Source organism: Halichoeres trimaculatus, unplaced genomic scaffold, assembly GCF_033239565.1.
Source record: "Halichoeres trimaculatus isolate MK-OKI-2021-1 unplaced genomic scaffold, fHalTri1.1 fHalTri1_scaffold_23, whole genome shotgun sequence".
In the NCBI taxonomy this organism is placed as follows: Eukaryota; Metazoa; Chordata; class Actinopteri; order Labriformes; family Labridae; genus Halichoeres; species Halichoeres trimaculatus.
The window spans coordinates 11,500,168-11,643,345 of record NW_027437201.1 but is presented as its reverse complement, the minus strand read 5'-3'; the positions used below and the strand labels follow the sequence as shown (position 1 = coordinate 11,643,345).

The window sequence follows — 143,178 nt, the reverse complement described above, 5'->3', positions numbered from 1 at the left end:
GCTAATAGACATTATTTCGCTTCATACAGAAAATAGTGTTGCAATAAGTGGAATTCCATCTTCATTTTCCACTGTTGTCTGAAGTCTATTACTCAAAGCTGTGTGTAATGTCCTCAGCTTAGAGCTTTTAATATTAGGTCTGAGACACAGTGATAAAACTAGACTGTCAAACTGGCTGACTCTCAACTGATCCCTTCTAATTACGCTCTAATTACTGTGAAAGAGTGTCAATTAACCCTGAGGAAGATACATAAACACTCTCAATTAATACACAACTCTAATACCTCATTGGATGAGGGAATCAATTTTCATTCTGAAGGACCAGACAGTCAGATGTGAGTCACTGAGACTCGAGTGCTTCTTTTCACGCTGAGTCTGAGTCCATGCAGAAGAGATTTGGACTTGACACTCAAAGCAAAAAAAAATATAGATAAATAAATCTAAAACTTTACTTTCACAGGTTGGAAAAAGATTGAAAGGGATATCCAAAAGATGCCAAGAATAAAATTTGACCAAATTTTGAGTTATGTGCAGCTGCGTTTCTGAAGCACAGCTGTTTTTTCTTTTTCCATCTGAAAAACAAATGATTGTCTCTACCAAATATTACAGTAGTCTATCCACCGGCTGCCAGGACACTTCTGCAAATTCAAACTTCACAACGGTGCCAGGGAAAGAATAAAGGAGCCATTATTTAAGTTTTCTCTGTTGTGTTTACAGGTTAATCACTCTGGAAAAAATTTGGCCTTGCATCAATGAAACTTCCGAATATTTTTTCGTGGTTTTCAGATTTTTCCTACCCGGACTTTACTTTTTAGCCCTGTTTCCACCAAGTGGTCCGGATTGGATTGGTAAAGCCTGATCCTATTTGTGATTCCACAGCCAACTGTGCCCCCTCTTGGTAGGCGTGATAGCGTGACTCCATAGCAGCGCCACACAGTGTACCTCGTTAATAATCCCAACAGAGAAGAAAAATGCGGCACAGCAAGCAAAGAGAAATGATGGAAGCCATGTTCAAAGTCAGATGATGAGCAGAAATGCATTTTGTTAACTATGTGTTTCTCTGTTAAGACTGTTTGACTTTTACTGATAATTACAACATGCAATCAGTCATGGAAAATGTGCAAACAGGCAGCTTTCATCACTTAACCTCAGCTGGAGGACAGTGCATTAATCTCTGGAAATGAAATCGTCTGCCATAAATGTGAGTGTGAAAGCTTTGAAACTTGAACACTGGCAGAAATATCCTTGTGATCAGCATCCATTGTTTATGTTAATCTAAATACAGCTACGTGCGAAGACACAGACACACTAATGTGTGGCGGGTCTTCGGTAGGTGAGATCTGAGCTAACTTGAAAATGTAAGCGTGTTCCTGTGATTACAGACTCTGCAGGGGATCATGCCAACTTATACACATCAGATGAATGTATATTTTGCCAAACTGTGGAGACAAAATATTTCTGGTTCCAAACTTTGATCAAAGTTAGTCTACAGCCCTCAATGTGCAGCAATCATAATTTTATTTTGGTAGGAATTTTTTTTTTAACAAAAGCATGCCAGGTTCACAATTGTCCTCTTTTTTGAGCACACACATGATGAAACACACACAAACCCACAGTTTTGTGTTGCTAGGTGGGCGCAGGTGCTCCTTGTTGTCCTGATGAAGCACCCCTGTCTCTCTCCGCCTCTCAGCCACTACATCCACATCCTGTGTGCGGGAAGAAAAAAAAAAAAAAAAACAGCATTTGGCCATTTTTAGTCAGCAGGTGGCTCGTTGTTGGGGAGGTTGTGTTCTACGTCCAAACAAACTGTTGAAACACAATCCCAATCTTCACTGCGTGTGTGTGTGTGAGAGAGAGTGGGTGTCCAGTTGGTGGTGGTGGTGTGAAGAACAGTATTGTGGGTAAATGTCACAGAGAGCCTTCTGTTCCATATCTGACTAAGTGAGCGGGAGAGATAACAAAAAAAAAAAAAAACCTCCTCAGGCACATCTACCACCGTGTCTGCTCTGACAATAGACAGAAACAACAGCGAGCATGAACAGAGGCGGATTTCTGCAGAGTCATAACTGAGAAGTGTCAATATCACCTTATAGGCTAACAGCTTAGCATCTATCTTGATGCTTATTTATATTTTTGGCCCAAATATGAACAGATTTCCCATGATTTCACACTTCATCTCTGGTTGTTTTGCTAGCAGACTGGCACGTCAATGGTTTGTTTGTCCGGCTGGTGCAGAATTATGGCTCATTACCAGATAATACACACTCTTTGTAGTACTAAATTGAATGAATGCCACAGAAAGAAACCTTTCCAATGGCTATAAGTTGTGAGAATTGAATATACGTAAGTCTAAACATCAGACTTAACTTTTTTGACTTTATCACTAGCATCTTTAAAAAGCTAGAAAAGGATAATTAGCCCGCAGCATCAGTGCTTGAAGGCTAAAATAAGCAACAGAAAAGTGAAGCTAAGATTCTTACTATGCTAGCTTCACTGCTATGTTGCATTTAAAACTATTAGCAGGGAAAAAGTATTTAAATATTTCTACTCAAGTAAAAGTAGATACTTTGATGAAACATTACTTAAAGAGAGGTATTACGCTCCCCCATATTCCAAACATGAATATACAGTAACAATGCTGTTGAGTTGTAGAGAGCCTCAAACATCAGGTCTGCCTATATCTCTTCCCCTGACAGGCCTTTAGAGAGCTGACCATTCAGAGGAAAGTGGGTTCATGGAGTGGGGAGCCTTAAAGAGACAGCACCTGAAACAAAGTAATTTAGAAAGAGGCTGGAGTTATTTATATTTTATAATTTTTTGAGCTGTAAATCACGTGAGGCAACTATAGGGACAGGAAAAAAAAACACAATACCCCCTCTTTAAGTACAAGTGGTCTGTGAATCCACTGAAGTACCCCTCTTTAAATTGTCATTTAGTGCAAAGTATTGAACATTTGCCTTTAAATTAACAAACATAGAGTGAGGGGAGTTAAAAGTAAGATATGACCCCCAAATTATGTTGAAGTATTTCCTTCACTGGTTGTTGAAGTATGTCAAAAGGCCAAACAAAACATACAAATACTTTGGCTCAGATTTGAACTTTTGCAGTTTAAAGTCCTGATAAAGACAATTTTGACCACATTTTTGTCCATCAGTAGCAAAGTGGATGGACAACCAACCAACACTGCCATCTACTAAACCATATAACCAACTACCACAAAGTTGGATAAGTGAAGTAGTTTAAAGGTCGGTGAAATGACATCTGAATTGTAGCATAAATTTGCTTAATATGAAGTCAGCATGCCGTTCTCCTTGAAACCAGCGGTCGGCCACAGATCAGCACCTTTGTATGTGGAACATGTCTGCATCCTACTCAAAGACACAGCAGGGAGCACGCCTGATGTCATGAATGCTAAAACACAGCTCCTCTGAAGGCGGCTTCAAGTGTGACATTTTAGCAACAAAGACAAATAAAACTTCCACTGAAATTCAGGAATGGAAGCAGGAAGACAATTACCATTTAATTCTCTCATCACACCCACTTTCCAACATCCAATTATTTTCCAGCAAACTCAGTAAAGTTGCGTACTTTTCCGTCAATCCATGATTATCCCAGCTTAAAGGGATTCTCTCACACGTTGTGTGACTTTACTTTCTTTGATGTTTCCCCCTGATCTAACAGTGTCTCCTGAGGTATTGAGGCTGTGACTTCTGGGTAATTCTCAGTCAACCTTTTCTGAAGCAGAAACTGGCTTAAAAAACCCCCACCCATGTTCACCTATCGTTTGATTTAATGGGGTGAAAAAGAAAAAAAAAAAATCCCATTTATGTGGAGTAAGAAGTATTATTATCAACATTGTGCAATTAGTAAACAGACTCCATGCCTGAAACTATCTGATAAATGAAACCATGCACATTTGTGACCCCACTGACTGCTAGAATCATCAAAACATGCTCCAGCTTGGCAAGAGGTTGAGTATTGCTGATCCCTGCCAGCTCTCCCAGTCTGTGTGTCTGGCTGCAGGCCCAGAGGGCAGGGCATGGGGATGGATGGATGGATGGAAGGATGGATGGATGGATGGATGAGCTTGTTTCTGGCTTTCTGCTGCCCAGATGGCTCACTCTGTCAGCGGGCTCGCCACCAGAAAGGGTGGCACCTTGACGTCAGGCCATGATTGGATACGCCAAGTTTCATTTGCGTCCCCCCCAACACCTGTGGACTGTGTGGAGAAATGAAGGGGTGGTGGTGCTGGAGCTGAGGCGAGTGTCAGTGCGTGTTCTTGGCTTTGGGTGAAAGAGCCAATTGGAGCTGAACACTTTAAACATGGGGTTATTTATGGGTGTGCTAATCTGACCTCTTTATGGGTGAAGTGAGAGTTCTGGGACAAAATTCCACCAACAGTTTAATCACAAGTTGATCCAAAAAAAATCGCCAAGTTCCCATCAAACCCAGTTTGTTTCACTTTCTAATTCTCTGTCTGCTTTAAAGCTGTCACGCTCGATAATTGGTTGTTCTATCAAGATGTGAAATTTTCTGTACATATTTGAGGATGAAATCATTTGAATTTTAAGTTCTTACTTCAATAACTATACTGTATATATCATCACCATAAGTTTGACTTCTGAGGTTAAAACTTCAGTGTTATCATAACAGAGAGACCAAGCTTTTGTGTGTGAACCAGAGAGTTGAGATAGTAAAGAAGTTTTGTTGAAGAAATTTTAATTTGCAGGTTTTTTTTCTCACTGTGTTTTCGTGTGAAATGTTGTCATGTAAACAGGGTTTTAATGCTTCAGCATACTAAGAAAATTTGGACAATTTCATGCTCCAAACTTTGTGGGGACTTGGGGATGGCCTCTTTCTGTTTAAACATGACTGCACAAAGTCTAGAAAAACATGGATGAGCAAGATTGGTGTGGAGAAACTTGACTGACCTGAGTCCTGACCCAACCTGACAGAACGTCTATGGGATGGATTAGAGCATAGACTTCGAGTCAGGACTTTCCCGTCCTACAGCACAAATAAAACCCCAACAACAACAAACAAACTCCATATTAGACCCTATGAATTCAGACTGGGATGTCATTAAGGTAAAATAAAGGCAGATGTCCTGTTACATTTAGCAATATAGTGTATTTCATACCTACTGGGGCTGGGATGAAATGCTTTTCTCACAATTCGATACTGTTGTGATTTTTGGGGTGCCGTTTCAACTTGAATTGCGATTCTCTGAAATTTATGATTTTTAGATTGCTTTTTTAAAACAAGACCATAGGAAAAAGTTAAATGATGATGATAATGTCTAAAGACTTTATCAGGAGCCATATGTCCCATAAAATGCACATCACATCAAGTCAGAGAGAAACTTTTCACCCTCTGCTGGAGAAAAGTGGTAACTTTTCTCCAATCCAGTTTATAAACAAAGACTGAAATGAAGAATTTGAATTTGAAAAAAAAAAAAGATTTTTTGACAAAGAATTTTTGTTTTGTTTTCTTTTTCTCGGATCCCTGATACCTAAACAGTTGAAGTTAACCATTTGTTCGACTTTATCCCATTAAATTGTTACCTTTAAAAAAAGATTAAGAGAAAGACGAACATTTTTTCGAAAGAAACTTTCAAAAGTCTCTCCATGCTGCTCCAGCCGTCTTAACTCCTCTATTTGGAACTCTACAGGCCTGTCTGCTGCAGCTGATTCAGAACACTGCTGCTAAAGCACTCACTAAATGCTTTCCTCTGGGACGTGTCTGTTTACCGTCCCTGGAGTCAAAATATAACTTGGAGAAACAGCATCCACTTTTCATGCTCCACATATTTTCAAATCTCGTCCTAGAAATCAAAACTATCTGTTTGCTGCTGTGTTTTGTTAACTTAAGTTTCAGCTTATCTTTTCATTCCAGTATCCATGTTTAATTTTTTCATGTGTACCTTTGTGATTCTGCTCTGAATAGTTGTATTGTTATATTTTTGAATTGCCTTGTTGAGAAATGATACACAAAAAGAAAAAGAAAAAAACTTGCCTCGCCCAGACTACAGCATGGTGTAATTTCAGTCTACCAAACAAAAAGTGGATTTAAATCCTCGGGCATTCTCCTCCAGCAGATTTGTGTTTTTGAAATGACTTTCTCTATTCCACTGGTAGAAATGGGAGTCTTTACTTGTGAAGCATGTAATTTAACTGCCTCAGCTGTCATTACTTTGAGTTTAGGAACTCTGAAGAGTCTTGGATAAAAACTGGACTATGTTTACCTACAGTTGGTCCTTCAAGTGTCTTCAGAAAATCTGTTTACAAAGCCAACAGCAAGGAGCCACGAATATCTGAGGGCCAAATTGATCTCGCCTCCGTGTAATGATCACTTCTTGGATTCCATTTGGAAGCAAAACACTCAGACGCACTTCAAAAAAGCTCTCTGCTGCGTCTTTGGTGATTTTCCAGACTCACATGTAGAATGTTGTCGTCTATTTTAGCCTCTCGTGTACATCCAAAAGGAAGCAACCTTTGACCTGAGTCCTCTCCGTGCACTTAAAGTGTGTACCGGTTTGATAAAAACATCTTTTGAGGATTTGACACCCTGGCAGCTGATGAAAGCAGGATTCATGTGCTTTCATGTGAGTAGCGTACATGTGTCTGCGCGTATGTTTTAAGCATGAAAGCCATGGAGCACTGGGACAGCACTTTGGATCAATGAACAGAAACTAGCTTTCATGTGCCACTGAAGACGACATCATGGGACATGAGTGAATCAGAGGCAAAAGGCCACCTCGTGGTCCTCAAGTTTGCATGGGAAATGTTGTATCAGGAATATTTACATGGACATTTGCTTATGACAAATATTTATGCCTTTATTTACGACAGTTAGACTAGGTTTTAAAAAGTATTAAATTGGACATGTTTGTATGTCTTTAATATTCATTTATGTTTATAACCAGGTAAATACAGTTTATGTAAATTCCCCAAAATTTCTACGTAAAGATAACCTTCCAGAGCAGATGGACCTGCCTGATTCAGTTTCTGAACTCCTGCAGGTCCATCTTGCCAGGCTCCAATGACCAAAGAATTCACTCGGCTAACAGGCCCAATCAGGGAAGAGAGGCGGGAGCTGTGGGAGCAGACGTGACGTCAGCAGACTTTCGTACTTGTCAGCGTTCCTTTGATTCTTATGTTAAATTTATAAAAACGGAAGCTGACGTGCAACGCCTTTTTCACGGCTGTTTCTCGTGATCCTGTAGTTGTTCATCTATTGTTTCTTAGAAGCATCGGCTCACATAAGCTACGTCATACCGTGGCTTGATGTGGATTGGTCCGTGGTGAGTGTGTTGATCAGAACGGTCGTCCAATCACCAGGTGCGGATTTTTTTAAAAGTCCCGCCTCTGAAAACAAATCGGAAGAGCTGCTACCCAGATGGACTAGTGAAATATTTCCGTGGCAGATATATGAAACTGTTCGTCTTGCGTGTCAGGTTAATGTCAAGTGTCCAACTTAAAAAAAAACTCCTGTGGATTTGCAACCCTCATGGCTAGTGGATCACTTAAAAAAATAAAATAATATATAAATAAATAAATACATTTTGCTGCAAAATTCGGCTCAAATTATGTCTCTCTGGCTCTTTGAAGGCAGCCTCAAGTGGACACTAGAAGAACTGCAGCTTTTTGCACTCCCACATTTTCTTGTAACACCGAGGAGCACAGTAACAGTAACTTTACAAAACTGCTTCTGACACTTTGCAAAACCTGATATCTGATATAATCAAAAAAAATAATACTGAAAGGACAAATCTGATAAGAATAACTGCTGATTTATATTTGTTGGAATAAACTTTGCTGATTCAATGTCCGGGGTGTCATATAAGCAATTTGTCTCCAGTAGAGTCCTCGAGCAAGCAGTCCCCACCTGCTCACTGCCCCAGGCTCTGCTGAAGCCAGCTAATCTACAGCTTATCACACAGGCAGATAAAAAGTATGAGCTGGGTTTGGTCCAAGAAGATGGTGTTGATATTTGCATCTCAAAATGTCACATCTTATCAGCAGTTTCACAGGTTTGTTTAGTATCTAACCGTTTTAGCTGTTTGTTTGGAAAGCTGATGATACATCTCCTCCAGACTGGTGTCTGTTTTGATAGACAAACATTTTAGAAAGACCAAATTTGAAGTGATGTATAAATGTCAGAGTCATCATCATCCATTTAGCAAACAGAATCAAGGGGGCGTTTTTTGGAGTAAAACATGTTTCTGCTCTCTAACGAGGCCACACAAACTGTGTCTCATGAATACTTAAACAAACCAAGGCAGAAAGGAAACAGACACGCTCTTGTTAAAATTTGATGATTGTGCATCTCAAATACTTGCACTGATGGATTCATATTCAAGGGTGTTTTCTTAAAAACGATGTGATCTTTCCACAGACCAACCTGAAGCATGAGTCTCTGTATCATGGCATTTTATTAAATAATAATAAGTCAAATTAGATTAAAAATCCATGGGATAATCTGATGTCTGTTTCTGAGTTTAAACCTAATACTCTCCAGTGGCTCAACATCAAGTTCATTGATCATTAGGTAACACTCGGTGTGCCACAGAGGTCTATCCCTGGTCCTCTTTTATTCAGGACAACTCAAGCTTTGCCTTATATCACATTAAATGACAGTTGTGATCACCTGACAGCTCATTAATTTCATTAGTCAGTCAGTCAGTTATTATTATTATTATAATTATTATTATTATTATTAGTATTTATTTATTTATTTATTTATTTAACCTGTTTTTACCTAACATACTGACTAACTTATTATCTGCTAACTAACTTACTATATGACTTTCCATCTCCTTTCTTTTTTCATTTTCTCCTTCCTTAATCCCATTCTTCCTTTCTCCATTTCCTCCATCCAGTGTTTATTTTCCTCTGTGGTGTAAATCCCCTTTCCTTCTTTCTTTTCCTTTTTTTCTTCCCTTGTTTCTTACTTTTTGATTTTTTTCTTCTTTATTTCTTTTTCTTGTTACTTTCGTTTTCTTCCACCCTTTGATTCATCATTCACTTGTTTCTTTCTGAGCTCCTCTGTATCCTCTTCCCTTGCTTATAACTTACTTTGATCCCTTTCTTTCTTGTTTCTCAACTTCCTTGTTTCCTTTTTCCAATTTTTTAATCACATTTCCTCCTCCCCTAGTTTCTTCCTCCTTTGTTTTAAGTTTTGTTTGTTTACCCTCTCCAAGAACTTGGCTCTTTTGTTTCCTCCTTTCTATGTTTCTTTCATCCTTTGTTTCATTTTCCCCATGTTTCTTTATTGTTCCCCCTTAGTGTCCACACTTTCTTCCTTTGTTTTTACTTATATTTATTGCATTGTTTGTTTCTTTCTTTATTTCATCTTTCCTGTGCGACACTTTTTCTCATCTCTTCGTGTCTCAATTCTTTATTTATTTATTGACTTATTTTTTGACTTTTCTTGCTTACTGGCTAACTAACTCGCTTCCTGTCTTACCTGTTGGTCCTCAATCCTTTTTAACTAACATATTAACCAACCGCCTGACTGACTTTGTTACTCTGTACCATTCTTTCTGAAAAGCCAATGGAGCTTCATCAGAGGGGATCTAATGCTGCAAGCTTTGCTGCATTTTAGTTCAGTAAAAATGATTTCACTCCAAAGAAGTGCTCCTGACTGAACAAACCAGGAACATGAACACATTATTTTCATGTCACTGGCTCTAATAATCCAGTTTTGTGTTTGCCATGAGCAGACTGTGTAATACATTTTATCTCTCTTGAAACAAAAATAATCATGTTCTGACAACTGGCAAATTTGTATGTGAACGACTCTTCCAGTCACTACAGCCAACCGCCCATATCAGAGCTGTCTTTTTTCGGGATGTGTTCTTTTAAATGTGATCGAGCCATGAAAAACAGATCACATGGGATGAAATATAGAAAGAAGCCAAGAAATACATACAATTCATATCTATTGAAGTATTATTATTGTGGAATTGTTTACATCCTTCAACCTTGAGGCCTCTTTGTGTCACGGTGCATTGCTCTTCAACAGGCAAAGCATTTCTCTCCCATGTTACGTCTTAGATGGAGATGGGGGATGGTTGTTTGTGGATCAGATGGAGTGGCTTTATATGTTTTTCATTTTTCGGGCTATAACACAAAAAGCACTTCATCTTTTTTTTTTTTTTGGTGCACTATATGTTCCACACTTTACACCTGTACAGCAAAATCACCCATAATGAGTGTGTGAGGTCCGGCCTTCAGCTTCAGACCCAGTCCTCTCAGAGTCACTTTCTCATCCAGCTCTATGTGGATGAGCGCTTATCCAGGTCATTTGATTCCACTGTGATTGTTTTGAACTGTACATCTGATTGCTGCAGAGGTTAGCTGCTCGTCAGACAGAGGTGTCCACACCCACAGTGGCCGCCTGAGCACTGAGGTTGATGAGGCGTTCTGTATGCAGCCAAATCAGGGTGCTGGATTCTTCCCTGTCCTCCCACAGCCTGAGGGGTAAATGATTTATTCTCAGGCTTCATAACGGGTCTTCTAGAGAGGGCTATACTAGCAGAATTACTGTCTGAAAAACAACACTCAACCCCTTATTACCCTAGCATCACACAGGCCACCTGGGCCTTTTTTTGTCATTCTGGTCCTTAAAGATTTAGAGATCCTGCCCTGAAGCTGTTTGGACTTTTTTGTCTCAGCCCAACTGCTAGAAAAGTTATGGTAATGAGAACATCAGTTATTATCTGTCATTGGAACATAGATGCACATGGTATCTTATAGCGTACGGTAATGCACCAGATACCACTGTAAGGCTTACTTTTCTTCTTCAAGGAGCCCTTTGAATTTTCTGAGGAGGTTGAGGAGTGGCTGGCCTGGGAACGTCTCAGGATCCCCCGAAGAGCTGGACGAAGAACCTAAGGAGAGGGAAGTCTGGGCTTCCCTGCTTGGGCTGCTGCCCCCATGACCCGACCCCGGATAAGCGGCAGAAGATAGATGCTCCAGTTTTTAGCTTAGTATTCCCCAATACACCAGATGATTGGCTCAACTCTACTTCGGTGGAGATCTCCCAAAAGCTGCTTCTGGACAAGACAGTTATAGCGCCAACTACAGGCCTGGTATGCTTACTACAACGTTTTCAATCCCTCTGCATTTCCAAGTAAACACAGACTTTTTCAACTGAGTTTCAGCGTTTTCAGATGAAACGTTGTCGTGTAGACAGGGCCTCAACCTCCATCAGTCCATCCTTCAGACAGACGACTTTAATACCATCCATTCAAACATTCATCACAGGAAGCTGGAGAACCCAGAGAGAACCGACTCATGCACTGGGAAAACATACAAACCCACACAGAGAAGCACCTGAAAGTACCGTTACACAAAGTGCATAATAAAGATAATCTTCCTCTCATAGCTCTAATGCTCTTGCTAATGGTCTTTGACATTATTGTAAGTAATACAAACACATTAGGTTCAAAAGCATTCAGATCTTTCAGGTAGCAAAACAACATTAAGCTCAGTCGTTAGGTTAAAAGTGTGTTGGTAGAACATGCAGTCAGTAAACGATGTATAAGAGAGACAAGACCTCTCAGTTCTGCTCTCAAAACAGCCTGTTCAAACCACCCTTTACTCATTGGACAAAGTGACAAAGTTACCTCATGCCCGGGACAAAACAATGTCCCATAAAAAAGACTTTACAAGAGATGGAAAAATAAAAAAAAAGTACAACCCTAATCTCAAATAAGTCTTTGGGCTCTAATTTCGTAGACCAGGCGCAGGCGCACCTGCCCTGCGTCGGCCTTCGCCGTGCGCACAGGGTGTGACCGGCGCACTTTGCAAGTTTCCTGCAGTGCCAAGAGAGGCTCAGTCCAGGCGCAGTCCAGGCGCAGAGCTGCGCGTCCACAACCCTCTCTGCCGCAAACGGCAGACATTTATTTCGTCTCTTTTTTCTTCGTCTTTTCTCTCCCTCTTTTCTTTGAATTAAATGAAATGAGAGAACCAGATAAATACTCAGTATCAGATGTTAAGGCTGTTTATTGTTTAATTGTAAGATGTGAATCAAACTTCCAGCTGCCGTCAGGTTAACTTTCCATTATGACAAACGGCTTTAATCTGACATCAGATGTGACGGGACAGTTAATATAGATACAAATTTTGGCTCTTTCACCCAAATTTTAGATGCTCAACAGATCACAGTCTGTTTGTCGTGTTTCATTTAATGAGTTTTTTGACAGGTTGGGACTGCAGTGGTTCGTAAAATTCTTGCTAAAATATACGTCAAAATAAGGCACTGTCAGGTCAAAACCTGTTGATTTTGTTCAGCACTAATGGCCCTTTACAACTTACTTATGTGGACGTTACCCAGCTATCCATGAATCCCAAAATGAGTGCCAAAATTTGATTGGTCGGACTGCATGACTGTTTACTACTTTATCTCTGTTGATCTCTGTAGATCCGTATTTGGTGGGTTTCAGCCAATGGAAGCCAAGGAGGATCATGTTCACGAAAGGTTACTTAATTCATATTTTAATTTTTTTTTAATCTGTTCACTTTAAGACACAAAAAAGTATGAAAAGTGCAAATAAAGCAGGCAGTCATCACAGCACACTCAGTGTTAAGACTGACATAAAAGTTACTTGTTTGTAAAGGGCTCAGGATGGAGTACAGAACTTTTGCATTGATCAAAATGTTTTTTTCAGAGCCCATGCGGTGACTTCCACAACAGAGTCAAGTCTGTTTTTGAATATAGTTTTGCCTCAGGGCCCGAAGATTACAACCATCCAGTATTTTCAATCCCTTTTAAAGGGACTATCAAAGGTTGTCTGAAACTTTTAATTCTATAACATACACGTCAATATTGACATGAAGGACATCATTCAATTGATCACTTATGTACTCTCTTGCAGGGATTTAACCTTTTCCCATAATTACTTCCAGAAGGCTCAGCCTCTCTAGAGAGCCTATTGACATTACTGACTTATTGCAAATCAACAAAGTTAGTTGGAGAGGTTTTTCTGGTGTTTCAGTACTTTTCCTAACATTTTGTTGCCTGCTTCTAGTTTGAAATTTGCAAATATTTTTCATAAACTGATGAAATTTCAAAATCCCACTACTGAACATTTTCTGCACTAGTTTCACATACATAAAATATTAAAATGATTTGCTAACTAACAAAATGTGTTCGAATCAACATGTTAAACAGAACTCTAAAGTTATGAGACATTTACAATAAAAGCTGTGTGCTCCAGAAACAACAGAATAAACACATAAAACACTGAATTCATTAGATAAAATCAACATTTAATATAAAAATACACCCATTCATGTCACAGTCATGGTGCTCAGTATAGTCATTCATTAGAAATCAACACAGCAACAAGTCAGAGTGTGAGATGTTCCCGATTCATAGAGCAAACGTGCTCTCAAACACACACGTACACACTCACAAAAAGAAGATAAGGAACAATGTGAATGAGCTCGGCTACCATGAGGATATAAAAATAGATAAGGACATAAGGTTCCTTCTCAAACCGGAAATGAAGGAGATGGACTGAGTCGTCTTTCACACATCACACTCATTACCCGTCCCTCTTAGACACCCCCCCTTCCTCTCCTCACCCCTTCTCACCCCCATCACATGGCGTTTTGTAAAAGAGACAGAATCCGTCAGTGTGAAATGAGGTCAGCGATGGATATGCTGATGGAAAAATCACCTACAGCACCCATCGGACCACCAACACAAACACTTTCACAGACAGGGAGTGGGTACACTGTCTCCCCAACTCTCCCAGTTCCTCTCAGACACACAGATGTGTTGCTAAAGAGTTGCCATGGCAACTCTCTTAAACTCCCAATTGGTCAGGGTGAGCGTTGGCTTTTGTGTGTGTCCAAAGTGTAAAGCAGCAGAGTCATTCAGGGCTCACTGCGAGAGTCATTTTCTTGCATAATGTCCATTTTAAAGACAACTTCAGGAGTTTCCAAATCAGCCCGCAGCTAGTCGACGCTAACACTATGAGGATGTTCCAGCGATGACTAAACGCTCAGGAAATACTGTTCACCTCCCACCATTAATCACACACAGATCACTGGGTTTTATCAGTCTGACAACAGTCCTTTAGCTCCTCATTTAACAACACCTCACACTTAGTTTGTCTTATTTACCGCAGGCGTCTGTGTGCTGAGTTCATACTGAGGATACCGAGCAGATTAAACCCATTAAATGTGATTGATATGCTAAGTGTTGCATCATAAATTTTGATTTCCTCTCCGATGTAATGATGAAATATTTGTATCAGGGAAACATCACAGTCAGGGAGCACCAGTCAGTTTGAGCTACACTTCTATAAACAAGTAGCAAAAAGGGCCCAAAACGACGCAGACTCTCGCTATTAGAATCTATCCGTATTAAACTAATACAGTGGTGAGGGATTTGGGCATTTAGATGATGGAAGACTGAGGAAAAACTTCCCGAAGTTATAAAACCTCCCAAAATTAGATTCTTGGCTCAAAATTGACATCAGTTTTCAATCGACAGATACCACTAACAATGCCATGAAACTTTTTCTTCATACACACAAGCCACATCAAATGTGTGAATTTAAAATTTATTACACTTTTTTTTAGTACTTAGTGCTGTCAACCCTACCAACAATTTTCTTTTGGATCGATTGTTTTATTTTGAAATATTAGCAGAGACATGTTCACACAAGTACAGAACATCCTGAAATTTTCTTGGTGGGCTACATGTGTGAACGCAAACAGGTGACATATTCATTCAAACTGTACCCTTTTTTTTTTTCTTGCCTGCCTTGGAGTAAAATTCAAAATTCAGCAGGACTCAGTAAACCTTAAAATAATTTTTATCAGGAAAAGGAAGTCAATGACCATGATAAATATGGTCTCTGCCCTGCAATGCAACAAACAACCATGGCAACAGAGAGCAGCAAGTCTCATTTTTTTAGAGCCAGGAGGAAAGAGCCTTGCTTTGAGTGCAGCTCAAGGAACTGAGCATTCTTCAACTTATGGATATGAGAAAAACATGAAATGGTGATCCGCTCAAAAACCTTCAGGCAGCCAGTTTTATGTCAGGACTCAGTGAAACAGACAGAGTGAGATGTTCTCGGTCAGAAGTCTGTTTCTCTTTTCTACTGATCAAGCTATGACCTTTGTTGGACCACTGCATGCACGTAAACCCACTGACTGTCTTCGAAAGTATACTGTGAAGGTATCAAACATGTACAGTATGTAAGGATTAAGCTAACGCTACGCTCAATTTTCAAGATAACAACAGAGATGTCTGTGTCATCCCATCATAGCTGCATCATAGTCTTTGCTGCTTTGCATCTTTTCTTACTGCTTCCTATCTGTGCCTTTGACGTCATATGAGACTGAAACACTTGCCGCTCATCTATCACTGAAGATTTCATGTTCTGAGGGACATGTGTGAACAGGCTTCTTTTATTTATGTATTGTTTTTTTGGCGGGGGGGGGGGGGGGGGGGGGTTGGGTTGCATGTGTGAAGGAAGTTTGGGGTCGAAATTTCAAGGAATGTTAATGGCGACACCACTGGTGAAAAGTGGGAACTGCAGGTGTTTTTTTCTTAAAACTTTGAATTGGGCGAGATCCAAAATTTTCCCTCTCCAGCTTTGTTTTTGTATTTTTTGTTATCAGTCTGGAACTAATTTCAACCATCAACTCAACCATTGTTTTTCATACATAGGAGAAAAGGAGAGCTCAAACAGAGCTTTCATTAGTTACCCAAAGGCTTAATCACCACTAATCAGCTAATTAGCTCAAAGATTGTGACTTAACTTCATTTCCTACTTCTGCATTGTAACGTTAAGTGTTATTACACAAATATATGATCAGAAAAAATGGATTAATAAGTTTTATGAATAATCTCGAGTCAACATACATTCAAAGTCGACGTTAAACAGAACGCTGTGTGTAAAGGACAAAGGTTTACTCCCTTTTTTGTAGAGGCAGTGTAGTGAAAGGGAGTTGAAAGAGACAGTTTAGAGTCAGAGTCGGTTCAAAGTCAGAGGTCAGAGGTCAGAGGTCAATTCCACATACTCCAGGACAGGAAAGCAACATGCCATGTATAACACTGAACACATTTACAACACAGTGATGTGTACAGCCTGCATAGGGGAGTTGCTACAACAGCTAGAGAGCTTTGGGAACAGTAAAGGAAAATTCCACCTTTTTTATGCACTTAAATGTTTGAAAACATTGAAAAGTACATGAATCCGCTGAATCTGAAGCAGTTTAGTTACTACTTTTCTCATTTGATTGATTTTTCATCAAAATGTCCTCCATTAGTTACACTTTTAAACAGCATTAGAAAAAAATTATTGTATAAATTCTGCACAATAATACTGTCAACTGAGGAAACAGAGAGAACAGCACTTCCTGTTACTGTCTAAAATGAGGTTTAAATGTTGAAGGTGGAATAATCCTGTAAAATGTTTGCATACATTCGGCTTCATACAAGTGTATTGCTCTGAAGTAATACATTAACACTGCTTTGAAAGAAAGCTTGTGTGTCTCTGTCACATGAGACAAATAAACTACACCGTGCTAACGCTAGAGGTTTTTATGTGGACAAACTTTTGCAAACATTTACCTTGCTCCATGTACTGCTTCCAAAAAACGAGTTATACACTGTATGATTCTGTACATCTGAGACAGTGCGTGATGTATCTTTAGATCTAAAAAACATTTACTGCGTTTCTTCTGCTTCTAGTCAAACATACAGTACGACAGAACTCCCCTGTTATTTCCCATGAGAATAAAGCAGCTTGGTCAGTGGTTCAATCTGCAACAAAAATGACTGGAGGTCCATCTGTGGCATCGTTTGTAGCACATGTCCTCCTGCTTTTTGTTTGATCTGGTGTTAAAGTCAGCTTATGGTGTATGAAGAGATTCAAAGTCTGCTTGGAGTGACGTTCAGGGTAATTAGATGGGTCAAACATTCAGGAGAGCGGATGTTCAGTGTATGACAAAGGATTAGGGCCACACTCAGAAAGTTAAAAAAGGAGATTTTAAAAATGAAGTCTTAAAACGAGGAGGGCTTTAGTCGAGGCTTTACCAAATTAAGGGTCTGTCTCCATTTATTCCAAATATCTACAAAGACATCATCATCCTCTCTGATCATGTAATGTTTTGCAGGATGTGAACAGGAAACAGTGTATTTTTATTTCTTATTTACTCACTAACTGCTTATTTTTCTCTAATTTACCTTCACAAAATTATGCGTCTTGTACTCTGGCAAAACATTTTTTCTTTGGGATTAATAAAATTATCTAAGCAGTCCAGCTCAGAGACTGTTTAAGCCCCCACTGTGAGAATAGACCACTTGGCCAATCCTTAAAAAAAAACAAAACCCTGAGATACATAATTTTGATGATTGGTAAAAACTGGACCAGCTGTTTACACATATTGTTGTTTTTCTTGAATAAATGAATCACCACTGTTACAGTAGTTATCCTGGCCTAGTACCTCAGGGGTCTGGAGGCAGCAAAGAAATGTGGAAAAACAAATTTAACTCCTGGTTTTGTTTGTGTTTTTAAAATAATGGATGATTTATGCAATAGTAAATAGTTTTTGTTTTGGATGACATTTTGTGACCCCCTTTTAGTGTTTAGTGACCGTCTAGAGGGGCCAGACCCCCACTTTGGGAACCACTGGTCTAGTTCACATCAGTTTATCATTAGTACATCAGTTACATTCAGTGGAAAAATAATGTGTTCTAGTTTTCAACTTTCATTTTACATGCTTTTTTTTTTCCCCGTTTCGGCATGCTGTAGTCAAGCAACTGCAGCCTCCACCCGCACCCCAAAGACCTCTTGATGGGACATAAGGGGGCTACACTTGATGGTTACTCAAAAATGCATCCAGGTGGCTCAGCTGACAAGTCAAAAGTAAAAATGTGTTTTTTCCAACACAATCAAAACATAAAAGCACTTTGAGTTTCTATTCTACCTGTGAACGAAGCATACAGGCGCTTTGACTGCTGCCACAAACTGAGAGTACAGATCCTAGCAGATCCCCTGTTTCAATGTTGAGTCAAATCACAAATTATCTAAAAAAATCAACAGAATGTTTTTTTGCTTTTTTCGGGGTTTTTTTTCGGTTGAATGGTATTTTAACAGTCATTTCTTGAAGTTAAGAGCCAATGACCAAGATGCTTTAAGTGAAGAGTTTAGGTTGAGAGCATACGGGAAATTTTAATGATTGAACTATTGGTCAGTTTTAAGAGTATAGACCCTGTCCATAGTAAAGTTCTTGGTATTTATATTTTTATCTTCATCCACAAGATGATCAATCTCTCATAACAAATTTGCAGGGTCAAGACAAATCAGAAGGGCACACACAAACATCCAAAAATGAAAGTGTTCCTGATGTTCCTTTGCTTCGCCTTCAGGCCTGCAGGAGCTTCCTGAGGTCCTCGTCTAACCCGTGATCCCTGAGCTGGTCCAGGCTGTAGTATCGATGAACAACGTCGTCTGCAGTCACCACCACCACCCTGACGCCATGCACGTCCTCACCGAGCTGGCAGCCGATGGCCGAGCTCACCACCATGTCCAGGCCGTTGTGACAACCTCCAGCGTTTCGGTGATAATGGCCACAAAAGACAGCTCTGACCCCTTTGGGAGAGAGGGAGGGGGGAGAGCGCTGAGTTTGGTACATTAATGAAGAAATCAGAATGTAGAGAAGTGTCATATTAACTGACTCCGTGTCTGAGCAGTCTGCCCATCATTCTTTCCAAATAACAGGAGCAATATCTACAAATAAAAAACAACAAACCACCTCCTGTGCATTTCTAAACAAGGACGTGCTGCAACTGCAGTGCACTTCTGTTGTCTTCAATTCATGTTCTTGATCTTTTTCCCTGTTTCAGATTGAACTAAACAAGATTGTTTGTAGGTGGAAAGAGGCGTTGGTGGAAAAAAGGAAAGAGGAGAGATGAAGGAGACACAAAGTTACAAAAAAACAAATCAAAACATGAAGTTGGGAACAAAAAGGAGAGAAAAAGAAAAACAATGTGGAAAAGGAAAACAGAAAGAGGTGGAGAGTGTGGAAAAATATGTGGGATATTTAATGAGGTATTGATAAGAGAAAAGGAAAGAAGAAAAAAATGTGAAAGGAAAATGAGATGAGGGAAATAGGAGGGGGAAACAACTAAAAAATATAAAAAAATGTAAAAAGAAAAGAAAAGTTAAGAAAAAGAAGTAAGGAAGCAAAAGATAATAGCAGAAAAAAAATATTTTTTCTGACTTTTAAAGGCCCAACTAGGGACAAGAGTTGGAAATTAGCATTTGCTATAAACTCTCTGTGCAGCACATCAGATTCATACTTGGTGATGGAACTATGTTAAACTGCATTGTCCCTATTAAATAAATAAATTCAATTCAATTCATTTAAGGGTAAAGAAACAAACGAACAAAAACTAGAAAAAAAACAAGATTAATAAAACTGGAGAGGAAGAAATATGAGAAAAGATAGAGGTGAAAAGGGGAAAGAAAGAAAAAAGGATTATCAAAAGATGGGAATAGAGAGAGTAAAGAAAAAAGAGAGATTCGAAGATGAGAAAAGAAAGAGTAAAGAAAGAAAAGTAGGATTAAAAAAAGACATCAGAATGAGTAAATTAATAGTGGTAAAAAAAAGCAAAAGTAAAGGAAGAAATAATACAAAGGAAACTGTAAAAAAGTGAAAAGAAAGTGTTAAAAAAGAAAAAGAAAATATAAGTAAAGAAAGAAAGAAAGAAAGAAAGAAAGAAAGAAAGAAAGAAAGAAAGAAAGAAAGAAGGAAAAAGACAGAAAGAAAGAAAGAAAAGAAGTTCAGCAGTTAGGGAGCCTTCCACTTGCAGCTCATTTTGAAAACTCTGGGAGCTTTGATCAGAGGAGACAAGATTTTCAATTTATTTTCAATTACACACACAGCATCATTAATAGACTGAGAGGGTTTGACTCGGCCCTGAGGCTGTGATGCTGTGTCACTACCGCTGATATGACTGAGCTCTTCAAATGGAAACACAAGACTCTCCATCAACCAGTGGGGCATTTCACTGTGTCTGAAAGTTTGACGCCGTTTGGGAATAAAGAAACAGAAAACCCTGAAGTCATGCTGGGGTAAGTTGGTGGTAGCCAGAGTTTGTGTTCAGTATTTCTGTGGAGTTGGTGATGTTGTAACCGGTATTCAAAGGTGATGGATGAAAGAACTGAAGAAAAACTTTATGAGTAAAGAAACAAACCCCAAGAGGAAGTACCAAAATATCTTCCTGTGTCTTTTGCATATTCCAATCTGTTTGCCCGTGTAGAGGAGGGGATTTAGTTTCCACCGTGGGCTTTTGGCAAAGAAAATTAGCCATCCTCTTTTTAAGTGATTTATTTTCAAACAGAAAGGGAATTTTTGCTACTGGAGAGACACCAAGCCCAAAGACGAGGAAAAGAGACAGAAAACTGGCAACAAAGGAGAAAAACTATAATCAGCTCAGAAGAAAGAAAAAGGCCCAGCCTTAAAAAATCTGCACAACAAAGACAAGGAGACTCTTTCCTGGCAGATCACATACATCCACAGCTGATACTACCATGTCAGTTATGTGAAATTTACCCTGAATCATCAAATAAAAGTGAAACGGCAACAGAATACAAATGACCTAGATGTGTGTGTATATTCAGACTCAGATGAGGACAGCAGTTGCGCATGCATTTAATAATTAATCTACCACAGATAGAAATCGAGGCCTATACAGAATGTGTGCGTGTGTGTGTGTGTCCAGGCTTAATTAATTTAGAATGCAAACCTGGGGCTGCAGCTCTGTGTGAGGCCTGCGGGTCAGCCTGCAGCTATGTTACAGTGAACAAAACATTTAATGAATCTGCTTTTGTGTACGTGTGTGAGTGTGTGCATGGCTCTTGTTGGCCATATAGGGGAATAGTATCCAGCTGCAGCTCTAGAGCCACAGGCACCTGATGTACCAAAAGCACCTGACCTGCCAGAAATGCTCAGGAGGGATGTAAACACCCACTGTTTTTCTTTCCTCACAGAAAATAGTGTACAATGCCAGCTCTTGAAATTTATCTTGAAATGTAAGAAGAATTTCTTTTAATCCTTTTAGATTATATATGTGATGTAAATCAGAATTCACCATCATTATTGCTTGGAAAAAAAGAAGTTGACCCTGATTGGTCAAAACCTATCAACAATGATCTAGCTCGAAAAGGCAAAAGCAGCAGTTTTAATCTACGGCTGGTTCTTTGGAGTCGGGAAATAATGACAACAGGCACAGATGTGAGAGCAGCCTGAAGACCTACTGGACCCCATCCATTGCCTCATTAAAATCTAACCTAAAGGACTACTTTGTATTTATACATAACTTAACATCCCAGTGGACAAGAATTACATGTGGAGTCCCCCAAGGCTTCATCCCGGGGCCTCTACTGTTTAACATCTAACCTGGGTAGGTCTTTCTGGCACAATGCTCAGCTGGTTCAAATCTTAGCTTAAGGATAGACTACTGTGACCACAGGTAACTTAAAATCTGACTAGACAAGAACTACAAGTGGAGTCCCCCAAGGCTCCATCCTGGGGCCTCTTCTGTTTAATACCTGTATGCTCCCACTGGCTCAGATGGTAGATAGTAAACCATAAAAGAAGTTACTATAAGTGTACAGATGACAGTTATTCATTACAAGCTAAAAGGGTAGGTACTTATGGCACTAGGGTTAAAAAGTTGTGCCCTTTCTTTATTTGTGTTTAAATGTGCCAACTGTAAAACTCTAAAAATGACAGCTGAATGAAGACAGAAATGTCAACATAAATACTGCAACAGAAGAACATTTCATTACTTTTAAAGGGACCATCAGTTTAATGCCAACTATAACAAAATTTGTAGACTTTCAAACTTTATAGAGATTAGAGATGTCTGTTTGATGTAATAACTCTTACATCAAAGAGGCTAATAAGAATCTGGTGGCATGGAACCAGATACAGAACTGAAGGGACATCTTTAAACTATGAAAAAAAACCCCACTGAAAACCCCACTATATCAATCAATCAACATGCATACATCTTTGGTTGGTAGCCAGGTAATATGAAGGGTAATACAGTTATCAAGTGGTTATGCAAATTAGAATTCAGACAGGGTGAGCAGTGTCTTGTGGAGATTTTTTTTCTTTAGGTGTTTTTATTTTGTTTGCCTTGTTTGTATTTTTTTTCGAGCAATTTTGCTTTAATAGGAGGCGACAGGAAGTGTATTTACTGTCCTCTCAAAGGCAGGAAACAGGGCCTTTGTGTGAGTGGGTTCTGTTTTGCACAGCCACCTACTCACTACCATATACTATATATAGAGTGGACAGTGTGGCTCTGCCATTTATCATTGTACGAATTTGAAGCCAAAACACCCCTGTCACAGGCGCAGCCATTGTAGCGGTTTTGCAGCCAGAGTCTGTGCAGTAGGGACTGTAAGGGATTCTGGGAGAATCTGATTGGGTGACAAAAAAAAAAATATATATATTTTTCTTTTGGGAGTCTAATCACTTCTTAACTCTACCTCCCAACATATTTTACAATCCCCGAAAAAAATACACAAGAATGGCAGCTGTCAATCATTGTTAGACGTTATGTAAAGCCTCGTATAACTAATGAAAATGAAACTTTTAAGAAAAAAGAAGACCTGAATACAAGACAGCCAAATAATATCTTCAAATCACCACAACAATCAGACGTGAGAAACATTTCTACGAGGAGTATTAATATTTTAAAGTTTGAACACAGCCCATTTGGAATGACTGGAAAGCCGGATTTTTTAACTTATACTACAGCCAGCCACCAGAGGGAGCAGGTTTGTGGAGACCTCACTTCGAGCTGAGCAAGCGGACGTCCTTTTTTTTTTTTTACAGTCTATGCTCACTACACATTACAGCTTACATTGATTACAATGCCAGTGCCAAACATTTGTTTTGTCATAAATATAATAAGTTAAATGTAATTGAGAAGTTATGTTACTGCTTTTCAAGAACAGGCATTGAACAGTCCTTTAAAAAAAATGTTATCCCAGGGGCTTCTGGCTCCAGCGCTCACCTTGGTCTGGTTTAAGATGCATGTGCATTTGCACTGTATATGATAGTGTCATCTTGTCTCTCATTGACTCTGGATCACAGCCCCCAGGCCAAATATGCCTTCATAACTCAAGGTAAAAGCAAGCAATCATTAATTTACACACCAAGTGTGTATACTATGGTGTCTTTCCTCCTTGCTGACAGTTTATTCATCTGTCCGAGGAGGAATTACACAGCTCATCTACAATTACTCAGACTCTGTGAATGAAAACAAAGCCAAGCAGCAAGCAGAAGTGTGAAGCATTGAAAATCTTTGATGGGATCACCTGATGACTCATTTAGCCACGCTGATTGTAGAGACATTGGATTCAGTACAGTAACCACATGAGGGCTGTGACTCCTCCGTCACCTCAGAGAAATGAGGCGGTGGGAGGGAGACACCAAGGTAGCAAGAGTAAAGAAGTGACAGACAGGAATTAGTCCTGTTATAGTAATGACGAATGAATAAGCAGGGGAGGAAATGTATTTTGAGCTGAATGTTATTTTTTTTTTCTAAACCACCTGTAAAACTAAGTGATTAATCCCGCCGTCAAACACAGTGTGCAGGAGCGTTGGAGTGTAAACATATCTCACTGCGGCGTCGCCATGTGGTTCTTATTCTGTATCCCACATGCATAACACATGACAGAGAGCAACAGCAGTGAGCTTCCCCCATATGTACGTCACACTCGAAACGTGATGTAAAAAGCCTGTGCAGCCTCTTTGTGGATTATGGTTTGAAATTAAAAAGAAAAAACATTGAAAAAATCATGCTGAGTTCTTTAACAATAGCTACAGTTACATCATGGCTGCTTTGATTTCTGCTGAATGGGAGCATCATGAAAAGGGCCACATCAAGCATTGTTATATTTTTGGAACTTGTGTTTTTTTTGCAACCTGAAAAGCTGCATTAAGTGTTCTTGTTTGGTGCATACGTAGTTCCAGATGAGTCAGATAACCCCGATAGAATTGTTTTACATTTGATGGATAGATTGTCAGTATTTTTCTCAAGAGTTTAATGAGAGGATTAATTTCACTGCTTTGTTTGTTTACGATAGTTGTATGGCTAAAGCAAGCACCTAGTTAGCGTAGCAACTCAGGGACAAAAAAAAAAATGCCAAAAATGTGTTTTTACATGGCCCTTGTAGAAAAGTGAAGCTAGTAACCCTAAAAGTGTGCAAGGCAAGCTAAATGCCCCTGGTTCTAGTCTTAATGCTAAGCTAGACAAGCAAGCTAGCTTAGCATAAGCTTGTTAACCAAATGAACTTTGTTCTCTAACTTATTGTACTTTTAGTCAGGACCTCTCTTGTCATATGGATCAACCATCTGCATGCGGTACCTTCAATTTGGTGGTATAGCTCATCAGGGACCTCCCTGCCTGGTGATAAATAATAATTCTATTATCCCAGTTCAGCATTTTCCTGGTGTAAATATACTTCTCAAATTCTCTCAGCCAACCAGAACTGTCTCTGTGTACATTTAAAACACTGGAATCACTGATTTTATTCTGTGCTCTCATCCACTAATTTCCTCTCTGGCCCTGAGGAGCTAACCTGTTTAATGTCGACCAAGCAAAATTGGATCTTCTTCTCAAAGCATTAAGGCTTTATTTCAAGGTCTAAAGCAGCACTGGGAGTGGGAACATATTTGTCAAAGAACTAAAGCAGCCTCCTTTACTGGCCTGTCACAAGGGTTCTTATAGAGCAAAACCACTTTCATAGAAGCAATTTGGCTCCTCAATATACAGGCTTTAGAAGTCACACCAGTGCACCTATCCCCAGTTTGAAAAAAAAAATCTTTTCAGGGAATTGACGACCTATCCAAAGAAGAAAATCATTTTCCATTCCCAAAGATAGCCTGCATGAATAAAAGATAAACAATCAAAAAAAGTATAAACAGAAAAAAAGAAAGCTGTCTTCCTTGCATTGCTTTCAAAAGATGAAGCTGACCCCTGAAATTGTCTGCCAGAAAATGAATGTGAGAAAGTATTCTTTCAGAGCGAGGTGTGGAGGCAGAGATTGCCTGCATGGGAATAAACAATACACAAAATAAAAATAAAAAAGAATTGAGAACCCTGGAAACCTGAGTGTTGTTTCAGAGCTCGATGATAGAATATTCTGAAAGTATTGATTTACCATGGAACACAGGTCACTATTCTGGTTTTATAAAAAGTACTGCTCGTAAAGCCCTTTAGCTGGTGTGCACTGAAAACCAATGGAGATCACTTAGGTTCTAATCCCAAACACTTCAGGAGTTATTCATACTTGTGTTTAGCAAGCAATGTTTTTTTGCCATCAAAACTTAGTGCGCTAACATGTCAAAATCTGAGTACAACACTTTTTCCACCTGGGACCATTGACATGTGGAACAATATTCATGCTAAGAGACCCAAGACTTGAATGGTTTCAGTCTTGACCTGAGCGGTGGATGAACTGGTTAGCCTACAATGTTGTTTCTAGAGTTAAACCACTAATGTTGCAAAAGAATCATCTATAATGGCTGAATAAAAGTTATAACCCTATTTTTTTGTGTTATGAACCTCTATTGGTAACTTAAGCAACTTGTATGTTTTACAAGGTTTTACAGAGAATGGTAACTACATTTGTAATAAATACATCTGTATGAGTGTATTTTTTTCTGTATAACTGCTTTGTTAAATATCCATTGTACATGTTTAAAAAAATGTTTTCAAACACAGTGTTATGATTTGATGTAACACATTTCAAAAGGGTAGGATTGGATAAGTTGATACTTCTTCCTACTCCTTTTTGCTCATGTAAACTGAGAAACTAAATCAGTAATTGTCTTGTTCTGTTTTCCTTTTTTTCTGACTACCATTCATTTGTATTACTCACTAACCACGTATACATGGACCCAAATATTCCGCTTGCATTCGGTTTATTTGCTCAAACGGAGAGAATATAACCTTTGTATCCACCTCATTCTGAAAGAAAAGTGCCAATCTGAATGGAAATTTAATCGGTTTCACAGGGGTGGAATACTCCTTTCCCCAAACCGTTTGAGGTCTCGTATCCACTCATTCCGAAAGTTGCCAGGGTGCCTTCTTTCAGCGCATGCTCAGATATGACGTAAGAAGCAACCAGAGACATTCCTCAATTCTAAAAATCGCGGCGAGCAGTCAGTACTGGAGGAAGGTTTGCTTTTGATCCAAACTTTGAAGAACTTAACATAATTTCAAGACTGGACGGACGAAAAACTCGCAATATTGAGTATAATAGTGTGATAAAAAAAAACTGTCGTCCTCCGTCTTTGTTAAGAAACGGGATGTTTACGTTTGTCTGCGCATGCCCCATAGACTATTCTGTTTGATTATAGCAGTGCATGTAGACCAGAGATTGGAATATTCCTTTCCATGTTTACTATTGTTTTCGGAAAAGTCATTCAGGAAGATTCCATTCGGAAAGACGAAAAACCCCTCACATAACCGTGGCTACTGTTTAACTTGTCATCTACATGAACAAAATAAAGTCATTTATTGTGATAAATTCCACAAAATATACTACTTCCTTCCTTCCTTAGGCTTTAAATTTTAGTGACTGCAGGTTACGGTTGTTTCCACAACAGAGTCATGTCTGTTTCTTTTTCTGTGAATAAATCCCATGGACTTAATGACTTGCAGTTGGTCTCACCACTGCTTCCAGAGAAAAGGATGGCTGGCACCCCTCTGAGAAAATGGCCTTGATTTGATGATAAAGAAATGCAATTCACAGCTCATTTCTGATGCTTTGCTAGAATCAGAGCATTTCACTCGTATGCATTGTTCTCCAGAGTGTTTCTCTGAACAATCAACCCGGTTTGCCTGGTGCAGCTTGAAACATAACTGTTGCACGGTATCTGTTCTCTGCTCTTTGAAAAGAATATGTCCTTTATCTTCTAATAACAATACCATGCTGAACAAATACTTTCTCATAGACTATGCTCAGTAAGGATGCTGAATATGTATTAAGCTACTGAGAAATGCCTCATCTAGGGTGAATAGCAGTATCACTCAGTCCATTATTTGTCCACTTTCATCCTTTTTTGTCCCTGCCGTGCTTTGCTGCATTCTCCCATTTCCTCTTTCCTGCTGAGTGGGTGCCCTCGCGATAACACGTGCACTCTCTGGGGTGATAATTCCACGTCTTGTCTCCACGGAAATCCCATTTACCTGTCAGCCTTGAAACAGTGCTGGCCCTTTTGTGCCTTTCTTTGTGATAAAGACTCCCATCTGGGAAACTGGCCTTTTGCTTTTTACAGACAAAGTTTGGGGAAGGAGGGACGGAAGGGAAGGTGGGTGTTGGAGTGAACCTAATGGAAAAAAACTCGGAGTAAGCAGTCAGGGTGATGAAAACATATTGAATGCTAACGGAGGAAAATTACCCTCAGTCAAATTGAATTCAAAATGGAAATATGGAAAAAAAATGCACAGAAAGGAGAAGAGACTTCTCCTCGATCCGCAGCAGGATTTTATATCATTTTTATACTCTGCAATCACCAATTTGTCTTAATTAGAGGATGCAGTTGAACATTCTGAAACACCTCTACTGTTAAATTGCTAATTGTTGAAGTACAAAATAAAAGATTAAAGGATGTAAAGAAACCTCCATGCTCAGCGAATCACGTTTGAAGCCCCTTCCTCCTCATCCTCCATCATCTCGCTTTCATCTTGTGGTCACTGATTGGATTTGCTAATTGCAAGCTAGGTTCCTATCATGCTAAGAAACCACACCACTGAGAAAAACCATTTCCCTTCTGATCATTTCTCTTTCCTTTTCTGTCTCATTCTTCAACCAAAAACTCTCAATGTGGCTCTGAACAAAGCCTTCATCTACACATCCATGAGGCCGCGCTGCGTAGGAGAGAACATGTAATGTCTGCCTGTAGTGAATGGCGGTTGTCATTAAAGTGCAGGTTCGGGTAATAATTTATCATGAAAGGACGCCTGTTGATAATTTGCATGACAGAGGGACACAAAATGATGTAGTGTGGTGAGGCATTCTGCAGCCCCATAAATCACTCTCAGGCATCAGTCACCATGCTGCATCTCCCACCCTGTGTCCTCCAGACACACACATCATACACATACATGCACACAATCATAAAGAAAGCTGGGAAATGAAAGTAGCCAGCATGTCATTTATCCCTCAGAGTGGATAAATGCCTTTTGGTCATTCGCAACACATTATGGGACCTAATCATCCTGCACTCATAATGTGGTGATCCTTATGTTTCTTTACCATGGGCTCTTACACTGTCAGGAGGGAATATTGGCCAAAACATGGCATGTTTGAGAGAAATCTGACAGGTTATTCACTTTTTTAATTAGTAACACTTTATTTTGATAGTTCGTCTGTTGACACTAAAGAAGCTATCAGCAGATAGTAGTTGCATTTCGACTAATTGTCAGTTTATATATCACAAGACTAGTCATCAGACAAGAAAAATACATACATAATGTGCATTATCAGTAGATATGTAGTTTCATATCAACAGTTCATCAATTTATATTTAACAAGACTCATCAACCTGTCAGTTGAAATGCTTATCACAGACAAGACAAGTGTCAGGAAACTTAAAAAAAAAACAACAACCTTGGAATGCACTTTATTCTCTACTGATAATTAGTTGAATGTATGTTACCTGTCTGCTGAAAAATTGTGCTGAATATCTTCTGATAGTTGTTGAGTGTCAACAGATGGACAATCAAAATGAAGTGTTACCTTTTAATTTCTTACTTTGACCTACAATATCCCCACCGGCCTCATCTTGATGTTAGTATGACTTTTACTGCATCCAGTCAGCAGGGGGAGCTCTTAATATTTAGGTTTCAAAGTCAACAATACTTCTTGCATCTTTCTTTTCTCTCTCTTTTTTTTTTAAGAGGAAAAATTTGCAAGGACATGATAATTTATATTAGGAGACACAGACTGAATTTGACTAAATAATACAAAAAACCCTGCTGTAATGCCATCTGTAGGGTCATGCTGTCTCCTTTGAGGCAGGCTAATTCATGTTGCTCGGTATCTCACTTACTTTTTTGAAAATACTTAAACTGTCAGTTTCAATTGCACTCTCGTGAATAAACAGTAAAGAAATCCAAACACTCAAGGCTCTTCCAGCAAATACTGCCAAAAACTCATCAGAATTATGTATGGTGAGTTGACATTTAAGTTACTTTTTTTTAACCTAACGATTGTGAGAGAAAAAAAAAAAAAACATACCTCTTGCGGTGATGAACTTACAGAGTTATACATACTCCCTCTTTAATAGAATTATAAATCACCACTCCCTATCATGCATCTGATAAGCCTTTAGACCCATGAATCTATTACTCAAAGTGTCCCCTTGATATCAAACCATCTCACCTCAACCAAACCAGCCTTGTTGAATCCAAAATGCCTGGTAAATATCCCCCATCTGCACCCACCTTTGGTTTTAGTGTAAGATACAGAAAAAAAAAGAAGGCCTCATCATTAAATCACAGGGGTTAAAAGGCTTAACCATGGCCTCTTATCAAAACACCCAGCTGGTGATAAATGTGTCTTCACTTTTGAGCAGAGAAGGACCCATGCTGATCAAGACAACCGGCGGCAGAAAGAGAGAAAGAGTGGGAGACAAAGGAGGAAAAGCATGGGAGCACATAGCTTATCTTTGCCTCTAATTAGCTAGTGTATCTACAACTCTTTAGCTGCCAGCCATGATGGGGATTCCAATAAATTTCTCAGCTTCACACTGGGTTTTGTTTTTTCAATGCGTTAACAGTGTTCGGAGGCAGTGCTGAAGTGTGCATGTGTATATCCTGAGTGCTTTCATTTGTCCTTGTTTGTGCACGCTGAAGGTATCCTGAATGCAAAATATAAACCTTGAAGGAGGAGAAGGAGGAGGAAGAGGAGATGGAAGGAGGCAAAGAAATCTAATTACAGTAGTACCATCTATGAGTAGCGGAGAGGCTGAGAGCACTGCAGGGATTTCTACTTCACTGTTTGCCTCTTGGAAAGGAGACACTGGTTCCCAGTGAAGGGAATTCAGTCTTATCTGGAGAGATCCTGGATGCATGTTAAACCTGTTCCCTCTAAATTCAACATCCTCATTGAGTGTGCAAAAGGCAGTTTTTTCATATTTTTCTTCTTCTGCTTGCAGAAAGACAATGCATACTGACTTGAATACATATAGTGATAACTGGTATAGGTAGGCCACAGAGAGCATTATTTACAATGATTACTAGTATGACAGTGATAAGGCAGCACAGAGGTACTTATAATAAGAGTAAAGAAGTTCCTCTGGGGTAGCAGAGCTTTGCCTGATTGTTTGAAACAAATCGACTGTACAGAGTGAAAGACCTTTTCAAAGCAAACTTGCAGGAATAGATAGTTGGCAACAATACTCAGGGAGGCTGTAGACTTAAAATGATACTCAGTTGGTACTAAGGGGCCCAAAGTGAGCCAAGAAAACCTCCTCCACACCATTACAACACCAGGAGCAACCTTAACCATTGATGCAAGGCAGGATTGATCCATGCTTTCATGTTACTCAAAACTCTGAGTCTAGCACCTGAACGTTGCAGCAGAAATCCAGACTCATCAGACCAGGTAACATTTCTCAATCTTCTATGGTCCAGTTTAGGTGAGCCTGTGTGAATGCTCTAAGGTTGGACGTGTTGTGTGTTCAGAGATGCTCTTCTGCAGACCTCGGTTGTAACCAGTGGTTATTTGAGTTATTGTTGCCTTTCTATCAGCTCCAACCAGTCTGTCCATTCTCCTCTGACCTCTGGCATCAACAAGGCATTTTGGCCCACAGAACTGCCGCTCGTTGGATATTTTCTCTATTGGGACCATTCTCTCTTGAGATGGTTGTGGGTGAAAACCCTAGCAGATCAGCAGTTTCTGAAGTACTTGGACCAATAACCATACCACAATCAGACTCTTAAATCTCCTTTCTTTTTCATTCTAATCCTTAGTTTGAAATTCGGCAGGTCTGTACCACATGTCAACAGTTTTCTGCCATGTGATTGGCTGATTAGATATGTATGTTATCAAGTAACTGAGCAGGTGTACCTAATAAAGTTGCCATCATAACCAAAGACTGATAATAGAAACATATCTTGGTTTTTCTTGGGTTTCATGTAGTGTGATGAAAACAAGTTAAACTATTGAAACAACGTTCTAAAAATATTGTTGTAATAATAATAATAATAATAATAATAATACATTTTTTATATAATAAAAATACATTTTTTATATAATTTGATAACCAAACGTTTATGGTCTGAAAATAACATCACTTTCCGCCTATTCAATTTTCCTCTTCATAACAATATCTTTTTGAAACCTCAGTTACAGACTTTGGTGTCTTGTTAAGTATTGCCATCAGTCTTATTTCCCTCTTTTGAGTTTAGATCTTCTGATGTCATTGGCCTTTTCAACTTGTCTTTCTATTTTATCCATCCTAGATGATCATTTTAACAGTAAACATATGCTACATACTCCTCTGACATTCTTACTTCATTTATCCACGGGGGAAATTTGGTTATTTCATCTGCTCTTTTACACAGTAAAGTATTTGTAATTCTAATTTCATTAGAAGAGTTTTGTCAGGTTTAGACTCTGATGATACGGCCCACTGACAGCAAGTGTACAATTAAAGTTATGAGGTAACACCGAGCCATTCCACTGTCGAATTAAAAATGCTAGTAATTGCTTAAACACTTAAGAACGCACTGCCAGATAGTACACCTAACCACGAGGGGGTCATCACATGGCAACACGGCATCATTAATATGAGCTGAAAGCAGTCAATAGACCCCAGAAGGTGGAGCCACTCGCTCTGATGAGCCACAGGAAGACTAATTGGTGTCACACTTTCCCCAATATGCAGCTGTGGGCCTGAGATAACATATATATAGTCTACAGTGACATACACGAACTGTGGAATTTATCAGGCGTAAAGGAAAGCACAAACTGCAAAGTGATTTATATGCAAAGGAAACACACACACTGAGCAAAGCTGGTGTAAAATAAACAGAATAAGCAGTCACACACATAATTACTCAAACATCTCCATATGCGCTAAAAAAGAAGAAGTAGAGGGAGAAATGAAAAATACCTCAGAGGGGAAAAATCAATTACATGTATTTCTTTGTCTGCAGGGGACTATATTTTCTATTTCCATCATATATCCTGGGAGAGGGAGGGGAGGGGGGGCTGTTGCACAACCCAGAAGCTGTGGTTGTAACACTCTTACACTGCTGAGCCGAATCCCCAGCTGCTTTTAGTCAACTGACACCGCAAAGAGACACCTTCACAGTGGACGGAGAGTGTGTCGGGGAGGGTTTGATTTGAAGCCAAAGACACGTTTGTGTGACATCCAGTATTTCCATTTCAAGGCAGTTAAAGCGTCCAAGTTTTACTTCTTTTTCTTCAGACAGACTGCTGTTTCATTCAGCTAAGAGGCAAACTCACAGGAATAGGCAGCTATCCTTGAAGAGTGTTTTGAACAACATCAGTGTGCTATTGATAAAAGGAAACACAGTTACAAAGTGCTTCCATAAGGGATCCTGGAGCAAAATTCCTTTTTTTCTCTCTAAAAACATGTAATCCTTCAGCTGTTTGTTGGTAAATCTGCATTTTTCCTTGGGTGAAATTAAAGCAAAGCTAGCTGCACAGAGAGATAGAGACTTGTCCCTGTCAAGTGCTTACTGTAATCAAAATCTCTCCAGAAAAATGGCGTGAATGCTCCATCCGTTCCAATGCGTTGATGCTCCAGTGCTGCTGGAGTGTGTGTGTGTGTGTGTGTGTGTGTGTGTGTGTGTGTGTGTGTGTGTGTGTGGCTAATGATGCTGCCCTTTACTGTAATGACAGTCATGATCACCGGAGTACAAGAGCACATCTGGAGGGCTTCGGATCACAGGGTGCAGCTCAACATGGAAGGCACATGATGCGTGAATAACTCAACGTAAAGAGGAAGAAAAAAATCACCACAGCCAATCAAGCTGATGTCCAGAGGAGACGTAACTTAACACGAATCAGAGAACACAAAAAAACATGGTCCCTCAATGTGCAGCCACAGAGATGAACATCACTTTTTGTTATTTTTTTCTTCAATATGCAGATAGTAACTATTTTATTTGCAATTCTTCATCCAATCTCATTTTCTTGTCTTAATACCCTGCTGTGTCTCCATTTCAATATTTCACCACATGCTTGTTTGCGCCGCAGGAAACTCCAGCATCCAGAGCAACATGTGTTTCATGAAGTTTGCTTCATGTGAAAGCTTAAAGTGTGTGTTTAGAGTAAGGGAGTGCTGAAACAACTAGTTTTCCTGTTGTTCTAATAGACTTTAAAATTCTAACTTACAGGCTACAAAACATCTGGAAAACTGTCAAATTGATGAACTAGCTAGAAAAGCATTCAGAGAGCGCAGACCTCCATCAAGCATATTGTGATTGTCATGTCACACTTTAGTCCTACTTTAATGTTATACTCCCTTTCAGCAGACTGTCTGCTACAATTTGGTGTTAGTTGCAGGTTTGTACGATAATTTGTTACCTGACAGTGTTCAAAATTATGATGACCCAGTACATATTTCATATTCAGGATCTTAGTATCCAGAATATTGCCAGGATCTGGATCGTACTTTTGCATCCGTCAAAAATTATGGTGACCTTGTCTTGTATTGTTTTGCAAAGCAATCCGACCATTTATCGTGGAGTTATATACACATTTGGTGAAAACGGCCCTGTCTCACAATCATAGAGAATCCTTTAAAAAAATCCTGGATCCAGACGGTGATCTGGATCGCCACCAAAATGTCATCACTTCTTCCTTGTTTTATTTTGAATATTTCCTGAAAATTTCATGAAGATGTGTTAGTTACTTTTTGAGCTATGTTGTTCACAGACAAACAGACAAACTCCCAAAAACACAACCTCCTTTGAGGGAAGTAACAAAATGAATGATTAATTTAATTTTGATCAACAGCAGCAGAAATAATCACAATCATAATCATCACAAGAAAAAATAAAACAGTCTGATCTAGCAGAGCTTATAGATGCTAATGATTTCATGTCCTTAAGTCAGACAAAAAAAACAGATTTTGGAAATTCTTAGGATGTGGAAATTGTAGGAGCATAGGGCCTAGTTTTGAAAACAAATCTTATAAATGTAGGGAAATTGAGATGAAGGTGCAGTTTAGATATAATTAGTTCTCAAAGCAGTTTTTTTCTAGTTTAGTTCAGTTTTTAATTTAGAAAAAGGTAAGTTTTGGTTTAGTTTTTATTAGTTCCAGTATTATTCATCTAATCTTCCACCACTTATCTGGGTACGGGTTGCGGGGGCAGCAACGCCATCAGCGAAGACCAGTGGCCCCTGTCCCCGGCCACTTCCACCAGCTCCTCTGGGGGGATACCGAGGCGTTCCCCGGCCAGCCGAGAGATATCATCACTCCATCATATACTGGATCAACCCGGGGTCTCCTCTCAGCTGCAAACCCAGGCTAACTGCTCGAGGGCTAGCCTGATGGAGCACATGACTTAAACCGCTAGGCTGTACCACCCCACATTCATCATGGTTATTATAGATGTCAAATTTTTTCATCATGATAACATTATTTTCAATATTGCTCAACACTATATTGAGGTATTTTACTGGCATGGTAATCATTATGACGAATAGCCCAATATGAATGTACAGAAATGCTTCCAAAAATAGTGGAGTGATAACTGCAGCTAGTGCATCCTACAGCCAGGCCTCAAGGACGTACTGTAGTGGATTCAGGCAACAGACAATGCAACATCAGTCACCAAGACACTGAAAGTAGGAGATGAAGAGAGACTGGAGGATCAACCTGAAGAACAAAAGCTGGATTGTTCAACAATAGAGGGAAGATTCCTTTTGTGCAGATTCTGTTGAGTGATTGTGTATGAGTTGAGGGATTCATTCATTGAACTGACTTTTCATGAGCTATTTTTCATCAGAATGATTGTTCTGAATTTGATTGCGTATTTGTTACTTTTCATATGAGAATCACATTTGAAAAAAAAAAAAAAGTTGACTGACTGAATCTTTATGAGGGACGCCACATTGACAAATCATTTCGCAGTGACAAAGAAAAATCTCCATCTGATAAATTCAAGGGACAGAGCTTGACATTTCGCTGGGGCCCATTGTTATGTGTGGGACAGAGCTGAACAGAAAGACTGCATGGGTAAAATATGACAGCATGTGGATAAATCACCCACTGCACAAAATCACGGCTCTTATCTCTCACAGCGTGCCATGTCCACGTGTATGTATGTGCAAACCAACATAAGAAAGCCATGTCGTGAACACAGCATTAAAGAGAGTAGGAGTATGTCCCCCATTCGTTATTAATAACTATGAACAGTGCATGCATGCATACAGCTCATGCAGTACACGCTCTGTATGTAGTCTGAATGTATAATTGCAGACATGAGAGGTGTGAACAAGAGCGTGGATGTGAAAGGACACTCTTGCCAAGTATGTTCTGCACATACACGCTGTCCCAGCATACGAAAAGTACGAGAAGAATGCCCTTTAAATCTTTAACCAGTGTTCCCTATCAATTATGAGAGAGACGGGCCATCACGCTAAAACAGGTCAACATGGTTAAATACACGCTGGAATAATTGCTTGATAATGAAATTAATACCGTCTCTCGACAGTCACCTTGGTGCATGATTGAAAAGGTGCGTGTCCGTATGAGCCGTTTTGTCAATCAGCTGTGCAGAATTGTCCAGATAGAGCCATGTGGAAATGTTCTGTCATTCACACTTACTGTCCTTGTGAGGGTTTCCATGTCCAATACCCTTGTATCAGACTCTGGTAAGCTCACAACAATGGCTTCTGATCATGGCATTATTCCTCTTATAGGAAGCAAGTGCAGTAATTAATTCAATTACCGCTTGTGTTTAGTTTGAGTGCCAGGAGTTCCTCTGGTGGTTGGTGCTAATGGCATATTAATCCTCTGGGCCTGGGATCTTTACTGAGCTTCAGATATGCTGGAAGTGAACAGGTTCTAAAGGGATAATGGCTAAGCAGTATTAAGATAAGAAATTTAAGACTTCAGAGCGGACTAAATCCATTCATTGAAAAAGGCCTGCTGAAGTTATGAAGGCTACATGAGAAGCAGCTGGTTAAAGAAAAGTCTTTTGATGACCCAAGATGGGCACACATTTGTTAATCTATAATCTTATCTGACATTAACTTGGAAAATCATTAATACAACCTTTAATTACGGTAAAACTTGCTTTATTTAATGTTGTCATTTGCAAACTGCATGACTTCACACAAACTGCCATTGACTGTTGGCTAGATGAAGTTGGACTAGGCAAAACGTCTGGGTAAGCTTCCTTACATCAGGGTCAGTTTTACTAACATAAATCATGTTGATAAATGTTCGTCAAAGACCCATTTTTTCATGATGAAGATGGGACAATTATGAATAAAAATAACCACTGGTGATAAAGACTCAAGGAAACATGGGCTTTTTTTTCGTTATGATGAGACGAAAATACTACAGGTGGACCGTCAGACATTCATTACTTTTCAATGTTTGATACAACCTTAATACCAATCTCTACAACTGCTAACTGAATGAACTGAAAGAGAAAACCTTTGGACTAAAAGTATAGATAAATTGTAGATTGACTAAAACTCAACCTATTCTTGACTAACTATGACAGTCAAAAAAGACTGAAACTAACCAGTATTTTTGTCAAAAGACTAAGACTAAGTATAGAATAGCAGCCAAAATTAAATTTGCATTTTGCAAAACACAAACATTGTTCAGCTGTATTTTTAAACTGAATTCTTAAATTACCATGGTGGAAATTATTTTGTGTGCGACCAACTACAGAGACAATGACCCCACAGCATCTTGGCTCACCATGACAAAGTGGTCAAGCAATAATATCAATGACATGAGTGTCTCATTTCTCTGGGAAGCTATCATTAAAACAGAATAACGCACAGTTGTTGGTTTCCGAGCAACATCTACTTTTTTCAGTGGAGACTCTGTATTATTTAGCAAGGCAAACCCACTTTTTACAACAGTGTGTCTCTGTAGTAGGACAGTCCAGGTGCTAAACTATCCTGACCCCTGACTATCCTTACCCACTGATAATATTTGATGCATCATGATACAAAATATGACAACCAAGACCCAGATCAGGCAAGAAGAGTTCAATATTTCTTCACTGACTCCAAAAAAGATACATGTTGTGTTAAAAGACACAAGGGTGCAGAAAGACAACACACACTTTAAATGTCTTGTAGCAGTGTCTTTGAGAATAAAACACCAAACCAAAACGTGTTTGCACAAGTAAAGTAAGGGAAAGGTGATCAGCTGTGAACTTGGATCCTACCTGCCTTCTTGAACCTGTCCAGCAGGATTTGTCTGACTCCTGTCTGCAGGTTGAAGTAGTCATCGTCCTCCTCAGGACTCTTTGTGTACAGAGGGATATGCTGGAACACCAGGAGGTGCTTGGGTTTTGGTTCCTAAACAAAGACAGATGTGAGGCAGCCATCTCCAAAACCAAAATCCGATTGTTTTCTTTAAACGGCAGCAGAAAGAAGCAGTTATCTGAATGTCCAGACTCCAAAAAAAGACATTATCTAATCTCTGAATGTCTTCATCAATCAGCCAAGAATAGAATTATGTCGTTTATGTGATTTTACCATAGAGGAGGCTCTGCTAAGCTGCTCCTCGAGCCATGTGTCCTGGGCCTCTTTCAGCTGAGGGCAGCCTGAAGCGTCGTAGAACAGCTGTGAGTTCAGAACCAGGCAGAAGACACCACCCACCTATGGGAGCAGGAGGAAAAGAAGACCACCATGATTTTGCATTTTATTTTCTACTTTCTTGGACAATGTTGTGATGTCTCCCATGAGAAGAGTGTTTTAGGGTTGCTGCTATGGAGACAGCACTTCAAATTCTAAGAGAAATATATAAAATAATTTGTGCTGATTATTTGACTTTTCAATGAAACACATCAGACACATTTGTAAGGAAAACAAATTTGTGAGACGAGGAGCAGAGCCGAGTACGTAGGCCCATTAAAGATTTCCAAATCTACTCCGCCAATGCTTAACTTAGTAGCTTATTTGGCTGTTGCTAGAAGAAGCACTGTTACAATTGAGGTAAAATAATCTACAAAACACTACTTTCTTTAATTTTCTCCACAACTTTAGTTTTCAAAGTCAGCTCACCCAGAAGCTGAAATAGTCATCTCCCCAAGCTCTGCAGTACTGCTCCACTGTCTTGGGAGTTGGGGTGTTCCCGAGATCATGGTTTCCACTGACGAATAACAGCGGGATGGAGGGATCCGTCCCCTTCAAGGCCGCCTTTAAGTCTTGTTCCTGTTCTTCTCTGAACGATGTGTCTGGAGAGGGAGAAAAAAGAGGAAGTCATGGTCACAGTGAGAACGTCAGCTCAATATCTGTGTGACAAATGAGTTTGTGGTTCAAATATAGAATAAAATACCGACTGGAATAAAAAAAAAAGGTCTGTACTTTATCACTGGTACAGGTAATAACATCCTACCTGGGCTGAATACAGTAAGTGAAGGGGGAAATTTATACCAGTGTTGATGAAAAGTGTCAGTTTGAGAGTGTGAGGGTACTAAAGGCGAGCGTTGCCCAAGGGAAGGGGAATTATTTGGACGATAATGATGACAGCTCAGGGAATGATCAATGCTCTGTACAGCTCGACTTAATATCACCATGGTTACGGACATGATGAGTAAGTAGTGTTCTGGTGGAAGCTTCCACGGCCCGCTAGCCAGTCATCTTATCAGATTCACTGGTCTGAGAGACATGAGGCTGTTGGTTTCACAAGCTCTTTATGAGTTCATTTGTTTATGTTGGTGTGTAAATCAGGAGTGTCTGGGTATGAAGGCCTGGAGTTCACAGAAAGGAGAAGTGAGCAGAGAGGAGGGGGAGTGTTTTAAGTGGAATTATCTCGGCCACGGTGTAGGTAAAGGGCTGAGGATGGCTGAGGCTCAATCCATTCATAATTCAGGATGTATATCAAACAAAGCTAGCAGCCCTCGCTTTTAAATTATTCCTTCCTTTCCCTCCTCGTGTATTTCTTTCTTTTCCTTTTCTATTCATCTGAGTAATTATTTTACTGGCCCACTTCTGGAGCTAAGGCTTCCTTGGATGTTTGGATTGGACTCATTACATAAGAGCCTTTACTGTCAGAATGTCTTGTTCACGACAGTCAGAGTGTGTGTAAAGTCTGAAATGTTACCAGATACAAGGTGGAAGGTTTCTGCCTTTCTCACCTCAGTAATTAAGCTCACCTGTCAGAGTGCTGCACACTTACAGCCACTTTTATAAAAGAAGAAATGCCTGCTTAAAACATCACCTGATTGAAACTTTCATGAAGATAATCCAGATTAGGTTTGCAGGGAATCAGCCTTTGTGCGCTGTTGATTGATTTCCTCATATATAACAGGAACTAGCTAACCTTGCATGATTGTGACTGCTGGCCATACATCTGGGTGCTCATATTGGTGCCACAGGCCCTACACTCATCATCAGTCTACTACGTCTTGAAATTACCTATAGCAAAGTAGAGATTGGGTATCAGGTATCGGATATCGGGTATCGACGCCGGTCTAAACTTGACACCAGGGCTAAACTATGATTTAGTCTACAAGGTATAAAATCTTACAATCAGATAGTAATTTCTGTAAATTCTGAAGCGTGTTTTTAACCAAACTGATGTTCAACATTTAAACACTTGTATTTCAAATAAATATTAACTTCAGTTATTCCATATGTACTTATTTTTGTCATTTACTCAAAACATTACCAGTCTAATCCCACAGTAGATCATGCAGGTTGTTATTTAACACTGGCATTAGATCAGGATTGGTATCGGTCAATACCCAGAGCACAGGTATAGCTATCGGTATGGAGGTCTGAAAAGTTGGATGGGTACATCCCTGGTGCAAAGTAGTACTGAAACCACTCTGTTGAAATGATAACTCAATCAGCAAATCGTCATTTATCTGGCGCCAAAAGAAGCAGGTCTAGATTAGGGTCTATTACTGACGAAAACCCAAATCAAGACGAGATAAGACCCAGTTCCATCACACATGCCGGACTCAGTCTTATCTAATTTTAATACATCATGAGCAGAGAAAAATCTTAACCTATTTTAAGAACGAGCTTCTGTTAGCGCACATGTCAATAAAAACAATAATACGACACGTCGACAACTGAAATTATGTAGTAATCAATTTTTATAGCCAACGTAATCATTCATGCCGACTAATTGTTAGCCCTCTTTACTCTCAGAGAAAATGACTCACTAGAGAAACACAAGGAGATTCAGCCCATACCGTCAAACTTTAAGACTGTCTGAAAATCTGCAAAAGCCTAACAGCAGCTCAGAATCAATACACTTGTACTGATCCTACACATTTGGGAACAATGCGAGGACCTGCTAATTTTCTCGTGTTAAAGGAGTCTCTGGGTGATTTGTGCAGCAGTTTGAGGAGAAAAATTGTTTTGATCTAAGGGGAACTGACAGTTGGAAAAGAGTCTTGATGGAAAAACTTAGACAGCTGAGCCCACATCGAAGAGGACTCATTACTGCACGATTACAACATTCGACCGCTGCTACAAAAAACACAAACAAAGACAGCTGCTCCTAAAAACCTAAAGATGGCTGGGGCAACAGCTGTCCTTAGAGCTGTAAACTAAAAGCTGCAGTTGTTTTCAATCTGCCGTGACGCAGAACTCAATTTTAACCATTTGATTACAAGTGGAAGTTTCAAATGAGCCAAGGAAGGAATGTAATGATGGGAGTGAATAAGGAGTGCTCGACCACCTCTTTAACACCATCTCTCTGCCCTCCAGTAGGAAACCTGACCTTGTCAGCTGCTCCAGTGGAGCTGGTCTGGAGCTAAACACACAAAAGAATGTTGAATGCTTGACACCACCCAAGTGTGAATGTGTCATCTAGTGAGTGTGAAGCTTTTTACTTTCCCAGAATAAATGAACGGGAAAAAACAGCACTGGTGGCCAGAAACACTGGGGCAGGGATGCTGCGTCGCCTTCTGCTTCCTCACACCTCCAGCAGCCATCCACCAAGATAGCGACGCCCATGAATCATCCGTGAGGACAACACGGGGCAAAACAATTCTTAACCACACAGAATCCCATCAATCTGCATTCAGGATACCTCGCTGAAGATGAATGGGGAGTGTTTTTGGGCATGACACCATTAAGGCAGGAGCAGTTTAACATTTGTGGCTTGTTGATATATGCGTCCCCCTTCCACTCATGGTAATAGAGCCAGTATGTAAAGTGGGGAGAGGATGTTTGATAAACACGTTCCTGAAAAGCATTCTACAAATATGCAAAACAGAGGAATAAAATGCTGCAGATAAATACGAGGATATCATGAAGGCTAATTAAACATTTCATAACGGATGACTTTTTTATGCATACATTTACAACCGCAGCTGTTCTCTTTCTGCATAAGCAATATTCTGTACATAGAGAGCGGTATATAAGGAACTAAAAACACAATGCAGCTCTGAGCTCTCTCTGGAGCTCTGACTGAAAGGCCTTGTTCGTTTAATGAGATTGCCACACTGTGATTCTCAAACCCTGACAGGAGACTTTGGCAGGTTTTCGTCGAGCCTGTCCAACACTGTAAGCACTTCTCTCAATTTCTTCTAAAGACTGTGGAGACTGAGCGCGAGTGTGTGTGTGTGTGTGCGGTCCCTGCTGTCGCATACATTTACTGCACTTAAACAACTCTCGGTGCATGGGGACCTTTATATTTGAGACTAACTGGAGTTTGTACCTGTGATGACAGCTGCTGCTGGTGTGGAAGTGGACTGTAGCTTGTGATGAGGTGGGGGAAGGGATTAAGTGCTATATTAGACATATTCACACACAAACTGGTCACATTTCAAAACACTTGACTGTCAAACTATCATATGGTTTTTGTAAAAGCATCATAAGATTTTTTTTTACCCTGGCACTGCTATTTGACCCACGATTTCCTGGATCTAAGTGAGAGGTAAGAATTGAGGCTGTGTTTCCAAGAAAGCCAACACCAGAACGGTGCACACGAATAAAGAAGTCCTTAACACAAAGCTGGATATGAATCATCAGCCACACATTCTGTCCCGAGAGAGATAAGTATATAGAAGACAATGAAAAGCCATTCAGACCGGATGCAACGTTTACTTTAAAGGCCATATGTGAAGTGTAGGTTATTTCAGAACTGACATTATTTAGATAGATAGATAGATAGATAGATAGATAGATAGATAGATAGATAGATAGATAGATAGATAGATAGATAGATAGATAGATAAATAGATAGATAGATAGATAGATAGATAGATAGATAGATAGATAGATAGATAGATAGATAGATAAATACTTTATTGATCCCAAAGGGAAATTCATTTTCATGACATGTGACCAATGAAATGCGCTGTGATTCGCTGAAATACATACATACATAATACATAATAATTTTTCTTCTTTTTGTGATCAGCTTTTTGACAGAGATTGGCCAAAATACACCGGATGCGTCTCCACTCCGTTACCTGATCAGAAAATTTCCATTCAAGGCAATGTGTCAACGAACACTAGATCTACTCCATTGTGGTGCGGCTCTGTCCCTGCTCCGGCAGGTTGCAGCATATACGCAACAATCCTATTTTTCCAGGATGCCAGAGCTGTGAAGCATCAATTTGATAAAAAGCAGACCAGGTGGGACAGGCAGGTGTTCACAGAAACCACCTAAGAACGCCCAGTGACTTTCAAAGTAAAACAAACCAGGTCAAAACAAGATTGTATTTATCTTGAATATAACAACAAATGGACATTAAAAGTACAGCCAAGCCAGGAGTAAACAGGTTTGAGAACGAGGAGAGGCCCATCAATGCATTGGATGGTGCAGGAATTCCTCGTTCTCAGGACTCCAGTTATCTGGTGTCCTGCCAAGTTCCTAGGGATGGGTGCCTTTCACATTTGAAATTAAATGGTACCGATGTCTGGTACCTGGCAATAGGTACTGGTACCCAACTGTACCAATTTTTGGTACTTTTGTGGGTTTATGTGGTAATAATTTGTGTAGTAATAAAATCTAAAGGTTTGACATATTTATTTCTCAATTTACAATAATGCAATAATGTTTTCATGTCAATTATGGAAAAACTGGCTACTCCTCCACTCCCTCATAGTCACAAGGATGCTTTTAGGTACCTCAACATGTATCGTTTGGTTTTATGTGAGTTGGTACTTGTTGTGGAAATTTTCCTGTTTCTGGTGAAGAATGTAATAGAGACTTCTGCCAGCCAGCAAGGTTTTATTTTCCTTTGCAAAGAAAAAGGTCAGTCAACACTCGAGCAGTCAAAGTGAAGAAAAGACCTCGAACATAGTTCGGGCCAAACATTTATGCTTGAGAGAAACGCCCCAAAAGGTACTGTCCATGCCCCTCTGTCTGCTACAGGAATCCACATTGAGACAGAGGCCTAGAAGTTGGGCAGAAGGTGTGATGACAAAAGGATCAGGAAGCTTATTGAGGAAATGGGGCATAGGGTGTCTCAAATGGTGGAAACAAAAGCAATGAATTTGCAGTTACACAACAGGGCCTTGAAGTTGGGCAGAAGGTGTGATGACAAAAGGGTCTGGAACCTTATTGGGGAATCAGGATATGGGGCATCTCAAGCAGTGAAAACAAAGACAATGAAATTATTATGACAGTACTCGATACTACAGACAGAATTTGGTAAGTGACTATAAAAGTACCTAATTCTGTACCTATCCCTAAAGGTGCCGGACTAAAAACACAGCAGATGTGAGTTGGGGTACGCAGTGAATATGCAACTGAGTGAACTAGAGACACATCTGGTGTATTTGGGTGGTAGGATGGATGACACAAACTGAGCTGACATGTCACATCTGGTCTTAGGGGGCTAACATGTAAATGTTGCATGTGGTGTAAATGGGACTTAACACTTTAGAATTGAGCATCTTTTTTACGCAAAGAGTCATCTGCAGTTCAACATGGTCTTTGGCATGAAACTGGTAAGGTACCCAACTAAAAAACAGGTAAAAATAAAATAAAAAAAAACAGGCAACTGCATCAAAATGGGTGGCATCAAACAAAAACACAGAGTCATGAAAATCAAATCACTGACAAAACATCCTCAAAGACTGAGCTGGACTGATTGCTTTTTTCCCTGGTTTTGTAATCCAAGATTGGACAGTGCAGCTAAACCAGAAGCTGTGGGCGATATTCCTTTTCTGCACAATAACCTGAAAAGCAAGGTCTTAATTACTGCGTTCACTATCAGCATTCAGCTGAAGTGCTCTCAGCAATAGTTATTCACCTAAAAATCAGTTCTTTGATTTTCATTGTCATTCTAGTCCCATTTCATCCTTGTTTCTACCACTTCTTTGAGCCTATGAGTTGCAGTAAAAACTTGGAATGTGTTCTCTCAAGTTGCAGATGAAGTCTAGATATGTGTCAAAACCCTGTGCAGTTGTTTTTAAGCATTATGAATTAATTGATGTGTGCTTTTGTGTAGCCATTGAGTTTAAAGTGGGGGTATAATGCTTTCCCATTTTTTAAACAAGGGTATAAAGCAACAATGCTGGGCGTTCATACTAATCATGCGTAGATTTTCAAACTGCCACATACTCATATTCCTATATCGTGTTCCTGATATATCCCGAGATCTTCATGAGACCTGCTGAAATGATGAGGTTACCACATAGGGATCTCCTGACTGGTTCATGACAAGCTGACTGTGCCAGTCTTAGACACTATTATGAAAGCCCTGTCCTCATCAGGGCACTAGAGGGCCGGCCAATCAGAGGTAAGGGGGTTTGTGGTGCTGGGAGTCTTAAAGAGACAGCAGCTAAAATAAACCATTTTCAAAAGCACACTACCCACTCTTTAATCATGGTTAGGTCAGGTCTAATATTCACTTGTGCAAGTGGATGTTGGTTTTTGAAGTTGGATCCTAGCAGGGCTCTGACTTGGCTGAGCTTCAATAAGTAATTCAGGTCAAAAGGTTATCTTCTAGGTATCTTATTGCTGAGGTTGCCTGAGTTTCGAGTTATGACCTTGGGTGCACGAATCAGAGAGCGCAGTAAATGCTAGAAAAGAAGTGGGTCTGTCCATCAGATGGGAAGTATTTTACAGGTATTTCAAATCTATGAATCTTGTAAATTCAATTGGGTGGCAAGGCCAGGCTGTCACAGCCACTCTTTTTGAGATTTGCACCCAAGTTTAATAACTTCTACTCCTGTGTGGATTGTCTGTTTCTGAGAATTTCAGATGTCATCTGAATGCAGCCACCTTCATTTTAGAGTTAGGAAGGTTTGTAGATCCCTGGAGAACTTCTCATGGAGTACATCGACACCTTAAGAATTCCTCCTCAGTGTCTCCCTTTAGAGGTTTCCACTCACGTCTAATGCAGAAGAGACCCCGGGGCATACAGAGCACACATGCTGAATAAAGTATCTCAGCTAAGCCTGGGAAAATAGATAGGAAATGATAATATAGACGTTTCCAAACTTTGCAGACCTGGTACCGCCCACACTCCACTGGACCGTTACATCAGACAAACACACACCATCACTAAATCAGCTGCCCATGAAGAAAACGCTTCCACATGTTGCACGGACAAGTCTTCATATCATTCCACACATAATCTGCCGTCAACTACAATTAATCAAGATTGTAGAGATATGAACAAGGACAAGGATGTCCCAAGGCAACCTCTACTTCACCTTTTCAAGTTTTTCACACATTCAGATGCACACATGTGCTTGAGATCTTCTTTATATCATGCATAACTTTCCTCACCAAGCCCATGAGACTCTGCTTGAATCCTTTGTAGTGCTCATTAGGAGAGTGTTAAGTCCAGCATGTATCTCTAATCTAATCAGCTCTGTATCTTGCTCTTCTCCCCCCCTCTTCCCTCCTCCTCTGCTCTTTATCCTCTTCATTTGTCAGCTTTGAAAAACAAGTGAGAGAAAGATGGAGTGAGGGAGAGTAAACCAGCGGGAAGGAGAGAAAGAGAGGCTAGATTGAAGGAAGTCCTTGAGATGAGAAAGTGTCTCTTGAGAGTTGGCTTAGATTGGAGTAGATACGGGGGAATTGGGATCAAGGAGCATCAAATCAGGAAAAGGTCTGCACGGCACAAACGCCGGCCAGGATCATCGCAGTAATCAGGAGCGAGATTTTGCATTTTCAGGGATAGAATTTGCGCCTTGGAGACAGCAGAGATTGGACACAAATGAGCACATTTACATCTACCACTACTTTTCTTCTTGCTACGCATGTGAATCTTTAAATCAGTGCTCCATCAGGGGTGGCTGGCTCAGACAGTAAATTGAAGATTCTCATATGTAGCCCATTTTTCAAAGTCTGCTGCAGCTACCAAATGACACTGAGCCCTTGGGATGAATTAGCGTGAATGTGGTTAGATTGGCACTGAATGGGAAAATCAGGCCTTAAACAAGCATGTCGCTATGGTTGCTGTCATGTCTGGCTTTTGACTTCTGCGGCCTAAGCAAAATCTCTTTGTTAAATGAGAAGTCTGGGACGCCAGCTTGCAGATGTTAAGTTGAAGGGACAAAGATGCGACAAAATACCAAGTAAGATCGGCTAACATCAGAGCATGGTATATCAATGATGGTAAGTAGATGCTCAACAGAAAAGTTGGTGTCGTTAATTCTTTGGAAGGGTTTGAAGTATGGCACCTTGTAAATCTTTACAAAAGCCACAAAACATCCAAATCCAATCCAGTAATGTTGCATTCAAACCAAAATATGCATATATGTATCTGTAGAACTCCATGAATCATCGGCTCCTATCAGACTGGAGATCTTCCTCTGATGTATGACTGGACGGACCAAGAGAGGTTCACTCATTCTGGAAAAACTGACAAACTCTGAGTTCTGTTTAGCGCCCCAGAACTACCTAAGGAGTGGACCCTCTTCTTGTATGTCTTCTTCCTGTTTTTGATCCAAAAAACAGACGAAAGACATGAGGCAGATGTCTGTCTAACATGAGTCTGGTTCTGTCCAAGGTTTCTGCCCGTTAAAGGGAAGTTTTTCCTTGCCATTGTAACTTGCTAAATGCTGCAAAGTGCTGTACTCATGGTGGGTTAAGATGAGATAAGACTCCTTATCTTGTCTTGATGTTGGGTTTCTGCTAATAAAAATTTATTAACATTTACAGGTCTAGACCTGTTAATGTTTTTGTAAAGTGTCATGAGATAACGTTCGTTATAATTTGGCGCTTTACAAATAAAGACTGATTGATTGATTGATTGATTGACAAAACCTACTTTTTTGATAGTGTTCATCTCGGGCGCTCCATCCTTTAATCCTCTCCATGGTCGTCTTTTCTCACGATCGCACCACTCTTCCTCTCTGAACTACCTCGTCACATCTTCTCAGATTGTTTTTTTTTTCTAACAATATTGATACCAGTAAAGATCGGTTATCAGCCATAACTGCAATATTAATATGGGATATCGGTATTGACCAAAATTTTCATATCAATGCATCCTTACTTAAAATGGTTGGTAAACTACAAAAAAACAGCACCAGAAGAAAATGTAATGGATCGGACTCCTGGAAACATAAAGAACCTGACAAATAACCACAACAGGTGACTTTTCCATTGGACAGCTGCTTGGAGCCTCTCACCTGTTCTCCTATTTCTCTACTCCTTCTTCTGCTGACAAGATTTGAAGACATAAATAGTTTTTGTCATTCTTTATATCTGTTAATTATGACCTGTGCATTAATTTATGAAATTCCCCTCACAGTGAAACATCACTAACTTTTGAATCTAAGCAAATAAAAAAAGTGATAACACGATATCTGAACTCACTGAACTCCTCTGGCCCTGGATGAGTCCAGAGAGTGACAGCTGTCTCATACGAACACGTCCTCTGTGGGTTCTGAAAGTTTCAGTCCATCATTATATTTAATGATCGCACAAAGACTTTTGAGCCAAGAAACGGCACTTTGTACTCTTTGTAGGTGCCTCAGCTGAAAGGCAGCTCACATCCTCACTTCCAACTTGTTAGATTGAGTGTGTAGCTGTGCGCATGGCACAAAGTGTGAGGCTTGTGTGTGCATCTGAGACCAGCACAGGATTGGCTGTATTTGTGAAGGCCGGCCAGTGACTGAGCAGGCTGGAAACCGGCCAAATCTAGAAGACACAAGTCGGTTGATCACCTTTACCCAAAATCCTGTTTTAGGTATTACCCAGTCGCAACCAAGGCACCTTGAGTTATCAGAAAAGAGAAGACCTTAGTTCTAGATCAGGCATGTCCAAAGTCATGCCCAGGGGAAAATCGTGACCAGGGGTTCATTTCTATACAGCCCCTGGCTTTCATCTTACAGTGTTTTTAAGTTTAGCACAGAAATTGACCATGTTATACATGATGTGTACATTTACACAAACAAAACTGAAGTAGATCTAGTAACATCTCACAAAACTACATTCTGCAAAAGCTTGAGAATGTTGACAATTGGCATGTAGAAATGTTTGTCATAAACAATCATGATAAAATCCAGATCCTGATCCTGCCTTACAAGACAGCATTTAGTTTGCTGATGTTCATGCAGCACTGAACGGCTATATGGCTCCAGCTCCTGAACATGATTTCAAACTAGTCGGCATGTTCAGATCAGAAAAGATCGGTTCAGAATCTGAAGTTGGCATCATTGATGGGTGTGTCATATTCTGTAATGATAACAGCAGCAGGAATTAGAGGAAGTAGGGAAAACAGAAAGGAAGAGTGTGCACTTCTTAGCTTCCAGGATGGGTTGTCCAGGACCAGAATGCTTTACAGCATGTCTAAGTCTAAATGACAACAGCACGCCGGCTGATGAAGTTTAGTAGTGAGAAGAGATAAAACACAGAGATCTGTGTTTTTCTCTGTGATTCATTTTGTAGTGATTGTGGACACAGGAGCCTAACTGTGGGACAGAAAAAGGACACAAGAGCAGAAGAAAGCTAAACGGGAGCAGCTTGAGCTTACGGCTAATTAGCCTTTAGCTTGGGCTGTTGACAGGCAGGACACAACTAACCAGGATTCACTAACGCTTCACATTACGGACTTGTCTAAGGGCACCAAACTGCTAGCTGTGCTAAATACAGACAGCTACTTAACTACATACAAACTGACACTGGTAACTTGTTGTCACTTACTCCTACAGATATGTTGAAGTACTGGGCTGTCGATGTCACTAATGTATTGTCGGCTGCTACAACGTTTGCTTGTTGTCATGTTTCAAACCATAGTGCTATATTACTGTACTGATAAGTCCCCTACCTCGGCGAGTTGTATCCAGTGAAAAGTTGTCTTAAACAAAGAAAATTTGTTTCGATCCAATCTCCATTTCATTCTGAAACAAACATGCTCCTCGCTAAAAGTGATTTATGACAGTGTCCTGAAACTCCGGGCCACAAGGTGGCGAGGGAGTGCAACTGAAACAGATCCTCCTCATAGCATATTTAAATAAAATTGTTCTCTTTACAACAAGTGCTGTTAGAATTTTGACTCAGCGGACTTCTTGTTCCTCTTTGTGCACCTTAGAAGTACGTGGAGTTGAGATTACAAGTCCAAATCTGATCACACCAGACAGTTTTCCATTCAAGACAAACTAGAGGTTCCCTGAATGGAGGCATCACTAACTTAGTAAGCTGTCAAGTGTTTGAAAGTCTTAAGTACAAACCAGTGCTGATGAATACAACAGCCCCATTGTTTTTCTATTGTTGTTACAGGACAATTACAAAATCAAACAGAACTTTTCATTCCTCTGCAGATTCAATTCAAATGGATGCTTCAAACAGATTCATCAGAGGCAGGAATAAATCAGCGTGTTTGTGTACTGTCACACTTGCAAATGAAGGTTGTCAAAATAAGGTATGAGGCATGAGACCACAGCTGTTTACTAAAGGGAACAGACAGATGAGAGAGAAGGAGACAGACCGGAATAAAGAATGTGAGAGCCACCGAGAGGAGGAGAGATGGAGACAGAGGAAGAGAGAAAGTGGAATCCGTGGGAACAGAAAATACAGTTGCCAATTTCCTGTCGCCGGCAGCCAGTAGTGTTGACAATGCCGGTTGACAGCCAGCTTCCTCTGGCCGCCACCCATTCATTCGGTATTGTAAATAAACAGTTTAAGGGGAAATGTCAGCCGAGAGACAGAAGGAGCAGCTCTGGCTAAAATATCTCTTCCCTGCATCCTATCAATGCCTGGTTTGTACAGCAAGTGACGGACGTGGCAAGTGATGAGGATGGCACACACAACCTGCTCCTTTGAGGCTGACGGTAACAAATCTTGACGCCACAGTGTTTAACGGTCCCCAAGGCCACACGGTTTAAACCCCCATGCTAACACAATCTACTATCCTACTGTGCATCTGAAATGGATCCTGCTGTGACCTATAAATGGGACTGATCAGAGGACAGCAGGGAAGGGATGTGGGAAAATGGACGGTGGCCATGTTTCAGTCTAAGTGGCGCAGTCATGGAGATGATAGGGATACTTGGACGCCTTCAGCAAGACTTAGAGATGATAGGGAGGGACAGCTCCAGGAGTGCTCATGTTCAGCTAGAATTGGGGGTCATAATGACCCAGAAAAAGAAAGGAGGAGGGCAAGAGTTGTTCTGTGGATGAGCCAAGCCAAATCTGTGTTGCATATAAATAGATTGCCTTGATTGAAATTCGAAAAACTGGGGCCAAAGACATTTCACAGAATACGAAGTGCACTACATTTCAGAGAACATTCTGTCTGCTCAGTGCCTCATGTCATCTTTTAAAAGGACAGGGCACCAAACGCTCCTGTAGACCTCACGTGTGCACAGCCACAGACCGATAAAGGAAAAGTAGAGATGGACACAGAGACCCATTTCCCCAGGCAGCTCAAGATGATTGTCATGCAAAAGTAGTTAGCACGCGTTTGGTTGCTTGTGGCTCTTTTTCGCTCAATATCAACTCTGCACTGGATTCCTGCCAGCTTGTTCATCTTGCCCTGTTATCAAAAAGGCAGCTGGACGCAGAAGAACACACACCTCAAGCCATGGTTGCCAATTTCATTGCTTTAATCAAGTTGGCTGCTCCTTCACTGACAGACAAGGGTCTAACAGGTATTTCAATGAGTGGATTTGGTTCGTTTAGGTGTACACGTCTAGATCTGTCACTAATATAACAGAGGCACAGACTGACAGAAGGGAAGGGAGCCCCAAATGGAAGTCGAACCCAACATGCCAGTCTCTAACAAGGTAAGAAACAGGCTGAAATATGATGATTTCGTTCCCTCGCCCAGCCATTCCTGGAGGTGGTTAACTTTTTCTTTTCCAGTGCCAGTTCTGTTCTGAAAATCTATTTGTCTGGCCCGACAGTGGGAGCATCTGGTGAATTGGGTAAACCAGCTGCCACTGTGGCAAATTAAGTCGCCTCGCTGTCCTGGTTCCAAAACATCCAACATGTCGGACCCCCAGTGTAAGAGCGATGGAGAGAATCCACGCCACCGTTCAGCATTATTTATCAACCAAATGACCGGTTATTACTATGCCAGTCCAGAAGCGTATCAACAGAGTGATAATACGACAGTTTTAAGGTCAATAAAGAGGGTATGTTATCCGTTGTGTACAGACTGAATTTATGAATAAGGCAGAAAACTAACTTATTTACCTAGCCACAGCACTCTATCACTCGGAATCACCTCCACCGCTAGCTTATATGGATTTTCCGAGCTGAAAGGAATTTAAAGTGAGCCTTGTTTAATCAATAGCTGAAATATTCATCTGCACAGAAGCAAAAGTTGGTGTAAAACAGCCAGAAGGCCAGTGTTATTTCATAGATAAATATCAGCTGCTGTCATAGGGGAGAATGTTGTTTACAGACTCTAATGGGAAACAGAGAAGACTAATGTTCAAACACGCCTAAATGAGGAATATTCTGCAGCTGAACTATCCCAAAGCCGATGATCTTCACAGAGTGTGTTAATTAGATTAGGACTATCTCTAAGGGCAGCTAAGAATGCATTAATCAATACACATTGTGTATATATCAGACATACTCTTGTCTATTTTACGAATGATGAATGCCAGCAAGCTTTTTCAGCCTGGACTAACATATCTGAAAATCTGCATCAGCGAACCAATTATGATGAGAATGTGCAAGAGAGGTTTTAAATGCAATCGAAACAACAGCAGCTGGATTCAGTAACACACCAAATAACTAACAACAAAACAACATGTCAAGCAAATGCATTTTATATGGAGCCGGACTGAGCATGGAGAGAAAATACAAGGTGACAAGTTTCATTGAGATGCACCTTCTCACTGGACCACAACAAAATGTGTTTGAATAGCCACCAAACAGGCCTCACCTAAACCTCTTGAAGAATCCATGGGACATTTATCTAGAACACGATGAGGGACGACCAACGCCAAAAATGCAGACAAGCTGCAGACACCTCATAATCTCATAAGACCCAGCGTCCACATATGTGGACATTACATTTCGTCCTCTCAGACCAACGATACTTTTTTTTTTTTTAAACTTTGACCTATCAGCTACATTTAGGGACACTGCCCACATCATTTTTTGGTGATGTCATAACATTACACCCATTTTGGTGAAAAAAACAACATATTTAGGAACAATAACACTAATAACAAACCAAGTTTAGTTATTATACTTATTAGATCTTACTTATCCAAATTAGCAAGCTGAATTAAAAAACGCACATCATTCAAAAGCTCGGGTCTTAAGAGGTTAAATCAACCTGAGTCAGTATGTAGTAAATCATGTTAAACAAGCGCCCCAACCAAGGGAACAGGATCTAGAAATAATCATTTCTATAGAAGTCTGGGTTAATTGTATCTTTGGTATTCAAACTTCCTAGAATTCATACATAAAGTTCATTACTCCAACAATAGACTAGCTAAACTAGCTAATATAGTTCCTGCTGTAAACCCTAATTCCCCTCAATACAGTAACCCAGTTTCATAGGAACACATATTCTGGACTTCTCCCTCCATGATTAATTTTCTGACACATCTCCTAAACTCAACTCACTGACCTCCATTAAGGGAATGATATAAACTATTGATTAACTATTGATATCCATGCCACACATGCATAAAAAACAGCAATTATATTAAAGGTCCCATAATATGCTCCTTTTCTGCAGTTCAATATGGATCATTGATGTCTTCATGAAATGGTAGTAACATGTTTTGGTCCAAAAAGCCAATAAATCAAGCACAGCAGCATTGTTTCCAGGCTCTCATAGCCCCTCTGTTCAGAATGCTCTGATTTAGTGGGCGTGACCTTCATATGTAAATGAGCCAATGCTGATACCATCCTGCTCTTCCACATCACTGGGAGCGGTGCCATGAGCTCTGAGTGCACAATGTTTAGAAAACAGCGAAGCTTGTTTACCGTGACATTACAGGCTAAAACAACAGGCTAACCGCAGCTAAAGTTAGCATCCTGAAGCTAACACAAAAACAGGGGGGGACACTGAGGAAAAGCACTTACATCTGCTCCACAGCACACAGCATTTAAAATACTCACATTTCCAGGGTCAGAGGTTTGTTGGCCGATGGTTGGTAATGCGCCTGGATTCAGGACCAGTCTATTCGCTAGCCCTCTGTTGTCCTGTCCAAAGTTGGAAAAGCAGTCTGCCGTGAAGTGACTAGCACACACATGCACAGTTTTACTGAGTGTAGCTGGCACATTTCCTTGATAAATGAACTCTAGCCACTTAGTCTTCTTCCGAGATGGGAAGCTTGTGCATAGAACTATGTGACTGTTTACAGCCAAAAACAAAGCAGTGATGGCTCTCTAACTTTGGCATTCTCCTCCCCTCCAGGAGTGGGGAGAGGAGTGGGCGGGAAGGGGGTTCGGGGGTATCTGCTCCAGTGGACCGATCAGGTCAGACTTGCTCCTGATTGGTCAAAAAAGGGAATCGCTGACGTCAGCGAATCCCGGAAATTCCAAACAGCTCGTTTTAGGTCAGGATTTGTCGTTAAATATCACATTTTGTGGGCTGGGAGAAAAGCCAGAGACCCACAAATTTCACTAAAAGACTCAATAAAGTGATTTTTGCATAATATGGTATCTTTAAGCAGCCTAATGAACAGAAAATCTAATAAACCCCCTTCCTTGAGAAGATATGAGTTGCTATTTTTGCTCCAGCTAGAGTAAATAAGATAAACCTTATTTGGATTCACTGACAAGTTCTAGCATTAAGTGTAAAATTATATCTATACTATTTAAGGAAGTTATGTTTCACAAAACAGCCCTTTATAACAACTGTTCATGGTAATTTCAAAGTAAAATGCAGGTGTTTTCTAACTCCAGTACAAAAAGTACTTTCCATGAAACACAATATTATCACAAAGCTGATCCTTTCAGGTTTGGTTAGTTCATATATTTTGATTCTAAAGCTATTCGGTATTGTCTGAGAAGCAAACATGCATCAATGTTACTGGTCAACTAAGGATTCTCCAACCTGCTGCACTGGGGTCAGAAGTATACAATCTCGACAGAGGCCCAACAATATCAGTGTAAGACTCAAATTACACTGCATGTCAGTTTTCTGGAATGCATGACAGAAACAGCATGAAATCCTAATGGTTTCAGACAGAGGCAGTCTCGTCACATTCTACTATTGTGACAAATATATTTGATGAAGGTTTAATAGCTCCTTTTCAGAGTGGCTTTCCTGCTTAATCAGATCTCCTGCTGGGCGGGACAAAAAGTAGCTCTCTCAGTGACAAAAGAGGGAGCAGAGCCAAAAAGAAACTACACAAAAAATGTAACATTGCATAAACGTGTGCTGTCCTTGAGTTCCTTTACAGCAGCTTTAAGTATTAATCACACCTCAGTCCTTATAGCAATTTCTGCTTCTGTGAGACTCCTGCATTACTGTGAAACTGTATTACTCTTACAATTTTTTATAGCATAATTGATATCGTGCTGGACCTTGAAAATTCTCCTACAGAGAAAGAATAAGGGAAAAGAGTGCTCCTTGATATATTTCTACTTCTGCACAAGCTGAGCCTAATGTTCCTCTAATAAATCAAGAGCAGGAACAAGAAAACCGTTCATCTATGTTATTAGGTTAGTTTATAAATTAATTGAGCTTTTTTCTTTAACTTATTTTAGTTTGTAATTTCAAAGTTTCTGTTGGTCAGAATATCTCAGAACTTGGCTTTTCAGTTCTTGTTTTCTGGAAGAAAAAGCCTTGTCGATGCCAGAGGTCAGATACACATCAGTTCAAAAACTAACAATAACTTGTTGCAGCCGAGATATGCAGAAGACCATCTCTAAACACACAACACTCTCTGCTGAAATTGAAAGGTGATCAAAGGTCTTGTCTGGAAGTTGTGTAACAACCCATTCACTTTACAACATCCTCACTTGAACCAGTTAATGATCAGCTGATCTCAGTGGCAATAACAACTTGATGCCTGTGAATTTATTCTTAATCCAAACAATCAACACAAAATACAGGATTCCTTTGAGCTGAAAGTTCAGCTACTGCGTAAAACGATCAATATTTGAGCCACTGAAGGTGAGTAGCATTTTTTTCTACCACAAATTACAAAGATAAGACTCTGCTTGATGACTGACTACCTGATCAAACATTAAGTTATGTTTCACTGCTTGCTTGTGGTTTGTTAATTATTTCCTACTTTACCCACAACCCCCCTTTGATCTCTTTGATGTAAAACCAGCTCTCTACTTTTGGCTGTCGACGTGAAGAAGCATAGTGTTGCATACAAACCAGGCAGAAAACAAGATGAGTGGTGAAACGGTTAAAAGTGAAAAAGAAAAAAAATCTCAGCATGTGTTTCTTAACTTTTTGCTGTTATCTTTAATCTGGGGGCCATTTCAAGCACTTTAAAGTAAGAGCAGCACTACATGGTGTACCAGATGCTATGAGATGACACTCATGAGGCCCCTGCTGTGTTGTTTTGACCCAACAAGAAAAGTCTGTGCGGAGTTAAAGCTCACAAATCTGACATCTGTGAGTTCATATTATGTCTCCAAACAGGAGGCGGGTAATTGGCAGCTGCCCGAGCCGATGTCGATGTCTTGTTTTTGTTGACAGAACGTGGGCATGTAAGTTAGTAACTTCTCTTTACTGCTGTGTTTTCAGCAGATGCCATGGGCTGATGTAGCTTCTTTAAAACCCCCAGTACTCAGCTGGGAAGTTTGATCAAATTCAATGCTTCAAATTTGAACAGGGGGTACAATGATTTCCTATACATTCAAAAAAGATATAAAGTAACAATGTTAGATGTCCATACTGATTGTGAGCAATTTTTCAAACTGCTACACATTCAAATGTTGTAGAAATCTACAAATCTGTAAACTGCTCGTAATGGTCCATCCTAAAGACCTGCATGAGATCTCCACGAGGATCTCAACGAGACTTACTGAAATGATGAGATTATTGTATCACATTAAGGATCTCCTAACTAACCTAACCTCCTAACCTAAAATTAACATAATACCCCCTCTTTAATTTTTCTGAGCTAGCATACCTGATTGCTCTTTAGGAAAAGAGGTTTTTGTTGGGCGGAAGAAGTAACCTGTTGGACAATCTAATTTGTTTTCCTTGTCAAACGTGTCACTTGGGGGACAAGAGGAACAGTATAAGCATTAAACAGGACCAATACCCCCTCTTTAATTGTTTTGGGTCAGGTCAAATATTTTTGTGTGCAGGTGTATGCCATGTTTTCTAAGTCAAAACAATTGAAAGACTAACTACAAGCACCTTTTAATTTTAGCAAAGCTGCTTGTGATGACAGATTTCTGGGGTAGTAGAGTTTTTGTCCTGTTTGTGCACTTTCTGTACCTGGCATGGCATGGACCAGGTCCCCACATAGCACCATGAACTTTGGCCTGGGTACGAGCTTGTTCACAGCTTCCACAGCCTGCTTGGTGAGTTCAACCTCCTCGGCCCATTCGTCACCTCCGCCGTCGCAGTCGCCCATCCTCCATGCCTTCATCAGGCCAAGCTGTGGGTCTGCGGCCTGGATGAAGCAGAATGGTCCCGTCCACTTTCGCTCTACATCTGGAAAATTAACAGACAAGAATGGGCTGAGTGCTTTGCACAAGGATCCCAATTATGTTTCAAAACTTTCTCACGATACACCCAAGGGCTGGGATGATATGCTATTCTCGTGATTGAATTCTACTACAATTTCTGGGGTGCCAATTCAATTTAAATTGTGATTCTTCAATATTGACAATTTTTGTGATTTTTAGTTTGCTTTTTTAACACCAGGCCATGGGAAAAAGTTGAATGATGATGATAATGTTTACAGACTATATCAGGAGCCATATTTTCCCATAAAATGCACATCACCTGAGTCAGAGAGAAACATTTCACCCTCTGCTGGAGAAAAGTGGTAACTTTTTTCCAATCCAGTTTATCAACAAAGATTGAAATGAAGAATATGAATTTGAATTCTTTTTTTTTGACAAAGAATCCCAATTTTGATATTGTCAAACAAAAAATCCTGATAAATCGTAACTCTATTTTTTCCTTCCACCCCCCTCATAACAACCAGGTCATCGAGCTCAGTATTAATCTTCTTCATGCATTTGTTTTAGGAACAGAGTTTTTATTAGCGGCTGACCTTTTGTGGTGTCTGGCGGGTAATACTGTCACATTTGTGCAGCATCTTAACCTTTTCATTACAATATGTTTGGATCACGCAGGATGCTTGCACAGAACACTGCAGAACAGCACGCTGAAACTTAAAAGCTTTAGGGATTACATGTCATCATGACTTGAGTTGTTTAGGGAGCATAAGGCAGAGAAGGATCAGGACTGATGAGTGGGATCCAAACACCGAAGACATGTAATGTGCAGCTTTTTGTTTGAGGTGTGAATGCTCACTCCCTGTGACCAATACCGACAAATGAACCACAAGTGTTGAGTATTATCCTGATGTTACATAACACAAAGGCCGTGCAATGCAATCACCCTCCAATATTCATTAATGAGGCGAAGGACAGAAGCAGACACTCAACACGGCTTCTGCCGACAAGGTTTGACATGAAGGGCGACAGAGAGTGTTTCAGAAAAGAGAACGGAAACATAGTCCTCTTGTTGCTTGTGAATGGATACATGCAAAGAGCAGCACACCTCTGTGTGGAGAGTCGTTAATCTCTCCAATATCAGGTCTACACCCATGCTAGCTTACTGACCAGATTGGATTTCTGCATAAACTGCTTCAGAAAAGTTTGAAAAATTTGGCAATATCATCCCACAGGTGCCAAATTGATGTAATTACTTTCTTTTTTTGTCTTGAAAATAAGAGGTATTATGCTTTCTCATTCTATGGACACAGATTTAAAGTAGCAATGCTGGGTGATCATACTGTGAATGTGTAAACTGTATAAGAAACAGTCCGTAGTCTATACGATTCACCCCTTATACAATCTGTATTCAGCATCACTGTTGTAGCATCCTCTTTACAAACCTCGTCCCTCACATCCAGGAAAGGCGACTTACTCTTCAGATTCTGCTGTGATTAACATGCAATCCATGCTATCTCGTTCCCAAAAGATTTCCTAATAATTCTTTCCTCCCGAGAAAAAAAAAAAAAAGAACCACAAAGAGAGGCTTTTTGCTGCTGGGAACCAGAACAGCCACAAGCGTAACAATGCACCCGTCAGTGTGACTGACTTTTATGAATTCATGAGAGGAAGAACAGTCTACTTTTATGATTATGATCATGATTGATTCAATCAATTTACTTTAGGATGACCCTGGTTTAGGATAAACTGGCAATGATCTTGAATCATGGCTACAGATTAAAGACCACACAGATATATATTTGTTTAATTTAAGGTCTCCTGTGACCAAAAAAGGTAGATCCATTACAAGCAACCACACATGCAAACATCCTCTGGAGAAAAAGACTACAACTGCCACGCATACATCTTTATTGGGCATTTGATTAGATTTTTATGTCTTATTCAATAAAAGCATATGAATTGATTATTAACCATTAGCTGCAGCCCTGTAACCTAAAGCACAACCGAACTACTGTTATTCTCTTCTTTGCCTTCTGATCAGAGCATCTTCTGCAGCCGCTCACTGAATTAATCATCTCTTATGTTGTGATTTTGTCAGTAACATTTATAAGCTCACAAATACAAACCATTTTTTTATGTTCGGGTAATTATACAGTTACGTAACATGGATAAGGTTCTACTCTTTTTTTTTTTTTTTTTTTTTTTTACAAATACAGATACATCAAAGTCTGTATGAAAAAGGCAAAATTGTGTCAGATCACTATAGAATACTAATGCTTTCCACACTGATCAAAAACTCATTTGCATATCTTCACTCTTGCAGAAAATGTTTGCATTCAGAAATCCCCACCAGTACCAATACATATCTCGGCAGAATTTCTACGAAGACGTGTAGATTCACTCCTATTTGTAAAGGTGTGCTTTCAAATCACACAGGCATGAAAGTGCACGCACATAAATCATGTGCATGTGAGTTAATCAGCATCTTCTTTGTGTGCCTCGAACAACAGACACAATCTGTGGAGACTGAATAAAGCCTCAAGGCGCACTCATATAGATCCTATGAGCCTTTTGTTACAATGCACATACTTTATGATGGAAAGTCTCCTTCTGAAACCAGGTTTCTTAAACTTTTCTCAAGTTCTTTCCTAAATAGCTTCTTTCCACCTGAGGCTCAACAGACATGATAAGTCGAACCCGATTAACACATGAAGGAGCGTGTTTGTGTGATGACAGAGAGTGCACCTTCAACTATCATGACTCTGTCATGGATCATAAAACGTGGTGAGCTTTCCTCTTTCTATACAACTTTGAGTCATACGTGACTACACATCATGCTTTGCTTTGAAGCTTCCTCAAAATGCAGAAATGACACTCATTGCTATACGCCCCGCAGAAGTCAACTAACTCCATTTTATAAATAGACTGTTTCCACGGGTGGGCATCAACTGGAGTGGGTTCCAGCACTTCTACACAGCAATAATAAACCTTTTTAGAGTGTTTTTGCAGCACTGTTTAAACTTATTAAAGCGAGTACAGCACATAACACTAACGTTACATGTGCCTTTTACTTCACAACACCGGCTAGTTAGCTAACCATGCTCCGCTGACAACAGCGACCCGGTTACTGAAATAAAGCTGCACACGATGTTAATGTACTGCGTTAACTGTGGCTACTCACAGAGCCTCTCCACAGCAAACACTTGGGTAACGTCAGAGTTAGAGGCAGTGTTAGCAAACACATTAGCCTGTGTGCGAGCTAAAAAGCGCGTCTAAACCAACTGCTACCTTCAGTCAGTCCTCTGAATGTCCGATGTTGAGCCCTGAGAAAGATATCCTCATTTTCAGCCATTGCTCCAACGGTGAGAGAGTCCCCACTGCTAACTCTTTCGTGACTCGACAGCCTGCCAGCGAGCTTCAGGGCGGGCTTGTTGTGGAGCTGTCGGGTGGGTGTCCCCAGCTGTCTCTGACGCTGGTCACTATCGGCAGTCGATTACACCGCCTGCCTGTGAACGTGTGGGACCGTCTGCAGGAGCCCTGAGCCGGGCTATTACAGCACGCAGGCTGTCCCAATTTCACATCCAGGGTGCCTACACACAGGGGCGTCACCAGAAGGTCTGGGGCCAGGCTGTAAAACTCGAGCCTGACTCCTCAAAAACTCTCAAAAAGTTCAACTTTTATTCCCTGAAAACTGAAGATAAATAATCATAAAAGATGATCATTTCTACAGCTAAATTTATAGCTGCACACACAAAAAAATGACACTCCAGAATACATATTTTTGGGGAGTTAGAAAAATTTACTCCGTTTAAGTCATAAAGTAAGCAGACTGCTTGGTACTTTTCTTTAACTTGTCTCATACATGTAGTCTACCTTTACACTGTTTGTCGGTTTAGCATGTAAGTAAGTGGTGTTTTGGTAAGTCCAAACACAAAAAACCCTTCCTCCATAGGCCTAGTCTTGATTTCTCGTTGGGCAGTGAAAATGATGGAAAATGGGTGTCGTGTTGCGCTCATAGGGAGATTCCAGATCTTTCAACACTCTCTTCTTTTGCTTGTTCTTGAGAATTATATTATCTGGACTCTGTGATAGTCAATATGTGTAGAGATGCTACAATGACGTATGGCTGAAGGGCCAGCGGAGGTTTATCTATTTGTGAAGTGTGAAACAAATTGTTTGTATCCATTTCCCTGATCTAAAACTTTCTGTTATTAATGGGAGAAAGAATAAAACAGGTCTGACTTTAAGGAAAGTAAGTTGGAAGGTTTTTTTTTTTTTTTTTTTTTTTTTTTTTTTTTAATCTATAGAACTAGCTATTTTCATGAATTGATTATGTTTAAAGCTGCTATAGGGAGTTTTTAGATACTTACAAAATAGATAGCAAATAATGTAGATGATTTTTTTATGACCTATCACTGCAATCAAGCCAATCAGCCCCAAATCCAATTCTTCCTTCATTTTCTTAAAAAGTTATTTTTCATGTCCAAAACCATGCAGGGGGTAGGTGTCACAAAAAGTGAGTGAATGACACCAGGGAAGTTCTTTCCTTAAAAAGAAAAAAAAAATGTGCATGTACTAGAAAAAAAGACTGCAAAAAGATTTAAGCTACTACTTTTTACATTGGTGGCAACAACTGGCAAAAATTAAAGATTACTAACAAAGGCTTTGGCATGAAAACATATTCTCAAATGAGCTAAAATATGAAGGCAATTTACTTGTGACAGCTTTATTTTATTTATACACGTCAAACTGAAAGTTAGGCATTAGGTGGGATATACTGTAATAAGCAAGACTAATAACCTCAATAAGAACTGCTCTTAAGGCTGACTTTCACAGTTGAAATGGTAATTTTATTCATGAGATTGTAAATGAAAAATTCTTTTGGCATTACAGAAGAATGAATAAAACGTAAAAGTCAACATTTAGGCCGGTTATGCAACAGGGTGAAACTTATAATGAAAGTAATACCTCTTTATGATCTGCAAGTAGAGAAGACCATAAGCATAAAGAGTGACTTTTTTATATAATCTATATATATATATATATATATATATATATATATATATATATATATATATATATATATATATATATATATATATTTATGACCAGAACCGCTGCCCTGGGTGAGATGTCAAACTGTGATTAACTGCATTCTGCTGAAACAGCCCTCATGTGACATTTTCCCCAGCAACGATTCTCAATGACTGAAAAAAACAGAATGAGTTTTTTTTTTCTTTAATTTGTACACTTGAACATGGCAGCATGATCTCGGCGGCAATATTAACACAAATAAAAATTATTCACAGGGGATTTAGCCACACACACCTCTTAAACAAATACTTGGAGAAAAAAAAAGATCCCCAGGTCGTTGGTTTCCTTTTTGGAGACTAAAATTTATGATAACTGTGAAACAGCCTGCTTGATTTTAAATAAATAAATAAATACGCCATTTTAAAGGTACAGTAAGGTTTTTTCCACAGTGGATTACAAAACACAGTGAAACTTACATGATGATCCACAATCTAGACAACCAGCACAAGGGCCAAACATGTCTTTTTTTTTTATACTTCTAATGCCTGTAACAGCCATGGGAGAAGACACCAGACAATGAAATTTACACTATTATGTGAAAAAAAAATCGTACCTTCTAACTGCAAATATTTTTGACAGGTGGCACATCTGACTGTTCAAACAATGCAAACCAGTTTGAAGATTGACAGAAAACAGACCTTACACATGTACAGGGCAAGATGAGCAAAAAATAAGAGGCAACATGTTGACCACAGGGGGCGCCATAATCATCAGAAAACATTCTTTTGGTAGCTATAAATATTCTTACTTATTTTTCATACAAAAAAATAAGCTTTTATGGAATAACGTATTAACATTCTTTCAGACCAAGCAGCTATAGCCAGTCTAAAAATATGGGAATGCTGGAGTGCTAAATTCTGCTGTTTCTTGAGCGTCCACTCGAAGCTGACTCTGGTCACATACACACCAAGCCAAAAAAAGAAAGCCGTTTTCATGCAGATATTTACAGCCTGGTACAAAAAAAACAAACAAACAAAAAAGTTTCCCAGCTAATTTGACAATCTGCACACACGATAAAGGGGGGTGAATTTTTTTCTAACTCAGCAGTTAGAGGATATTAAGATCACGAGTTCACCCAATCAGAGGCACAGCTCAGCTCACATGACTGATGGGTGAAACAGACAGGTGATGCCATTAATTATAGTCTATGGTCAGACGCACATATATACACACAGATTTTCTTACATAGATTCTCATGTATATACAAGAATAAAAACAAACCTATTTATGTATATACATATACGTATGTATACACATACGTTCATGTGAACACATACATACATAAATACATATATATAAATGAAAATACTCTCTGATTATCTTCTTCTGTTACATAATGAGTATAAAGTCTAACTTTTCACTTTTCAGCTCACTTCTTCGCCCACTTTTAACATACCAGTTGTTAGAACCTGGATATATTAATCATTCTCTTATTCAAAGCTGACTGATCTCAATTGTCTTTGGTGATTTATGCTCGAAAGCTAATCAATTGTGAAAATCACCAGATGCTACAAACAACTCAGGAAATGAGTATTTAAATAGATTGTCATGAATCATAAACTGCACCATGTTTACAGATTAATCTGTTGCAAATTACCATGAAAGTAGTGTTTTGCTGTGCTTATAGCACGCAGTTCAAGAGGATAAAGTTTTATAAACTGAACTAAATTATTTAATGTTTGTGTCCTTGTTCTCCTCACGAGATGAACTTAGATTAAAGCTCGAGTCTCTCTTCAGCAGCTATTATCTAAAAGATCAGAATGAGCTTTTTTTTGTCTTCATGAATGGGAACGCTTCATGTGTTACCATTAGTGTTCTTTAAAATGAAAAATAGTTTAATGGGAGGATTTTTCATTCTTTCAGTGCTTCCAGTGCATAGGCTCTTAAAACAACACACAAAGTCTGCTGGTTTGTTTGGTTTTGTTGGTTTCAAGAACATTTCTGCACTTCTGCAACCTGTTGAGCTGAATAAGCAGCTACTAAATGTGCTCTTTAGCATTATGTGCACATTATTTGGGTCTCATTTTTGGAACATCATTTAAAGTGCAACTTCAGAAAAGAGGCTCTTAGCTCTTCCAGCTGATCACAGTCTGTGTTGAGACATATTTGAAGAAAACAATGGGTTATCATGCGCATTTCTACACACAGTGTAGTTGTAGGCCCACAGGGATGATGGTCCATGTGTCACAAGGCCATATTTGGTGAAGGGCCCAGGTTTTCAAATCCATTCCCAGCCTTTGGAAGCTCTCCCAGCCCCTGACTGTTGCAGCACATTAAGCTCCTTATGAGTCCAGTATTCCTAAAACAATGGCAACCTACGAGTGAAAAATGCATGGAGTGGAAAAACCGGGGAAAGGGGCTCCCACGCTTTTCCTCGACGGTATAATAGAGCAGTGGTGTGCGTATTGTGGGGCTTCATCGTAATATTTCACAATAAAGACTCCCCTCTTTCTCTCTGTCTCTCTCTCTGGCTCTCATCAGCCCTCGCAGTCTCTCTCCCTCCCCATGTTTCCCTCCTCCTCTCCTTTTGCGCACTAGGCTCTCCCACCCTCGGCTCTTCTATTTGCTCACTGCGCTCTCATCCTCTGTGCGGCATGTGTCTCTGCCTACTCCTGTGCGTAAGAGCGCACCGATGGATAAGTGATGCACTCCTGACAACGCGAAATCTGAGCCTTCAAATGGCTTTCTGACGAGAGGTGTGCGCACCAGAAAACGCGTCAGAGATCAGTTCACGAGACTGACTGAGACATTAACAGGTTTTTTTTTTCTTCCACGCGGGATATTTTGTTCTTTTGGATGATGACATGTTAATTAAAATGTCCATTTGCGCGGATGAAGGTGCGGCGCAATTCGGATGCGTGTTCGTGGACTTTTCAGCATACCATGACCGCGCGCCTTTACTCCTCTCTCCAAGTCTTTTCGTGTCTGCGTGAAGTTAAACGGAGGAGAAAGCACCATGAGAGGAAAATACTTTCTCCTCGGTTTCTTGTTGCTCAAACTTATGGCTCTCGTCTGCAAGGCTGACGGGGAGCCTGGGCTGCTCGGAGGTTTCGTGATGATCGGTACCTCCAACGGCTCCAGAGAGGAGGACAGCGTGTCGGAGGAGACCCCGCGCACTGAAGACAGATGCCGGGGTTACTTCGATGTGATGGGCCAGTGGGACCCACCGTTTACCTGCGAAACGGGGAATTATCTGTACTGCTGCGGCACCTGTGGCTTCCGCTTCTGCTGCTCCTACAAACACTCGCGGCTGGATCAGAGCACCTGCAAAAATTATGACACCCCGCCGTGGGTAAAGACCGGGCAGACTCCATACAAACAAAAGAACAAGACCCACGACAGCACCAAAGACAAGACAAACTTAATTGTTTATATCATTTGTGGAGTAGTGGCCATTATGGCTCTCGTGGGGATTTTCACCAAACTGGGGCTGGAAAAGGCGCACCGGCCCCAGAGAGAAAACATGTCCAGGTAGGTCTCTCCCTCTGTCTCTCTTCTTCCTCCAGCTCAGCTTGTCTTTTTCCTCCCTCTCTCTCTCTCTCTCTCTCTGCTCCTCTCTCAGTGCGCTTGTTTACAAAGAGACTTGCAGTAGTAGCCTACGCACACAGTGATCCGGAGCGCGCAATGTGTGGCTCTCTCCCCTCATCTGCCTTTGCACAATTACAAAAATTCACAATGCAAACCAGCTGCAGCTCACCATGATCACTTGTTTGCATGTAATAAAAAACCCAACATCTCGCGCGTTATATATCGCGCACGCTGGCTGTTGTTTCTTGGCAACCAGATCAAATTATGTCATCGAAAGTCTCGCGTTACAAAAAAAAAAGTGCATGCATGCTCTCTGCACTCCGGACCCCCGCCACCTTTCCATTCAGGTGTATCTAAACACAACGTGCTCTCCTCTTTGTTGTCGGGGGCGGCTTCCTTCACTATAGTAGTGCGCGCCGTGCATTGCGCTCCATTGTGCACAAGTGTGAGGCGCTCGTTGCCTTTCATACGCGCTCATTGTGTAACAAAATAAAGTGTTCGGCTGCGGAAAGCAGCAACACACTGAAAACAAACACCCATTTCTGAAGGGACTCACATTTTCTTCCACTTAGCTGCATGTCACTGTGCAGTGCAGTGCAGCCCGACTGAATAATTCAATTAGCCATGTTACGCACAGTTCCTCTTGTCTGCACCCCTAATCCTTCACCGCCTCTCTGTTTCTCTTTCTGTCTGACAGGGCTGTAGCCAGCGTGCTGCAGGGCGGGTGTCCAGGTGAGCAGTTCCGGGGGGAGGAGGCCCTTGGGATGCATTCCCAGCACTTTGTTTCCCGGGCCACAAACCTCCGTGAGTTCTCCCTCTTTCTGATAGCTCATTATGGGCAGTTTTCAAAGTATGTGTGTGTGTAAACTTTGAAGCACTTGTGGGTGTGGCTTGTGTCAGCACAATGTGCTTGTTTTGTGAGACTTGACTATAATGTTGGTGCTTCTTTTTGGAGTCACTCTGAGTGATGTAATGACAGGGAAAGTCGCTTGTGTCAGCTGGATTTGGAGGCTAATAGTTCATAAATCCTCAAAGATTCACACAGGGAGAGCACACAAAGATGACAGCGTTACTTTTTGTTCACATATCCATTTCATAACTCGCTGCATGAGAAAAAAAAAAGATCTGCTGCAGCTTTTCAAACCCAACCGTTATTCACCGTTTTATTTTGGTTCATGCCCACATGATATAATGAGAGAGGAGAAAAAAAAAGGGGGAGTGGGAGTGTGTGTGTGTGTGAGTCGGTGAGAAAGCGGTTGGTAGTGGTGTGTTGGTGTGGATTGGGAGGGGGGTTTGAAGGGTGGCGGTGATAGAATACAGAGAGTATGAATGCCATCTATTTCTGTAGCGTCCCGTGGGCTGCTACAGTAGCGGGCTTCTTTGTGTTTTAACACGGAAGATCAAACAGATGAAGAAACACACACACACACACACACACACACACACACACACACACACACACAAATATGTACAGACTAGAGCTTAAAGTCTGCTTCTGTGAACACATGGAGACAGGCAGTGCACAGATTCCCAAAAAGCACATCAAAGATGGATTTCACAATAAAAGACACGTTTAGTCCGATAAAACGTCTGTCTTCTCTCATCTTGTGTGTTACTATGAAGCTCTGCATAACTGGCGTGCTGTTAAATTCCACCTGACTGCACTTCGAATCATCTCAAACACTCCATTGTTGCCAGTTTCATCCTTTTTGTGCAGAGAAAAGAACAGTTTTACCAAGTTATTTGTTTTTTTAACATCCCAGCTCAAGGAAAATGGATAATTCTGCTTCAAGGGAAGGAATTATTGTGAAGTTTTCCAATGCAAATGAAGCAGCATTGAGAATTTGGCTCACACTCGCAGCTTGCTTTGGCTCGCAGCGAGGAAAGAACGATTAATAGCATCAACAAATCTCCAATTTTTGCATTGCAAGCTCCGGATTATATTTGGAAATGAGTGTGCAAGGTTCACGGTTGAGTTTGAACCATCACCAGTGAGCTGGCAGGAAATACTGGGATACAACAAGAGAGGAAGTGTACATGTAAGGAAAGCAGTGGGGTATTGAGTAACTACTTCTATTTGCGAGAATGAGATAAGTATGTAATCCTACAACTCCCCTGGCTAACGACAAGGTGACATAACCCTACTCAGCGTGAAGCACGACGCCCACAGGCACCATCAACATCATGTTGAGAGCACATCTCGTGGAGAAGGGGGACAGAGAGGTTACGTTCATTAAAAAGGGTTGCTTTCACATCACGGGAGGGGGGTACAAGAGAGGAAGGGGGCGTATCTGTCTCACAGAAGTGCTTCAGTTACATCGCGGATGGAGATAATTGACACTTTCAAGAGGGGATGGTGTCCATTTGAGGTTTTTTTCACCCACCCTCATTGTGGGAGAGATGAAATGGCGAGGCGGCCTATCACCTGAGTGGTCACTGTGAAATAGCGTTTATTATTTGTGGAGTGTAACCTGCTCCCCTGAAGCGTCTAATCCCTCTGGCTTGTGGGTGATGATGTGCAATGTTATTAACCTCTGCGATCTAGAGAGAATCTTTGCCCACATCCACCTGGTCCCAGGTCCAGGTCCCTCTGCTGGCGGAGAGGAAGTGGATTTAGAATCATTTGATATGAGTTATTTGTGTTTTCTGTTGGGTTGATTGCAAACAGACAAAACAGAGCATAGCATTGTTGGGATACATGCTTGGGTCAGAGGGAATTTGTTGACTTGAAGAGCAGAGGAGAATCTATTTTAAGTGTGAACCACATATTGATTATAGCTTATGGCAAGATTTCTCGATTGCTGGCATTAAGGAATCTCATCTTGCACTCTCTCGGAGGAGGAGAAAATTTCTGTGTCAATCACAGGTTGATTTTCTATTCAGAGGAATTCCTGATGACCACAAGCATTCATTCAATCTCCCAGCCTGCATTTCATTCAATTTCTATAACAAGGAGCACAGAAAAAAGGTTAAATTCTATTCCCAAACATGCCCAGTAGTTATTATCACACGTAGCACACAGGTTAGAAACACAGGGTTTTAATTAGAGTCACAAAAGCCTAATGTTGGTGTTTTTCTTATGTCCCAGCCTCCTGAATGTTAAAAATGAACGCCTCGGTTGCTTTGTGAACCAGAAACCAGCCGGCCCAACTGATCCCCAGGTGGGCCACGAGGCAGACTTTCATGTCATCTCCAAACCCGGAGACTTTGTTTGAATCCTTAAAAGGCAAAAAAAAAAAAAAAAAAAAAAATCCTTTGTCGCTTTACTCTCAGCTTCAAAGAGCCTAAGAGACAAAGAAAGGAGAGATGGAGGGATGGAGAAGAAATAGTTCACCATCTGAGTCTCAGCAGCCAGACTGATAGAGGCATTTAATCTGAAGCTCCGCTAGACAAGAGTCTCACATTATAATACACACTCTGTTCAAATAAATCAATCACTCCATCCGTCAATCATTTGTCATATTCAGCTGTAGTTGTTAGCCCCTTTCACACATGCACACTTCAGAAAACGTCTTGAAAACCCAGGATGGTGCTCCAAAATTGTGTATTTACACATGCATCACAGTTTAAAGACCTCCATGTAGAACAGGAAGGAGTATCTTGATGTGAAAAGGATGTGTAACGTTTACAAGAAACTAGGGTTGCAAAACTCCTGTAATTTTTAAAGTACGGAAGTTTCCATGGGAATTTCGGGTAGTTTTTGTGAATTTCTGTGGCTGCTGTCAATGCTATCATGAAAACTTCCCTTGACAGGACTTCCAGACTCCAAGTCTGTGGTCTCAATGGAAATGCTGTAGGCTGGTGAAGTAGTGACTGATGATGATCTAATGTGCTTGGAATTGTTCGCACGTGTGATTCATAAACTGAATTGGAGAATCTCCTCTAAGGCTTCTTTTTTGCATGCTTTGTCTTGGTGGGATTGGTGTTAAATGACAAAATCAAATCAGACCAGCATGAGGACTGAAATATGGACGGTCACATGCCACAAAGTTGTCTTGTCATAGGTCAGAAGTTCTGCTACAGAAGACCAGCAGGAGGCTGGTGGCAGTCGATAGCCTGTGGTGCTGGTCTCTCAGTGGTACACTTCCAGTGTGTAACTGTATGGTTTTAGCCTGTTTTGACATCAATACGCCACCTAAACATCAGTCTATACTTCCGTACGACTCTATACTGAAGTAAACAGAGATGTCATGAGGAATAAATCATATTTAATTCTGCTTGCTTTTGTGATAGAAATGTGGTGACTGCAAGCGTATTATGTTAAACTGAGGCTGATCAGTGTTGACATCACAACAGTCATTACAGAAAAAGAGAACAGGTGTCACAAATGGCGTAGTTGATAAGCATTCTGGAAATGTCAGGTTACGTAGCAAACATTTTCTTTTTTACTATTTGATGCAGCCATCATTCTTCTTCTCCAATATAAGCTTAACAAACAGAAGTAGGATGTGCTACCCCCACCGTGTGGCAGGGATACTGTATTACAACCAGGCAGTGCAAAAAACAATGATAAATTGTACATTTTGAAAGAGATGAAACTTGTCACAACGTTTCAGTTTTTAATAAAGTAGTAATTCTGATATGCTTTGAAATTCATGACCCACCCTTCGTAGAAACCATAGACTATATAAAATATGGTCAAAGTCTTTGGAACGTGACCCGTCAGTTCCTGATAGCGTGAAATGAAGCCAATCAACGGATTCAGCCATGTTGGATATGACACAGGCTTTGAGCTTCCTTTCCAACAGCTATAGGGCGCCTGTCAGTCACATGAGCTCAGAGGTGTCTCTGGTTGGACAATCAGAGAGTTCTAATGTCTTCCAAACCACAGAGTTGGAAAAAAATTCAGCCCCCCCATGGGATTTTTTCAAAGCCACAGGAATCAGGTTTTTTGGCTGGATGAACAGCAACTTTTTGCATTTCTGCATAGGCTTCATTTTTCTAAGCCAGATGTTACCTTTGGGTAGAAACAGGGTTAAGGTTAAGGTTAGCATTAGCATTAGTGGGAACGTTTGACATCAGTGTTGATTCAAAGCAGAAGCTCAGGCCTGTTAACATTACAACGTTTCATCCGAAAACGTTAAAATGTGTTGAAAGAAATCTGTGTTTACACGGAAACGCCAAGGGACTGAAAACGCTGAAGTAAGCATGCCAGGCCTGTAGTTGGCGCTATAACTGTCTTGCTCAGAAGCAGCTTCTGGGAGATCTCCGCCAAAGTAAAGTTGAGCCGATCATCTGGTGTATTGGTAAATACTAAGTGCAGAAGTAGAGCGACAGATGCACATTTTGTTGAAAGACAGTCAGCAGATTCAGTAGATTGAGCAGTACAAGTACAACATGGTAGTCCACGATGATCATAACAACGTTACTGTTGCCTTGTTGTATGCGCTTGTGCGAAGCAGAGTGTGGCGTCAGCGTTTACACTGAAAATTATTGTTTACATGGTAGTGATGTTGGCAGCAATTCAGAAAAATTCCACTCGGTTTGCGGTTTTAGGTCGGCTGAAATGCTGTTTCCATGTAATCCCGAGGCTGAAATGCAACAAAACTTTTTTTGTTTCACCCTGAAACTGTTGTTGTGTAAGCTCCTTAAAGCAATGGTTTTATGGCATGAGATCAAACATACTTTAAACAGACATGACAGATAGATGAGATAAATGTATGTTTCATTAAGTACCTCATGTTGCTGCACTTTTGTTCATAGTTAAAACAGAAAAATGGGATAGTACTGAAAGGACTAGCTGAATGGTCTAGTGACCTCTGGCCATCCCACAGTTTGAATAAATCTGAAAACCTGCAAACCCATCCATGGTTTAAGACACTCACTGAGGCTCAGCATCTCCAAAAGGACCAGTTGTACAGCTAGTGCTGACGGAAATACAACTTGTCAGAGCTGCTCTGGCTTCAAATGGGAAACCATGACACTTTGGCTGCTCAAAATCCAAATCCTGTGCCCACAGATTCTGAATTTCTATGTAGAGTGAGTTAAAGAGATCTGGAGGGGCCGAACATTTAATCCACCATGGGCAAAAAATCAGCAACAGTGGAAAGAAAACTGTCTTTTTGACTGACAGCAAAACCACTCATCGAAGAGCCGTCCACTAGGAGCTGGTGGGTTAGGATAAAGGGATAGAAGGAAAGGGAGGAACTCGCAGAAAGGCAAAGGGATAAGAAAGGAAAGGATATTAACAAAAAAAAGCACAGCATAATGACACTATAACAATGATTTATGGAAGGAATTAATTTAAAGCAGCTCTGCACTCTGTTCCTGTTTGGATCACTGGAAAAAGAGTAAAACATTGTGAGCTATTTCCACTTAATTCTGAGCGACTTTCCCTGCAGTATTTGGCTTAGGAAACTACAAATCTTTAAGTTTCTTAAGTGTAACCGACAAGCAGCAGCAGCTAATCTCATTGTCACTACTCTTACTGTATAATCTAATGAGGGTGTAAGTCATGGAATTGAATAGAAAATAACATTTATCCTCCAGACTTACTGCTCCAGACACTTCCTCATGACAAATATTGTGCTTCTTAATTCTCTAATTGTCATTTTGGGTATCACACTGTGGAGCTTTAGGTGGGCAGAGCTATTAGTTTTATTAAGACAAAAACACACACTGTGAGATGCACATTTACGCACGCACACACACACACACACGCACACACACACACACACACACACACACACACACACACACACACACACACACACACACACACACACACACACACACACACACACACACCACACACACACTCATACTCAGCGCTCTGTATTCGCAACTCAATTCACCATTTGCAGGCTTAATTACCTCCCCAGCAGTTATAATCTTTTCCTAAACATTCAGAGATGGGAAGGATGAAATTTTAATAGGTAATTGCTTCGAAGATTGCTCAGGCACGGGAAAAGGCCCTGTCTGCAAAACACTGCTGCACAGCCTAATGTGCTCAAGTGTGTGTACGTGAAGATGTACATGTGTGCGTGTGTATATGTGTGTGCGCGTGCACAGGGCGCGGGCCTGTCAAAAAGGAGCCGCGCACATCCTTCGTTAGAAGCAGGTGACTGTGTGACCTTGTCTTCCCAGCTGTCATCCGAGCCTTCAGTGTGTCACATCTGATTGCAGAGTGTCAGAGCGGAAAGTGGAGCTCCAGCGAGCGAACCTACACACCACCGCGCGGGCCATAGAAACAAGCAAAAGAGGCGCTGTGAAAGAGAAAATGACAGAGCTGGAGGTAGTTATCTGTGAGGCGTCACTCCAGCGCCGGCTCCGTTTGAAGCTCAGCTTCTGTCCTCGTGTTCAAACAGGCAGGAGAAGCGGGAGAAGTTGTGGCGTCGTCCCTGAGTTTGTCTTTCAGGCTCTCACTTCCACTGTGTGACAGTCAGGGATCTGCTATGGATACATGGAGGCAGGCATTGTGAGGAAATGTTGATTTTGTGTCGTTTTCTTTTGGCTTTTACTTTTTTATTCAACATACTTACAAGAAGCACCTGTTCTGTTACCTGACTTAAAATTGTGCCCTCATAGCCTGTATCGTTAGCCTTGTAGCACAATTGCCTAAGCCATATTAAAAGGATTTTAGAAAGTAAGAAAAAAATACTATATTTAGTTATTATTGTTGATTCAGTTTATGATATATAAACACGATATTTATGTATATTGTTATCAGTAATATTGCTTTGTATCAACATTTTATGAACTTAGGCAATTATGCTATCAGGCTAACAGTATACCAGAGAAAACAGCTAGCCTGGGCTCATCAGGCACGTTATCGTTCTTGTTTCCATAACCCTCCAATCAATCTTTAACATTTTTACCGGACACTCAGGTCAAATATGCTCACAGAGATTTTTCCGAGGTCATATAGAGTGAGACAAAAAACACTTTCATGCCTATTCATGTATACTTTAGCCATCCAACAGCTTTGCCAGTTCGAGAATGTTGAAGGGCAAAAGCTACTGGCTTGCTTTTGTAACCCACTTACCCATAAAACATGGTTTTGTCAAATCTGTTTGAAGTGGCTTCTGTGGTGACATAACAGCTATGGATGGGTCATGATTTTTAAAGCTATGAATATTTAATACTGTTAAAAATTGAATGTTTATGTCAAATATCGCCATAAAAATTGTTTTGACCTTTCCCTATCCAGACAGTGGCTACAGTGCGTCTTTTAGACACATCACACAACAGGGGAAGATCGGTCAAGTAGCAAAGAAAGATGAAAGTAAAAGCAACGGTCGGTGGACTATTGGTGTAGAGCCATGAGATCAAGAAGCTGAGAAAATTGTGGACTGACATGTTTAAAGATGGCATGTTGCACAAATGTCCAGATAGACGCTGCTCTCTACCAGTGCTTGTTATCAGTGCTCGCAACCAGCAGCACCTTCCCCCTGTATGACGCTAAGACGCTTATCTCTACTTCACTTCTCAAAGTCAAGAGCCCAACAGAAACCCATTTCATTAGCATCATATGACTTCCAAATAGATGCCAATGATAATCAAATTGCGTTAAGTCTAAAAGGCCCAGTCCTTCCGATGGCAGGAGGGGTTTGCACTAAATCAAACCCTAACCCTTGGCACTGGTGTGCATGCAAAACCACTACCACATCTGAAGTGATGCTGCTTTCTTTCATGCTGTTGTGGTTCTGCTTTAGTGTTGCAGAGTCAAGACATTGAAAGCTGGGGTGGGACACGCTTACTCTGCTTTGGCTCCACTCTTTTTCTTGTTGCAAAAACCAATACAAATGTCTATAACCCATCCCAGAAACAAAGGAACTAAGAAAACTGTGGTTGCTCTGTATTTATACCGCAACACGCTGTTTAGAGTTAGTGCTAATTTGTACGATTGTGCCAACCACTTCATCTTGGACTGCTTCAACGATGGGTGGTGACAAAATCAAGTGACGCATGAATGGAAAAACAAAAAGAATCTCATTTCAGTGTACCACTCAACACTTCAGCCTTTTTGTGTTAGAAGATCATAAGTTAAGCGCACAGGATTCTTATGAGGTGCTTGCCATTTTTTGGGTGTTTTTCCGCCTCTGCATTTTGCTGCACTACTGCAACCTTTTCTCTCCAACAACACTCAGGCAGCCAATCACTACAGCGCTTCATTATCAAAGCATCCCTGTCCATATGGATCACTGCATGTGTGATGAGGTTAGAAACTGAGAAACTGAAGAGGACTTTTTAAAAAAGACACTGAGTCATGGTTTAAACAACTGAAAGGATGCGACATAAGACCTTGGGGGTCTTAAACTTTCAACTGCTGTGAACACGTTAAGAGATAAATAAATTTAGAGTTGAATACCAAATGATTTCATTTGAATATGGATGTCTTAACTGATTAGACTTGGGAAATTTTGCACATTTAACTTACTTTTGTACACTCTTGGGCCAAATGAATTTCCTTCTGCTAGTTAAACATCAACATCCACCTCCCTAAACCTTACATTAACGATTATCTTCACTGTATAACAGCCCCATCAGTCTAAATAATTATGTTGTTGGAGTAATTCAGCACAGCAGAGACCACAACACTCTCCTTACTAAAGGAAAATCCTACAGGCATAATTTTGACCAAAGTAAGTCAGGCTCAGATCCTCAAAAAGTGCAAAAGTGTCTCCTCCTCTTCCTCTCAAGGGCCCCATTCCTGCACCCTCTCTCCGCCTAATTATCTTAATGTAAGGCCCCTTAGCAGCCCAGGGACACCATAACACTCCTGTTTATTAGAGCTCCGGGGCTTCACAGCCTGCAAGCATCGACCAACAACAGACATCCTCTGAGTTCAAGCGCATAGGGGAAGCCGACCAGGGATGTGACGAGAGAAATCTTTGTGGAAAGAAGCAAAAAGAGAGAAGGGAGCGTTGAAAAACAAGAACTTGAAAATGAAGTGAGACTTCTTAAGAAGCAGGTGACCCCTAGCTGCTCCTGTGACTGAGCATTAGCTGTTTTAATTAGAGCTAAAATAAACTGGAACAAGCACACCGCATTCACTGGTTATTTTAAGAAATCAAACGGTACTTGTGACAGTCAGAGTGAGTGGTAATCCATGCGGCCTGTCCTTTGCTGCCCTTAATATTTGCATCACCTGGTGTGTAATTTCCCATCTTGTCATTGTGGAGTTGTAATAAAAGAACCAATAGGGACGGTGAATATCTTAACTTCTAATCAGCCGGCTCCCACAGCCCTCCTGAGGAATATTAATCAGTTCATTTACTCCCAGGAAGTCACATCTTGCATTTGACAGGTAATTACATCGGTGTGTGTGTGTGTGTGTGTGAGGGAGTGAGTGTGCGCGTTGTTTGTGCATATGCATTGAAGCCCATGTCCACTTGTATGCACATTATATATTATATGTGTATGTGTGTATGTGTGCATGTAACCTGTAATGCGCTTCATCCATCTTCATCCATTTCAGTCCTGTTTCACTCTCTGCAGTGATACAGATCTCACAGCCAGTCTTGGGATTCACAGACAGACTTCCCATCTGTATGTTTGAACAGGTGGTTATCACCACTGGTTTCTAATTAACTGCTACACTGCCGCTCCTTAATCAACTATTGAAATTAATGATTCAAGCCTACTGCAAATATTGGGATTATTCTCTGCCATGTGAATTTATTAAAAAATGTTATTAAAGGAGATAAATGTGAGCACAGTTTGGATGTCAAGGGTTTTGTATGTAATTTGGGCTGTTTGTTTGGGAGCACTCAGCTCAATGCACGATTTCTCACACTTGTCTCAGCAGAGGAGCTGTTGAGAAACCAGGCGTGTTCCTCTTACCAATGATATCCTCTTTGTCTGTTGGACATACAGTGAAGCAGGATGATTCCCATGCTGGAATTATAAATCTGTTTAGGCACCCCAGCATGGCTGTGTTACTCTGTGTGAAATCCTCTGTGATCTGCGGCTGTTCACTCACTTCTCCTTTTACGCTTTCTCTAATAAGAAAATAAAGCTCTAATCCTCTGTACGACTGACAATAACAGTACACACACTCGGGAAACTTCTCAACAGTGTTCCAGCATTGAGTTATTATACGAGTATTCTTGTGGAAGATCTACAGAGTACGTGAGGGATTTCCAACCAGGGGGACAAAACCTCAGCGGGTTACTTCTGTTTGTATATGGAAAGATTACGGGTGAGTGTGGAGTACAATATATCTACCTAAATAATCCTCCAAGGGGGCTTTAAACATACACACAGCAACAACATAAACATCATTTCCCCAATTTCCAGATAACAATAAGCACATTTGAATGCAAAAAATATTAAACATCATGTCAGTATCCATGCCTTTTTGAAAAGAAAACAAACAAAAAAAACAGGGTCAGCCTTGATAGTTAACCAGCAAATTAACTGTTTTTATATGGCCCATCCCAAAATTAGCTTGAGGCAACAGATAAACTTTTGCAAATTCAGCTAAAAACAATGAGAAAATAGCTAGATAATTGATTGATTAGTTTGATGGATACATAGTAAGCCAAAAAAAAAATAAACAAATGGCTTAATTTTGAAGCTTAAAGTGATGACATGGTGCATCAAAGGTAATGGCAGGATGTTCAGTTAGTGAATAGTGAAGAGTAGCCACCCTTACAGGTTTTAGAAGTGAAAAAGCCAAAAAAAAAAAAACTTTGCTGGAAGTAACAGAAAAATGTGACACATTGGCTTAAGCAACAGGTACATAGCCGGCTAAATAATGTTGGTTAGGTGGATACGTAGTTAGCCAGAAAATAATTTAACAGCTGTGCTTCCTAGCTTAAAGAAATGGTAGGCAAACAGTTACAGTAGGACAGCTGGTTCGCTAAAAGTGGAGCATAGCCATAAAAATGTTTTAAGTTAGTGATAACCAGTTGGTACAGTTAGCTAAAAATGATAGTTATATAGTTTTCTAATACGGCCGCTAAACAGTTAAATAGTTGGCTCAAGTTAATCGATACATAGTTATTCAAAAATAGTAGTTAGCTAGCTTAAATGTTTGATACACTTAGCTGATTAGAAAAGAAAATACTTGAATATTTAACCAAAAGGATTAGCTAGCAAAAAGTGACACTAACGTGGAAAGCGTAAAACAATGATTAGCCTAAGCTTGCCTGAAATAAGAGAAAGACTCATGGATAAAATCCTTAGCAAAAGTTGGCTTGATGAGTTGGTTTAAACCCCCACCTGAGGTCTTTAGCCAATGAAATTTCATTATGGAAATATTGCACCAACTACCAAATTTTCTGATTAAACTCACTTTTTGCTCAAAGCTTTGAAACATGAATGCTGCAGAAGAAATTGCATCGCTTAAATCTGACAGAGAAGCACTTCAGCGCTCTTGTTTTATAGGAGCTAAAGTGTGTGTTGGCTAAGTCAATGTGTGTGTATATTTTGAAAGTCTTGGCTTTGAAAGAGAACAGTCTGTTTTGAGTGAACCAGCCAAAGAAACAGACCACTTCCCATGTCCCTGAGGTGCTGAAGGCTCACTTCCTTATGTACACACATACATAGAGATACCAAAAGACACCCACACATACACTTCCCTCCAGTTACACACATACCCTGTCCTAGGCCTGATTTTTACTAAGCCTGGGGGCAGGCAGCAGATTTAGTTGGCTCGCTGATGGATGCCACCAGCGATGTGAAGTCACAGGCAGCTCACGCTGGTGGCACATTTATGAAACCTATCCATCTCTGTGTGCCATGCCATCCATGCAACCCCTCATCATGCATGCACCCATCCCAAAACTTTGGGTGGTGTTCTGGGGAAGTGAGCTCCCCCTTAATGCTCTCTCTTTTGCCTGCGGGCGTCAGTATGGCCTGGCATTCTCCCCACCCTGCCCCGAGGAGAGGATACTTTGGCAGGCTTTTCCGTCCTTCACCCTGCCATCCTCATGCTTACATATGGGCACACAAATACACTGAATACTCATGGATAGGCTCACAGCCCCCGCCCCCACCACCCCCCATCCTGCTGGGCGCTGGCCCATGGATAGGGGGACATGTGGCAGGGAGAAATGCGTCACGAAGCTGGGCTTTCGCTCCGACAGATCCTGTGCCTGACTGCCTGTGCCTGACTGCCTGTGCCTGACTGCCTGTGCCTGACTGCCTGCCTGCAAAATTACCAGGCTGGAACGAGTCACAGAAACAGAGAAGGAGTTTTGTTTTCTGCCCTTCTGATTGCAGCAATCGCCCCGCTCTCAGCTCCCCTCAGCTTCTGGCAACTGTTGCCTTTTCTCTTGGCATTTTGCATTTTTGTCTCTTGCAGCTGTAGTTGGTTACAGAACTTGTTTTCTTTCAGCCCTGGGTGTTGCTCTTGTTGCATTTTCTTAATGATTTCTTACCACTTTTTCCAGAGGGGAGCACAAGCGTTTCTGTCTTTTGCAACTTACAGAGTATACGTAACGTGCAAAAACATGCTTAGGGTGATGGATTGTATATTTCTTGTGTGTAATTAGATCATGGAATATGTAGCCCCTGCAATCAGGTGTCCTTTCTTTGAGGATTTGAACAGAATATCCATTGATTTTATTGTTTGTTGTTTTTTTCCTTCAGGAAAGGTCAAATGCTATCTTTAATTCCTCAGCTCACATATTACCTGACTCTGGTAGACAAAGCTTCTCTCAGGCAGAGACAGCCATGGAGCGCATACTGACTGAATACATAAAAAGTAAACAGCAACTCATTTGCTTTAAAGTCTTACAAAGGCCGATCTAACAAAGCCCCTTTGTTATGCGCTGTAGCCTTGGCTTTTGCCTTTTAACTGACTGCAAAAGCAAACAAGAAGATGTATAAGTATAGAGAGGTATGGGGAAGCTAAACAAAGGTGATAGTCATACAGGAAATTCTGACTCAACCTAATTTTTGGTCAACTTTGAAACTGACAACTTTCAACACTACCACCTGTCAGTCAACATAGCCACAACTGCTGCAGTTGAAGTAAGAATATGGGAAGAGTGGTGAATTACATGTGACAAAGGGCAACATCAGTGTGTATATGGGTCTGTATCAAAACATTTCTCTGAATGATATTTGGCAGCTTGGGCGTAAAGTTTGGGAGGATTTTAGGTGGATCTTTGGGTGGACAGATGTAGGGAACATTACCGTTTCACTTAACAGTGTTGAAACCTTTTTATTGGCGATGTCCATGTTTATACTTTTATACTGTTGTTTTTATATTTATATAGTGTGTTTTTATGTTTATATAGTGTATTATTTAGGTTATGCGGGCTTATACCGGGACCGGGGACAATATTTTCGTTGCACCTCATGTCTTACATGTGTGAAATGACAATAAAGCTCCTTAAATCCTTGAATCCTTGAACACCCAAACACTGTGTCGCTACTAGGCAACATTGACCTTTAGAGGGGTACTGGCTTATTTCTGTTCGTTTTCATTGATCCTATTCTTCAGACACTGGTGTTGTAACCCTTATTTCAGCCTCTGTCTGAAAGCCCATGTTTTAGCTGCTGTCTCTTTAAGGTTCCCCACTCTGCTGACCCCTTCCCTCTGATTGGCCAGACATCTGGAGGCCTGTAGGCGAGTTATGGGCAGACCGTGTGTTTGAGGCCTGGCCCTCAAACTTGTCATGAACCAGTTATGAGATCCTTATGCGATAACCTCATAATTTCAGTAAGTCTCACAAATATCTTGTCAAGAGCTTATCAAGATCTCATACTGTTTTTTGGAACATACCATTCTGAACAGTAAACAGGCCAATTTGTACAACAAATGAGTATAAAGGGGTTTGAAAATTTGCGCACGTTTAGTTTAGACATCCAGCATTGTTACTTTAGATTCATGTTTTAACACAATACCCCTCTTTAAGATCATTTCATGTTATGCTTTTTAAGAAGCTGTCAAAAATCTACAGATGGCGTGAAATGTGATCTGAAAAGTGAAATCAGACACTTTGATGTCATAATTTTGACATCAAAATGTTTTAAAATGAAAAAAAAAAAAAAAAAGATAAAATATCGGTGGGTGGAAAACAGACCCTTATCAATTATTCCCATTGAGGTGAAATAAAGCTTGATGTTTTATATATAACACTTTAAGCAGGTCCAGGTTTTCTCAGTGACTCAAAAGGCTGAATCATTGTTAAATCAAGTTCCAGACGCTTCTTCAAAAAGCTCCCTTTTTAAGGCTCGGTGAACCTGTTAGCTCCGTATGTAAATGCACTCATTTCCCTGCTGTTTTATTGGCCACAGCACTCTATCTGAGGCTTGTATGCAAATGCACCATTTCGGTATCTTCATCAGATCACAGGCAGCTGCATGGCACTGTGCATGTGCACAAAGGAAACTAATGAGCTTCATAATTCAGACAGGGCTTACTTTATTGGAAAATCAGAGAGCGTATCAGTTTAAGTGGCTGCCTGGCAATATATAATATACATCTCTGTGCCTTTGATGATACATTCAACATTTATTTCATCAAATTATCACGCATAGAGCTACCGCATTCTGATTTAATACTTTGTTTGAGAGTCTTTGTAGTCTATAATCATATGACTCCGCAGTAAGTGTCTCTGCATATATGATAACAGCCTCCAATCATACAAGACAGGCTTTTTTTCTCTACAGACAGATGGAAATTGCACAGAGTCTTGCAGTGAGAAGAGGAGTTGGATCCCATAGAATTATAACAGACAGGCATCCAGAGGGAGCGATACCTTCAGATGTCACTGTCAACCTCAACCAGCAGGCAGCGATTGAATCAGTCCCTCTCAGGAATCTGGGGAAATGGAAGCAGAGGGTGCTCTGAAAGTGCACTTTTTCCCCTCACTACTATTCTGATGTATAGAGCCTGACGGAGGGTACTGGTACACATCAAGTCTGAAAGGTGGAGACAGCGGGAGAAATAAAGCAAGGGAACAGAAATGAGATGAGTGCAAGTGAAGGGCAAGAGAGACGGGGAACGAAAGGATGGAGCCCACAGAGAGGAGGCCGGGAGTGTTTGCAGAAAGATGGAGTGAGGAAATCCATACCTAGATCATCGATCCTGCAGACCTCTCCTGATATGAAAGTGGGAAAGTGAGCAGATAGGATTCGGACAAAGCTCCCAGTTGGGTTTCGCCTCTGAGCGCACAATGTCAGAATTCCAATGTTGCGACAATGTGGCTACTGAGCTTTGACTTTCATTTAGTGCTGAATTGGTCCTAAGCTCCTCTGTGTCCAGAGTCCCCAGTTGTTGAAGTAGTGGCGGGTCTGTTACATGTCAAGTATGAACAAACCGTATTGATGGGAATGTGGCAGGTGCATCATTCTTGCATAGTTCAGGTGGAAGATGAGAGACATTGATTTCTTTTTGTTTTTGCTAGGAGACAATTAGAAGAGAGTGGACTGCAGGAGGCAGAGGGATGAAAGAATTAGGTTTGGAGGGTGCATTATTTTTACAACCATGGCACGTGATTGCACAGATTGATGTCTAGTTTAATAAGACGGCAATATTTGTAAAACTTAAGACCTTATTTTTTATGAATGTTTCATAAGAAACAAGAGGCTGCGCTCTTAGACAAATGATACATTGCCCAAAAAGAATGTAATGGTGGAACATTATTTTAAATAGGGCTCTGTCAGTGACATTTGTTAATTTCTTTCAAAGCAGCTGCAAAAACTTTGTAGTAAAAGTAAATATTATACCGTGTATGCCATGAATATTCCATAGTAGCACATTTCCATCTATCTTAAAGAGGGGTATTGATGTTGTTTCTTTTAGCTTCTTACCGAGCAGAGTGCCCCTGTAGTAGCTTTACATGATTGACAGCTATTAATAAAAATCATTTTTTCTATTTTTTTTTCCACGCTGCTGGTTTTGAAGTTCTTCATTTTGGCTGCTGTCTCTATAAGGTTCCATACTCAACAAACCCTCATCACTCTGATTGGCTAGGCTCTTGAGGCCTGCCATTGACAGTTATAAGCAGACCTCAGTGTTTGAGGCCCGTCTCTCCAATGCGTCAAAAACCAGTTAGGTGATTCTTATGCAATGACACCATTGTTTCAGCATTTTTTTTTGTAAAAAACAAACCAAAAACATAAACAAACAAACAAAAAAACCCTTCTATGCAATTCAGTCAAGTATTGTATTTCAAAGTCCCAAGGGATAGTTATTCTCATATCCAAGAGACCTGCTTTTGACTGATGTCATCAACAATGTGTGACAACAGTGATAAGGACCTTAAACACCAAGGTCCACTCATTGCTTTATCTCAATTTGCCTCCAGAGGGCTGGCCAATCAGAGGGCAGTTTGTGGAGCAGGTGGTCTTAAAGAGACATTAGCAAAAGTTTAGCGTTTCAGAGAAAGGCTGAAATATGGGTTTTCAAAAACAATAGAGAAAAAAATATGGATTCAAAGTTGTTAATCATGTAAAAATTACAGACCAAGCTTCTCACAAAAGGGAAAATACCACTTCTTTAATGCATACTTGTAGTTTGCCTTAATTTCAAAAGTCAAACTTTTCTAGTGCACTACCCATCAGATCCCTTGCACATTTGTATGTAAAGGTGTGTTTGTAATCATGAAGGCTTCAGTTTGACCTTCTGCATGCATGGCCTTTAGTTCAAACATGCCACTTGACTGCCTGTCTGTTCCCCATGTTATTGCGACATTATATTGAATTTCATCTAGCAGCACCTGACTCATTTCATCCGGCTTCATGTTTGTATTGATTTTAATCTGCACCTCCGATACATCCCGGCCACTTCCTCTTCACACATCTCACACTGTTTCCCCTCTTTCTCATCATCTCCTCCTCCTCTCTGATTGTGTACATTGTCCCAGAAGGCCCTGTATCACCCAAAGATCAACAGTTAAAAGCCATAAATGATGGATAAGTCATTCCACGCAGCACTGCCTGCACAATAGATGAGATTTATGCATGACTGCCTGCTCCGTGCCCATAATATCCATTTCCAGGAACCTTGCTGAAGCATAATGCATCCCACATCTGTGAGGACTCTATTGTAATTGTTAAAACAAGCTGCTTTCTTTCAGTCATCTGCATAAACATGAGCTACAAAAAGCATTTTAAATTGTAAGGAAGGTTAATATGTGCGCTGGTTTGTTTATATGTACATGGTTTCCAAAACTGATTATATCATCAGAACAACATCAATAACTTTATTGACTGGAATGAGGTTTTCAGTCCTGACCCTTGTGACCCATTAGCATTAGCTTCAGGCATTGACATGAAATATTGATAAATTAACATATTTATGATCCTTTCATAGGACGCTTGTCTTTATTTAGCAAGGGACATCAAAGCAAAGCAACAAACACACTTCCTTCTATACGAGATTTTCTATGGTCGAATGGAATGGTTAGAGTGGCAAAAATATTTCTGACTTTGTAATTTGTTCCACAAATTTGTACAAAGATTCATATGTGAGCACAAACATCAACTTTCTGTGATCTGACCGACAAATGAGTGACTTGATTCAGAGTAGAGTGATAAATGCGTATTTTGTTCCACAAATGCACAAGTCGATCAGCAAATGGTTGCTTGATCAACAAATGTGTAATGCTCATAGCTCTATGGGTATAGCACATCTGATGCACAGAACCTAAATATTGAAGCTTTTGTCATGCCAGTGGCACTGTTTGTTTTTTCAAGGCTCATATCATGTTTCAGATCACCTCCCCTGCTGGTTTACAAAATCACAACTTCTCCCTTCTGAGAACAAATTTATTCTCCTGTCAGACTTCTCAACCGTTCTACATTCTTGCATAAGCAATCAAAAAAAAAAAAAAAAAAAAAGTGAAGCGCAGGATCAGAAGCAGCCAATCTGCTACGATAAGATTTCTTTGTCTCTTTGTTTGGGATATTGGTTTTATTGATTTCAAGACCTCACACCTTTATCTGTGTATGCATTTACCAGAAATTGCTTATTTCTCAGTTTTTCACATAAGCTGTGTAGAAAAAATAAAATCATTATCTGCACATGTTCACAGTGTCGAACAAAACCCTTCCACACACGTCGATTTCAGCTCAGACGCAGAATATCCAACATACGCTAGAGCATCTTTCACTGGCTCAAACCCTCATGTGCAGTAATCCTAGAGTGAAGGTTTAATACCCTCTGGTGAATTTCAATTAAATTTGCAGCACATGTCCTAAATTTTTATAGAACACTATTAGTTTGAATATCATAATGCAGCTGTATAACTGCAGCATAAGCACACCTTGTCTGCTCTGGCCAGAAGCACCTTTACCATCACCCAGCACCGGCTTCCTCTTAAATTATTTATTGTTTTCTGAGGGCTAACTGACATCTCTGGTTTCTCCATCGCAGTGTGTAAACTCCCACACTGTCTGCCCATCTGTGGTAGACGGGATTCCAACACTGCTGTAGTGGTAAGCACAGCCATCCCTGCAACATTTGTTTATTTACCGGCATGATTTGCTGACAGCAGGCACGGGGCACACAGGTTGATAAGCAGGGGAGAGAGAAAGGAAGGTGGTAACAGAAGAGGAGAAGGGGAAGACAGAGTAAGCTAGCTAAACTGTGTTTTTATGGAGGATAATTTTCCTCCCCAGAAGGCAGTGATTGGCATTAATTACCTAACAGGTGCTAACAGCGATGAATCTCATAATTAACCAGTTTGATGTGGTTCATTTGGGGAAGTATGAGTATGAGGCAAGTGTGTGCTGAAAAGTGTGTGTAAGCATGTGTTTAGCGTGTGTGCAAGCAAGCCCAAGGAGATGTATAAGTTAAAACTCTGCAAGATACAGAACTCCTTCATTTGAGTTACAGTTGCATCCTTGTGTAACCACTTTTCTTTTGTAATAACACAATAAGCCACCATTTGGTCTCCATCTCACAGTTTGGAGGAACTTTTCAGCTGTTGGTGCTGATACTCTGGTAGTTTGTTCTCAGCTTTGTGTGTGTAAAGTGAGGTTTGACCAGTGAAATCAGTTTGCTATTAAGTAAGATCGTGTTTATTCAGTCAGATCATCTCTTCAATCTTTGAAAGGCTTCAGTAGTCCGGTTTTAGAGTGTATGGTGCCCTTATCAAAGCACTCAGGAGTTCATGTCCCTTGGGGTCAGTTCGTCTGAAAGTCATCAACTATTGACACTTTGCTACAGCTCTAATTCAAATGCATCTACAAAGAATCTCATCGAACTCAGTTCTCAACAGATCTCTAGATATTAAGGGTAGCGTAAACTTAACATGATATGATACAAAATTATGCAGTATGTTATGACGCGTTATGATGCACTACAATACCATTCAATGCCCAAACGATTTGATAAAATTCAGAACAATTTGTTACGATATAAGACTTTACTGTATGGGATGGTAACTAGAATATAGTATTATAGTAGGTATGGTAAAAAGGATAATGTATGATTTGATTTAATAAAACACTACATGATACGTTGTGATGCGTTACAATATGCTGCACAACAATAATCTTGGCCATAGAATATGGTATGATACAGCACAATGTACAAACAGTTACAATACACTGCTCCAGAAAAAGCAGTCTGATACGGCAGGATGCATGATGTGTTATATGATGTGTTATGATACCATGCAGTAGAATATGATATATATACCATGTATAATAAATGGATGTAGTTTCCCAAGTCCCTCAGAGCTTTAGATGCCACTTAGCTGCAATATGATTTGTTATGATAATGCAGGAGGATATGGCATGATATGATAGGGCAGGATGTATGATGTGTCGAGATATACTGCGATTGGATCTTATATAATTTGATGTGATATGTGACACAATAGGATACAATTTTATACCATACACTTTGTTACAATACACAACATATTGTATAAAATGATACGATACAATATGATACAAACCAAAATGTTGGCTTTGATACAATATAATGTGATAGGATAAGATATGATAAGGTATGATACAGAGCACACAATATGACATGGTACAACAAGATGGGATATGAAATGACAGGATGCCTTAGGATGTGATAAAAAACAGATGCAATAAAATAAAAAAGTGATACTTTACAAAACGCAGGATATTATGGGATATCGCCAGGTATTAAAGATTGTGATGCATTACAATACCAAACAATATTATACTCAGGTAAAATACATTGTGATTTGATATGAAACTGAGCTGCCTTCCACAGCCGTTTAAGTACTCTCCTGGAGGGGGTCCATCCACAGCTAGGAAGCAACAATACAAGACATATCATCATCATTACCCCACTTTCACACCTGCAGAGGCTTGATCTATGACACCAAGATACAATGCTGCATGCATGAACTAAGCAGGTCATACTTGGACCTGAATGAGGGTTGCATTGTCCTGTTGCATGAGAAAAAGTGATTGCATGGTTTGCAGGACTCGTGACATTTTGTATGTTTTTTTTTCTGAATCATTTTCACAGACTCACGCAAAATGATGCAAGACCTGTTGAATGTGCATGCACGTGCAGTCTCATGCACGTCATTTGTTAGACAGCAAATCTGTGTCACAGCAGAGATAGTGCCTCACAAACTGGCAGCTCCTTTTACATGCAGTGAAGAACAAGCCCCTCTGGGCACTGGGTTGGTGTCAGAGGGCCTCTGGCTGTGCAAAAATGCCCCACAGGGGTAGGGCATTTAGTTTGGGGTCATCCATATTGGGATTTCCTTATGACCCACTTTTTACCCCCATACTGGTGCACAGAAGCCTTCTCTCGCCTGCCTGCCTCCTTGCTCAGCCACATTCGTCAAGCAGAAGGAGGTGTCTTTGTCTGCTCGCACTGGTTCCCTCGCGCTCCCTGTTGCCAAGACACGGAGCTGTGCAGAAGAGCTGACAGTTTTACTGGCAGTCTGCAGGACCAAAGCCTTGCAAGGACTCTCACATGAATGCTATCACATAACATCCAGTTGCTCTTGCATGTTGATATGAGCATGAAACAAAAGCACACGGAGGAACAAAAGCAACCGCGCATAAAGCAGCTTTAAGCTGCTCAAATGGTCAATCTGTGCAAACATCCATGTGGGGAACGTGCACGCGTTCATTAGAGCAAAACGAATCTGCCACAGCATGTGCACTCGTACGGTACACCTACTCTTATGCATCAATATTTGCTACCATTTCTCTTGTTCTCCAGCCAGTTCTCTCAGCCAGCTTTGTGTCTTTCTCGACAAGGCACGACGACACACTGGCACATTCACCCGCTCGAAACACAATGACACACTCACACACTGTACACTTACACCCTGCCTGTGCTTGTGTACTCGTGCTTACAAATGAAGCAAGGCAGCCGGTCCCTCTTCAGTAACCTACTTTTTCCCTCCTCTCCTTTTTCCATTCGCATCCTTAACCCTCTGAGGGAGTATGGATGTCTTCCTCAATATCAATACTCCAGTTTTAGAGCATATTGCGCCAAGAATAGCAAGTCACAAAGATATTTTTGCAGATGGATTGACATGTCCTGCAGAGTGGGTGTGGGGGCTAATCTATGTCTTCCTGTGTGGCAGTCCCTTGGGTTCCTGGAGGAATACCCCTTTCCCCTGACATCTGACATGAGAGATCTGTGGAGAGAAACGTATCAGATCCCCCTCTTGGTTTGTGTTGAAAAGCGCTATGAAACCCTTTCAGCTGCATCTGAAAAAGGCAGCATAGAGACGAGCGGATAAATACCCAGGATGCTTTTGACAACAGATGGACTGAAGGAGCAAGAGATTTAGAGAGGAGAGAGCGCGGAGGGGGGAAAGAGAAGTGAGATAAACAGGTACACAAATAAACAGGCACACGGATAAGAGTGTGTTGCCTACCATGTGCTGATATCAAGACGGGCATATGGCAGAGATATCAAGGCAGAGATTGAGGGAGTGGAGATCACTCCAAACACCAAGCCTCTCAATCTGGCCCTGTGTCCCGATTAGTAAACTCATGCCACATCTTCACTAAACTGACTTCCACAGCACTGTTAGGAGCAAATAAACTAATTTACTGCAGAAAAAAGCAAAGAGATGGACAGATGCTCATGAGCTAGCAGAATAAGAATCTGACAAAAAGAAAAAAAAAGGGGAGGAGGCAGATTATTTTCATCACAGATGGAGTGATGTGCAGGGCGCAGGGCTATTGTTCTGCATCACTTTGACTCACTTTATCAATGGAGCATTGTCTTGTGGCTCCTTTTTGGAAAGCACAGATAAACAAAAGCGGAATGGATCACAATAAGAACATTATTGAGGAAACTTCTAAATGTCAAGAAATTATGAGTCTGCAAGCAAAACAAATTACGTCTGCAGATGATGATAAAGCATCATGTTATCAAGCTGCGGTGCTTGGAGCAACTTTCCAGGAAGCGTGTAACAAGAGGGTTATTTGTACTGCAGCTCTCTAGACATACACCTAGAAGCTGTTTCTTTGTTCCTCAAACAAAGAAAAGCTGGTAATTGCAGTCTGGGATTGATTAGATCGTTCTGGTGCCATGTGAACCGCATGCAGCTTAATTATTGTCATGCATTTCTCATCCTGCCACTGCCAGCAACTAGCCGATGACCTCGCTGCTTGGGAACGAGCAAAGGGGAAATCTTCCCTTTGCACCGTCTCATTGGAAGGCCAAGAAAAGCCCCTCACAGCTGTGCTCCGACACTCAAACCTGCCAGGGATTCAGCCCAAGGGCCAGGTGCAGCAGACGAAAGCTTTTAAACATAAAGCCTCTCTTTAGCGGGCCAGAGGAGCAGGCTGTGGGTGAAAGGCTCCGAGGGGAATACTTTCTGAGGTAACACCTCATTAAACTCTATCAGCAATGAGAATCCTGCCTTCAGCATGTGTGCTTTGTGATAATACAAGCTTCTGGATCAAGGTGAAACTCATAGTGGAGTTCAACCTTAATTAGAAAACTGGTCTAAAAAATTCAGTCTACCCTTTGCTGGTGTATCAAAGTTGATAACATTACATTTGAATCAGTATTGTGAGTAAGTGCGCGGTCACAATTACCATCCAAGCTGTGCTGTAGTCAAACTTGATCGGCCCCACACAAAGCCTTTTTTAACTCCAATATGAACCAGACTTGAGCATGATTGCTTCTTGTACGTATGTCATCATTCTGTAATAAGACAATGCATGGCCCACCTACGTTATCATGAAGCATCTGTTTACAAGAAGTGCAGTCTCATCAGAATCAGCACAATGGAGACCATGACTACGAGTTTAGTTACGTTCTCGTTTTTGCTTAATTATTTTGGTTGGACACAGCTCTGTGTACCACACAGAAGCACACTTCTCTTTAGTGTGCCAAAGCCGGTCACACTGACCAAAATGTACTAGACAATAGGGTTGAAGTGCGCTTGGGCATGATATAGATGACCAGGGTGACCTTGCCCTAATTCTATTCCAAATTTAACAGGTTTGGATTGCATATTTTGCACACAGTTCTAACTACCTACTCGCATCATATTAAACTTTATCGGAGCTACAACATATTGGATAAAGTAGTAAATGTTGAGCAGGAGTGGATCATGCAAGGATTATTGCAAACAAAAGCAAACAGAATGTACAACTGAGGAATAAATGTAGGCAGAGGATGGTATCGGAAAGAATGTAAATACTTCAAAACACAAATCACTGTTACATTATCAAAAAGGTGCACATCAGGAAATGTGTGCAGACTTCTGCTTTGGCCTATATGATGCCATGGTGTATAATGCTTTCTGCCAAATTACCTTATTAACCACCTGGATGTAAACAGGCACAGATGACACATGGTATATTGTTTAGCAGTTTTGTGGAGTCCATGTCTCATCTGGGCAAGAGTGTTTTGGCCCTAAACAGGCTAAAGAACTACCCACTCAATATTAGATAGGCACTCTAACGGCTGATCGGTTTATGCTGCTATTGGTGTTATAATAAAACAAGGTTTCAAGCAAGCTGAGTCTAAATGGTACCAAACACTTGTATCACAGAGGGCAGTACCTTGGTAGTTTGACCAAGCATCAACACAGGCATGACAATAAAGTTTTTAAGCAGTGTTGCTGTGAATTTTAGGTAGAAACCAAGAAACATCAACAGGCAATACTTGCAGCAGACAATAAAGGAACACAGAGATAAAATGTACAACTCTGGAGACAAAATTCAATGCTTAAATCAAGATTGCTACGACAAAATAGTTTAGGTTCATAATTTGGTAGATCAGAAAAGCTCAAAAGATTACAGCATAAAGCAAGACACCAAAGGAAAGCAATCAGAAAGCCGGGTGCCAGTGCCTGAAAAAACTAAAGAAACCCTTAGCATGAGAGCCAAAGACAAATTGCCACAAAGGAACCGAAACAAACAGGTTAAAGACTTGCTATTGAGAAGAAGGTGACACCAATTAGGGCGGGGCAGACAATCAATCAGGAGAAAAACACAAGGACAGGAAGTGACTGAAAAATGTGTGTGTGTGTGTGTGTGTGTGTGTGTGTGTGTGTGTGTGTGTGTGTGTGTGTGTGTGTGTGTGTGTGTTTGTGGGGGTTACAAAAAAAGAAGAAGTACAATTTAGTTCAGTCAGTCCTGTGATGATAGGTAGACAGGTGGCACTAGAGTCCTGCTAATGGCCCTTTCAAGAGAATGTATTCTGCTTTCCAATAATTTTGACATGGTTATAAAGAAATGATACGGAATGTAATTAATACATTTTAAAACTGCTACAGACTCTGTTCCTAAACTGTTCACAATGCTCCAATTTGATTAAAATAGAGATCTACATTGAGACTTGCTGAAATGACCTCAAACATGAGGGTTGGGCCTTAGCTCTAACTTTAAGGCCTCTAGAGGGCTGGCCAATCAGAAAGTATAGGGTTTTAAAGACAGCAGCAACAATGGAGCCTTTCAGACAGAGGCCAAAATCAGTGTTTTCTCAAAAATAAATGTAAGCTAATTAGATATTTTCGTCTGCTGCAAACCATGTAAAGCTACAACACAGAATACCAGAGGGACAATGCCTTCCCTTTTAGGCTAAGTTTTTATGGTAAGTTAGTTGTAAATCTGGTTTAATGACTGTAGAAACAGTAACTGGCATCACAGGTCCCCAAAAGTGAAGCCAATATGACTAGAGGCTCCCCTTACGGACATATATGTGTCTATCTGAAGAACCTTTCACACTCAGTTAAATAGGCTTCAACCAAGGCGCAGGATTACAACGTGACAGCTCAGGGAGCTAGTCAACACTGTGCAGACTCTGGCAACTAACAGCTTAACAGCATAAATCAAATGTCAACAGTTCTAAAATTCTTTTCGGAAATCATGGAAGCCCGGTTCTCAGCCATAAAGAGAAGAAGGACCACCTGACATTATCTTATTAGAGCATAATTCAAAAGAATGGGAGTACTATGGAATTTAGAGACACCTTTGTATTGAGCAATGTTTTGGAGCAATGTGTTGCCTTCTGAACAATGCCTTTTCAGAAAAGACCTGGTATATTTTCGCAAGGGAATGCAAAGCTGACTAATGCACTTTTCACAAGAGTATTGGTAGAGGAGTCCAAGTGCTGAACTAGCTTGTCTGTAGCTCTAATCTTGTCACCAATGAAGCTAGGTAGCTGTTGAAAATCAATGTTTTACTTTCAGAATTCCAGAAAGTAGCCTTTTTGGTTTTCTAAGTGTTATATGGTAATCAAAAAAATGGGAAACTGACATCTGTTACAACATTTTCTGAATTCGTTGCTTGCATCAAATCTCCAGTGAGCATGTGTTTTTCTTCTGTCAGCTTTTGATGTTTCCAGGGCATCATTTCTGGACACATGTCATTATTTCTTCTACAACTGTATCGTACTTGCATTTATTATGCCATCCTAAGTACCCTCACCTGTCAGGCTATCCCACGCAATCAATGGAAAGCAATGTCCTTCCACTGGCCTCTCAGAGATGATATCTGGGTCAGTGTCTCTGACATGTTGTCAGAGGTGTCACCTTCCTCCTGTGGAGACACATATCATTACCATCAACATCTCTCACTGCTTCCCTCCCTATCTATCAGTCTCAGTTTGTCTCTTTCTGCATGGTGCCTTCAGCTGATGGAGCGGCTGTCCCACTGCTGACTCACAACAGTGGATGAGAGATTGAAGGGGGGCAGTTTAGCTCAGTTTAGTTGAGGTGGCACAATATGGGTGGCACAAAGTCTGGAAAGAGAAGATGGAAATTTTCCTCCTGTTTTGGAAAAAAAGTAGGCAAATCAGGCAATGCCCTAAAAAAAGGACATATTTCTGCGGGGTCATCTAGAAGACAGTAGGCCTAGATGCTGTTGTGGTACAGTTTTTATGAATGGTGCTCCTTCATCATAATGTCACTCGTGCTTTTTTCTGTTTGCACTCTCTCTGTCTCTCCCTCTTGCTCTCTGACTGATGAGGCCTGTCACAGGGAGGAACACCCAGTCTGTAGCCACTGGAGACGACCGCCCAAGGCTTTTATGGGATAAAATCATGTCACAGAAGCCTCAAATCTGATATTTTGAAATGCCAGAGAAGTTAATTTTCTTGAGATGTTTTGGGGTCAGGTGTCTGTCTGGAGGAAAGCGCGCTCCATCACAGACTCTGCAAATATCCGGATGAAGAAAGCGAAAGGAGTTTTTCTTTAGATGTAACAGACATATTCTACTTTTCGCTGGTTATTCCAGCATTACCCAGAAAGCAATTTGGCTCAGACCTTTGCACTTCTCACAATAGTTGCTGCCATGCTTATAATTAAAACCCATTCCACCATTGCATTTACAAAACAAGTCTAGGCCAATGATTTCCTGTCAACTGCGTGTCGAATTGCTGTTATTAAAAAACATTCAACAGCTTTCCTCGCCAAACATCTTTTATGCTCATTGTGTTTTCTGACCAGTGTTCTCCCACACATCTGTCGCTCAGCAGCACACAGGACTCAATGTATTAAGCACTTGATAAACAGGCCTGGTTATCTGGAGGTGTTATTATGCATTTGCTTAAGTTGTTTCTCAATGGATGCCACAAGGTATGATACCTTCTCTGTTTGGAGCAATGACAAATTATAATGCTGCTACAAATTGGATGCTACCATCTGCTGTTTTCAGAGTTGAAAACTGATAAATATCCAACTGTTTGCTATGTGTGAGAGGCAGGTGGAGGAAAACAGTGGACTAGTTATAGGCGGTGTGAGGACTATCCGTTTGATGTTGCTTGCAGTGGCACCTGTGGCCAGAATGGGTGTTGTTTTCCAAGATAAAGATACCATTTCCCATTAGTACCATCAACACCTGTCCGAAGAAGTGCAATTGTTTCAGAAGCAAATAAATAGAAAACATATCTAATTTTCATAACTACTTTTCTTGTTTGCAACAACTTTTTGCACAATGCAAAGCAAGGATGTAACGTATTTATCTGTAGTTACGTAGCGCCACTATTGGAATTTGCGACAACAAGCAAACTTAGTAAACTCAGTTTTTACTGTAGTTTGGTAGACAGAAGGTGGGCGGGGCAGTGAGATCTGTTCAGCTTGGTGTCCTAGGATGTGTCCAGCATGTAATGTAAGTGAATGATAGTAATGTCTTAGCAGTGCTCATCTACCAACTATAACCTCACCAAGCACAACAAACGTAATTTTCCTATTCATTTTTTTAAACTTTTGTTTTCTTCAAGAAAAAGGTCAGACCTTACTCTTGCCTTGGCAGTCGGCGTAGTGTTGTCAAATGTCAAATTGTCTATGCCCCATAAAGAGATTCTTGTCCTCCCTAGTCCAATCTCATTTCAAATTGAGAATTATAAACAGGCAAATGTGGAAGAAAAACAAGTGAGACTGTTTCAAAGTCTCTTGCAAAGTCCTTGTAGGGCCTTTAATAGAAAACACCTAATGGATTGAACACATTCATTATCACAATAGCTTTGACATTTTCTACCATTTTACATTCCAGTTCCTACAAACAGAGCCATTAGAAGTTTAAACATCTATCAAACCTTTGCAGATACCAGCCAGATATCCTACTATTGATTCAGTCACTTCCCTTAACAATGTCCTGAGAGACTCCAGACAACGCTTTGTCTGGTGACAAGACAACACAAGCGGGAGATAGATGTCGAATCTTGCTTCCAACGCTCCACTGTGAATAGGAAACAGAAACCTCTGGAACAAAGGAAATCGATAGCACTTCAAAATGAGGAAGGTATGACGGAAGGCTCTAATCATAAAAAGGTGCCGTGGAAGTCATTGTGCTTTCAAAGACTCAGGGAGGAACAATTAAGGGTAGATAAGCTATTCTCTCTGCTATCGTTCCATGGCGACATTTTCCTTGACAGACTTTTCAATAAGACGGTCTCCCAGCGCCACGCTCCAACAGGTTCAGTGGTCACCTCTTGTGGGAATAGCTCCAAGAAGAGTGATCACTTTTGAAACAGGGCTGGCATCATAATTCCCTCATATCGCTCTCCATTGTATACTCATCTTGAGTGTTCTCTGGGTTACTATGTCTTCCTAAATCGGAGCGTACTGATGTGCTAATGAGCGAAGGCATAGCAAAGCAACATATGGTGATGAAAAGATAAGAGCCAAAACGAGGCTGTACATAAAAGAGTTTGAGGATTTGACACAAAGACTGCTACGAAGCAGCCAAACAGTGAACTGCATGGAGAGCCACACTGCAGCCTTAGGGTGAAGCTACATGAGATATATTATTCATGACCAAGCACGCTCAAGTCCTTAAGGCAGTGTTTGAGGGCAGATAATGAGAGTTGGAGATAGTGACATGCCTTTAATACAGTAAGATCCTTTAATCATATTGCACATGCTGCTTTAGCACCAAGTGTTAAGCAACTGCTCATTATGCGTCTTTACTTTAAAGTCCTGCAACATATAGCTGCTGTCCCAGAAGCTCTCCCTTTTTCATGTGCACCCCTACAGCTGCCAGATTAAATCAAGGTCACTCCAATGGCACCAAGCATTTATGTTAGAAATTCATTTAAACCGGCTCTTTCATGAAACTTGAACACTTTAAATGGATTTTCTAGTTAAAAGCTAAACAGAGCCTCCACTTACCCAATGCTAGGCTAACAAGAACAAACATATCATAACATTCAGGTAGCTAGTAGGATACCTGTTCATTGCATTAGGTTAACATCAAACAAAGAGTAGTAGCATCAACAGTTTAGTAACTTTTAGTTGCACAGTAGCAAGGATCCAGCTAAACCCTGGTATCTTAGTGCGAGCCAGCTACTACACATATAGCTACAACAGTTTGCTTTTTCTGGAGAGCAGGCTCACTGTCTTTCTTTTCTTTACCACTACCTTTTTTGTTTAGCATTTAGCATGATGTTTGTTAGCATTTTTAGCTAATATTCCTTATAGAGTTCAGGCGTGGCTTTACTGACTTTGCTTTTCTTCAAGTTTAAATACTAAAGCACTTTCATACCTAGAAGTGTTACCTAAACATGAGGCTAGTTCAACTTTGGTTTCTGGTCTTCGCCCATCCTTAAATAAGCTAACGTAGGAGCTAAGCTCAAACAGCAAAATACTCACATCCAGCTTATGAACTAAGATAAATTTGGGTGTTCGGACTAATGTAAATATTTATTCATTTATTTACTTTACTAGTTACTATAAAGCAACACCAAAAGTCATCCCTCTATACAGTAACTGCTGCTGGAGTGCTAGCAGTCTCATCCCTAGATTGCAGGTTAGCATCGAGTATGAAGACAACGGAATGAGAAATTCTACATGACTGTTCATTGTATAAAATTGAGCCTGGACTATTAAAGTCAGTGTCCCCATGGTGCTCTACTTTACATATCATACATGAGAATAGAATAGAATAGAATAGAATAGAAAATACTTTATTTATCCCCGAGGGGAAATTCAGGAGTCACCGCAGCATTTAAGAAAACAAAAGTAAGAAAGAGTATAGAAAGTGCAAAAATGTCCATAAGAAATTAGATGACGACATCCCGTCCACCACTCGTCCACCACTCTCCAGCCCAGCCAGTCTCCACCTCCACAGGGTCCAGGACTGAGCCTCCCCAGCAGTCAGTTCAGTCTCTGTCTCCTGGATCCTGTCTGCTCACAGCAGGCGAAGCTCCTCCGATGTGTTGCGGCGTCCGATGTCAGCCACGTCCGTGAACAGCACGATGCCGCTGGATTAGCACAGCTAGCTCGTCCATCCCCCGGGGCTAGATCCCACGTTCCCAACAACGATGGATGGAAGGACAGGTCCACGGCGTCACCTCCTAGCTCACATCCAAGAACCAGCACGTCGTCCTCACCGCCTCCTCCTCAGCTCGAGGGAAATCATCAAGCCCTACACTAGTTAGCATTGACATGCTACAGACAGCTAACAGCTAATTTCGCATGTAAACAATGCAGCCATGGTTACATGTAGGATCTCCAGACAAACACAGGAGAAAAGTAGTAAAAAATACCGCCGAAGCCACAAAAAGTTTGGTGTCCGTGACCGACAATGAACCATACAAAGTGATGATCCACTCCAAATACAAAGATGACGAAAAAGAGACGAAAAAATTACAAGAAACGGACAAAGACAAGAGAGCTGCAGCAACAGGCAGCTACTTGGGTAGCGCCTAGCAACCGCTGAGAATTGAAACATATAGACATAACCTTCACCAATCTGTTGCTGACAAAGTCCTCACTCGGTCAGAAATGTCAGAATCACAACAACTGCATTAACAAAACAGAAGGGTTGCACTACCGAAACAGGAAATAGGGTAAGAGTGGAGAGTTGCCACAGGTTGCATTTGAACCTTGGTCAGCTGCTAAAGTGTTCGCCTCACGAGGACCAGACCAGCACCCCAACTGGTGAAAACATCCCCGAAAACTTAGACAAATCTTGAGTCTTCAGTACTCAAGTCTTACTCACCAGTTATTACACAGCTAAATATTCCATTTATCAGAGTTTCAAGTTACTGAAAATCTTGACCCATTAGTCCAGTCACTTCAGTTGTTGATGCTACCATTTAGCTTATAGCCTGCTGGAAGCGACCTCATGGTGTCTATTATTTATTTATTTATTTAGAGTAGTTTCATTTTACTCCTCTGTAGGGTAAAAGCTGTTTTATCATTGTTTCTTGAAGCCTCTATTCTCTCTGAGCTTTTCAGCCAGTCTCATAGATCTGTATCACAATTCAAGAAGCTCAAGTGAAAGATTCATTTAAATCAATTAGTTTGTCAAGATACTTTTTCATAGTAATTCTTTATTTCGGCTAATGAATCGAGGTACTCCACAATCTTTTCATGTGCTCTCGATTGCTCAAGCACCCCCCTTGGGGTACAGCACCTCTGGTTGAGGATCAATTTTCTGAAGCAGGCTACTTCATGACTTTAGAAGCACCTCTAAAAGCTGTGTGCAGTTAACTCGGCTGTCGCAGAGCTGGCCCCTTTTCAAACAGTTAGCATTGGTGTCAAATAGTTTCTGTCCGTGGGCTTTTTGGACTTCAAACTTACCTCCAACTGCTGACAGTGCCAGCAGGTAGCAGGACCCATGCAGCCTCAGACATCTGTTCTGTCCTCACAGTTTGTCCCTCTGACTCTCCAGCAAACTTTGTTTTTTTTTAGATAAGGATTCAATTAATTTTTCACCCCACGCCCGCAAATCATGTAGGCCTGACCTGGTCACTAAGGGCCTAGAAACTTCTTCTTTTCTCGAGCCATTTCACGAACTCCATCACCTTACCTCCTGCCACACAAAGTGGATTTTACACCCTGCTCCAAGCGAAGATTCCTGTGAGCTCAGCAGTCTCACAGCAAAGCATGTGGTCGCTCTGTGATCCTCGCCGTCCACCATGCTGCAGCTGAGAGATACGGGCTGAAGGGATGAGGTCAAGATAGACGCGCCGCTTCTTATGTTCTGTAAACAGACGGCAGGGCAAATAAATAGGAAGCTCTCCATTGCCGCCTCGCACAGGCTCACACATAACCTGCTTACCATTTTCAGTGTGACTAAATATGCATATGCAGAGAAACAGAGAGGAGGCCACACACACTCCTACACAAATACAAGGATGTGTGTGCACTGTCACACAAGAGTGGATGATTTGGACGAGTCAAGAGCTTTCAGGCTACATAATAAATACAGAAAGCTGCACACTGGGGCTGCCAGGGACTGGAGCTTTCTTGGTTCATTGGGTTTCCTGAGTTTAAGCTAGTAGCCTCTTAAAACAGTCTAAATTCAAAGACTAAGAAAGAACGTACAACTAACATTGTAAGCAATGTGTGGCATTAAAGATAAATATAATTTGGTTATAATAAGCTTTGAAAATATTGACATTACAGGTGCTAGCCAAAGGGAGCTGTTCTGTAGCGACAGGGCTAACTGCAGAATGATGCTAATGATTTTGAGTAAGTTTGAAATAGCAAAAAGTATTGACATTTCTGTTATTTCAATTTTTTGTTACCTTGTTCCTACACTGCTTCAGAGTCTCAAGCTGTCTCTGGTTTATTTGAGGAGATACTTTTGGCTTTGACCTAGCTTGCAGCTGCTAACTAGCTAGATGGTGTAGTGAGACAACTTTTGATGATGATATTTTGGTGCCACTCTGGTTAAAGCTTGGCCAGGCATTGACATTAAATTCATTGTTGTCTTCCATGGAGCATACTGACCCAGCTGCACGCAAAAGTTCCTCAATAAGCTAGAGATGTGTCATGCACAGCTGATGCAGCCACAAGAGCCGATGCTTTGTATCAGGAGCCCTTTGAATCAGAAGAGTCACCTCCCATCGAGTGAGGGCTGGCCTCCAATTTTTTTCCTTTCATTGCTCAGCTCCCTGTCACTCGGCTCTGCGCATGGCGGCCTGAACAGCCAGGTCGCCCTACAATGCAACTTTGACGTCATTCTGGAGCAGAAGTCATGCTCAATTAACTCTAACATGGAAGGAAGCAAAGATGGAGATGGGCAGTGGAGCGCAGAGAAAAGCAAAAGTGAAACTTAAGTATGTGATTGTGTTTCTCGTTGTGGAGAGCAGGGAGAGGAAAAGGCGGGGATCATACCAGCAGCAAAGCAAGTCGAAATACGCAGTTACACTTTAAAAAACAAACAAACAAAAAAATCATAATTGAGCATAACGGCCTGACGTGTGAATGTAGCCCTTGAGTCCCTCTTGCTCTCCTTCAGCTGTTAAGTTGCTGTAGATCTAAAAAAAAGGTTTGATTGTATTAACTGTGCACTTTGGTTATTTTTCACTCCTGCTCTTTTTATTTTCCATTCTGTCTTGTGTATTCTGTTTTTAACCTTACAAAACCCTTATGAATCACACTGGAGTATGAAATGTGCCACACAAACAGGGCCTCCTTGCCTCGCCTCACTGCAGCTTGGAAAACATTAGCATAACCATGTACTAAGAGCATCCTCAGACTCCTTTGTAAGCCACACAGGAGAGACTCACTTATCATAACAAACAGACCCGACTACATCAAACACGTTACCTTCAAGGCCACCTCCATCAATGGGAAAGGCTCACCTGTCACACTTCAAATTGGTTCACCAGACGCTGAGACGGCTAAGTGAAGCTCGTGGGTGGAGTTTTTGGGTTGTTTCTTTTATGCATCCAAGGTAAAGTTGGTCAATAAAGACTTTTTTAAAGGTTGAATGTAAGATGGAAGCAGTTTTATTCAGTAAGAGTTGTCTGTCGTCTCAGGATGCCACACTTCTTCAACTCCCCTGATCTAATATCACAAAGATGTTTGCTGTCACCCCCAATTTCACAGAACAACACCGGCAGCAGCTTTGGACAACTGCACACATCTCATCTTTCAGGTTCAGCCTCTATTTACACAGGTTTTCATTGTCGGCGCAGACTTTTGTGTCAACATCTATTCAAAGTTAAAACGCTCTGCTCAGTAATACCCAAAGATGACTCATGAAATTGCCTTTTTACCAAACTAGAGCGACTCTTTCAATAAAACATGCGTTCTTTTTCTTTTTTTTTTTTTCTTTTTTTTGACAATGCCCGACAGAGCTGTTAGGATGTGACCTAGAACAGGCTCAGAGGAGCGAAAGCAGACACGTGAAGAATAAGTAGAGAGAGATGAACAGACAGACCGACGGAGCAGCAGGCAGCATAACATAGGTTGCATAACAATGACTTTTTCAGTACAGTACAGCCGGCCTGCCTGTTGATATGTGGGCGTGGGTGACTGTGGGACAATACGAACTTGCCGCGCGCTCTGGAGCAAATACTACACGAGATAATACCGTTGCCATGACAAGAGATGAGTGGAAGAGAGAAAGAGGTTGAGTGATGACAGAGAGGTAGTTTTGCAGCTGGTGAAAAAAAAAGGGTTTATGCATTCGCAGAGTGAAGAGAAAGAGGGAATAAAAGATGATTCAGCTGCTTACAATTCTCTGTGCCGAGTCAAACAAGCGGTGAAATCACACTGTAAAGCCAGTGGCAATGGAGTCAGGCCAAGCACTCCTACATGCATGTGCTCAGGCTCCTTCTCAATGTTTTTTTTTTGTCTTCATTTTCAGCTTCACAGTACACATCAAGGCGCTCAGCTGAATGTGTGTCTACCTCATTCCAGCAGCTTTATCCCTGTCTGGGACATGAGACAAGCACAGATACCGTTTCGCCCCGGGAGGATTGCCTCTCGGCTCAGTGCGAGGATGTCTAACTTTCCACCAGGGAGAGAGTGCGCCTCTTTGAAATTGCTCTGTGTTTCGGTGCTGTACAACTCTGCCTCTGCAGAGTCATGTGCTGCACACTCATGTTGTGCATTGCTGACTGTGGTGTCTGTTACCTGGAGGTCATAAGCTCATCAGCCATAAGCTGTCTCATCTGTACGGTCACACATACTGTAATCCTGCCTCTCCTGCTCCTTTGCTCTGCAGGGTATTCAGATAAGTGTATATTTTTCTGCAACGTTAGATAAGAACAAACACGGGTTTAACTGGGCTACACTGCAACTTGCTATTACTGTGAGGTTCAAGTGACTCCCAGTTTCTTTCTTTGTGAGTAATGTTACCTTGAAGGTGCTCGTTTAGCTTTAAGTCAATGCAGGGCAGGAAGACTTACAGAATGGTCAGTATTACAGCTAGTTTGTTGCAAAACAAAAGGGCGCGTCAGGAAGGGATATTAAATATAACTACCTTTAAAAACAAAAGCTAAGCCAAGCTTCACCCTTGTTTGGGAAAAAGCTTTATCTGTTTGGCATTTCATTTTCCTTTGGTTGTTTTTCTTGTTCCGTGCCACATTCACTATTGTAGCTACTCAGTATAGCTTCCTCTGCTGCTATCATCAACACACACTCACTTGCCCACTGGGTGCACTATGATTGGCTGAGATAATCATGCTCAGTTTGCGACCAGAAAAGTCCTGAAACAACCAACAAACAAACAGGCAGAGGGTTTGAGGCAGACATGGACACTAAGACACATGTAAAGAGGCCCAGAAGGGACAATTAAGCAGGCTTATCCCTGTTAAAACATGACTTTTTTTGTTTTTGAGGAGAACCCTGCAGGCTCTGCCTTTAAATTATCAAATGATTTAAAAAAAAATTAAAATAGGCCTATTTGTGGAAAAAATGTAATATTTAAATCACATAAAAATCTAATATTATTAAGGCATCTGATATTATTTAGGCTAATAATTGGGTATCTGGTTTGGCAGTAACCCCCACTGCAGAAAACATCTGATTCATACTGGTGGTAACAGCCATGCACAGTTAGACTATTTTTTTTTTTTATGACAATACTGTATTCATGAGGGGTGCCAACTGTTTCACTGCAAAATGACCAAAAAATTATACCTACACATCAAGTATTATCATCACTTTGACTTTTTGTTCTGTAATAATCACGTTCTATTTCTGACTAGTGATATCGAAAGATTAAACGCAGCATAATTTGGCACATTGTGTGCCAGTGGCCTGTGCTGTTAAATGGGTCAGATATAAGAGTGTTTTAACCTAGATGAGCTGCTCTCACAAGCTTCCTCTGGGGAAAAAACTCTGCTCCCATAAGTCAGCTTCACCATACACTGGTGAGAAGTATTACGTTCCCACTCAGCTCATCACTTTTATGTGAACAATGCCGCCCAATGCTGCATTGACTGGATATGCTGATGGTTCATCTCCACAGTTAGACTCAAAACAAGAGCAAACTGTGCACAGCTGCAAAACTTGACGAGTAGGGTATAATTACAGCAACGTGCTTTGTAAATGAGATCTGAGATGTGGTCTGTCTCAAAGTTTACAGCTTCTGATTACCTTCTACTCTGGTATTCAATACAGAGTTTGTTGCAAAAGGCGATTCATGTAATGGAGCTGTGAGTCAACTTTACATCAAAACCACAGCCACATTTTTCAATATTCTCTGACAAAAAGCAAAGGTTGTGAGCAGTTCTTGAGAAACAGCATGGTAAACAGGAGAGGATTAATCTTTTATAACGGGCAGCAGTAAACTCACACAGCCAGACATCTTTCTTGTCACGCTCATGAAGGTCTACAGGAAGTCATAATAACTGACCTTTGGATATCTTCTGGCAGCTGTTGAAGTGGCTCTGAGGTAGAAAATACCATGCTGTGTAAACAGCACAGATTCAGTTATAGTTCAGAGCTGTGTATTTTTTTTCTTGTGAGGAATTGATATGAAAGTTTTGGCAGGATTTTTCAAGGCTTCGGTTAAACATGACCCCCATACAGCGAACACTTTATAAAGTTTCCATGCCAACAATTCTGATGTCTAAAATCAGTTCAACACAAAATGGAAATGAGTTGGAAAAGTGAACATCATGGTGCATCAACAAAGACCTGAAACAAGAGATTAGAGCCATACACTGTGAAGAAAAGAGTTTATCGGGCTGATAAATGAAACCAAAATTGGGTACTGTCACCAAAAGGTCACCCTCTCTTCATTTACTCAGCTTTTCTAAAACACATTGAGTGTTTGGATGCTAGAGCTAACTGTTATGCCTCTACAAGGTGTCATAAGCCTAGCTTAATGAAACATCAGTTAAGGGAGATGCTCATTTGATAGCCTCAGTGATGTGCTTGTTCTTGCTGCCCATCTGCCCTATTGATCTGGGACTTCGGGGGCTTGAAGAGCTTTGTAGTCTATGAACATATCAGTTTGGGAGTTTCTTCACCGAGTGCTCATCTTTTCTGAAATACTCTGTATTGTGCTTTACAATATGTGTAAACTGCTAAAATGAGTTGTTTTCAAAATAGCGCGAGATTTTCACGAGACTTGCTGAAGCAATGAGGTCATCACATATGAATCCCCTCACTGGTTTTGTGACATACTAGAGGAGCCAAGGTCTGACTATAGGTCTGCACCTGACACACCTCTACAGAGCTGGCCAATCAGATGGAAGGAGGTCTGTGTAGGGGAGACCTTAAAGAGACAGCAGCTTTCTGACTGAGGCAGAAACAAGAGTTTTCTAAAACACCAGTTTAAGAAAACATTTTTTTAAAACTGTAAACCATGTAAAGCTACTATGCAGGCACCAGAGGGACAGTATAAAGTCTAAGAGAAAAAAAAATCCCCCCCTTTAAAGCAGAAATACTGGTGTTTGATCCAATTATGAACCAAATTTACAAATGTAAAGCTTTCTTTAACTTCCTGATACTTATTATACTTAAAATGGCATCACATGACTCACATCTTTCAACAATGAGTAAATTCAACTATAAAGTTTGATCTTAATTTATTTTGTTGAGATAGAGATGTGGCGTTGCAAAGGCTCCCACAAAAGTAGAGCTGTCTCACTTGCATCAGCAGTATTAGCTATCAAAGCTAAGCTAAATTTCTGCGGTACACAGAAGATGACCCAACAGATGTATCAGCATCTCTGAACTTCTTAATCAACCCTGAAAGGAAAACAGCTGTGGAGAACATGGCTGCACATGCTAAACAACCATGTGAGCAAAAGAGGCTCTGATGTCCCATCTGGTATGGCTTCCATTATTCAACAGTGACCCTTACACTGATTGTCAGAAAGAACTCCTATTGTTGCCAAATCTGACAGCAGGGTCATAGAGAGTTTGCAGAACAAATATCACAGATAAATCAGGACTTAAGTTAAAGCTAAAACCAGATTCAGCTGCTGTTCACAATGTAAACATGGTTTACTGCATGTAGTTAATTGCTGTCAAACTCTAAAGGGTTACATGTGGATCTCAGACAAAAGAGTCCCCAAAGCTCATGAAACCAGTGCTTTGGTGAACATGAAGGCCTAAGCTTTAGTGAGCAGACCTTCATGTCAGTGTTGGAGTGTATACAGGTGCAGGATATTCAGATCAGAAGCCTGTATCACACTCTCCAGTTCTGCGAATTCAGAGGATAAAATGTCAGTTTCTGCTGAACCTCTCTCATCCATGGCCAATCTTTTATTTTGAAGTCACCAAGATTTTATAGATATTTCAGATCCTTAATTCAAAAAGCTTTTTGTCAATTTCAAAGATGAAATGAATGAATTTGACATCAAGGATTCTCTCCATTTAAATTTTTATAACGTGTCTCAAGTATGAACTACAGATTACGTGATCAGCTCTATTTGTCTGTGTTTGAAATACAGTGGGCACTGTCCATCCATGTTGGACATGTTTTAGCAACAGCACTAGTACTAACTCCATCTTGTAATACCAAGAGTTCCATGAGGTTTCAGGGCGGTCTCTCAGTACCCCCATATCATGAATGAATGGATGGCTATGGCTGAGACCCATGCTCCTCTATGAATCCTGAGTCTCGAGCCAATAAAGAGGGGGTATTTGCTTTCTCATATCTTAGATATAGAGCAATAATGCTGGTTGTTCATGCTAAGCATGCACATTTTCAAACTCCTATTAAAATCATTTGCTGTAAATCTAGGTGAACCTGTGAGTAAGCTGCTCAAAGTGGATGTTTTGAAAACAGCATGAAATCATCATTTAACCTCTACAAGACAAGCTAAAATGATGACACCATTACTTAAGGACACTCTAAGTGGTTCATGACATGTTGGAGAGGTGGGCCTCAAACACCAGTCTGCCCATAGCTCTGCCCCTGACAGGCTTGGAGAAGTCTGGCCAATCAGAAAGAAGGAGGATGGTAGAGTGGGTAGACTTAAGCCAGGGATACACTGTGCCATATTTCAGATCGTTAGACTCAGCTCCATCTCAAACTGCACGACTCAGTCGCTGAGGTCAAAAGTTTCCAGCCCATGAATCATGTTCTCACACTATAGGACCCGATGCTCTGACGCGACTTCACTGCTCACACTATACGTCCCCGCATCAGACTCTGTATCCTCCTTTTGGCGTTTGGGAGCTGGACTCTTGTATCCATCTCTTCAATGTCAATAAAAGGAGAAGAAAAACAACCAGAAGTGGGAGATGTGCACCAAAGATGCTCAACAAAAACAAACACACTGTCTTGGTGATTTGTGCCATTCTGTGTGAAGAGGCAACGAAAAAAAAGAAGACGTGAATGTACTGGGAATTGGCAGGGCAGACGTGGAAAACACGGTCTTTCAATTCTAAATTGAACTTTTAAGACTAACTTCTCGACGTCACCTCAGAGATCACACATGCTCTATGCAAGTTGAGGCAAGTCGGCTTGTGGTACAGATTTGAAACATGTTCTATTTTCTTGCGATCAATGGATTTGTGATCAGGAGCAGGAGGTGTCAATCTTTTCTCACTACTCCACATATACTACATGAAGCACGACACACGATAGAGCTGAAATTCAGCCCGATCCAAAAGATAGTCGCACAAGTGGCGAATTGGCTCAAAACAAGCCGACAATTGCATAGTGTATACCCAGCTTTAAAGAGACAGCAGCTACAATCAAACATTTCAGAGGCTGAAAAATCTTCTATGAACTAAACAGTGAAATGATTAAAATATGGCTTGCCCTGGAGTTAGATAAAAGGATGGTCTGTGTGAGTCAGTGTTTTTGTTCCAGCTCTGTAGGACATGATTACCACAGCAGTGAACTCCCTCAGCATCTCTTTCACTGCCCTGATGACAGCTGTCAGTCATCCTGTTGAATGGGTTACAGAGCGATGATGTCAGAGGAGGAGCTCTGTTTGTTTTTATTCACTGTGTGGTGTGTGTATGTGTGTGTGTGTGTGTGTGTGTGTGTGTGTGTGTGTGTGTGTGTGTGTGTGTGTGTGTGTGTGTGTGTGTGTGTGTGTGTGTGTGTGTGTTGTCTTTCCCATTAATGTAGAGATGAGACATGCTCACAAATATTAATCCTGGAGCAGAATAAAGTGGGGAAGTATCACAGTGGGATGGAAGGAACAGAATGCAGGGATTTATTTCTTGTCCCTCTTGATTGCATAAGACGACTTGAGCAATTACATGTGTTCTGGCTCAAATTCCCATCATCCTGTCACTTGTCAAACGAGTGTGTGAGAAGAGTCAGCACTCTCCGAACCTGAAATAATTACAGCAGTCTGTAAGCAAACAGAAGCAGAGAGGGAGGAGATTGTTTTTCAATCTGAAGAAGAGTGTATCAGAGTAAACAGGAGACGGAAAATACCTCGAAGCAGCAGTGAACCGTGTTACTTCTTAGTTTGAACACCTGAACCAAGAACTGGCAAACTGGATCATAAAAATGTGGCGATATAATCTTTGAGGCTGAGCAAAATGTTCCACTCTTCCACTTCACACCTACTGGAAGTCCTAACCTTGGCAGCATGGGTGTGATTTCTTGTATGAGTCTCTGTTCTTACAGCGCCCATGAGGTGCTTTAGAATTTGTTTCTTTCAGATTTGGTATGCCGTATAAAGGAATGACGCAAATCCAACACTTAAACAGGTGCTGGTGTGGCAGGGGGTCCAAAGGGCAACATTTGGACCGGCTTACTCCTAGTCCCAAAATAAATAAATGCATGCAGTGAATGGTGCTGCACTTCTCTAGACCATCACAGGGATAATGCAGTAAATAACACATTTGTTTTAAGAGCACATTAACAGGGGACACATAATTATTTCTCCTAGTGGATGTGATTCAATTTGCTATTGTTCCTGAATTTATTTTTAAAAATAAAAAAGCCACACTTTTTGCCCTGTGTATTGAGCTAAGGAGAGTTAGTATAGACTGGATACTACATACAGTACATGTTGTGTGGTTAGTATCAAAGTGAAGAGTAAGAGAAACCAAATACAAAGCCTTGATTAGAGATGCTGATACATTTATTCAGTGACAGGAAAATGCTGTCTTTCTTTTGTGCTAGTGTGACTTTGGAATGTAAATCCTTTAAAGAGGGGGTATTGACCCTTTTTTTCCCCCAAGTCTGTATACTGCCCCTCTGGTGCTCCCTCAGTAACTCTACATGATTTCAAATCCCTTTTTACCCCCTCACTGGTATTTTTGAAAACACATATTGCATCTTCTGTCTGAACGCTTAATTTAAGCTACTGTCTCTTTAAGGTCCCACCCAACTTAACAAAGCCCTCTGTGATTGGCCAGCCCCCTGGAGGCCTGTTGGGGGCAGAGCCTTTGCGCTGACCTCGGTGTTTGAGGCCCGCCCTGCTAACGTTTCATGGACCAGTTGGGAGATCTATATGCGGTGACCTCATCATCAGCAAGTCTCATGAAGATCTTGAGAAAATCTCGTGCTTTAATTTATTTTTTATTCACATTTTCATTTTACGACAGTTCTGAGCAGTTTTCGAACAGATTAAGGGATTTCTACAACTCCCCATTATTATACAGTTCATGGTTCGGCTAGAGGTTGATGTTAGCACTTCTTTGATGAGCTAACTAATCAAACCCTGAGCAGCTAACTATCCTAGCCTTGAGTCCAGCTGGATTCACTGTGTGTGAGTGTTTTCTGTTAGAACACTGTTCACATATACCAGATACTATTATACCGACTGCCTAACACATTTACCCACAATTACATTTTGGAGCCCACTACAATGTGAGGCTGTCTCCTCTTGTTTGATACTCTTTGTTTTTCAATCCAGTGAATCCATAACTGATCACACATTCACATTACTGCAAACCATTTCATGGCAGAGCGCCTGAAACCAAGGCAGTGCACCTGTGCTTTGATAGGATATTGAATTCTATAATTGTGCTCCACAACCAGACAAAATCCATTATGAAATGAGAAAATTGGTGACCTCGTGTCGGCCATTTTAGTCGGCTGTGAAAATAACGCAGTGGTCTGGCTTTTATTGTCGCTGGACTGAGCGCTGTTTTTCCCAGAAATTCTATTAAATGGACAAGAGAAAAGGGTTTTTATGATTTTAGCTCAAACCCCTTTCTCACAGACATAGTATAGCCAAATTCATTTAGCTTGAAGAGAAGCAGTCCTCTACATGCACTCATGTGTCTTTTCCCTTTTCCTAAGGCGCCGTGGGACATTTCCCAACATCGGGGAGTCTCTCATTCTCTCCTCTTCACGGCTTCACGCTGTTTCTCTCTCTGATGTTCTTTTTAATTGTCTCCACTCTCTCTACCTTGTCAGTCAGTGTGTGTATATGTGCGTGTGTGTGTGCTTGTGTGTGTGTGTGGTTGGTTTGAGTCAGTGCCAGGGCTGGGTGATTAATTAGGAACAGCACAACTTCCCTGACAGTCGGACCAGGCAGGTTTAAGGCCTCTGAGCACACCTCATGGCTCAACAATGCCGGGCTGAGATGAAACAGGGAGAAAATGGTGGAGGAAATCAATATTGTCAGGTTGTGACCACACAATTTCCCCTCTCTGTTTGCTGTGGAGCAACAAAAGGCTCTCTGAATGGGCACCTTGAGGGCCAAAATGTGATAGAGGGAAGAAGAAGTTTGTATTTATGACTGTGTTAAGGTTTCCCTTCCTTTACTGTCCATCCTTGTGCTTTCCTAATGTTTTCTCACCTTTCTAATCCCTTACGCACTCTCATCCTCCTGCCTTTATGTCTCCTGAACTCATTACGTTCTCTTCCTCTCTAGCTTTGAACGTTTTCAAATTATCAAGTGGCAGTTTTGGGGCTTTTAACAGAGTGTATTCACTTAGCGAGGATACCCTCGCCTTCAGTAACAGAAATTTGCAATTATCTGCAAGTCTCAGTGCGGCGAGAGAACAATGCTGGAGAGGAAGTCCTCTGAATCCTCTCGTATATTTTAACACTCAGCCAGGGCTTAAAAGTAGACTAAATGACTGCTACACTTCCCTGGTGCTCTTTTACAACCCTGCCAAGTTTCTCCCCGTCCCATCCACATGTGCAGCTTCTTCCAGGGTAGTGCAGTTGGGAAAATGGATTCATTTGCAAATTAATTTTGACCACACAGCATATGGTTGCTTTTAAAATGAGCTAGCATGTGGGGGACTGATTGCCTGTTTATCATAACCAGAACATGAAGGACTTGATTTCTCGTAATTCAACAACATATGGTCCACTGATGATTTAGGATGGTTAAGATGCAGCCATCTACAGCCAGTTATTCCTTGTTGTGCATGGAATGGTTTTTGAGAATGACTGCAGCATTTAACTCTTGTTTTGAAGTGTAATTATCACCAAATGAATTGTGGGTAAGAAGTTACAGTAATTAAATTTCCTAACTGGGATGCTATTAATCAAAACATCGGATTCATCTTCCTATTAGAAAAAAAAACAACAAAAAAACATACATTCCATACATTTGTCTAAGTAGAAAGCTGCTTTTCTAGTTAGCACAAAAATTTGCAAGATGTAGCCAACTTGCCCAAAAGCGTAAGTAGCCTTAAGCTACAGGTGAGTCAAAATCATTAGCTTCGAAAAACAAATATGGTAATTCAGTTACTAAGTTCAGTAGCTTTAGATGTCAGGGGTTGTCCCTCATTTTAACTTATTTTTAGTAGAAGTTCAATAAAGTAAAAGGGCCTGCAGCACAGATGGCCTAGTGGTTAAGGTCGGGCTCCATGAGGTTCGCCCTTGTGCAAGTAGCCCAGTTCGAACCAGCCTGTGGCCTCTTTCCTGCATGTCACTCCCCACTCTTGCCCTGTTTCCTGCTCCATCTCCTGTCCTAATTAATATATAATTAAAGACATAAAAAAACAGAAAATAACTTTAAATAAAAAGAAAAGAAAAGAAAAGAAAAGAAAGAGGGCCTGTGTCCACTGACAGCTTTTTTTTTCAGCATCAGCAACTTCAGCTACAGAGCTCTTCTTCTTTATACTTACAGCACTTTCAAGATTCTCATGTCTGTTTTGATTTATTCAGGTGGCTAATATAACCTTTTAAAGGAAATAGTATGAGAAAAACATAAAACGAAAAGGGCGTATATCTCTGCAATTTTCAGTAGAACACTTAAGATTAGGACAAGGGCCTGTGTCAACTGACAGCATTTCTCAAGCACCCACAACTTCAGTGACAGATTTCTTCTTCCTGATGCTTAATGTTGCCATGTTATAAAAGCTGTGTCATGGAACTTTAACGAAACTCTAAAGGCCCATTTATACTCCCTTTACATCCACTATGGGGAGCAGCCCAAAGCCAAAAGTTTATGACGACGGCAAACTTGAAAACAAATATGGTGACTGTGGAGAATGTATTGTTAATGTATGTATCTATGTATGTATGAGATCAGCTAATACTACCAGTCCCTTACTTTAGCAGCCTCTACCATCAGACTGTGAGCATGGTACAAATAGGCTAATATGACCAGAAATGTAAAGCATCTCAACTGGGCTGAAAGACTAGAAAAGTGCTATATTAGTAAATTTACATCTTGTTAAAGTCTTCTGATTCTGGTAGCTTTGCGCTAAATAAATACAATTGACTTGACCTCATCCCTCGACTCACAGGCAGCAGGATCACAACATAGCAGTCCATCAATGTCCCTAATTCCTGTGTTCAATTTAAATTATTGTTTGAACTATATAAAGTACAGCTATCTGTAGCCAAAATAAATACATAAATAAATTATAGCAATGCAAATTTCTATTTTTAAGTTTTGGGATTGCCAAACAAATTTAAAACAAGAGCTATGCCACCTCTTTCCCCCTCTCTGGACATGCCCCTGGCTAAAGCTGGTTAATGTAACTTCAAATAATAAAAAACTGCAGCTAACAGCAAAGATATGGTATGAAAGAGGCTGATTCTATGACTATTAGACCAGAAAATCTTTGAATCACTCCCCAACAGCGTGTTCAATCAGACTTGTAAATCTCATCCCAAAGAGCTCACCTCACTGTATCTTTGTTGTTTAAAATCCCTAAACATCACAGCAAGTCAAACAGGGTTGGGGGAAAAGTGTGAGGAACACATCAACAGAATCTTATTCTTATTGGATAACTTTTACAAATGTTGAATCTATTATTTCTGACACTCTTCTAGTATTTAAATCCCAAGCTTGACCATAAGCGATCACTTCAGGGTAGCTTTGAGCTGTCAGTCTCCCACACAGCAGCTCCGATAAAAAACGAGCAGCTTTCGTTTTGTTGCTCCTCATTTCAGTATTTATTGTGAGAGCCTCAGTCAAATGTACATAAAAGATGTCAGCTTAGTTTACTGAAATGTTTATGCAGGCTGTATATTGAAGCGCTGATGGCATAAATGAACTGGCAAGCATGATAATAGAGTGCAGATGCAGCTTATCAGAGTCCATATACACTCTGGATTCTGTCCAAAGATGTATTTGCTGTGTGACATACAAACAGCTGCAGCTGTGTGTCGATGGCAGGAGTCCATCAGCTGATGGTCCTGACATGAATGGAAGCAAATGTGTCCTGAGAATTGTGGAGCGTGAAAAGCATTTCAAGCAGCTCGAGAAGAAGCGACTTAAAAAAACAAAAGTGCATGTTACGCAAGATGCTTCAGTCTTAAACCTCATTATGACCTTGTCCTGTCATGTGTCTTTTTCCACACAGAGGGGGGTCAGATCAACAACAATGTGGCACCTGGCTCAAACATGGGCCAGCAGCACCCGTACCCTGCCCTCAGCCAGCTGGCTCACGTCTACGAACAGCAGCAACAGCAGCAGCAACAGCAGCAGCAGCAAAACAAGGACATCAACAAGTACGCCTCCCTGAAGGCTGTGGGTGAGTATCTGTCATCTCCTCTTGTTATCTTTACATATTTAAATTTTATGACACGGAGGAAGAGAGGGATGTGTTTAAGATGAGGAGTGTGTTTTATTTTGTGCTGTTTGTTCTGAAAAATGGATGTTGGTTTAAAGTGTCGACTTGGCTGTGGACAGGATGCATCATCAATCTTAGGGATTGCTTCTCTCCTGTTAGTGGAGTCACCGTCTCTTGTATCTAAAAACTGACAAGGTACTTTGAGGGAGGAAAAACTTGAGCTTTTTTTATGTTACTTTTCGTGTCACTGAACACTTTGTGATCCAAACACAAAGGGCAGCTTTGATTCGAGGTCTCCTGCAGCGCTGTGACTTTACTACAGCAGTCCTGCAGGTAGACCTGACAGGTGTTATCGAACGCCGGACGCGCTGTGAAACTGAAACAGCCTGCTTACCGAGCTGTTTGACAGCTTAATGCATGCCACCAGATTCAATGAGCTCAGCTGCCAGTGAGGCTGATTTGAATGTGGCTCGCCCTGCCCATATGTTATTGGCAGTGGCATTACTATTTCATAACCTGAATTCATTTTGGATTGACTTGTGAATTTTTCAGTATGTGTCTGTGAGCGTATCCTCCCCTGGCTTGGTTGAGAACTCAGCCCACTCATGCTTGGAATCATCCAGAGTGGGATTTTTTGGGACCAATACTGACACTTTTAAAAAAAGGGAACCGAACCAAAAACTTTATGGTCACAACAAATCTCAGAAATCAGCAAAAACATCAACAAAGAGACACACAAGACACAAAACAAACCAACCACTCACTAGAAGCTGCAGGTAAAAGAATGACTCCTGTCAATAAAAAGCCATTTCAACCTGTAATCTATGTATTCAGATCTGACTGTTTTATCTAATAGGCAACATAAGGCTCATAAAACCTTCAATCGTAGCTAAAATAAGTGGAAAGAAAGTAAAAGTGGATCACAGCCAAATTGGCAGCAGTCATCTTTGCCGTACTGCCCTGTTGTCTGAAATCTAGAGTTATGGCTGCCTTAGTTACAGGAGCCATCACAGTCTTCAGGGCTCATCTCAAATCTGCAAATTCAGCAAAAATGATGTATAAGTGAGCAGTGAAAAGCAGGCACTAATGGAAAATTAAAAATGTGATTTTTTTTCTATATTGAGTCTCTATTTAGGCAATAAATAACACATCTAGATTGAAGGAAAGTTCTTTTCGATAGTGTCCTAGCCAATATAGGCAATAGCACAGTCACAAATACAAACATATTAAAGCGCATTGCGAAAACTTTTAAAACAAGACAGAATTAAATGATGAACAAGTCAACCAATATCATAAGCAGCCCAAAATGTCTGCTTCCTGATTTTTCAAAATCACTTTACTCCGCTAACAAGACTAGAGCCTGAATGCTCATCATTCAGTCATTACACAAGCTGTTAATTGTAATGTAACACTATGGAACAGTCCATGTGGCCGTAGCATTAGCTGCGTGCACAACTGCAAATAATTGGTCAGTTGACTAATTGTATAATGAAAGTGAGACAGGTGCAGAACATCACATGGTGGGGGAACCTCCTGGAAAACCCCTGTCTAACAAATTGAAATTGCATACGCCTACTACACATAAACAGCAATAAACATAGCTTGCCATAATGCTGTGATAGAGGAGATCAAGAAAAATATTGGCCATTTTATTAGAAGAATATTGAATGACTAAAATGTAGCTGGCTGTCATCAGCTATTAAATTGTCAAATACTGTAAAAAAAAAACAAAAATCAAAACAATAAAAAAGACAAAAATTACGAACAAAAAAAGGAAGGTTTGGCTAAAGATCTTGAACAGGGTAAATAAGTGTGGTGTTTCTGAGCGTACAGAAGAGGATCTCAAAAATTAAATGAGCAATACGAAAGCAACTTTGCAGAACAAGCACTACAGCAATGCCCCAGTACTTCGATGAATAACTCTTAAAGTAGTTGTTTTATGAACTCCAACATTTCACAACACACATCTTGGAAAGATCTAGACACAGTAAAGCAAAGAGCAAAGCAAACTTGCAAAACTGACGGCAGCGAGCCTCGCTGGTTTGAGACTTTAGGTGTGTCCTGTATCCCATCTGTTTACCGAAAAATGTTGTGTCTCTTAAATCTAAACTTCCTGTCCAGCTCCACATCGTCACACTTACTAAAGGATTTGTTCAATCCCTGAGTAACTGTTGTCTTCACATATTTCATCTTACGATCATCAAATGATCTGTTATCATCCCCTCAGTACCTGGATGCGCATACAGGCCCTGGTGATTTAGCTTCAGCTCTTTTTTACCCATCTTGGTTCAAACCTTTGGCACATAAAGTGAGAAAAGAACATAGGAGTCCAAGCTCCTGAACTTTTCTGCTTGAAAAAAGTGAGAAAGGTATGAAGTACACAGAAACACAGAAACTACTTGTTGATGGAAACAGCAGGGACGTACAAACAGGGCGATAACACCTCCAGAGATGTTTGTGAGCGCTTTGGAGGTGACTCATCTCATTTGAAAGAGTCACTGACCTTTGTGTTTACTACTTTTTGTTACGTTTAAAGCTTTGAAATAAACTTTGAATGTAACTATTGAACAAAATGCTTCGTGGCCTAAAGCTAATGCTGCTATTTGCCCTGTCGACTGTAGTGAGGGACATCATGATAGACACATGACTGGGAATGATTAATATCTGCGAAATTAAAGCGTCTGTAATGAGTTTTTGAAATGTTCTGATGGATTGAAATTAAAAGTAGTACTTATTTATGACATTAAAACAAACAAACAACAATTTTAACACTGTATGACTGATGCGTGTGATAGGGTAAGTGTTAGAAGAGACTATTAGCTTGTATCCTAACAATGTGGAATACTGTGTGGGGTTTCAAAGAGACTGTTGGGGTAGAGAAAAAAATAATGGGAAAATATTTAATCTAGTCAATAAATGTAGGTCTGGTCGTCTCTGTGTTGTAAATGTAATCAGTATTTCCTCACTACGCGGCATGTGGCTGACTCTGACTCATTCCAAAACATGTTACAGTAATAGATAATCAGGACTGTTTATGCTGCGTGCTGCTTTGTGCTGGAAGCCAGGAGATGCTGTATAATTATTGTAGCAGTTAATTTAACTGCCAGCAAAACGGAAAACAAAGAAACAGATGAATAATAAGCCATAAACGGTCACATCATCTTCGATATTCAAGGAGAGCCAGCTCAAAAGAGCATCAACCAAAATAGTGATTAACACTGTCATCATGAGCACGTTACCCTGACATCTGTATTGTCTGGTGTGTGTTTTCAAATTTCCCCGTTAAGTGGTGAAATTTTCTGTACACAAGTGATATTTTCAGTACAGTGAAAGCTGTGGAATATAGTTCAGTTTTCCTAAAAACGCCAACAGAAGACATCTCAGTGTCAGTCCCTGGAGATCTGAGAACAAAGAGGCTTTTTTTTTTTGTCAACTCAACATTTCGGGCCAATATTCACAAAAGAGAGAAGGAATCTATCATTTTTGCCTCTGACAGTTCATTTCAGCCTGAGACACACCGCAGTTTGAGGAGGGGGACTCGCTGTTTCTCAACTGGAGACCTTCCTCTCTGATGTCAGGCTGCAGCTTTCCTTTCGTCTCGACACGCATTTAACCAACAGATGGAGGCAGCATGCTCTGAGGGCTGACGGATGGATATTTGGGAGAGGTAGTTTAAGCCTGCGTGTAGGGGGAAGAGGAGGAAGGAAACAGAAAAGGAAGGTTGGCTAAAATAGATAAGATAAGGTAAACATAAGCACTGCATTTTTTTTCCTAAATTTCAAAGGCAAATGTTTCCCTTGAGCATTTTTGTGTCATTCCTCTTTTAAGACACTTTTCAGGCAGTTTTCAGTAGTGAAGATCTGCCACACACTAGACCATCTTAAGCCAGATTTAAGACTCAATACACTACCCAAGCGATCTGTGGATCAACTTGTCGTATCTGATTATTTGTCCAAATAATCCTTAAAGTGATACTCCGGGATGGAACAAGTTGGGTCCTATCACAAGGTTTAGGGCAGAATTTACCCCTACAGCAGTGTTTTTGTGCAGCAGAAGCCCAGAGCGCTCGCACCAAAGACCCCCTCCCTGCTCCTTTGCCGGTTTCCTCTGCACTCAGACGGGGCCATTTTTTACTTGACCAAAAACACAAATAAACGGACTCCCACCGAAAAAATCTGATGAGAACAACGATGAGAACTAGAGCCTTATTTAGCGTAGTTTTTGTGTGAAAGTAACGCGCTGAAAATTCTCTTAATAAGGCATGAATGCAGACTGATATCAGAGGGATCAAAAAAATGTTTTGTATGTTTTTTGGATCAAAAACAGGAAAAGAGAAATATAAGAAGAAGGTCCACTCTTCTTAGGTAGTTTTGGTGTTTACATTGTCATAGAAAACAGTAGTATTTGGGTCTTCAAAGATCATTCAAGATGCTCTGAAAATGGCATGATGAGTAATGAGTAAATATAGTCCCACTTTTACACATTGGCTGATACCGGTATTGATACCAAAACATCGTGCCTTCCGGGTTACAACAAACGTTTAGTGTGTGGTCTACCTGTCTAGACAGAAATACACCAGATGTGTCTATGCTCCATCACAGCCCTGTCAATCTAACAAAAAAACGATTCAGCAGGACAGGAAGTCATGCACAGAAACCACCTGAAAACATCCTGTGATTTTCAAATTAAAACAAATCGTGTCACAGCAAGATCGTATTCAACTTGGCTACAACATACCAACAGAGCGAAGCCAGGCCAGGAGTCAACAGGTTTGAGATTTTACAGCCCAACATGAATGAAGAGAGACTTGTCAATGGAGTGGGAAGGGCGGGAAATCCTTGTGGCTTCAGCTGACTTTGGCCGTCATGCAAGGTGCCGGACTGAACATGCAGTCAACACGTACTGGAGCAGAGTCGAAACAGAGACGCATCGGGTGTATTCTCAGCATTACACAACCATGTCATGTGTGTATTACACAGGGAAACAAAAATTGGAATGACACCACACTGACCTGCTGAGTTGTCATTCTGAAGTCACATGACTCAGGATTTTCTGAGCTTCCTGCTCTGATTTTAAGCTTCTCAGTGTCCATCTTGTCACTCTTGGCCTCTTAAATCCTCTAACCTATTAACTCCAGGTCAATCTCTGCTTGTTATGAAGGTTTGTTGATGTAGTTAAGCAAAAAACACCTGGTTATCACAGTGCAGTGTTTGATTCTGACTTCCTGTCTCAGTTATAATGCTATGTGCAAAACTGATGCATATTTGAGCCAGAATCCAGCTCCGGAGGGCTACAGTCTGCCAAATATAGAGCCAGTGGAAGTTAACACATTCACTAGAATTAAAACAAGTAGTGCTGCGACATAACAGAGATAGACTAGAAACGGATCTAGTAGTTCTGCTGTAAAATTCTCAAAAAGTTCAGGATCTGATGTCTTTTCTTGACATACAATGGATTCAGCATTTATTAAGAAAAATGACTAACTTCCCCAAAATTTGCAACTCAGAATCTTTAAATCTACAAATAAGCTTGCTGTAGGCTTCAAGTTTCTACATCTCACTTGTGAAACCTGCACTCCAAACTTGGAGCGTCATCCTTGTGAGAGCACATCCTCAGATTTTAGGTGAGCACAGAGAGCTTTCACACCTTCAGCTGTCAAATATGGAAGTGAAACATGTGAAAAGGTGTCATCCCAGGTTGAGTTAAAACTTCTGCATGAAAGATTTCAATAAAGTGTGTAAACAATTCACAGAAGTACAGTTGCTGTATGAAAGAGGGACCATTAAAAAAAGAAAGAGAGAAAAAAGTGGAACTGAGCAGTGACAGCAGAAAGCACTCACTTCAGTTATCTCATTGGATATTCGCAAAGAAGCCAAGCGTTTGGGTGCATTTTGGATCACTGAGTAATCGGTTTTGCGAGATGTGGTGGAAGGATTTTGTGAACACTTCATACCCCATCACCCAGAATCTGATGCTAGAAATCTGATCAGCCAAAATAAAGAAATTCAACATGAAGCCTGGGTCACTGCCTGACCTGCAGACAATACAGTATGCACTCCGTCATCCTCGACTGAACTTTTCGAGAATTTTCAGGCACTTTCCCTGACTTTTTTAACATTATTCACACACACCCCTCATGTAGTGAGGTTTTTCCTGTCAGACGAGGGGAAAGGTAGGAGGAGGTGGAGTCTCAGCGCATAACATCAAAAGTAGGGTACTATTGATAACATGATGGCAAAGTGAGACCCATGCCTTGACAGTTTTTCTTATTCCATTCTCCCTTTTTTTCTACATTTGAATGTTTCTAATGTCTAACTCCCAGAATGTGTGATTCTGTGTTCAGCCAGTTTGACTGTTTTCTGGGTTTTTACTTCGCCTCAGACCAGATGGCCAGTCAGAATTGAAATGACCAAGAATCAGTCCCATGGGAGGCCTCTGTTTTACTCACATGAGCAGGAAATGCTCTCCATGATTGTTATTCTGAAGCTGTATTAAGCCTCTACCGGTTGATTTTTTTATAATGCACTGACATGTTGTGAAAGCTGTGACTGCCTGGAGGGAATAAAATCAATCTAAAAAGCTGTGGTCGCTTGGAAAAATAGTTGGAAGCTCTAAGTGTACACTTTTTCAAACTAATGGGATAAAATGTGCAAAACTACCAGCGTGATTCTGCTACAGTGAGGTAAATTTGAGCAATTTGGATTGAGAGAAGGCTCTCCTCATGGAGACTGGGTAAAGTCCAAGCTGAAGTAGAAATAACACTGAGACCTCTCTGCACAGGCTGAACCCACCTCTTCTCGGCTGTCTTATATCGAAAATGGCCCTCATCTTCTCTTAACCACTTCTCCCAGACCATTTTCCTTCCCCCTGTTTGCTCTTCTAACCTTTAATGTCTCTGCTCATTTTTCTCCCCCCTGATTTGTCCCTGCCTCCATCATCCCTTCCCTCCCACCTCTGCCCATTTCCCATCTTCCTCCTTTCATATCACCTCTTTTTATCATCCACCTCCTGCCCTCTCCCATGCATTTTTTTTGCCCTCACCTTTTCTCTTTTCACTTCCTTTGTCTCCATCCACTCCCCTACCCTCCCACCCTCCAATCCATCATGCCCTGTATAGCTCCTTAAAGAACCATTGCGCGGCTAATCTCCATCCTCCCTTATAGCGGCTCATATCTGATTCCATTTCTGTAATTGAAAGCACCCCCCTCAGGCGTTCCTCCACCCTTGGGCTCACACTTGATTGACAGCCTTCCATTCCACAAGTGGTATTCAGAGAGGCTCCCATAAAATGATTGGTTAGCTGTCCAGAGATACTGTACATACAGCAGAGGAAACCCTGGACATGTCGAGGAAGACTGCCATCGCTGCAGATCAGATGATTAGAAATATATATGTGTGAGAGTGGAGTAAGAGATGAAGAAGGACAGCATGACAGCAAACAAATCCAAAACGTCACTGCTAACTCTCTTTGAGATCACCTTCCTGTCCGCCCTGCTAATCTAGCGCTACATAAATAGACTTTTTCCCTCCTCTTCCTGCTGCTGCTGCCTGTTTTTCCCCACTGAGAAATACAACTGAGACTTAGATCAACACCTCCTCATCCACCTTATCCCCCCTTTTGTTTAATTGCTTCTGCCACTTTCCCAATGGTCCACCGTCCAGCTGATAAGCCACACTACTGTCAATCAATAGCCATCTCCTCTGTCCCCCTTGTGCATCTATATAAGGTTACTATATCGAACTCCAGCTGCAGCCAAGGCAAAAACCAACTGATAAAGGTCCCTGAATGCAACTTTGTAGCTCAGTAAAGAGGGAGACAAAGTCTCATACAAGCTAAGTCGACCAATTATAGACCAAATGCCTTGCTTTATCAGAATAGTTAGGTTTGTTGCAGTGGTGAGCACAAACTTTTTGAGGGGCAGGGGTGAAAAGCCAAAAAGAGCATGAAGTCCACTCTGCCACACACTGCGGTGTATTATATCATGTCACTTGATGTCAACTAAGTTTTTAATTATTTTAATCGTATAATTTAAACATATTCAACAAAGTCTTTGGTGGTGGACAAATACCGCAAAGTCAGCTGGTTTTGTCAGGCCACCTGGTGGTGCTGTCGAGCTTTTGTCAAGTGAGGTCAACAATGACTCTTAGCACCTGGACCATAGACTGTTGAGGCTATAGAGTGGCCAGCATGGCTCCGCCATTTACCATTGTATGGTTTTGAAGCCAAAATACCCCCGTCACAGGCGCAGCCATTGTAGCAGTTGTGCAGCCAGAGTTTGCACAGTAAAGACTGAGGGATTCTGGGAGAATCTGAGTGGAGCTGGGTGACAAAAATAATGATTATGTTTTCCCTTTGCGAGTCTAATCACTTCTTGACTCTACCTCCTGACATATTTTACAATCCTTGAAGAAAATACACAAGAACAGCAGTTGTCAATCATCATTAAATATGGTGTAAAGCCTTGATTTGAACCTCTTATAACTACAGAAAAAAACTTTCAGAAAAAAGAGGACTTGAAGAAGACAGCCAAATGATATCTTCGAATCACCGCAACACTCGGACGTGAGAAACATTTCTACAAGGTGTATTAATTTTTTAAAGTTTAACCACAACCTATCTGGAATGGCTGGAGAGCTGGATTTTTTGACCTATACTACAGCCAGCCACCAGGGGGAGCAGTCTTTGTGGCGACCTCACTTCAAGCTTAGCAAGATGACAAACATTTTTTTACAGTCCATTGCTTAAACAAAGCTGATACACTACAAATGGAATCAGTGGAGAAAGAAATGAGAATTAAAAAGAGCGTACCATAAAAAAACAAGCTTTTATTGTATTTACGTATTTGCTCACCTTGTGACATCACAAGCTGAGTTATCGCATTTACTTGGTATCTTTATCCTCATATTCAAGGAAATGCTTTATGAAGACCTGTCATGAATTTCTTTTAATGGGTAAAACTTGCCATGATGTGGAAATCTGAGGTTTCTGCAGTTGATCACATAATGTATAACCTTACACATTTTAAAATCTATTTTTCTGACCCTGATTCATTCATTCATATATGGCAGTCTGTGTCTTCTCTTGTAGACAGGTTTTGGGCATGCTCATGAGTGATTTCAGTAGCACTACACTCTTTCATGATGGCATAAACCGTGCAGAAGAGGAGGAGTTAATTTGGATTTAAAGAGACGCACATTCAAACCAACCTTTTTTCCAATAAGCAGTTTGTAGCTAGTCTAGAACCTCCTCTGATGCTTGATCCATGTATTTTGTTTCACGGTAACACAGTAAGGACATTAATGTGTGCAATGTGTCACCCTTAAACAGGTGTACCAAGGGAATGCACCTCACTCGTCTTCTTTTAGATCTAACATTACCTGATGCTAAAGCCAAATCAACTCAGCAGAAAACCAGCAAAGACTTGTCAAAACTGCCTTTTTATTCAGAGCTAGAGAAGAAAACAACACAACCAATCACCCACTTCATGTGCAGAGAGTTGGACGAGAAAAAAAAACACACTTTAGAAGCTGGAGTGTCATTTTTACAGCGTGCCGGCAGAGCCAACACAAACCTGCGTAACGATGACTATTTTTTTCATCTATATAGGTGTTACAGAAAACACACAGATGTTCAGCCATCTTTGCTTTTTCAGCGAGAAAGTGTTTCTAAAAATGTTTTTATTCATCATGGTTGCATGGAGTAAACATCACTCCCACCTGTTTACGAGAGGTGAACTTTTAACTGCAGCTGCATTTTCACATCAGGCTTGTTGCACAGATGTCACTCAGGGGGCTGGCAGGAAAGAAGTCATCACAAAGTCAGGGTTAAAATATTGACTTTGTTTGCAGTTTACCTTTGGGATAACTTTGGGATATTTCCAGGAGTTTTTTGCATTTGTGCATTATAGCCTGTAAAGTGTTTCGCCTCGGTAACCAAAGACCAACTTTAAATTTGCACACTGCTCCCTCTCTGCTGAGGCGTTTGTGACACTGTTTTGTATTGGAAACTCAAATTGAGCTTAGCAGAAAAGCTCATCATCATTATGAAGTTTTCAAATCATAAACTTTTTCAGGGACACAGAGATTATATCTGTAGGCTCATATCCTAACTCATCTGTTTTTTATTCTATTATAATCCTCTTAACATGCAAATGAGTTTTAAAAATCAAACAGTAATGGAGGGATTTCAAGGCCTTTTTCAAGGCTGATCTATTCTGATTTAACTCCAACAGATTTCTAAATAAAACCCCAGAAGTGTGTGACAAGCATACCTATGAGTGTAATGCATGGCAGTGCTATGATGATAATGCAAAGCAGCAACGATTTTTTATTTTTCTCCTTTTTCTTTTACACCTTTTTCTAAGGCTTTATGTCTCTCAGATAACCCCATAGTAGCTTTACATGATTTACAGCTTAAAAAAGGCCTTTTTTCTTTCCTTTTACACCTCTGTTAGAAAAACACTATTTGAGTGGCTGACTGTAACACTTCATTTCATACAGGCTGGTCTGCACAAATGTGACGCACAGAAATGAGATGCACTGAATCAACTGGAGTGAACCCATGTGGCCTTTATACTTAACGCTCTGCCCCATTGGCGTCCATGCCCAAACTGCAGGGGGCAGTCTATACCAAACACACGTCTACCACAGTACTAAACCAGAGCAGAAAAAGTTGTTCACACTGTTTACAGCATTTTTTTTTTGGCTGCAATTTCACGCCCAGAATCCTTCACCACACGGTTTTCATGGTGATCTCTCTGTGATGACTCATGTAAATGCCAGTATTTTCTGTGCTTCGGACACTAGGAGGTCCTATTCGTCTATGCATTATGTGTGGGAGTTAGACAATTTCAGATGTGCATGAAGCGAGGAACAAGGATTATCCATGTGATAAAGACCTCGCAAAGGGGCAAGGCTGCTAAGATTACCTAATTTGTCTGCACAAAGCTGCCCAGACCTCACAGACACGTGAAGCAAAAACCAAGCTCAAGACCCCCACTCCATAAAACTAATAAAAGTTGTGATTTGTGGGTCCCCAAAATAGTTTAAGGTCTTGTACACATGTAATACTTTCATCCACACACTGGGCGAATTTGCCAATGAGTGAAGCTTGAAGCATGCCAAACCCACATTTGGCAATGTTTTTCAGATGTGAAACCTGTGCCATCTACACAAAATCATAAATCCAGAGGTTTCCAAAATCTTAACTGGCCAGACTTTTTAGCAAACCCCATTTTCAGTGACTTAAAACTACAGTTTTGTGTGAAGGACAGGCCTAAATGTTTAAGAATACATACGGTTTCACAAATACCCAGCTATGTATAAAAATGGCTAAAGAAATACCAGATCAGAAAACATGAAAAGCACATTTTCCAAAGGTTTACTGCTAGTTTATAGGATTCAAACTCATATTCATCCTCACGTCTTAGCGTAAAAAAACATATTGTCTAATAGAAATCAGTCTGACATTTTACCCTAACAAGGTCTAGATGTTATTTGCACTGGGAGACTTCAAAGAAGCAATGGTTGATTTTATTTCCTGATGCATAATAAGCGTTAGTCTCGGCGGGACGCTGGCCTTTCTCTAGCAGAGGCATGCCGGGCCCACGCTGTGCAACAGTGCTGCTTTCCATTTCCACTCACGTACCCCGCTGGATGTGCGCACCGTCAAGCCGACTGCAGCCGGATTGATTCACCTGTCGCCTGAGCAAGTTTGATCCCCAGGGTGGTCTAGCCACGACTCAGCTGGTGAGGTGCTGCTCCCCCCCCTCCTGACGCCCCTCCACACTGATCCATCCGCTCACAGGGCTTCCCGCTTTTTTCACTTCCCCTCCCTCACAGAGTGATAAACTGGATTAATAGTTACAGCTGCTAAGCAAACTCTCTGAGTGTGTTAACTTTATCTCCAAGGACACAGAGACAACAAGGGGCAGAGAGTGATGACTCGTCTGTGGCTTTGACTAGAAAGAAAGGTCACGTTTGTCTGTGATAAGACAGACGATAGCTTAGTGTCAGCGTGTGACAGAGGGGAAGAATTACTATGAGGAAGTAAACCTGACTACTCTGAGGCTGGAAAAACACACAAACACACACCCACACACAGATATATAGCAGGAATAAGCAGCACTTACACACACATACAGCAAAGTAGGGCTGTGCTGATCCACGTGGATAATGTAAAAACAAACTCATAGACTGAGGGTAGAGCTGAGTGTTAGGGGTTGGACAACACATCTCTTTAGTCAGACAGCAGGTGCATGGCTTCCCTCATTAGCTGGCTTATTAGAAAGTAAACAACCAAGGGTAATAAGAGGCTAGGCAAGAGTAGACATAATGATCCTGTTTGTACTGCTCACTTATTACAGAATTTAGACTTTCACTTTTATGTTTTAAAAAAGTGAAGACTTGTGGGACATTTGGGCAAACTGTTCTAGGTCCATCTGTGTAACTATATTAAAATTCTCATGAATTGGGAAAGTGTAATAAGTGTAAAACAATTTATCCATATATGTATAATTTTTTTTTTTTTTTTTTTACTCAATATTACCGTTTTTTAAAGCTGCAAATCACTATAAAGCCTTCTTATCTGGACAAAAATGACTCACTTTATATCTCATTCTGTACTAGTTGGCAGTCCTTCTTGACCTTGGTACAAAACAGCCTTCACGTGCCCAGTCTGATTTTTTTATTTATTTATTTTTTTATTTTTTTATTGGGGGGTGGGGGGGGGGGGGGGGGGGTCCTTTAGCCTTTTATTGGAGAGGGTAGGACAGTGGATGGAGTAGGGAACCATAGATTGTAAAAAAAAAAAAAAAAGGACTTCATCTTGCTTGGCATGCAGTAGGGCCACCATAAAAACTGCTCCCTCTGGTGGCTGGCTGCAGTATAGGTCAAAAAACCCATCTCCCCAGTCATTCCAGAAATGCTATGGTGAAACTTTAGAAAAAATAATATACTTCATAAGAGTGTTTGATTGATGTGGTGACTTAAAGATATTATTTGGCTGCATTGTATTCAGGTCGTCTTTTTTCTGAAAACGTTCATTTTTATTAGTTAAACAGGGTTAAAAATGAGGCTTTATGCCACATTTAGCAATGATTAACAGCTGCTGTTCTTGTGTATTTTTTGGGGGGATTGAAACATAATTGGAGGGAGAGCCTTTCTCTTGAAAGAAAAAATATATAATTATTTTTGTCACCCAGCTACAGACCCTGGCTGCACAATAGTGACACCTGTGACGGGTGTATTTTGACCTCTTAACCGTACAACGGTAAATGGCGAAGCTACGAAGTTAATGTAGGAAATAGGATGAGAATGGGGAATAATGTGTGGGAAACAGCCCACAGGCTGGATCCAATCCTGGGCTACCCATGCGGGGGTGAATCTCATGGGTCACAACCTAGGGTGCTAGACCATCTGCGCCCGAGCCTGAATTAACTTTCAGTTAAAAGTCTAAACTTGCTTAATTTGGCGCCAAGGCTTTCATACCAAGCACAACTGGATTGCACCTGGTCTGATAGGGTGGACCAGTTTGGGATGCCCATTGTGGCCCATTAATTTTTGCAATCAAGCTTGTGTCTACATGGTTTCCACTGTTGAATGAAAAGTAACAGGCCCCCTAAAAGTCAGTCAGCTGACCTGTAACACAAGATCTCCAGAAAATACATCATTTAAAAGTTAAAGAACACACAGGACACACATTATCAGGGGGGAAAACATGCACATTGTTCAAAAAACTGACAATCATAAGGAATGTTTCAACTAACTCCTAGATGTAATCACTCTTTTATCATTGCAAAAAATCTCCCCACCACACAATATGATTTGTAATGGATTTACAAGATGTACAAGGAGAAGTGCAGAAGAAATGCTGGGCTTTCCTTTTTATATGACTCCACTAAGCACACAACAAGCCACTACATGGAGGCGTTTATAGCAGCCCTGACCCTCTGTGTGGTCAGTAATCCAGTATATGAGGATTTGCTGGCAGTGTGACTAACAAAGTCAGAGTTTATGTGAACTTTTGCAGATTGTGGGAGTAAAAGAGGATGGGATGTGTTCTATCTATCTGCCTGTCCTAGTATTTTATGAGTCATTTTAACAAGTCTTTTGGTTTCCATTTCACAGCAGCTAAAGAGAGCTGGGGGTATTGTTTTTTAACCGAGTTAGAAAAGAGCAGACTCATATAGATGCCCAAACATTTGTCTCAAGATTTCTGCCTTTTTCATTCCAGTTGTTGTTTTCTGTCTTTGTCTTTCACCAGCTGCCAAATACAACGGTGAAATCTACAAGCGCCGGTTGATGGTGGAGCTGCCAACCAAGGGTGGGCTTCCTCTCCAGCCCATGGGCAACTCAAGACCAACCATGGGCAACATGTCAACGATGCCTTCGCAGATGACCGCCACCCCCATGGGTTCCAACCCAATGACTTCCAACCCCATGAACCCCAACATCACTCAGATGCCCACCATGCCACCAATGGCCACCATGATACCCATGACATCTATGACTCCTATGACCTCCATGACTCCCATGACCTCAATGAACCCCATGACCTCCATGACTCCCATGACCTCTATGACTCCCATGACCTCTATGACCCCCATGACCTCATTGACTCCTATGACATCAATGACACCCATGATGTCATTGGCTCCCATGACTTCTATGACTCCCATGACGTCTCTTGCTCCAATGTCCTCCATAACTCCAATGACCTCCCTGGGTCCACTGACTCCAGAGCCAGTAGCTACCTATGTCACGGAGATGCCCAGGGTCTCAACGCTCCCAACGGAACGGCACTTAGCTAGTGGAGCTGGAGGAGGTGGAGGACTCAAGTCCAATGGCCAGAAACACAAAGGCAGCCATGGCCACATCGCTCACAGCTCCCATAGCTCCCACAGCTCTCACACTCACAGCTCCCACACTCACAGCCACAGTAGCAAGCCGCCAGGACTCAGAGCGACCTCCCTAGCTCACATGGCTGGGACCATGCCAGGTGGCACATCCCTGGGCATCTCCAGGACGGCCAATGCCACCATTGGTGCAAGCTCGGCCACAATGGGTCGCCAGTTGGCGTATAGCTCCAACACGATTGCAGCGGGGCATGGGATGGGGCTGGGGTTAAAGGGTTGGGATGGGACTGAGACAGTGGGCCGGAGGAAGACTTACGGACACAAGAGGCCTCAGTGTACGGTGCTGGAGCCCAACCAGCTTCATGGCACCAGAGTCCACAGCCACAGCCAACACTTCCTCCCCACACAGCCCTACTTTGTGACCAACAGCAAGACAGAGGTGACTGTGTGAGAGAGGAAGACGGGGAGCAAAAGAAAAGGAAGGATGCATAATCAAAGGGGGTCCATGAGATCTCTGGAATGAGACACCGACTCCTGGGGTGGTCGAAGGTGCAGATTTTTGTGTGTTTGTGGCTCACTGGGTTACTGGTGAATGTGCTGGGATAGTGACACAGTGTCTAAGTGGTCCTTGTTTCACAGAGTTCACCGAACACATCACAGAACAGACCTTTGATATCAAGAAGACTGTGTCTGAAACCATTACTACAAGGAGCCTACAGAGCAGTATGTCTGTACACTTTTGGGGATATTTTAGTATTGTCTCACAGATAATATCTACCCAGTAATGATAACAATACTTGAGCATAGCAGAGCAACTACACACAGGTGAGAAACTGCGACCAATAAAGTGGATTTGCTTTTTTGAACATATCCTGAGAAGCAATATAAGGAATCAAGTGTAAAGCATCACGGGGGAACGGGAATTCAGCAAGCTCCTGATGATTCTCACATCAAGGGTTCGACTCATCTGCCCAGGAAAGCACTGGATTGTTTGAAAGATATTACATTCCTTTATGATTAAACCCCTTAATCTCCTGAGGGCTTTGAAACAGACACACATGATGAGGGCGCAGGGTGTTGGACTGCAGACCTGCAGGGCTTTGTACTGCAGGCTATTGAGGAGCGCCTTCATAAAGCTCTGCAGCTGAAGGTCGCCCTTTTCCGCGCAGCTCCAGCACAGAGAATGGAGGCTGTCACGCTGGCATTGTTCTCTTCTGATCTCGTCTGTGTGGTGACAGCTGGCCCAGAGGAGGGATAAGGAGGCAGGGAGGCAGCATCTGGATGATGCCGCAGCTAGCAGAGGATCCTCGACGCATGATCCTCGCACACACAAATCCATTCATTCACGCACATGCAGACACAGCTTGTCATACGCACACTGAATAATATACTGTAGAAAATTCACATAATAAGGTTTGACAACATGTTTGTAAAGAGGGGTATGGATAAACAGAAGAGAAAGTTTGGAAATACTGATGAGGCTTAAGAGGCGTCAAGAAGTTAAACTAGAGCATCATAATACCCTGAAACTCAACTTTGACGAATGGCAGCTAAGGAAAAACTCTCAGATCATTTGTTCTATGTAAGGGTAGATTTAGTTTGAGAAACAATACCTGAATAATAAACCACTTACAACAGATTGTAGAATTTAATGTTTTAGAAATAGTGTAACAATTCAATACCAAGTATTAAATGAGATGATAGATATTTGTTGGGTTCTGCTTTTAAGAGGAGCCAGAAGTCAGTTAACTTAGCTTAGCTTTGCTTAGCCTAACATAAGACAGGAAACAAAGGGAAACAGTATACTTTGGTCCATTCAGTTTTCCACAGTCATTGTAACTTACTGCATTGGGTCACACCAGCTATGCATGAGCTAAAATGCTGCCTAATTTGAACATAATTTCAAATGTAGATGTTTAAAGAGGGGGTATTCTGCTTTCCCATATTTTAGACATGGATTTGAAGTAACAATTCAAGACAGCTTTACTAAAAATTTTGTAGATTTTCAAACTGTTACACGATGATATGGTGTAGAAACCCCTTAATTTGTCCCTAAGTTGGTCAAAACAGCCTGTTCTAAAAATGACAAAAAAAAGAGGCATGGGCTTTTCATGAGTTCTGAGATGATGACATTGTTGCATATAGCAATTTTCCTCACTGGTTCATGATACATTGAAGACGCAGACCTTAAACACAAAGTTTTGCCCATAGTTCTGTACTCAACAGACCTCTAGAGGACTGACCAATCAGAGAGAAGGGGGTCTATAGAGCAGGGAGCTCTAGTTCAGAGGCTGGATTAAGGGTTTTCTAATCACCAGTGTGACAAAAAAAGGATATTTATTGAGTCAAATCATGTAAAACTACTAAAGTGGTACCAGAGGTACAATATTTTGCCTTTGAAAAAAGAAAAAAAAAAAGGCACGGTATCCTCTCTTTAAGTGTACAGTTTGGCTTTTGCAGTGCTGGTGCAACAGATCACTGGAGTCATAGTTTCATGGTAAGTTTGCAGTAATAGACATTTTCTCCCAAAAAACAAACACAGAACTAGTGCAAAAATGGAGAAAATGTAGCCATTGAGAGGAATGGCCTTGAGTATTTAGAGTGAGAGAAGATAACATATTTAAGAAACAAAGGTTTTATATAACTATTAGTTTATGGTTAGCATAGACAGCACAGATATTGTAAATTATGTGTAATTTTAAAAACTATATACCTAACATATTTCATCATATGGACCAAGTGCGAGCTTTAGCTTTTTAACATTTTATGTATGCTCAGATGATTGCATAAGATGTTATATTTCTCTAGTCTTAGACAGGGGAGCGAAACAACTGTGAAAGTGGGTGTAACAGAAATAAAAATACCACTTTTTAGCAGATGTTGAGTATTCTGCCATGAGAAAGTAGGCTTGATTAAATCACTCACTGTACTTGAGCTCCAGATATGTGAAAGAAAAAACATCACAACCAGCAGAAAAAAAAAAAAAACTATCTGGGTTACATGACTCAAACGTAAAAATAAATCCTTAAGTCTGACAAATAGGCCACATCTTCCAAGGGCTGCTCAGAGCCTACTTGCTTGTTGTGTAATGATGTGAGACTTATTAGCAGCTGCAGCCACGGTCCTGACCTTGTTATGGAAAGTGCTGCCTCCACCTCTAAGACTGTGCTCTCACTTGCGATAAGGATGCGTTCTTATGTTATCAGATTGTCATCGCACAATGCTTAGCGAGATTTGAATGAAAAGTGTGCACCCTGGGTACAATGATTGGATTGAGCAAACCAACTCTTCTGGTAGTCTGCGAGGCATTTCCTGTTAGTGTAAATCCAGTTATGTGTTGCCAAATCTGCGCAGGGAATAGGAAAGGGGCACCTGCAAGCTGTTTTTAAAAGCATGTATATATGAGACGAAGAGGTGCACGTGACAATCTGTGTAGAGAAAATGATGCTAGATTTCAGTGTGACACATTATATTTGAGGTGTTGGTGGAAAGAAATAAGCCAGTTGAGCGTAAGACTAGGGGGTCAGCAGGAGCCGAGTTTATTTGTGCTTCATGCTTTGGTTCCCCCGCTGCCTTTAAGGTCATATGACTGGAGCAGTGAGACCACACTAAAGGCATGGATTCAAGAAGTCATCAGAGCGTTAAAAAGTGTCACCTATACACCTACAACACACACAAACACACACACACACTCACATGTAACACACAACAGGGTGGACTCTGCTTTCTCTCTGCTCCCACAGTGCCGAGCGGCAGGCGTCATCACAGCAGGGAGACAAAGAGTCAGTACTGTTACTTCGCCTGTTGTACATGAAAGACTGTGAAACTCCAGACCTTGGCCCTTTGTAGCGACTACTGACATTATGCTTTTTATATATAAAGGTATACATAGCCTTTCTCTCTTTCTTTTCATCCTTTCCTCACCTCTTTACGCCATTGTTTTTCTCTTGTTCTTTGCTACCTGCTAAGACCTTCAGAGCAGAAATATCTGCGGGAAACAAAAAACAGGACTGAGATGAATCTGTTCATTGATGGTGGAGTGCAGTCATGATGAGACAGTGAACAACGATTATTCACCCCCACCTTGGAAAGGCATGATTGGTTTCTCCTGTGTATTGTTCTAGCAGGAAATAGAAGTGATTGATTCTGTGTGCCAAAAAATGTAATTCAGTTTGCAATTTTGTACCAATTTGTGTCCTCTTGAACACTGCGCACATTTCACTCCTTATAACTTTTTCTGTTTGTGTGTGTGTGATTCCAACTTCTGCATATGATTGTTTTCTCTGCAGAAGTCAATCAAACAAAACAAACAAAGTGAATTATATATAAATGGAGTTCAGAATCCTATAAACCTCTTTGCATTCAATTGAATCCTTTTGCAAATGTTGCTCTTTTTCATCCTTCCTGTATTTATTTTTTGACAGCTGGTGGTTTTGTTTGTATCAGAGTTGAGAGGCAGGTCAATATCTCCTCAGGATGTGCATAACCAGACCCATAACACTTAATCCAGGAAGGCAGGAATGTGGAAATATGAACCCTCCTTGCTCCATCCTGAAAACCCATTCAGCTCCATAAAAAAGCAGGCACTGGAACAATTGGAAAGCAGGCAGCACAATGGAAACAGCCGGTAAACAACAACAAAGAAACATTCATCCCTAACAGCCAAAAGAAAACCTGGTAGAAAGCAGGGGACTGGCAAAACTAGTGCGGGTCATGGTCGACAGGGTCAAGGCCACAGGGCCACAGATGAGTGGCTTCAGGAGGCATTCATGTCTGACATTTTTCATCAGACAAGTCACTCAGACAGAAAATAAAAAAATGCCACAGCAGAGACAAAAGGACACAGATAGTCTGCAGGCTAGAACAGCCAGCTCAGTAACAGAGCCAGGAGGCGCTTACAAACTGAAAGCACTCATCATTTATTGAAAAGATATTCAGAATATTGTGTTTTTCTGCAATTTTGACAACACAATTTGATGATGTAATGTACTTTTTATTGGTACTGGCTGAACATACTGTAACAAATGAGGCTCTCAGTGCATTCAGTGGCTGAAATACGATTGCAAAACCTGCCAGTTCTGAGGAAAGAGGTGAATGTGCATTAGCCTAGTTTATTCTGTATCTCCTTGGAGAGCATCATTTTATAAAAATGATATATTTTATTAAACAAAACAGATCACAGGATTCTTTTTTTTTTTTTTTTTTTTTTTTTTTTACAAGGTGTCAGTTTAAGTTCTGTAGCTTCACATTTTAAAGGTTGTTCTTTATTTCAACATTTTTCAGTGGAACAGTTCAAATACGCTTAAGGGCCTGTGTCCACTGACAGCATAAGTCTTACAAATAGGCAAAACCCTTCTTGTTGTGTTTTACAAGACTACAGTTTAAGTCCTGTAGATTCAAGTTTGGAAAGTTGCCTTCCATTCAAAAACTTTTCAGTAAACCAGTTCAAAGAAGCATAAGGGCCTGTGTCCACTAATAGAATTTTCATACTGGCAGCACCCATAACTTCAGTGTCAGTGCTCTTCTTCCTGGCTGTGTTATGAAAACTTTCTCATGGCACTTTAATGATAACACTGAGCCACAAATTGCTCCCGCTGTTGGTGAGAAATGTAAATGTGAATGTAATTAACTGAGATAAGAGTCCTATTAGTTTCTTCTTTACCTCCCTGTTCTTGATGAGGAGGATATGGAGGTCCTGCCCTTGATTTGTGGTTGAAATATTGGATGTCCCAAAGTTGAAATGTTCCATTTTTTTCAAACTTTTAGTGCTGGGAACCTTTAGAATTGATGCCAAAGATAGATTTGTGCTTGGAGTATTGAGAGCTGAACACACAAAGAAGAAGAAAAAAAACAGGTGCTGCTAGCGTCAGAAATGCAGTTAATGGACACAGGTCCTTATCAGGGTATGGGGAATCAATATCATTTTCTCGTTTGTAAAACATATAATTTAATGAATTGGAATTTTACGTTGCTTGAAGTTGTCAGGGCAGCTTTTATCGAGACAAAATTATACCCTGAAATCTATTCCCTGTATTCCTGTAAATTAGAAATAAGTAAAGCCACTCATGTAAACAAAACAAATGAGATAAATTAGTTCTAAGTCCAGCTCTCTTTGGCACTGTTTAACTAAAATCCCTTCATTAAACAAATCCCTTCATTAAACCAGCAATTATTTATTAAATATATTCCTCCCTGTGAATTGGGGAAAAACGCTGAAAAATCTTGAGAAGTTAAAAACTAATCAGATGATTGACCCATCAGGCGACTCATCAGTGACAGTTTTTTACAGTTTGTAGTTCCACCAATTAATGCCACCCTTTGGTGTGTGACATAAAACTGCCAACCAGAGTTCAGCAACGGTAACGCTGTGAACTCTCAGGTCCTGATTGCCTCATAGGTGCACTTCTGTCCAACACTCAAAGGATTTTCCTCATTTTTTTTCCTGCTGAATAAACGTTAAATGATGAATGAAGGTGCAATTGGCCTTAATACAGGAACCAAACTGAGGTCAGAGGGTGCAACGGTTACCTCAAGGAATGATCAGCAGAGAGCTGATCAGAGACTATTTGAGCAGGATGCTTGAAGTGAGACATTTTTCTGTTGAATATATTTTAACCTTTGGACCCAGAGTTTTCCTTCCTATTATTGAATGTCTTGACCAAAATTTCACATCTTTCAGCAAAAAAGATCTCTCTTGTGGCTGGATTTGTTCCTATTATTTTCATCTAGACCAAATAAGTCACAATTTTAATGGTTTGGAGTATTTATTGTAGAGGCAAGACAATGTATTCTACATCCAGGCACTGACCTCAATACTCCGCACAGATTTATTTTACATGCAGGAATCTGAGGAGTGATGAGATAATATCTTAAGCCGGTGCCTGCAGGTGGATGATGTGGAGGCGGCTGAGAATGAGAGCATGAGCACAGCGGTGGTGAGAGAGTAACCGGAAATCTCACAGCTTATATCGACTACCAAATTGGAAGATAGGATTGCAAGGTGGTTGTGTGAGTAACGCAGGTCGCAGGTGTGAAATCGGTCTCCCTGGATTTCCTGCCTGAACTAGGTCACAGGTGCCATTCCACTGAGCTACATTTGTATTAGAAAATACTGGAAACTCTGCAGACCTATTTTTCAGGGGTGTAAACGGTTACTGAAGCTGGTTGTTACATTGTTTTGATTTAGTTACAAAGCCCAAAATGAGGAGATGAGTCTGCTTAAAGGCCTGTGTTTGTTAATGGCAAGTTTTCAGTTAGCAACACCGGTTTTCAACACAAAACCAGTGGAGGTCAGTGGTTTTCAGTGCTCAGGATGCAGTCCGTGATGCAAAAATGCCCTTAGTGACACTCATTTTTTTTTTTATGGCTGTGCTTATTGAAAATAAGTTAAACATTTCTGGAACACCAATGTTAATCACAGTTCCATAACCAACCATCAAGAGCGTTGCTAAGGTTGTCCTTGTTAAATTCCCCTGAATAGAAAAAAAAGTGTTACAAATGTAACATAAACAGGAACTGATGACTGACTAATTGAATACCAAGACTTGGGGGTTGACTTGCTTTAGAAAATTCTGGTTACCAAGAATTGTGATTGCAAGCAAGAAGATGCTTGCAATCACAGATGCTTGCAGCGGACACAGGCCCTACATTTTCACTCAACTAGTCACAAATGTTCAAGGATGTTGTTACCAATCCTAACATCCTTGTTGATAAGTTATGTTGGCCCAATAGCTGGGACCTAGCTTGCTAGCTAGATAGATAGGTGATACTAACTGTGGTTAGTCAATAGACACAGGCTCTTAAGTTTGCAAAAGCTACATCTGTACTCAACGATTTGCAATTTTTTTGGAGTGTTAATACTAGCACCATCTCAGAGACCTAGCTCGCTAGCAAGTTAGTTTGCATTAATCAACTATTAATTAATCAATTAATTAATCTGTAATCAACCAATCAGAAATTTTCAGGAGTTGTCGTACCAGTCCAATTTTCCTTTCAGAATCTTTAATCCCATTGCAGGAACAGAGCCGATGGACACAGGCCCTAAAGTTTGCAAAAGTCACACCTGTACTCAACCAGTAAAATATCTTTAAAAGTTTTAACGCTAGTCCCAATGTCCTAACACATGAGGATCGTTAACCCCATGGCAGGGATGTACCTGGCTATCTAGCTAGCTGGCGCTATATGCTGTCTGACAATTTCTTGGTTGTGGTCTCATTTCCTGTTTAAGCCAGTTGGTCATTTTGGTAACATTTATGTTTTCTCCCACACCCAGACATTAATTTACAGTTATGTGAAGCTTTAGTGGAAAATAAATACAAATTCAAAAAAGTCTGTTAGGCGTCATATCTGTTTTGCTAATTGCTAGCACAGCAGAATTGGACTGTCAATGGCTATCCCAGCTTCATAACTCTTTGTTCGCTTTTAAGCTGGGCCTTACTCTCCAATATTAATTTTGGTCAATCCAGAGGGTTTTAGAACAAGGGCGGCATTTACACAGTAGCTAATAAGCAAATTCAACTTGACCAACATACAAAATGCTTATTGATTGCCTGTGAAAGTGTCTGCCTGTGATCTGAGGTGCACTAAAACTTCCATTACGGTAGCCTACATAATGTGCACACAAGAAAGCAGGTAACAGAGAGAGGCAGGCAGTCAAAGGAACTGTGACAGGGATATGACAACAAGGATTGTGGTAGAGCATCTTCCTTCTTGGTTTAGCCGAGAGAACAAGGAGTATAGAGAGAAAGAGGAGGAAGAGGGAGAGTAACCCCATTAGACAAAAATCCAGCTCTCTTGTTCAGTAGAGCAGCCTGAACCGTCAGGAGAAATCCACACAGAGGAATTTCTTCAAGGAATATTCAATAAGAGACGGATATGGAGCTGTACTGGGACCAGTGGCCTGGGGGGGTTCTGAGTTCTCGCTGTGGTCTTTAATCACAGAAGTGAAGAGTGAGGGGAGAAAAACTTTTGGCGCCGCAACAGGGACTAAGCCCACAGTGGCCCACAAAGACAGAAAAGGGACTTAATGTCAACACTTGATAGTGAGGAAGCTTTGAATTATTGATACTGCAAAGTGTTAGCGTAGCGTGGCACGAGCGCTAACAGCTCCGTTTGGAAAGGGAAAAAAAAACTGTGAATCAGAGATGACTGTTGGCTCGCACACACACAAACACACACAAACACACACACACACACACACACGTGCACACAAACTCTGTCCAGTGATTCCTTGTTGTTGCACAGTATTGTTACAGACTCGTATTGATCATTAATTTAGCTTCTTGGCAGATTCCCCAATCAATCGTTGATTCCTCCTGACACATCAGCTATTACCAACACACACTGGAACATGTTATCTGCCAGCTCCTGTTAGGCTGAGACGTCCTCTGTTCCTGTGTCCAATCCAAGCTAAAGACGTGAAGTATGGATTGTTTTTGATGTCGGTATGAATCAAGACAATGCAGCAGTTTGTATATATTCATTTCATGGTGGGGGGACATGGTGAAGAAAGTCTTTTTATTTGAATCCCAGATGTAATGCAGTATGTTTTCACTCAAAGACAGAGCTGTGTGAAGACGACCGGACAGAAAATGTACAGTTAAATGGGGACTACACTTAAGGGCTCAAACACACATAACATTTCTACCAGATTTCCGCCACTTTTGCTTTCTTTTCTATCCTCTTCTGTTGCTTTCTGCTGGACTTGTTCGCTGTAAACCTTACAGCCTATTAAAAAAAGCAGCATCCACACATCTCGATATTATCAAAGGGTTCTTGTCAGCTATGTTTACGACTTTGTATAGCATCAGTCTTTATGCGCAAACGTTCTCACCGATAAGAGCTGTCTAAATATGCACACAGACAGAGGAGATGCAGTATTTGTTGTCCAGTAATGCTCAACATCCGTTTTCAAAAAGGGGTTTTGCTCCTATGGTGTGCTTTATATGTATGATTTCTATCATAAGCCTATATTGAATATATAACTGTTAGAATAAACAGAGGGACATCAATGTGAAAAATGCAGGTTACTGACCTTTGCATTGATCCAGAGCCGAGGGATTTTCCGTTACCTATGAAGAATCAATAAGCTATTTGCGATATGACTACTATCCATTAGCGAGCATATCCTTTTATAGAATAACTCATTGATTAACTCATTTTGGTGTTAATCACACATTACATACAAAATGATATAAAACCAATTTTATATTTTTGATGTGGAGACCATTTTGTGGTATTTATGCATATGTGTATACGAGACATATGGCCCCAACACTGCATTTATGCGTGACTAGTAAAGCATATTTTCTATGGTAGAGCCCATCTCCTGCTATTGTTTGCACAGTAGCTTATAATATGCACCGTGATGCCCCCATTTGTCCTTTTACTGTTTACTGACTTTATAATTTGTGAAATTCAGTTATGACAAAGCTGTATTTTGGTACTATTCCGATATTGTTAGAAAAAGAGATATAGCAGACGTTTTGTCCGAAAAAATATATTACCATAGTGTTGCTATGAATTTGTCTGTTTTCTTTCTTTTGGGGAGGGATGACAGGGATATTTTTGTTCTTCCTTTGTTGTTGATTTGCCATCTGACAGTATATCACCATTGTTCTATATACGACTTTCTTACGTGGCAATAAAAGATGACTTCTGTAAAAAAAAAAAAAAAAAAAAAAAGGCATCATCTCCTTTGACTTCCTGTCTTGTTATATTTTGTTTTTTGTTGTTGTCCTTTTGTCCTTAGGGAGAACTACAGTACAGTCTCTCATCACTTCCTCCTCCCTTCTTTTCTCTCTCCTGTGTACCTCTCCTGACAAACATCTTATGTTAAATCAATGTCGTTAGAAGGAACAGCGCTTATTTTAGTCTCTCATTTATATATAGAAGCAACAAAGTAAAATGTCAGCATTCTTCTTTCTCTTTTCTACCTTTGTGTCTCACACATGTCAATTCAAACAATTCCAGCTCTCTTTTTCCTCCTCCTGTCACTGAAATAGCGTAAAATGAGCACCTCTTACATCTAGACAGAAAGAACAAGACAGGTGGGAATGTGCACAAGATAAAAAGCAAAACGATCAAGTTTTAAACCTGACAGTTAATGAAATAAATGCCTACAGTGATTCTTTGCAGGGCTGCAATTAGAAATAAAATTTGTGAAAGTCAGATTAGGACAAGTCCTGTGAGGCTCCTGCTCACCCTGAAAGGATTCTAATCTGCATAATCACCCGTTCACTACACATCATTTTAACTACCTAGAACTATATAACTCCTTCACAATTTGTTACTTTCAAAAAGATGAAGCAGTTACATTTCAATATTTTTGAAGGACTATTTCCTCACCTAATCCTTATTGAAGGTTTTTTACTCCAACTAGATTGAAAAATAATGAAAACTTCTAAAAGACAGCTAATTGCAGGCAAAACCAACATCATCCAAGTAGTTGACAAGTAATGGTGCTAGTTAATGTGTAAATGTGTGCAAATTTTCTAATCCCTACATATTCATATGTTGTAGAAATCTCAGAAATGGTCTGTAAACGGTCCACTCTGAAACTAGTGCCGCAGCCACACCAAACGCAAATTTGCAAATTTAAACACACGTCACGCCTGTAATGCGCCGCATGAATGCCAGAGTCTGGATGCTGGACTATTTTGACAAGCTGAGGGGCTGACGCGCGTCACTGTGCTGGCGGAGTACAGAGCCTGCTCATTTAAAGACAGAAAGCCCAAAAGAGCATCTGAAAAACAATGAGCTGTGATTTCGAAAGCATGACAGGAGAGAGTGTGAAAGCTTTGGAGATCACAATCAAGGCCTGCTGCCTCTCCCTGGTAATCCACCTCCACTGGCCCTGCCTGACTGTTCCCTGCGACCTCATCCTGCGACCTCATCCTCAGCCCTCCGACCCATGTTCCCGGGGGGTCTCCATGGGGAAAATGAAGGGGTCGAGGACAGAGAGGACCGCAGAACTTCCATCTTTTCCCTGACTCTTCCCCTGCCCCGCTCCCCCTCCTCTCTATCAGGCTCAAAACTCCACTGAGGAAAACGCAGTCGGACTCAGTGATAGCCCGTACAGGCAAATCCAGCCGGAAACCAATATTTACAGAACTTACCTTCAAAACCTGTCTCCTCGGCAACTTTCACCCAAGCCTGCTCCTTTTTTCCAGTCTCTGTAGAATGCACACGTTGTATCGTATAACTCTGGATGATGACACACCGCACAGATTATTTTGTCCTCCATCTTCCAGCAGGGTTGGAGTTGGAGCACGTGGCGGTTCCCCCCCAACTTCATCAAATCAATGACGTCGTGGGGGAATGTCATCGCTGATTGGCTGCCGCGGCACAGCCTTCACGCAAATTTGCGTCGAAAGTTCAATATTTTCAACTCGAGCATAGAGGCGTCTGACGTCCCAAACACGCCGAAGCTCCAAACGCGCCGACGCCCCAAACGCACCCAACATCGCCGTCGGGGCCAAATCGCGGTCCAAACCGGCGTCCAAACGCGCCTTTGCATTGACTTAGTATGTAATCTGGGCACAAATTGGCTTTCAATGTGGCCGTACCATAAGATCTTCTTGAGATCTTGTTGAGACTTGCTGAGGTCATCTCAGAAGTTTCTCCAAAGACACAATAGAGGCGTGAGCCTTAGACATCAAGGGCTACCAACAACTCTACCCCTGACAAGCCTCTTAAAGGGACTAAACAAAATGTTTCAGACAGAAGCTAAAATAAGGGTTTTCTAAAACATGAGTGTGAGAAAAAAAATCTGACTTTGTTGTTTGTTTGTTTTGTTTTTTTTCCCAAAACTCTACTCCAAAAGTGGCACCTCCACACAGTCTCAAAGAGGGGCCCTTGTCACCTTGATCTCCATTTTGGGCACATCCCTGCAACCGTCCAGCAGCTTTAGCAGGGTTTAATCAATATACAATCAAAGATATAGCAGACGTTTCGGGTCCAATTCCAGGCCTACTAGTCCTAGATGCTGAAGTGTCCTTGAGCAAAACACCAAACTCAAATGATTCCCAAAGTAATCAGTGCGTGAGACAGAGTCCTCATTCGGCATCTTTTATCTGCATATCAGAATATGCCATCACGATGTGTCTGAGGATAAATGTGGCAGTAGTATTTCGTGTCTGGTACTGAAACTTCAACACTGTTGCCAAGCAACTGTAAACACCATGAGTCAGCCTCAGCGTTTCCTTTCACGTTCAAGGCTTTTAACTGCAAAGAGATGGTGCAGTCTTTAACAGCGTGCAAAGTTTTAAAGAAGAGGTTAGTATTAACAGAGCCACTACAAAGAAAAAAGGTTGATTAATTTCAGCATCTTGAGTGGATTTGAATAAATAAAGATCTACCACAATGACCTGTTTTGAGACTCGTGAGGCTCTGCACCTCCAACTCCTTTAACTGCTCCCTGCTCTTGTGTGGAAAACGGCTCTCTGGCTGTGCACAGCACGAAACCAGATTGTAGTCGCTAATGGCGTGGTCCAAAATGAGCAATACTTGAAATTAAGCAGAACAGCCTGTGGTGTAATAAAACACAACAAAAGAACTGTTGGTGCTCTTTTTGAATTTCTGCTGCTCGGGGAATGCTTTCTGCCTCACAATTCTGGGACGTGTTGTGAAGAAATACACCTGTTTTCACCGCCATCAACCGCAGGTATCACAAGATAACTAGGGCGAGGGATCTTTTTTCGGATGTCATATAATAAATGAAGAGAAATCCTGTTTGGGAACGATCCACGCAACGACAGTGATATTTTTAAGCTAAATTTCCACAGACTTTGTATCTTTCAGTGTGTTGTTCTAAAAGATTATTTTTGGCGATATGCCATTGCTAATGATAACAATAATAAACCCAGTAATGACAGCTTCCACCAGAGATGAAGTGCACCTGAGGATATTCAAATTAAGGTGTTCTCACTGTGAAAATATTTCCTTGTCTTCTCTTCGCCTTGTTTTTTGCTGCTTGCAGAGCTGAAGCCAGGGAGTAAATGTGTCCTTGGGCTTCAAACAAATGATCACCGCCAGACAAAATCAAAACCTCCTGTCTGTGTTGTAAATATTGTTTTTTTTCTTGCCTTCAAATGAATTCTGCATGCAAGATAAAATAAAAGAAAGAAAAGCAAGAAACCACCTTTACACATTTTACACAAATGTTGCCTTCACACTCTTCTGAAGGGAAAACACACAACACAGAGCGGTATTCTCCCAGTGTGAAATTTGCACTAATTACTCAGGCTGCCTTCGTTATTGGCAGCGAGGAAACAATCGAGGGAATTTAACTAAAAACAAAGCAAACCTGCTTCTCCTCGCGCTCCCCTGCCAATCCCTTCCCAACGTCCCCAAGTCCTGCTCAGCAGAGCGGAGCAGCACAACGAGAGCTTTGTGTGTGTTTTTAAGCCATCTGGCAATGATCTCTGTTTGAGCTGTCAGGGGCGTCGTTGCAGTCAATATCATCACAACCGTCATCGGTTTTGAGTTGTTGTATTTGATTTCGCTGGTTTGTTTTCAATATACCCAGAAGTCCTCCATGAATGAGACACTATCAACAGTATAACCCTTTGATTGTCTATTATTTTATGTATCTGTTTGATCCTGACTGGGGTCAAGGGTGAGCTGGTGCCTTTACCACATGTCAATGTGCACAGGTCGTCTTTCTATCAAAGGCTGACAACCATAAACCAATTAAGTCTGGATTATGCTTCTGACTAAATCAACAGCGAAGTCTTTGTAGACCTTTTCCAATGCAGAAGCTTCACATGCACCGACCCCCCAAATATTGGTCCACTGGGCGGCGTTGTGTTTCCTGTTTTTACATCATTCCAGGGATCACTGAGTTTTTGACTATACAATGATTGCTGTTTGATCAACCTGCAGCATGTATGAGCTCAAGTTTCAGCCCCAGAGACCACACTGCCTGCATTTATTTCAGCAGGATGCCTTGGTGCACCAGAATGTAGTGCTCATGACTGCTTCAGCCACAATGGCATCAGTTCACTTTTAAGGTATGAACAAGAATTAGGGCTGGCCTCAAACTCGGTGACTTTTCAATCCACTTTGAAACCATTGAAGACCACCCATCTAAGGAAAGTTCCAACTAGGGTTGCAAATGGCAAATTTAAGGTATTTTCCTTGGGAATTCTTAGCTTGGGAATATTGGAAATTTTCAGGGTTTTATCACTTTAATGTAAATGAATCTTGATAAAAATTCCCAGGAAATTTAGGGTTGTTTTTTTTCTTTAATTGACTAGAATGAGGGGCTGCACAGTGGTGCAACGGTTAGTGCTGCAGCCTCACGGCAAGAAGGTCATCTGTTCACAGCTTGGCTCTTGGGCCTTTCTACTTGGAGTTTGAATGTTCTCCCTGTGCATGCAAGGATTCTTTCCGGGTACTTCAGTTTCCTCCCACAGTCCAAAAACATGCTCATCAGGTTAATGGGTCACTCTGAATTATCTGTAGGCGTGACTGCGTGTGAGTGAATTGTTGTCTGTCTGTCTCAGCCTTGTGATTGACTGGCGACCAGTCCAGGGTGTACCCCGCCTCTCACCCAAATATAGCTGGCTTCAGCTACCCACGAAACTGAACAGGATAAACAGTTCAGAAAATGAATGAATTAATGAACTT

General features: G+C 40.9%; 2 protein-coding genes across 2 annotated transcripts; one reads left to right on the top strand and one right to left on the bottom strand.

Moving 5' to 3' along the window:
* Positions 1–15,466: 15,466 nt before the first annotated feature.
* On the bottom strand, positions 15,467–60,728 carry cpped1 (calcineurin-like phosphoesterase domain containing 1). Its single transcript, XM_074662774.1, has 6 exons — positions 60,483–60,728; positions 57,001–57,219; positions 38,303–38,475; positions 37,775–37,897; positions 37,462–37,594; positions 15,467–18,625 (listed from the first exon to the last, which is right to left on the bottom strand). Exons 1-6 carry the CDS (start codon positions 60,544–60,546, stop codon positions 18,399–18,401), a joined length of 939 nt encoding a protein of 312 aa, XP_074518875.1. The 5' UTR covers positions 60,547–60,728; the 3' UTR covers positions 15,467–18,398.
* Positions 60,729–64,874: 4,146 nt separating this feature from the next.
* shisa9a (shisa family member 9a) lies at positions 64,875–135,092 on the top strand. Its single transcript, XM_074663001.1, has 4 exons — positions 64,875–65,759; positions 66,514–66,620; positions 112,484–112,654; positions 126,957–135,092. The coding sequence occupies exons 1-4, from the start codon at positions 65,245–65,247 to the stop codon at positions 127,997–127,999; spliced, it is 1,836 nt and encodes a 611-aa protein (XP_074519102.1). The 5' UTR covers positions 64,875–65,244; the 3' UTR covers positions 128,000–135,092.
* The last annotated feature ends 8,086 nt before the right edge of the window (positions 135,093–143,178 follow it).

Bases quoted from the DNA above. Each gene is read 5' to 3' on its own strand.
- shisa9a (XM_074663001.1), top strand. From the start codon at position 65,245: ATGAGAGGAAAATACTTTCTCCTCGGTTTCTTGTTGCTCAAACTTATG. The intron at 65,760-66,513 runs GTAGGTCTCTCC...TCTGTCTGACAG, and splicing joins CAGAGAGAAAACATGTCCAG to GGCTGTAGCCAGCGTGCTGC. The intron at 112,655-126,956 runs GTGAGTATCTGT...GTCTTTCACCAG, and splicing joins CGCCTCCCTGAAGGCTGTGG to CTGCCAAATACAACGGTGAA.
- cpped1 (XM_074662774.1), bottom strand. From the start codon at position 60,546: ATGGCTGAAAATGAGGATATCTTTCTCAGGGCTCAACATCGGACATTC. The intron at 57,220-60,482 runs GTAGCAGTTGGT...TTAATTTTCCAG, and splicing joins ATTCAGAGGACTGACTGAAG to ATGTAGAGCGAAAGTGGACG. The intron at 38,476-57,000 runs GTACAGAAAGTG...CTCCCTCTCCAG, and splicing joins CCTGGTCCATGCCATGCCAG to ACACATCGTTCAGAGAAGAA.